At 38.3% G+C, this 144,179-nt stretch overlaps 4 protein-coding genes across 7 annotated transcripts; 2 read left to right on the top strand and 2 right to left on the bottom strand.

The window, feature by feature from the left end:
• Positions 1 to 10,661: 10,661 nt before the first annotated feature.
• Positions 10,662 to 13,923, bottom strand: LOC149844056 (blue-light photoreceptor PHR2-like). The gene is made up of 4 exons (XM_090000294.1): positions 12,739 to 13,923; positions 11,320 to 11,537; positions 11,096 to 11,185; positions 10,662 to 10,989 (listed from the first exon to the last, which is right to left on the bottom strand). The coding sequence occupies exons 1-4, from the start codon at positions 13,837 to 13,839 to the stop codon at positions 10,911 to 10,913; spliced, it is 1,488 nt and encodes a 495-aa protein (XP_089856420.1). The 5' UTR covers positions 13,840 to 13,923; the 3' UTR covers positions 10,662 to 10,910.
• A 22,429-nt stretch (positions 13,924 to 36,352) lies between these two features.
• Positions 36,353 to 116,441, top strand: GCP4 (GAMMA-TUBULIN COMPLEX PROTEIN 4). Of its 2 annotated transcripts, none has more exons than XM_090002034.1 (16): positions 36,353 to 37,242; positions 59,052 to 59,343; positions 68,802 to 68,938; positions 70,655 to 70,753; positions 71,012 to 71,135; positions 85,320 to 85,589; positions 85,757 to 85,837; positions 85,906 to 85,989; positions 88,259 to 88,345; positions 89,759 to 89,814; positions 89,935 to 90,129; positions 90,277 to 90,502; positions 94,187 to 94,275; positions 114,501 to 114,654; positions 115,854 to 115,976; positions 116,060 to 116,441. In XM_090002034.1, exons 1-16 carry the CDS (start codon positions 37,115 to 37,117, stop codon positions 116,123 to 116,125), a joined length of 2,211 nt encoding a protein of 736 aa, XP_089858160.1. In that variant the 5' UTR covers positions 36,353 to 37,114; the 3' UTR covers positions 116,126 to 116,441. The 2 variants fall into 2 exon arrangements, with proteins under 2 accessions (XP_089858160.1, XP_089858159.1); XM_090002033.1 differs by lacking the exon at positions 36,353 to 37,242 and adding an exon at positions 48,742 to 49,157.
• A 6,867-nt stretch (positions 116,442 to 123,308) lies between these two features.
• LOC149844054 (uncharacterized) lies at positions 123,309 to 126,114 on the top strand. 2 transcript variants are annotated; one of them, XM_090000291.1, is made up of 5 exons: positions 123,534 to 123,588; positions 123,662 to 123,931; positions 124,068 to 124,350; positions 125,485 to 125,566; positions 125,750 to 126,114. In XM_090000291.1, exons 2-5 carry the CDS (start codon positions 123,886 to 123,888, stop codon positions 125,945 to 125,947), a joined length of 609 nt encoding a protein of 202 aa, XP_089856417.1. In that variant the 5' UTR covers positions 123,534 to 123,588; positions 123,662 to 123,885; the 3' UTR covers positions 125,948 to 126,114. The 2 variants fall into 2 exon arrangements, with proteins under 2 accessions (XP_089856418.1, XP_089856417.1); XM_090000292.1 differs by having other exon boundaries at positions 123,309 to 123,931.
• On the bottom strand, positions 125,988 to 138,067 carry LOC149844053 (S-adenosyl-L-methionine-dependent methyltransferases superfamily protein). Of its 2 annotated transcripts, XM_090002030.1 has the most exons (7): positions 137,673 to 138,067; positions 135,701 to 135,867; positions 135,503 to 135,623; positions 129,217 to 129,341; positions 127,181 to 127,309; positions 126,924 to 127,088; positions 125,988 to 126,257 (listed from the first exon to the last, which is right to left on the bottom strand). In XM_090002030.1, the coding sequence occupies exons 1-7, from the start codon at positions 137,887 to 137,889 to the stop codon at positions 126,186 to 126,188; spliced, it is 996 nt and encodes a 331-aa protein (XP_089858156.1). In that variant the 5' UTR covers positions 137,890 to 138,067; the 3' UTR covers positions 125,988 to 126,185. The 2 variants fall into 2 exon arrangements, with proteins under 2 accessions (XP_089858156.1, XP_089858158.1); XM_090002032.1 differs by lacking the exon at positions 135,701 to 135,867 and having other exon boundaries at positions 135,503 to 135,607.
• Positions 138,068 to 144,179: the final 6,112 nt, after the last annotated feature.

Genomic DNA, 144,179 nt, shown 5'->3' with positions numbered 1-144,179 from the left:
AGTTAATGCTCGCCATTATAGGCTATAACGGTGACACAAAGATGTTATAACTTAGAGGCAGCCTATAATGGTGAGCCAGAGATCTCGCCATTATAGGGTATCTCACCGTTAAAATAACATCTCCATTATAGGCTACCTCGCTGCTATTAGTGTTCCCAAATTTCGGGAAGATTCTTCGTTGGTATTAGTTCACCCTTTAACAACGACCTATAAATATTGTCGTTATTGTTCAATAAATGTCATTTTTTGTCACCACTTATCGGCGAGAATTCTCTCAGTTATAAGCCAATAACTGCAAAAAAAATCATCATATTAACCCTTATCCTTGTAGTGACCGCCCATCCTGGTGGATCAAGGACTCGATGACAAATCCCTCATTAAAAAGAATTTTGGGGGATTTGGTGCCTGGTCCAAACAGGATGTGTTTGGGAGGTTGTTGTGGGTGGAAATGGGAAGGTGTTGGAGAAAGGTATGATAGTTCAACAAATCTTTTTTTGGTGGAAGATTGTTTGGGAGACGGAATACAGGGAATTGTGAATCTAGGCTGGGATTCAGGAGGTTTCAAATCCTTACCCTCTTTGAACTCCTTTCACAACGAGGAGGTAGTTATAACTTCTCATAGTCAAAGGCTTCTGATAGTTTTTTTTTTCATGCAGGACAGGAAACCACCCTCAGTATCAGAAAGGCTAAGACTTGTATACTTAGAGTCGTTGTCCTAAAGGTGTAAACCTGTGACATACCCCTTGCACCCAAGGAGTCGCCCAACTTCAGTTGAGCAAGGGCTTATCCCCTGCCCTCATTAATGCAAGGGACCGACACTCATGGGAATGGAACCCTGGCCACCCATCTAGTGGCCAAGGCCCCTTCCACTACACCAAACCCATAGGCATTCTCGTGGGTAGTTACCAAAATAAGATCATATCTCTCTCTCATACCAACCGTTTATGTATAATTTGGATCTAGTTAATCCAAATCCACACAATGATCAGACATTGGATTTGGATCAGAAACAAATCTTATTGGCTTTCTAATATTATCAACTTGGGGTCAAATGTAAGTTATTTGGATTTAGAGTCATATCCAGACCTAGATTGCCCTATATCAAATCAATATCTAGGATGAATATCAATCAAATATAATATTTTTCTTACCAAATGTAACTGAATGGACTCAGGTTCAATGGGATATCTGACCCGAATCTAAAGTGTTTGTGTCCTTAATTATAAGGTTGAAAATGGATCGGGTTTGGACAGAATGTGACATTTTGTTTTGGATATCGATTGAGATTTACATATTCAGAGTGTTTTATATTAAAATCAATGTTTTGAACAAGATATATCGTTGTATTCATATATATCTAATATCTAATTCATTTATAGCTTGTATTAGATGTAAGTTTTTTGTCCATCATTTTAAGAATCTTGTGGTTGATATTTGGGTGAGTTTAACAGATTAGATAGTTGATTTCATTTTGTAATGACACTTATGTTTTTAGTTTGCATTTTTTCAGTAAAACTTAGTAGATGTAAAATTAGACCTAATTATTTTGTGCAAGAGATTCGATCCGACTGTAATCCATATTGCATGTAAAATGTTCTCCAAACAAGATAAGTAATTAGGTGGAGTTGTAAACCGGAATCCTTAAGGGAATTACTAGCACCTACAAACAATCATGGAAATCTATATCTCCTTTCCAATACACTTCCCTTGGATTCCAGTATTTGTATTTTCCCTAACCTTCAAATCCCACCAAATGCCTCCTCCCAAACGCAGCCTGAATGATGATTTTCAATATTACCTTATCCAAAACCGTCTTACTCGCCTTAGATGGGGAGGAAGAGTTTAGGGTTAGAGTACCGGAGTGGGGAGGATACGTTGTTTTAGATGGGGAAGAAAAGTTGAGGGTTTAGATCTAGGGATGACAGTGGACCAGGGCGGGGGTGGGGGACAAGGTTTCCACCCCCGCCTCGTCTCAAAATGTTGCCCTCTATCCTCGCTTCTATCCCTACACAGGTTTTGATTTTAACCTCCATCCCCGCTTCATGTCCTCCATCCCCGGTCCAAACGGGGGTCGTTTCCTCTTGGTCCACTGCCATCCCTAAAGAGTATTTTAGCATTTTACTAATGGAGATCAGGGACAGGACGGGGCGGGGGAAAGCGTAAGTCCATCCCTGCCTCCATCCCCACACGGGTTTTGATTTTAACCTTCATCCCTGTTTCATGTCATCCATCCCCGATCCAAATGGGACAAGGCGGGGCAGGGCTCCGTTTCCCCCGGGTCCACTGCCATCCATATTCAGATCCCTTTACCACAAGGCCCAAGCTAGATGTATTCCTTGTAGGGATGCAAATGGGTTGGATCCAGGATTGAGGTTTTGCAATTTTTGGTATTTCGGATCCAACTCTCCATGCCATTCAACTCGGTTAGTGAGACTGTTATCCCCGACTATCCAAGAACATATTTAGCAATTGCTTTAGTGCTAAGACACAACGCAGAACACTCTACCAGAATGAAATTTGGTTTGCACTAGTACTTTCATTCAAAGTCATTTTTATGCAGTGGCGCTGCATGCCTAGCATGCAGCTCCAATACTGATGACCATCCACCTCAACATTTCTAGGGATGGCAGTGGACAAGGAAGGGGGCGGGGTACAAGGTCTCTAACCTCGCCCCGTCTCAAAATCCTGCCCTCCATCCTTGCACGGGTTTTGATTTTAACCTCCATCCTCGTTTAATGTCCTCCATCCCTGGTCTAAACAGGGTGTGGTGGGGCAGGATCCCGTTTTCCCTCGATCCATTGCCATCCCTAAAGAAGGATTGGGGATGGAGCAGGGTGGGGACAAGCGTAAGTCCATCCCCGCCTTCATCCACACATGGGTTTTGATTTTAACCTCTATCCCCGCCTCCATCCTCGTTTCATGTCCTCCCTCCCTAGTCCAAACGGGGCAAGGTCGGGCAGGGCCCCATTTCCCCGATCCACTGCCAACCCTAAACATTTCTCAAGGTGGACACCACACTCATCTCGAGCAATGCCAAGACAGGTGGCTGTCAAGCATGTCACTGTGTCCACCATTCTGCGACACTAGACATACTGACAAAATACTTTTCATTAAGAGGTCCTAAGCAATGTTGTCAGTACCGATGTGTATCGACCGATACATATCATATTGGTAGAAAATCTGTATGATACTAACTTGAATCAGTTATTTTTTAATAAATATAAAAAATGCTTAAAACTAATTTTAATAGTTTTAACATGTGTTGCATTCTGGTGTCATTGACACAAAATATTTCTTAATTATGTTTTAGCCGATTCAGAACGGATCACTTGAGAATCGGTATCTGCTGAATCATTGGTCAAACGATACATGGCCGATACTGATACTGACAACATTGGTTGCCTAAGAATGGACTGATTACTTACTATAAACATGAAGTTTTCGTGTCACTAGAGACCATGATTTTAGTTCTTGGGCATTTAAAGCGTTGATCTCATACGAAACTGCAAATGTTGGGTGCAGGAAGTAGAAATGACAGTGGTCCCGGGTAGGGTGTGGGGGACAAGGTCTCCAACCCCTCGTCTCAAAATCCTGCCCTCCATCCCTGCACGGGTTTTGATTTTAACGTCCATTCTGGCCTCCATCCTTGTTTCATGTTCTCTATCCTTGGTCCAAACAGGGTGGGGCCTCGTTTCCCCTCAATCGATTGACATCCCTAAAGAAGGATTGGGGATGGGGTGGGACGGGGCAAGGCAGGGATCGAAACATAGACGTGGCAAGGCGAGGGAAAATGTAAGTTTATCCTCACTTCCATCCTCACATGGGTTTTTTTAAAGTAAAGGACAATACAAGGGCACTAAGGCACTACACAAGCACTAAGTACAAAGGAATTAAAAAGAAGAATACAAGAATATAAAAAATATACATTTTATTGAGCATGAATGTTTAATAGAACCGTTAGTAATCCTTTTATATACAAAAAGACACAAGGCTTAAAGTCATTGGGAGCTTTCATAAGAGCCTTTGGGAGCTCCCAACAGCCATAATTGTGATCGGTGGGGCTCCTATGATTCCAATAACCATAGAGCCCCTACAATATAAAAAGGACCAAAAAAATAATACAAAACTGTCCCTCATGGACATCATCTATTACCGTAAGAGAAAAAGTTGAAAATATCCCTAAGGGTATTTACCTATTACAATGTTAAATATATATATATATATATATATATATATATATATATATATATATATATATATATATATATATATATATATATATATATATATACACACACACATTAGTATGGAATTCCCAAGGAATAGAGTGGAATGATTTTTTTTTTAGGAATTTCAATCCTGCCTCCTGCACACACATGTAATAGATTACTAGAGATTAAGGACCGTTTCTTTAGGTTGTCTTTGTGTTCACGCCTGCTCCTTTTTTAACAAGAACCATTAGACAACAGGTGCATTTAGTTGCTGTTGGGAAATGAGAGGGTATGATATGACTAAAAGAATACTCATAATGCAAACTGCCATAGTTCAATGTGAATTTTATACAATATATTCTAATAGCAAGTATTAGTTTCCATATACAATTATATACATGCATACAGTTGTCCATATAACTCCGCCTGTGTATAACTGTTTAGTTATACACTGCCGGTCCCAAGCTCGGATAAAGGAGGAGGGTTGCGGTAGGCCTGTGACAGCCAGCATAAAAACTTAGTCATACCCTATGAATATGAACCAATATGAGAATTTCGTTGGGGCGTTCCCTACTGAGCGACGCGCTGTACTCTATAGGTCTGGAGGCAGTGATAAATGGGCAAGGGTTGCTAGGTCGTCGCCCGGAAGCGACGCGTCACACCGGTGCCCGGGTGTGGTGTCAAATAGGCAAGGGTTCCCTCACTTTGTTGGACGGGTAGGGGTAAAGAAGTTAGTCCAAGACCATAAAATTAGGTTACCCACTTGGAACATACGATCTTTAACTGGTAAGTTGGTAGAGTTAGTAGATGTTATGTGTAGGAGAAAGATTGATATTTTATGTTTACAAGAGACCAAATGGGTAGGTGAGAAAGCAAAAGTGATAGAACCTTGGGGATATAAGATTTGGTATACAGGAATAAATAGGAATAGAAATGGAGTAGGGATTGTTATGAGTCGTGAGTTTATAGATAATGTAGTTGAGGTCCGTAGGAAGGGTGATAGGATTTTACTTATTAAATTAGTATTAGGTTCGGATATTATTAATATTATTAGTGTTTATGCACCTCAAGTAGGTTTAGATGATTCCATTAAGCATCAATTTTGGGAAGATTTAGATGGAGTAGTACAAGGGATATCTTATAGAGAAAGGCTTTTCATCGGCGGTGACCTTAATGGGCATGTAGGCATTAGTAGGGATGGATTTGAGAGTATCCATGGAGGTTATGGTATAGGAGAAAGAAATGAAAGTGGAGAAAGGATTTTAGATTTTGGTTTGTCCTATGATATGATCTTAGCAAACACTTGGTTTAGGAAGAGGGAGTCTCACCTAGTAACATTTAAAAGTGGGGTTAATACGAGTCAGATAGATTTTTTCATACTTAGAAAGAGAGATAGGGGTTGTTGCATCGATTGTAAGGTTATACCGGGAGAAAGTGTAGCTACACAACATAGAGTCTTAATTTTAGATCTTAGAATTAGACAATGCCGCAAAAGGGATAGACATAGGATAGATCCTAGAATTAAGTGGTGGGCACTGAAAGGAGCTAAACAAGGAATGTTTGTAGAGCAGGTAGGTAAGTAAGCTGATTGATGTCTCGAGGAGGATTCAGAATCAATGTGGAATAAGATAGCGGGTGGCATGAGAAAGGTGGCTAAGGAGGTATTGGGTGAGTCTAAAGGCGGTGCACTGCTAGGTAAGGATACATCATGGTGGAACGAGGATGTCAAATTAGCTATTAAGGTTAAAAGAGAGTGTTATAGAAATCTAAGTAAGAGTCGTGATAATGAGAATTTGAAGAAGTATATGATAGCAAAGAAGGAAGCTAAAAAAGTAGTTCGAAATGCGAGGGATAAGGTATATAAGGAGGTTTATGATAAGTTAGATACCAAAGAGGGCGAGAAGGATATTTATAGGCTTGCAAGGATGAGAGATAGGAAATCGAGGGATCTGGGTATGGTTAGATGTATCAAAGATGAAATGCAAAGGGTTTTAGTCAAAGATGAGGAGATTAAGGAGAGATGAAAAGATTATTTTGATAAGCTATTTAATGAATGTCATGCTCAAGATCTCGGAGACTTCTCAATTCCTTTTCATGAGATGAATCGTGACTTCATGCGTAAGATTCAAAAGAAAGAAATTCCAGAGGCTTTGAAGAAAATGAAATCAAGAAGGGCAGTTGGCCCAGATGGTATACCTATCGAGGCTTGGAAATGCTTGGGAGATAAAGGTTTAGAATGGTTGACAAATCTTTTTAACAAGATTTGGCGGACAAATAAGATGCCTAATGAGTGGAGGAATAGTACTTTGGTGCCTCTATATAAGAATAAGGGTGATATACAAGATTGCACAAACTATCGTGGTATAAAACACATGAGTCATACTATGAAACTTTGGGAGAAGGTGATTGAGTCTAGGTTGATGAAGGTTGTCATGATATCGGAGAATCAATTTAGTTTTATGCCTGGAAGATCAACTATGGAAGCTATACATCTTCTTAGACAACTTATTGAGAGAAATAGAGAGAGGAACAAAGATTTGCATATTGTTTTTATTGATTTGGAGAAGGCATACGATAGAGTACCTAGGGACGTTCTCTGGTGGACAATGATGAAGAAAGGTATTTCTCTCAAGTACATTAGTATAATTAAAGATATATACGAAAGAGTAGTAACCAATGTTCGCACTTGTGGAGGGGTGACAACCAATTTTCCTATAACGGTTGGGTTACATCAAGGATCTGCATTAAGACCTTTCCTATTTGCTATAATGATGGATGAGCTTACGAGATCAATTCAAGAAAATGTGTCGTGGTGTATGTTGTTTGCTGATGATATTGTTTTGATTGATGAGTCCAGAGCTGGGGTTAATGCTAAGTTAGAATTATGGAGCCAGACATTGGAAGCAAGAGGTTTTAAGTTGAGTAAGAGTAAAACAAAATATATGGAATGTCGGTTTAGTAAGCAACGAAGTAGTGATGGGAGTGTAGTGAAACTTGGTGAGCAAGAAATACCGGTGGATGACTATTTCAAATATTTGGGATCTATCATTCAAAAGTATGGAGAAATTGATGGAGATGTAAATCATAGGATAAAGGTTGGGTGGATGAAATGAAAAAGTGCAACTGGAGTGTTGTGCGATCGTAGAATGCCATTGCGGTTGAAGGGAAAGTTTTATAGGACGACTATTAGGCCCACTTTATTATATGGTACGGAATGTTGGACTGCCAAGAGACATCATATTCAAAAAATGAGTGTAGCTGAGATGCGTATGCTGAGATGGATGTGTGGAAATACAATAAAAGATAAGATTCGGAACGAGGAGATACGTAAGAAGGTAGGCATTGCACCCATTGAAAATAAGATGAGAGAGAATCGTTTACGATGGTTTGGACATATTCGGCGTAGGCCTAATGATGTTTCTGTTAGAAGGATGGAGAAATGGGAAAATATATTAGTTAAAAGAGGTCGAAGTAGGCCTAGGAAGACATGGATGAAGGTGATAGGAAAGGATATGAATGCTTTGAACCTCACCGAGGACATGGCATTGGATAGAAATGATTGGAGGAGAAGGATTCATGTGGAAGACCCAGAATAATTTTCTTTTTTGGTTCATATCGCCGACCCCAATTGTTTTGGGATGAAGGGTAGTTGTTGTTGTTGTTGTATACAGTTGTCCATATGAGTACATGTGCAAGCACTCTCACACACAGGAACACATATCTGCAGATGGGATTGGAAAGTTCAGTTCAAGATTCTTTGAAAAGGTAAAGGGAAATATATGAAGTTAAATATTCCAATATAATAACATGAACTGGTATCAGAATATATGATAGAATCCTTGAAGCTTTGTTTGTGAAATGGTGGTCGTTTGCTTGCCAGTACAAAGAAAGTGGGTAGTTTGAGCTACACAAATTTAAGTTCATGAATCTCTAGCCTCTTACTGGATAGAAAAGAGCCACATGAATAGGGCTTGTTGGTATCTGTTCCTTATCAAAAGCATGACAGCCAAATAGGAGAATGGCTGGGTCGTGGAATTTCAGCTAGTCCATGGGTCTTGGATCACTTAGATTTATATTTATGTTACAAGCTATATGTTTTATAATTGGTATATCTAAGAGGGGGAGTTGTGGATCAGTCAGACCATCCTCCTTAAGGGGACTGGGGCCATTACAATTACTGAACAAACACATATACCTTGTAATATTGTGGAAAAAAAGCAGGATGGTGGTTTTCAGTAAAATTGTCCTATCTTGTTGCCACTTGACTCTGAAAATCTTCTGGCATTTTGGTGCCTTAAGACCATGAGCAAAATATTTTAATCAAATTAAGTACAAATCAATAAAATCAACAATACTTATTGTGCGATGCAGATGTCGGATGGTCAAGAATCACTATTTTTCCTGTCGCTCTGATACCAAGTTGTAACGCTCCAAAAATCCAGAACTTGTAACTTTTAGAATAGTTTAGAAAGCTTTGAAATCATACGATTATCAGAGTTTAAATAGTACTTCAGCGGAAAATAATATTTTTAAAAATCCACAAGTCAATGGACCTTGAGCGCATTACAGCGTAAACTTTTCTTTATCGAATTCCGCACAACTATGCATTGTCTGATGTTGCGAGGGTCGGAATGTGGCAAGGGCATTGCAAAGCACCATGGAGTGAAAAATGCATCAGCAGACGTGCCGTGGTAGAATGACATGCAATAAGCAATGATATCGGCATTGGTGCGACAGTGTGTGGCAGCACAAATATGATGTCTTGTTCTACATTGTGTTAGGTCGGGAGAGAGTGGAGGATGCTTTTGGGGATTTTGTGATAGTTCCTCTCAACTTGGCATGAGACTATTTCACCCGTAACATTTGGTATGCATAAGAGTGGGTGTGGGTTAAGGCTAATTTCCTAAGGAATCATATTAAGTGGTTCCAACTGTGCATGGTGTCTTGGTGTTAATGAGTAATTTTGGTAGCATTGCCTACTAAGACATAATTATCAACTTATTGCGAGGTAAAACAACTGCTGAATCTAGGGATGCAAACGGGGTGGAATCCAGAACAGTACATAGAGGAGTCGGATCCTGTCGATCTGTAACAGCGAAAAATTGCAAAACCCCCATCCTGGATCCAACCCATTTGCATCTCTAGAATCTCAGATCATCCTAACAGAGAATCTGAGATTCATTTCTCAATAGAGATTCATGAATCCATAACCTAAACATGCACGCATCTTAAATATGCAGATCTCATATCTGAGTTTAAGATCCGAGCATTCAAACGCTCCCTAAGACGTTTTACCTAAACTCCAAAAGGACTCTAACACCAAACGATGGACCAAGAACCTCCAACTCAAACACACCCAAGTGGTGAGTTCCAGGTTACAAGACTTTATAGTTGTGCTTGTTGCTTCAAGTACCAGCTATAAGTATGACCTGCGGGCAGTCTAGGTTCAAATCTCATGGGCGTGCGTAAGACAAGTACGGAGTTTTACGCTCACATGGACAGAGACCATAAGTACAGAAGGCTGAGCCAGCACGGCTCGGTCTCTGTGCCTGGAGCGGTTTCTCTGAGTAAAAATTAAAAAATAAGTATGACCTGGACGCTCCCAGAGGGTTGATGGGAGCAGCCATAGAGTTTTCAGCCACTGGGACAGCTACCATAGGTACAGCAGGCTAAGGTCAAGGCAAGAAGGTCTCCAATCCCGGGTGCAGTAGTAAATGAAAAAACAAGCATGACAAATTCACTGGTTACACTTTTTTCTTTCTTCCCTTTTTATTAGTTACACTAGATCAACCACAGGTAGGGGAGGGGAGGGAGGGGACTCCATGACTAAGACTCTTGCTGCCAGATCCTATGGTGGGTGTCGACTTATGCAAGAAGGTGACACCCACAGGAATTGAACCTTGACCACCTGTCTGATAGCCAAGGCCCAACCCCTACGCCAACCCCCTATGGAGCTACTTCACTAGTTACACAGTTTTTTTAAGAGTTCAAAAGCCCATCACTGAAGATCAATCGAGTATTAAAACAAGATACATGCTATATAATCTATTGTACCTCCAATCGAGCTGGAATCTCATCATGCAGGTTGCTTTGACTCAATCTAACCTCCTAGATGTGTTCAGCATGCTCGATTTAGTAGGAATGAACTCTTGGATCATGTTTTTATGAATCCAAAGAAATCGATACTCATAGTTGTTGGTTTTTGGATCGCCAAAAAACACTGTATACAGTTCAGATTTCGGCAGTCCAAAAGCTGATTCCCACTAAATAAAATGTGTAGATCACATCTATGGTGTTAGATGTGCAAAAAATGCTAAAAAGAATACCTTTTGCTAAGTCTGTCAACTGTAGCAAACTTTAATTAACCCATTAAAACATGGCGTAATTATGGTAACATAAAGATTTCATTCATGCATTTTCCTTGCACACTTAATATGACATCCTGATGGCTTGAAAGGTAACAGATCAAAGCCCTTTATTTGGAGAACAAGTTCTTGCATAGACACTATTTCTAGATTTGAAAAAAAGAAAGAAATAAAACATAACAAAGAACACAAGCTCCAGAGAGAGGGAGGGAGCAGCTGCCCCTAAAAATAACCACAATGAGCCTTCTGGCGATAATCTTCACGTCTACTGACTCAAAGGACCGTCTGCATCTAAACCATTCGTTCAACATTTCCCGGTAATCGTAATGCGAGTTTATGCAAGCGCACCAGCGCAAGCAGTAGCAGGAGTAGCAGTGAGTGTCTTTGCAGCACTGTATTTCCTGGTGACAAACCTGAAACCAGCCACAAATGAAATTAGCATAACAAGGCCTGTCCATCAGAGAACCAAAAGAATTTAGTGAACAACTTGATTCTTAACAGCAGTAATTTCAAATGCACCTGAAGAAATCCCTTGATAACAACTCAGACATCAGCCAGTTTCCATTATCAGCTGAGCTAGCACCATTCTTCAGGGCGGCGCTCACCGTGCTGGTCGAGACAAGATCAGAATGAGATACTAGAAGTGTCTTAACCAATAAAGTATGGAAAACCAGATTTATGGGTTACAGTTGTTTTCCATTGTAAAAGCAAACATTGCTCAGACCGAAAGAAAGCAAGTGCACCTCATGGTACTCTTGAGTTCATTGAACATATGACGCGGAGAGAGACAGCCTGCAGCTAGCCATGGCGAGATTTTGCTGGAGAAATTAGCACCGAATATGCTGTCCTTCGCGGCATTCTTGCTAGTAGATTGGGCCCGGCATTCTGCTGCGAATTTTTTCAGCCTTTTCAATGCCTCAGTTTCTCCTCCAAGAGAAGCATTGGCTGCAGACTTTCCACCCTGGGCAAAATGAAAGACAATATTAAAGAAATTGCTCAACAAAGACCATGATTCAAGGGATATTTTCCAGAATAAACGTATCTAGGTCAAATAAATAACTGCAACCAAATGCAGAGAAGCTTGATAGGAAAATGTTTCATGTAGTATTGAAACACTATGCACTAGTTCTACATGATCAATCATCAGTAAGCTAACTGAATGACTCCAAGTTCCTATACTAGCAAATGACTATCGCCCAATTTTTAGCCCATAAAAGTTCACATTCTTGTGTCCCCAAATATCTCACAAAAGCCAGAAAGATAACAATCTTTCCAATATGGACCTATTATCAGGAAAAATGGAAAGAAAAGAACTAAAGGGCAAATCTCCAGAGGCACAACATCTAATGTAAGAACACATAGCTCAATCACTAGATAAATGGACCTTGTTAACTGTTAACAAAAAACTTGCAGCCTCGCAACTTGAGACTAACACAGCATGAACATGATAAAGATGAACACTATGATGAACAGTATCACGAGAATTAGGAAATTTTCAGAAAACCTTGGCATCTATTCTAAAATGTATCATATTAGCACGACCCCATTATCAGATTGATAGTCCCCTAAATAGGGATGTAAGAGCCAGTTAACTCATAGACAGACAATAGGACCTACACCGAGCTTTTTAGAGTATCACGAAAACAATACATAAACACGGCATGCTAGATTTCTATATGCACAGCATTGCAACTTATGTGCATAGGCAATGTTAGTCATGGCTTCTGTGGCTTAACTATATTCAAAAAGATTTTAGCAATATCCAAACTGAGGATAAGCTAGAAGTAAAAGGTTCAAAGGAAGAACTGGAACACAAGAAGAGCACCAACTAACCAAAAACTACTCTCTAAGCTCATAGATAAAGCAGTAATTCTCTTTTCTCAAACTGCAGAATACTTTATGCTTTTAAAATTTGAATGTGGGCAAGTTTCCAACATTGAAATATGGACTGTGAGAATGAAGATAATAACAAGTGCTTGACAAATTAAAGGAGTTGAATTGAGTTTGAGTGCAATTCAGATCAAGAATAAATAGTTTCCCAGTGCAATGCAAACCAACCAAAGATCTCACAAATCTAAGAAATAAGCACAAGATTTCGGAAATGCAAGAACGAGAGGGCATCCAAAAACAACAAAATTATGAGGGAATGTATGGAAGAAAACCTTAGCTGCAAGCGGGCTGAGGCCCAAATCCGAGAGGGTCGGAATGCGGCCGGGTTCGATTTCCTCGCTCGTAGCCGGGAACCCCTTCAACCTGTCAACCGCCTCGATCGTCTTCCTCACCTTCATCTTCTTCACCTTCTCCCTGAACCCACCACAATTCGCCGACATTTCCTCCAACTTGAACGGGAGATCATCAAGATGGAACAAAGTGCTCCCCCAGAACCACTTGGTCTCCACCCCTTCCTCGGACAGCGCCGCCTCCACGGCGGCCTCCGCCCTCACCTCCTCGCGCGATGCCTCCCGGTGCGCAAACACCCCATCGGCGCCGGCATTCCTCGCGAGCTCCGCCAGAACCCGCTCCGGCTTCCCAACCCTGACCACCAGATCAGACCCCCGCTTTTTGAGGCTCTGGCGCAGGTCGGCGACGGCCTGGATGAGGAATTGGGCGCGGGAGGGGCCGGCGGCCGTCGCCTTCCCGTAGTCCTGCGGGTCGAAGACGTAGACGGGAAGGAGGGACAGAGACTCCGAATCAGCGGAGCTCAGCACTTCGTTGTCATGGACCCGCAGATCATTCCTGAACCATACGATGGTGGTCCTCCGGCCGTAAATTCCGCTGGGGGAGTTGTCGGAGTTGCCGGGGAGGTGGCGGAGCGGATTGACGACGGTGGTCGACGAGAAGGCGGATCTCAGAGCGGAATTGCGCCGGAAGGAGCTCGGAAAAGGGGTGAAGGAGGAGGAGGACAGGGAGGACCTGATGGAGATGTTGGGGGTCGATGAAACGAAGGAGGGCTTGAAGGAGGCGGTGGGGGGTGAGAGGGTGGTGGGTTTAGGCATGGAGAAATATGGGGAGATGGCAGATGAGAGGGAGAGGGAGAGAGTTCCAAATGGGAGAGTTGCTAGTGTTTGGTCATGATGGTGGCGGTGATCTTGCTGCTCTTCTTCTTGAGGGAAGAAGATGGTGGTGGGATCCATTGGTGTGACTGTGTGAGGAAATGTCTGCAAATTCTTGTGAGGGATTTCGGGATTGATGGGGAGGGGAGAATTGAAGGTTTTGAGCGGAATGGGAGAGGGAGAACAGGATAAGGTGTTTATATTAAGCATAGAGAGAGAAGGTCAGGTGGTGAATCAGAAGAAGAGGCTCCCTCTCTCTCTCTCTTCCATTGCTCAGTCTTTGATTATTCTGTCTGTTGCTTCGCTAACTTTCTTGGTAGACAGGCCGGGAAGCCTACCTACCGGGATTTCGGATCTTGCTGTAGAACCAGAACCGGATCCGAAACCTGGGTGGGTAGGTAAAGTATAGATTCATAGATCCGTAGTAGATGGTTAGGTGGCTGCCTGTTGCTTTCGTCGATGTTATGTCACAATGATACCGGATACGAGGACACTCGACACGAATTTGACTCGCAAATTCGAAATGTGTGGATAATAGCACTCGTGGATTCCAAATTTTTTAATCAATAAAATAAAAAGTTGAACGTTATTATTTTAATATTAGAATTACATTTTTTTTTGTTTTTTGAGAGAATTGAATTGCATTTTTATTAAGATAATAATATAAATATTTAAAATATTCAAACAATAGTCGTAAGTGTCAACCTCTAGTGTCCGTGTGTCCATTCATGTCACCAGGTACACACGGCCAAAATGGCGTGTCCTTCTGCCACAACTTTCATGAAGCCTTAATGTGATCAAGTAGTTTTAAATGTTCTTATATTATTTATATTTTTTGTATTGTATTTATTTTAGATTTTTATAAATTCGTTATTTACATATATTTTATATATTATTATCTCAAGATTTTTCCTCAAATAACTCAATTTTTTTTAAAATATCACGAGAGAATTTAGACCTTAGGATGTGTTTTTGATCAATTTTATGCTCGCTAATATTGCTTTTCAACATATTTCTGAACAAGGTAAAAAAATTTAATTAACTCGAGTTGGGCTCAGTTGAAAGTTTATAAATTAGACTCATGTCCATATAGGTCTTGGATCATGTGGATCCGACCCAATTAAGCAATCAGACCTATTTCATTATGCCCAAAAACGAGTCCTGTCAGAATAGGCTTGTATGGGTTACCCTTCTTCTGGGTTAAGTGGGATAGGGTGGGCCCAATAAGTGTCTATAATAAACATATTCGTTTCAAAAATGGCAGTTTATGTCATACTTGGATCTGTACCATCAATCTACTTATTAAACCAGTCAGGTCCAAATCCAAAGGGTAGCTTTCTGCCTAGTCCCACCGACTGGTCTAAACCTTTGGAAATAGAAACTCTCCCACCTAACCAGGTGGGCAGCTGGGTCCGTCTGATCATCTGTCACATTAGCTTAATGTAATGTTCACATTTCCGTTAAAATACGAAAATAACGTTGCTTTAAAATGAATCTCTCTCTCTCTCTCTCTCTCTCTCCCAATAAATGGAGCCTGATATGGGACCTGCTCCACCCGACCCAACCCGTTGCCTGTTACAGACTGACGGGCCAGCTCCCTACCCGGACCCACCACAACACGATCCTACCCTTATCGGGATTGAGCTGAGCCCGAGTCTTACCAGGTTGGGTCGGGGACTACTGAACTCTGTTGTGATGGCCTGGGCCTCACCCCCTTATATTTTGTCTTTCTCCTGGATCCAAGCTCGACCCAATTAACTGTTCAGGTCAGGTTAGGGCCCGGTACTGTTGGGTTTCGGGCAGCACAGAATATCCAACCCAAGTTCATTCCGGTTGGGTACCAGAAACCCAACGGATACCTGACCCGATGCCCAAACCAGTGGGCCCCTAAGGGCCTAAAATGATAGACCAAAGTGGGTTCGCTGGTCAAACTGAGCCACCTTGCAGTCACAAAAAACCTCGGGGCATCTCATTCACCAAACTTGCATGGTTGATCTCTCCTTCTTCACCTATTGGTCTTGTGTTCGGACCTTCGTTTCCTAGCTAGCACCAATGGACCATTCAGTACGACCAGCGTCAGGGCTCACCTAACCCCCCACGAACCGGTAGCTGTAGGTGCCAGTGTGATCAATGTCACGAAAATTATCGTGATATTTTTTGTCAACCACTTTAAACAGTGAAAATATCAAGACATTTTCAAGATAATTGCAATAAATTTTTTTTTACATTACAATTTTATCATGATATTTAAGGGAAAAAAAGATTTCTGAACATCATTCATTTCGGTTGTGTATACAGCGATGTACATGCATAGTTTTTTTTTTTGTTGAAGGCAAGCTGGGGTTAGGCAGACCTCTACCAGTTATACAAAGATACCATTGGGATTGGAACTTGCAACACCCCAACACAAGGTGACGTGTACTATCTGCTACTACCAGACAAGTGAAGCCCTCGTTGGTGCATGCATAGTTTTTTTATATGATGTACATGCATATATTTTTTTTATTATGAAATTTCCTACCCAAGCATGAGGTCACTATTATAGGGGTGGCAATCGTGTCGGGTTGGCGGGTCGACCCAACGGGTTGGTGGGTCAGCATACCTCAACCCGAACCCGACCCGTTTAATAAACGGGTTGGCTGTGGCAAACACGAACCCGGCCCGTTTAATAAACGGGTAACCCGACACGACCCGCCAACCCATTTAATAAATGGGTTGGGTCGGGTAAACGGGTTCTCAGGTTCGCAGGTCGGGTTGGCGGGTCGGCCCACCCGCCTAACCCGTTTATTAAACGGGTCAGCCGGGTTGGCGTGTTGGCATACCCCTAACAGGAACCCGATCCATTTAATAAACGGGTTAGGCGGGTCGACCCGTTTATTTAACGGGTTTGTTTTTTCCAAACCTGAACCCGCCTAAGAGGCAGGTTGGCGGGTCGTGTCAGGTTTTGCCACCCCTAGTCACCAGCACCCAAGCCCGTACCAAGCTTACCAGTGAAAGGCACAATGCAGTCGAACATGAGACCAACATGTGTTAGTCATTAAAATAATATTAAAAAATAATTTTAAGCTATTTTTATATTTATTAAAAAATAGACTATTCAAGTTAGTATCGTACGGATTTTCTGGCGATAAAATAAGCATCGAGACAAAACTGAGGAAAACCCCCATTGTATGTGATCCTCACGCCCATTGAGATGATAATTTTTATTTATTGTCAAAATGTGTGTTATTTTTGTCAACATTATAGAACTATAACAACGACAAAAAGTGGCCGTCTAATTTTTTCCTTTGTTGATTAATAACGACAACAATTATAAGTCATTGTTAAAGGATACATTCCAATAGCGGCGACTTAGCCTATAATGGCGATCAAACTTTAATGACGACATCAAAGTCACTGTTATAGGAGATAACAATGAGAATTAAATTTTGTTATAGCCTATAACGATGACCTCATAGTCTCTCTTATATGGTATGACGGGTTTAAGTCCTATAATGGCGACACCTTAATGTCATTGCTATATCTTAGAACTGTGACCTCATAGTCACTGTTATAGGCTACGATGGTTTAAGACCTATTAGGACTTAAACCTGCAAAAATAAATTTTTATATTAATAGACTACAATTTTTTTTTCATACAGAAATTTCATATGAAACAATAACAATGCAACAAAATTCAACAATAACATTGCAAATGAAATCACTCTAACAATAACAATTCAAACATTACATTCAACGAAATTAAAATAATAACAATGCAAATAGAATCACTATAACAATAACGATTCAAACATTACATTCAACAAAATTGAAACAATAACAATGCAAATAGAATCACTCTAACAATAACAATTCAAATATTACATTCAACAAAATTAAAACAATAACAATGCAAATGGAATCGCTCTAACGATAACAATTCAAACATTACATTCAACAAAAATCAAACATTATCAATGCAAATAAAATAACTCAAACAATAATGATTCAAACATTACATTCAACAAAATTGAAACAATAACAATGCAAATAGAATCACTCTAACAATAACGATTCAAACATTACATTCAACAAAATTGAAACAATAACAATGCAATTAGAATCACTCTAACAATAACGATTCAAACATTACATTCAACTAAATTCAAACAATAACAATGCAAATGGAATCACTCTAACAAAAATAATTCAAACATTACATTCAACTAAATTTAAACAATAACAATGCAAATGGAATCACTCAAACAATAATAATTAAAATATTCTATTAAACAAAATTTAAACAATAACAATGCAAATGAAATCCCTAACAATAACAATTCAAACATTACATTCAACAAAATTTAAACAATAACAATGCAAATAGAATCACTCAAACAATAATAATTCAAACATGATCTATTTGATATACATTAATCAGAATTTATGAATACTAACAAAGAACTTGATAGAGGCTTACATGTATCCTCACTCTAATCATGACGCAATTCATCGATTTGATAATGATCCTTTATCGTATCCTCACTCTCATCGACCCGATCATGATGCTCTATTGTATCCTCGCTCTAATTATGATGCAAATGTACATGCATTGCATTTATGTGGGTTTCAGCAACACCCACATGGGACTGAATATATTTCATGGTAGTGTAAACCCCACAATTTTTGGATATTTTATCAAGAATAAAGGTGAATTTAACGCTAAAATATTATTTGAACTTAAGATAAGAATTAATTGTAATTCGAGCAGGATTTTGATTGAATCTCAAACTGAGAATTTATTTTGAATTGGATTTCAATTTTTTAATCGAATTTAATTTGTATTTAGGCTGAACTCAATTGAAATTTAATTTAAGCTTCAATTTAATCAATATTCGAATTGAGTGTGCATTTGAATTTAGAGTCTCATTGAATTTCGATTTCAATTTCTAGACTTTAAATTTGGATTTAATAAATGGATCTCAGATATTCTAATTGGATCTAGACCAGATTCAAAATTTCATCTAAACTATAATTAAATTGAATGCCAATTCAAAATTTAAATTATACAATAATTTGAATCCTTATTGAAATGAAATTTGAAATCTTTAAATTGAATTTGGATGTAACATCTGTGATTTTCAATGCATTTTAATGAATAAAATAATATTAAGAATGATTTTTATGAGAAAGAAATGTAAAAATGCAAATTAGTTTAAATTAAACTTTAAAAGATATTTTTATGAAGAATTAGAGTTGATTTTAGTAAAATTTTCATTCAAAATTGAATTTATGAAGAAATACAGTTTTTATAGAATAATTGGCAAATTTTGTCAAAATAAAATAAGGAAGGATTTCAAATAAATTTAGGTTTAATTTGATCTATATGTGACATAATTTTAGTAAATTAGAATCAGATTTATATAGATTTGAAATCCATAATCTAAAATAATACAAAATATTAAATATAGATTTTATGGAATGAAAAACTGGATTTAACTATGTTTAATAAAATGGTAGAGGTCCATAGGTTGGGGCATCTCCCTGTGTGGACTCATCCTATGTAGCACCTCATGATGAAATTAAATTTAAAAGTGTAAGTTAAAAACCCTAGAAAATTATATTTTAAAAAGTTTCCTAAATACAAAACAAGTAAAGAGGAATATAAAGAAAATAAATTTGAAACTTGCAAAAAATAACACAAGAAAGAGAACATCCTCTAGAGTGAGACATCCCATCCTGGAAGGTTCTCATGGTTGGAGTGTTTGGTAAGTAACATAATAAATAAATAATAAAAAATAAAAAAAGAACAAATTGTTAAAAGTCATGACTTACAAAATAAGTTAGTGTTAGTACCTAGGCTAGGTGGTTTTGGGAATAGGTAAGCTTGAGAGCACAAGGGGGACGTCCCATGCTTGTGGACCCCCATGTGCTTATTTAATCTTCATGTAACACATTATATAGTTATTTAATGTGGTTATATAAAATCTAATATATAGTTAGTAAATTTGGCCAAGTAAAATTTAGGAAAAACAAAATATAAAAGAGAGGTGGTTTAGAAAACTAGCAAAATAAAAATGGAAAGTTTAAGCTGAAAATTTAGAAATTAGGAAAGGTTTGAAAGAGAGGAGAACACTTATAAAAAGGGCCAAGGAGGGGCTCATGCCCCTTATTGATTCTCTAGGTTTTTTTTAGTCTTTCTCTCTCTCTTCTCTCTTGCCTCTCATTCTCTCTCCTTTCCCTCTTTTATCCTTGTTTCTCTCCTTCTTCCATTAAGTGTAGGAGGTTTGAACCTCCATTGAAGGTGGACAGATCAAGGAGTTACAGTCACACATCAAAGGAGTGGTGCAGATCGAGCCATTAAACCGATCGTTTCGACGTTCACACCTATCGATTTTGACGAAATAAGGTTGAGAGTTCTATTCGATACTCGTAGATCGGAGCTCGTATGTACAATCATATTCTGAGGTTATATAGGCTTGAACCATACATTAAGTGTCACACATGAGGCATCAATGTTGATTTCAACCTATTAAGCATTGGATCGATCTTCAAAAGCGATGATCGAATTCATGGCTGATTCAAGTAGGGATCGATCATGAATATAGTCTCTTGGGATGCTGCGTATATGTGATGTGCATATACATATATATTGATATGTATACGTACATATACATGTATAAGAGCATGCTGTTTTAAAAAAAATCAGGTTTTTATTGCACTATAGGATTTAATCGGGTAAATCGGGCATAGCCGATTAGTCAAACCGGTCACGCGAGGGATCACAGACTGATTCCCTTATAGATCAGCTCTCATCAACCTAAGAACAGCCTGATCAGACCTCATGGGGATGGGTCAATTCAGTCCTTAACAAAAAAAAAGATATATGTTAAAGTCTGTGTAGTGTAGATTTACCAAAAACGGTTATGAGAAAATCATTTTCGGGTTAAAGGCTCACTTGTTTGTCTATGTGGTTGTGTGTGTGTGTATGATTGTCATAGTCGTGCTCACATGTTGATGATAGGTCATGAGCTTGCATTAAGACCCAGTCTCATAAAAATCCAAGCCATTTTTCAGGCACCCCAAAGGGGTTTGGCGTAGTGTGATGGGCCCCAAAGAAGAAGAAGAAAGAGAAAAGAAAAAAGAAGAGGGAGAGAGAGATATTTGAGAGGGGGTTGGTTCGACGGTGTCAGCCGAGCAGGGAGGATGGAGGCTGAGTTTTGGTTTGACGATGTCACTCGAGCATGGTGTAGGCGTCTGACGGCATCATCAGAGAGAGAGAGAGAAATCGCACGGGTCCATCGGGCCCTAATTATAGACTCAATAACGGCACCAATTATGTCATCGTTATATAGTAATTTCTGTTGCCGCTATTAACCATAAACCTTGTATATATATTTAATGGCTGCACATGTCACTATTAATAACACATCGATAATGACGACATATAAGGTTGTTATTATAGAGTAAAACTCTATAATGACGATGTCATAATGTCATCGTTATTGATCAATAACAATGATGTTTAATGCCCGTTAAATATTACCATCAAAAGTATTTTAACGACAATATTCAACGATCATATATAGCATTTTTAAAGACAATCTATAACAATGACATTTATTAATCACCGCTAGAGTCATATCTTTAACGACGATATATAAAGTTGTCGTTATAGACATAGCTATAATGGTGATATATAAAGTAGTTGTCATAATGACAATTTAACTCCAGCAATAGCAGTGACATTTTATGTCGCCATTAATGAGTCATTGTTGTTGACCCATATTCTTGTAGTGAGGTTTTGCTTATATAGTAAGGGCAACTTATAAATGTCACCATGTTCATGTGGCATCATGAGTTTGAAACCCATGGATATGCGACATTTGTTGGCATTGTAGCAAGCCAAATTTCAATTTTACTCTTTATCTTATCCTTCTTTCCAGCTTTATCGTGTTCCTCTTTCTCAAATGAGATTAACTGATCTTCTTCACCAGCTAATTGATCTTCTTCATTCTTGTCTTCATCCAAATGTTGAGTCATCAAGCTTGGATGATGGTTGTTATCACTCTCTGTCAAACTGAACCGACTATAGAGGCTTAGTTTGTTTTGTAAATCTAAGAACTGTGTTTTTCCAAGATATTTGGTAAAAATGTCGTCAAGTTGCTTATAAGAGGAAACAAAGTTGGTGATGAGATTTCCATATGCTACCATCTCTCTAACGTAATGAAAATCAATTTATATGTGCACTCAAATTATCATAATAAAGAACATGAGTAGCTTCACTTTTGATTCCAATGTCACGTAGAATGCATAGAATCCAAGTGAATTCAGTTGTTGCTAATGCCATGAAGCGATATTTTGCTTCTGCACTAGACCTTGCTATCATGCTTTGCTTCTTGGCACTCCAGAAAATGTAGTTTGCTTAGAAAAAGGTACAAAATCTTGTGTTTGGCATCCAACCCAATATGCAGAAAAAGCATACAAATCCAACATACTTTGAGATAGTATGTGCAATTCAAAATCGATGGTACCTTTGATATATCTAAGAATACGCTTTATGACTTAAAAATGACATCTTGATTGTTCCCTTGCGACTTACAGTGTACAGTTGCGCTAGAGTCTGTTTTGCTTTTGTTGAGTCTGATGTAAGCTGCCCGGTTCAGGTGAATTAATACCCCGAAGGGGCAGCCCGTATACTTGAACTGTAATAGCCTGCGGGCAAAATTGTGAATGAATTAAATGCGTTGAGCTTTCTTTTGTTCACCCTCGTTGTGATTGCTTCTTGTGATTGCAACTTCTCTCCCTCTATTCTCTCTTGCTCTCTTGCACTCTGATCATAAGCTTCCGCGACCGGCAAGCGAGCTGACGAGTAGGCTTGCGGCGGTAAGGAATGACCGTCGCGCCGCGCTGGCCCATTGAAGAAAATAGGCCCGTGACAAGTGGTACCAGAGCCCGTTCTCGTGCTGGGGAAGGGACTCCGGAGTCGGTGTCGACAGACACGCCGACAGGCTGCGATTTGTGAGCAAGACATCGTGGCGCCTTATCAACACTTGCGCAACACCAGAGGCAAGGCAGTTGCCGAAGCTGAGGAGATGGGTTCACCTCGGGGCCAAGAAGAGTTGGCTGCAACTGTTAACAAGTTGGTGGAAGATGTGACTTCGCATGATGAAGCGATTTCACGCGCATGTGAATCATTCAATGGATTGAATGATGTGGTGGCGAGCCTGCAAGAGCAGGTGAACTTACTAATGGGGCAGGTCACTTCGTTGACGACTACAGTGACCGATCTTGAGTTGAGGAACCGTACGTTGCAGCGGACGGTGACCCTGAATGGCGGAAATGGTGAGAGACCATCAAGGATTGATGTACCTAGACCCGCAAAATTCAATGGTTCTCGCGACAGCAAGGCCATTGAGAACTTCTTGTTCCAAGTAGAAGACTACTTGGATATCCAAAATGTGACCCTTGAAGATCTGAGGATCAAGGCTGCAGCGGCCTTACTTGATGGTGATGCTATCGCTTGGTGGAGGCGGAAGCGCAATGACATGGAGAGGGGTCAATGTGTGATAGACACCTTCGACGACTTCAAAGTAGAGTTGCGCAACTACTTCATGCCAAGAAATGCGCAGAGACAGGCTTACCGAATGGTTCGTGAACTCAAACATACTGGTTCGTTGCAGGATTATGTCTGAACGTTCCAGAAGCTTATGCTGGAGATACCTAACATGCCAGAAGACGACATGCTCAACTGGTTCATTGTGGGACTTCAACCATGGACACAGTTCGAAGTGGAAAGGAGCAACCCCCGTATTTTGGAAGATGCATACGTGGCGGCTGAGCGCTTAGTTGATACTCAGCGCAAACCTTTCACCCCATCAACCAAAGTTGGGAAGAAGCCTGACCACGGAGGCAAGAAGGATGAGCAGCGCAACGATAAAGGTGAGGCGTCGACACGCCATCAATTCGAAAAGAAACAGAACTACACAAAGCATAACAACAGCAATAAGGGTGCGGTTGTGACATGTTGGTTCTGTGGTGATAGACATATCGCCCGACAATGCCCAAAGCGCCTTGTAAAGGACGACGGGCAAGCCAATGCTGCACAGGAAGAATGCAGCGATACTGAAGGCAGTGACACTGAGACCATGCAACCGAGGATGAGCGCCATGCGATCGATTAACGCAGCTAGAAGTTGCGCAGCTAAGAACATGCAGGTCAGTAAGGAACTTATGTACGTAGAAGTCATTATGAATGGAAAGTCTACTTCGGCAATGGTAGACTCCGGAGCCACACACAACTTTGTCTCGCGGGAAGAGGCAGAGCGGTTGGGCTTGAAAACAGGGCCAAAGCAGAGGACTATCAAAACAGTAAACTCTGAGGCCAAGCCCATTCTTGGTGAAGCAAGAGATGTGGCTACTCAAGTGGGGAGTTGGGTCGGCAAAGCCAACTTCTCTGTGGTGCCCCTGGACGATTTCAAGGTGATTCTGGGTATGGAGTTTCTGCGAAGCCAGAATGTGATGATGCTGCCAAAGTTTAACACGTTGACGATCATGGGATCGGACCTGTCCCACACAGTGCAGTGCCTTACGCAGAAAGGCAAGTCTTCAGTGTTATCAGCAATGCAACTGAAGAAGGGTGTCAAGCATGGGGAGCAGACATTCTTAGTTGCAGTGCGTGCAGATGAAGGGAAGGTAGAAGCAGCAGTGCCGCCGACCCTAGCCCCTCTATTAGAGGAGTTTCGGGGGGTGATGCCTCCGGAATTGCCAAAGCGTCTTCCGCCAAGACGCGAGGTCGACCACAAGATTGAGTTGACCCCGGGAGCAAAGCCTCCCGCAATGGTTCCATACCGTATGGGGCCAGCAGAGTTGAAGGAGCTGCGCAGGCAGCTAGACGAGATGTTGGACGCAGACATTGTTCGTCCATTAAAAGCCCCATTTGGTGCCCCGGTCCTTTTTCAGATGAAACATGATGGCTCTAAACAGTTATGTGTGGATTACCGGGCCTTGAACAAGGTCACGGTGAAGAACAAGTACCCATTGCCATTGATAGCAGACTTGTTCGATCAGCTAGGCAGTGCCCGTATCTTTTCCAAGCTAGATCTGCGATCGGGTTACTGGCAGGTGAGGATTGCCGAAGGTGATGAGCCGAAAACAACTTGTGTCACCCGCTATGGTGCTTACGAATTTCTAGTAATGCCATTCGGGTTGACAAATGCTCCAGCCACGTTCACGACTTTAATGAACCAGATTTTCTACCCTTACTTAGACAAGTTTGTGGTAGTCTATCTGGATGATATCGTGATCTACAACAGTAACATGGAGGAACATGTCGGGCACTTGCGAACAGTGTTTCAGGTGCTGAAGGAGAATGACCTCTGTGTTAAACGAGAGAAGTGTCTCTTCGGGCAGGAGAAGATCAGCTTCCTTGGCCACGTTGTGGGGCGTGGTGTGCTGCGTATGGATGGGCAGAAGATAAGGGCCATCCAGGAATGGGTTCCGCCAAGCAAAGTGCCAGAATTGCGGTCATTCCTCGGCTTGGCAAATTATTATCGGCGTTTCATCGAAGGTTATTCCCTCATTGCTGCGCCCCTCACAGATTTGTTGAAGAAGAATCGGGTATGGCTCTGGACAGGAGCGTGCCAAGATGCCTTCGAGGGCTTGAAGAAAGCCTTAGTGAGAGAGCCAGTGCTGCGACTGCCTGATCATTCGAGACCCTTCGAAGTCCACATTGATGCCTCAGACTTTGCCATTGGCGGGGTTATTATGCAAGACGGGCATCCGATCGCATATGAGAGTCGTAAGCTGAAGGATGCAGAGAGGCGGTACACAGTGCACGAACGTGAGATGACCGTCATTGTGTATTGCCTCAGGACCTGGCGGCACTACCTTTTGGGTGCCGAGTTCGTCGTCAAGACGGACAATGTGGCCACGAGCTATTTTCAGACGCAAAAGAAGTTGACGCCCAAGCAAGCTCGATGGCAGATGTTTTTGGCTGAGTTCGACTTTGCCTTAGAGTACAAGGTTGGAAAAACCAATGTTGTGGCGGATGCTTTGAGCCGTAGGGCTGAATTAGCTGCTGCGCGCGCAGAGCCTTCTGAAGTGCATTTGGAGGGTGCATTGCTGATTCGCATCCGCGAGGGTACACAGCAGGATCCGACCGCACAACACCTTGTTTCTCTGGCGCAGGCAGGGAAGACTCGACGATTTTGGCTACAGGATGGCCTCCTAGTAACAAAAGGGGGACGCATCTTTGTACCACGGTGGGGAAGCCTTCGCCGAGAGCTACTCAAGGAGTGCCATGATACACTATGGGCCGGCCATCCTGGTCAGGAGCGGACCTTAGCACTCCTTGAGCGCGGCTACTATTGGCCGCAGATGAGAGACGATGTTGAGGGGTATGTGCGGACATGCCTCATCTGCCAGCAAGATAAGGGGACAAACCAGAAGGCTGCCGGTCTCCTTGAGCCTCTACCAATTCCAGAACATCCTTGGGAAAGCATCTCTATGGACTTCATCGTTAGTCTGCCAAAGGTAGAGGGCCTCAGTTCTATTTTAGTCGTGGTGGATCGTTTCTCAAAGTATGCCACCTTCATCTCAGCTTCCAAGGAGTGCCCTGCAGAGAAGACTGCAGAGTTGTTCGTAAAGCATGTGGTGAAGCACTGGGGCATACCAAAGAGCATTGTGAGCGATCGCGATGCTCGCTTCACGGGCAAGTTCTGGCGTGAAGTATTTCGGTTACTTGGCTCTGATTTGCTGTTTTCAACAAGCTTCCATCCGCAGACAGATGGGCAGACAGAGCGCATCAACGGGATACTGGAGCAGTACCTTAGGCACTTTGTTAGTGCCAATCAGAAAAATTGGGTGAAGCTCCTTGATGTGGCACAGTTTTGTTATAATCTGCAGAAGAGCGAATCTTCAGGCCACAGCCCGTTTGAGATAGCCACGGGGCAGCAGCCACTGACCCCGCACACTCTTGCCGCACAAGAAAAAGGAAGGCCATCCTTCGCCTATCAGTTTGTTCGCGACTGGCACGAGCAGAATGAGTTGGCGAAGGCATTCTTACACAAAGCGGCGAAGAGAATGAAGAAGTGGGCGGACAAACACCGTCGGCCCGCAGGGTTCCAAGTTGGGGACCAAGTGTTGGTGAAGTTATATCCTGGTCGCACAGGCATCTTCCGCGGGCGGCACCGCGAACTACTCAGAAAGTATAAGGGACCCTTCACCATCACAAAGAAGGTGGGCAAGCTGGCATATAAGCTGGAGTTGCCCCCAGACTTCAAGGTGCACCCGGTGTTCCACGTGTGCAACCTCAAGCAGTTCCATCCAGATGATGGAGACCCGGAACGCAATGTGCCGCAACGCGCTCCCATCATGCAGAGGGCCCCGGCAGCACAACGGGCCGAGAAGCACCTCAGTCAAATCCTTCGCCACAAGGTCAACTACTTAAGACAAGCGAAGAAATACTTGGTGCAGTGGGAGGAAACAGCGGAACCAACGTGGGAGCCTGCATTTCGAATGAACAGTCGCTACCCGGCTGAAGTCAGGGCTTACCACGAAACAGATGGCGCCGAGGACGGCGCATGATTTGAAGGGGGGAGCATGTTCCCTTGCGACTTACAGTGTACAGTTGCGCTAGAGTCTGTTTTGCTTTTGTTGAGTCTGATGTAAGCTGCCCGGTTCAGGTGAATTAATACCCCGAAGGGGCAGCCCGTATACTTGAACTGTAATAGCCTGCGGGCAAAATTGTGAATGAATTAAATGCGTTGAGCTTTCTTTTGTTCACCCTCGTTGTGATTGCTTCTTGTGATTGCAACTTCTCTCCCTCTATTCTCTCTTGCTCTCTTGCACTCTGATCATAAGCTTCCGCGACCGGCAAGCGAGCTGACGAGTAGGCTTGCGGCGGTAAGGAAGGACTGTCGCGCCGCGCTGGCCCATTGAAGGAAATAGGCCCGTGACATTGATGGCTCATGAATAAATTGACTGACATAATTAACACAGAAAGAGAGCTCTCGATGAGTGATGGTTAAATATTGTAATGCTTCTACTATGCTTCGATATAAAGTAGAGTTATCAAAAAATTTATCCTCTACTTTTGACCTTTCCATTTTGGTGACATGGGAGTACTTATAGGTTTACAATCTAGCATTTATGCTCTTTCGAGAATATCTCGAGCATATTTAGTCTGACAAAAGAGAAGCCCTTTTCGGTATAAATAACTTGTATTCTAAGAAAAAATTGAAGCTTTCCCAAATCTTTTACATGAAATTTCCTTTTTAGTTTTTTCATGAAGTTATTGATAAGATTTTGATTGCTCCTTGTGTCAATCACATCGTTTACATAGACAAGTAAAATTAAGTATTCTTTGTTTTTGTGAAAAGTCAACATTAAAGTATCTAAATAACTGCCTTTGAACCCATATTCAAATAAAAAAAATGCTAAATCACTTAAATCATGCTCTTGAAGCCTATTTGAGACTGTGCAATGCCTTTTTAAGCTTACAAAAATGATTTAGAAAGCTTGGGTCGTCATAGCCTGGGGGTTGCTGCATGTAAATGATTTCATTTAAAGATCCATGCAAAAAGGCATTTTTAATGACAATTTGTTTTATCTCTCATTTTTTGATAGTGGCAACTGTGAGAATAATTTGAATACTAGCTGGCTCAATAACATTGAAGAAAGTTTCTCTAAAATCAATTCCTTCTACTTGAGTAAATTTTTCAGCAACTAATCTTGTCTTGAGACTATCCAAACTTCCATCAGACTTGAGTTTAGATTTAAAAACCCACTTGGATCCAACAATATTCATGGTGGGTTTCCTTGAAACTAAATCTCAGGTTTGATTTGAAGCCAAGGCAGCAAGGCTGCCATTTCTTAATCCATAGCATTTTCCACCTAGAGTGAATTTGGGCTTCTCTAATACTTTTGAGTTCCATTGGAATAACCTCATGAAGAATGTGAATGTTGACATACTTAGGATTTGGTTTAAATATTTCATCCATGGCCCTAGTCATCATGGTCCTTCCTTGATTAGCATTTGATGAATCATTTTCTTCATGATTTTGGTTGTTTACACCGTCATCATGTTCATTGGTTTCATTATATTCAAATCCCCCTTCATTTTGAAAATCACTACTACCATCATCATTTTTAAGTTGAACATTCAAATTTTGAAACCATCTTCAATGTTCTCATAAACATTCATGTGTAGGGTCATGTTGGTGATATTTTCTTCTCTGCTGAAATTTCCTTTGAATTCCCAATCATTAAAAGAAGAAAACTCATTTCCTACATTCTCACTTTTATAAAGTGATGCTAGATTTTTAAAGGCAAGTTTCCTTCATAAAAAATGACATGCCTTGACATGTATGCACGCCATATTTCAGGATGATAACACTTATTGCCTTTGTATTTTGGACTATATCCAATAAAAATACGTGGAGGTGACTAAGATCAAATTTATTATTTGCATATCCTCTTAAATAAGAAAAACAATGGCACCCAAGAACCCACATGTTGAAATAATTAGGATATTTTTCAAAAAACTTATGGAAGGGAGATTCCATGTCAATTTATCAAAAAAACAACAGTAGAAAAGACTTCAACCCAAAGTTTGTTAGGAATCCTTGCATTAAACATCATTGTCAAGACCAATTTGGTGATGTGTCGATGCTTTCTTTCTGTCACTCCATTTTGTTTTGAAGTCTTTGGGCAAGATATCTGACGTTAAATTCCCAAACAATTTAAATAGTTTATGAGCTTCTCACTCATAAACTTGCCCCGTCTATCGAATTGAAATAATTTTATCTTCTTTTTAAATTGGTGATCTATGAATCTTTGAAAATGAACAAAAGTTTTGAAAAAATCTGATTTTTGCTTCAACAAATATAGCCATATAAATTGTGTATTATCATAAAAAAAAAATTTAATGCTCTCGAGAGCGAGTTGGGGTTGGCCCCAAATGCCTGAATGAATCTTGTCAAAAGGCTTACTACTCACCTCTTTTGATTCCAAGAAAGGAAATTTACATGCCTTGCCCATTTGACAACTATCACATATATAGTTATTATTATCATCAGAGACTACATCAATGAAACCATTATTCTTGAGAAAATGAACCACACTAACTTGCGGATGCCCAAATCTCTGGTGCCACCTACTTTTTGAGAATCGTATGAATCATGTTGAGACCACCATGCTCACTTCCAGTGGCTATAGTCTTGCTTGTCCTCTTGTCCTTTAATTCACAATCGAATAAAGAAAATTTAGAATAATAAGGCAAATCTTGAGTTAAGTAACTTATAGAGATAAGATCTTTCTTAAGACTACGCACATAAAGCACATTTTTCAAAGTAATCTTAGAACAAATCTTGGTTTCTCTAACATGAGTAATAGGAATTCTTTGTCTATTTCCAACCATAACTATTTCATTTCCATTATATGGTGCCAAGTTTCTAAGTTTTACCTGCATTATCCATCATAGGTGTGGTTGCACCTGTGTAAGCAAACCATTCAACATCTTGATTCTCCTTCAGTGTTTTGGCTGCTAAGGCTTGGAGGGCGTCATCAACATGAAAGGTATGGTTAAAGCAGTTATAACATTTGAGGACGATATTTTTTTTCTTACAAATTTGACAAACAATACTCTCATTTCTCCCTATCTTTTGATTATCGGGACACGATTTCTCTCTCTATTGGTTTTCAACATTTCCACTGGCTCTTTAGACAAATCCATGTCCTCTAGAGTTGAAACTATATTGATTTTCTCCCTGTCTCTTATTTTGACAACATTTTTCCTAATAGACCATATGCAGCTGATTACTAGACTCATGAATTTTGTTTCAAACCTCTAAACTTTGAAGGATAGTTACAATTTCTTTATATAGTGGAATTAGGGATTTCAACATGGAGATAATAAAGAAATCATATCCTTGGTCAAGTCCTTATAGAAGCCAAAATCATTTTTCTCTATCATCAATGGGTTTTTCTACTGCAGCCAATTCGTCATAAATGGTTTTAAATTTCCTCAGATATTCATCTATAGAATCTAACCCTTTCTTATGAGTCATCATTAGATGGGGTAGGGATAAGGCAAACTCACTACAGAAATTGAAGAGGGAATTCACAAACCTTCACTTCAAGAGAGCTTTGATACCATAAGGCCAAACCAACACAATACCAATGCACAAAGATAAAGCAAATTACGTGGTTTGATTCTTCTGATCCTACATCTATGGCTTAACCACACACACGTTATATTTTATTTAGATGAAAAAAATATATATATACAGTAGAGAGGCCAAATATAATGACATCAAACACAACTAGAGGTTTCTATTGAAAACCACATGTTTAGCCGTTATAACTTTAGGATTGGAAGGAGCAAGATTAATTAGGATTCTGCCAATCTGACTTATTTTTCTTCTTATCTTTCTTTCCAGTTTCACTCTTTATCTTGTCCTTCTTTCTAGCTTTACCATGATCATCTTTCTCAAATTAGATTAACTGATCTTCTTCATCCTTGTCTTTATCCAAATGTTGAGTCATCAAGCTTGGATGATGGTTGTTATCACTTTGGCCTTATGAACTATTTTGGAGTTATATGCCCTATTTGGATGACAGAGGGCAAAACCATGTCTTTGGCAACATGTTTTTAAGAAACAAGATTTGCCAAAAATCTTGTTTTTAGGTTTTTGGTTGACCTCAAACATGGTTTTCATGTTTTGATTTACAAAAAAAAAAGAAAAAAAGCAAGCATTTTTCGTCCACCCACTGACCAGATGGTACCATCCTACAAGTGCAGAACTATCCCAGCCATTTTCCAATCAATGGGTGGTTGGAAGATGGCTAGCCATAGATAAAAAAAAAATCAAATGTCGCCCTTCATGGCAGACCCTCTTTCGACCACCCACAAGTTGGAAAATGGCCAGGATGGCTCTGCCATGCAAGGATAGAGCCATCCCTACCATCTTCAAGTTAGTGTGTAGCTTGAAAATGGACAACCTTATCAAAAGTACAAAAAAAAAATAAATCAAATATGGCCCTTTAGCCATCTCGACCATTTAATTTTCAATCACTAGGTGGCTAGAAAATGGCTGACCATGAAACAAAAGTTAAACAAATCTGGTTGTTTTTCAGCCCAACATTGATGGCCATAAGGGAGAAGTGGTAGGCTTTAAAAAAGAGGTAAAGGGGGGGGGGGGGGGGGGGGATGATGGTGTCTCCCACTCCACAAAAAACTAGTCGAAAAAAACTCGATAGAGGGGCATTGCAAAACTGAGTTGAAAACCCAATTTTTTTCCAACAAAGTTTTACTCAAAACCTGATTTGGTAGCATCCAAACAACTACCAAACCATGGTTTTTGAGCAAAACCTAGTTTGACACCCATCATCTAAAAGTACCATATGTGTACAAGATTGAATTGAGAGTGATTTAGGCTTTGTTTAGGATCCTTGCATGAGATGCAAACACCATTTTCACGTGTTGCCAACATATGGTTTTGCCAAAAGGTGGCATTGAGGGTGGAGTTACCAAAACATCCTCTTGCAAATGATGTTGAATTGTGGTGTTGGGGCTGCCAACTCCATTCTCAATGCAGTGTTTTGATAATGTGACTGCTCTCAAACAACAAGGAGAATGAGAGCATTGAGGGAAACTGCAACACATCTTCAATTCAAAGTTGTTAAAGAAAAGAAAAGACCAATGGAGGTTATGCTTGTTTGGTAGGAGTTGTTAGTGCACATCGCCATGTGTTGGGATGTTGCAGGTTCAAAGCCCCATGGTATGTTGTATTAAAGGTGGGGTATGTGTCTAACCCCAACTTGTCTATAAAAAAAGGTTGTTAAAGAAAAGCCTTAGTGGAAGTCTAAGTGTTCTTATCTCCTACAAATATTAATGCAATCAGAGGATTAGTTAAGGTCTATAAAAAAAGGTTGTTAAAGAAGGAGATCAATAGCAAAATGGACCAAATCCAAAGAGTTAGTTAAGGTCATAAATGAATACAATACATACATATAAATAAAGACTAGATAAATTACAATCTCAAACATACCCCAAAAAATATTTTAAAACATATTCAAATTCAAGATAAGCTGCAAAAACAATAATGACCTCAAGTGAATGCACCACTTTTAAAAACAACTCTTATGTCAAATCAAATTAACTCTATTTTCAATGAGATAAATAAACCTTAAAGAGGATATAGATCTATATCTGGATCCAAGATAAGATCTAAACAATAAAGTTCATATCTAAAAGAGGGTCCAAATAAAAGATCATGAATATAATTATTTTCTGCATTTCAATCATGCAAAACTTTCATTTTCCATGTATATTATAGTAGTTTTGAAATATGAAAATATACTAACATATTTCTAGTAGCTAAACTGAGCATACAATCACTCAAAACACAAGGCATTAACTAGATGCACTAATATAAAATTAAAGGTGTACCTCATAATTTTGACTTTTACATACCTTTGATGTAGTCGCCATGTGGCAAATCTATCGTTTGAAAATTGTTTGGAAATTAATCACTCAGTGGGTAAGGCAACTAAGCTTGAACCAGGTGCATTCGAAGGCATGCATTACATCCACTATCTTTCAAGTGATAGTTGCCCCACTCATGATCAAGTCTTTGGCATAATGAGTATTCATACAACTCCGCTCACATAATACAACTAAGCTTTCACCTACTCGTGAAAGTCAATGCACGCTTCTTGACTAGACTTGGTAGACCCTAGACACAACTAAGGCTAGACCTTATACTGGACTTATGTAGTGTTTGACTAAGTCAATATATAAACCCACTATAGAGAGGGATAGGAAGAACAAGAGAGAGAGAGAGAGAGAGAGAGAGAGAGAGAGAGAGAGAGAGAGAAAACTTGTATGAACTAGGTAGCATAGGAGAGAGAGAGGAGAGTTGTGACTAAAATGAGAGAGAACTGGGTATGTATAGGCCCTAGCCCCAAAACTAACAATAAAAAGCTTGGGCTAGCCAGACGGATAGTCAAAGTAGGCCTATTGGCTAGGCACAAACAACATACGAAAATGGTAAGGCAAGGGTCCAAAATGTCCCTACCGAGGCAAAAAATCATAAAAAAAGGGTGTAATTAACAATAAACAACCTAAAATAAAGATAGAGGATCTTGGAATGTTGGACCATTATACAGGTCATGTAGGAACGTTTCACTAGGTCATGGTCGGCTCCAATGTTTGGGTTGACTAGGTCTTGGTAAAAAATGAACGATAAAGGCTCATAAATGGGTCAATCAAAGACTAAACAAGGTCGGTTTTGGTCTTGATGATAAAACTGTCACAAACACAAAAAAGAATGATAAAAGTTTAAGAATGACTATTACTAAACCAAACTGAAAGCTAAATTTAAATCTAAAGCCAAGTCCAAAGTTCAATTAACATACCTTCAATGGGCCTTGACCATAAATTCAACTCCCCACTATATAAACCTATGTGAGGTTCCTAACTCTTCAAGTGTGGGTCTAAACTTTTGAAGGTTTAATAAACACATTCACTTAGGTAAACTTAGGACAATGTCCAGGCTACACTAAGTTCTAACACAATAGTTTTGAGACAAAACCCCAACATGAGTGATGCACAAATGAGCATTTTATCAAGCACTTCTTTGAAACCAAAGTCCCTAGTTGCATGATGTTTTATGGCTGTCTTTTTATCGAGCGTGTAATTTTTTTCTTGAAATTTTTAAAAGGACACCTAACTTTTTGACACAATTCAAAATACGCTGAAGATTTTAATTTTTTCAGAAAATACACCAAAGTTGTGTTGATGGAGATAAAAAACAAACATTTTTTTTTTAGGTACAGTTTCTACCAATCTATATTCAATTAAGACAAAGATTTTACCATTCCCCTCCTCAAAGTTTAGATAACTAGGGAAAAATCACCTTGTCGACTGAGTTCATTAATGTAAAACCCTAGGTCTCCCTTGCTCACCAAGGTAGAAGTTCCCATCAATTTCATGACATTCACGAGTTGCCTCAATTGGACGAGCAAAGCTGTTGTGAGCAATTAGAATGTACTAATCCTAGGGTTTTTTTGTTTTGATAATCCAAGGAACACCCCCCCCCACACACCCACACCCACACCCACACACACCTACCGGACATTGGTTGGCCTCCGATTGGTAAAACCCTTGAGGTCTTGCATGCCAGGGAAGAGTACCCTCAGTTTTTGCCTTGTGGCAAGGAATGACACCTAGGGATGGCAGTGGACCAGGGCAAAAGCGGGGGCAGGGGACAAGGTCTCCACCCCTACCCTGTCTCAAAATCCTGCCCTCCATCCCTGCACAAGTTTTGATTTTAACCTCCATCCCCGTTTCATGTCCAAACGGGGCGAGGCAGGGCGGGACCCCATTTCCCCTCTGTCCATTGCCATCCCTAAAGAAGGATTGGGGACGGGGCGGGGATCGGGATAGGGACAGGGCGGGGGAAAGTGCAAGTCCATCCCTGCATGGGTTTTGATTTTAACCTCCATCCCACCCTCTATCCTCATTTCATGTCCTTCATCCCTGGTCCAAACAGGGTGAGGCCAGGCGGTCCACTGCCATCCCTAATAACACCCATAGGTCTTGTAACGTCTGCCAACTTGGTGACTTTCACAAGTCCCGCATTTTTTTTTATTTGCTATGTTTTTCTAATGAAAAGCAATATATAGAAATATTTTGTGAACAAAAAAAGCTGTACACTTTCTTTGATACCAACGAAGTGGCTTACAGAGTCATAGAAAATCCAAACCAGACCTTGATCCAACCAATCCTCAAGGTCAAGCAGAACCAGGTTGAATAAAACTGGGCCAACTGGGTCCAAATCTAATACACGAGTGCACTTAGCTTATTGAGATGCAAACAACTCTAATTCGCTCTAGAATTCCTTCGAGATTTCAATTGGAACTGGTGTGACTATTTCCAAATCCGAATTAAAAAAATAAAAACCTTAAATGGGCCAGAAATGTTCAAAAGCTTTTCATGTTTGAACCTTAATTTAGGGATGCAAATTGGATTCAGAACAAACATGATTAGATCAAGTAGACTCCGGGTAGGAATTGCATTCAACACAGCCTCCTTTTAACTTTTTTCCATTTGAAAATCAATAGGGTATGTTTGCAATGCTTTGCTATTCTTTTAGATTTTCTCAAGATCTGTGATTGTAAATCGCAATCACAACACTTTCTCAGGGTAAGTAAGACATGAGAAAAATACAATCTGAGACCGTTGTGATTGTTTTTGTCTTGAATCTTTCTAAAGTTGGTCAAAAGATTGACCTTGTGACGGCAATCATAGCTTCTGCTTTTTCAGTTGTGATTGTTCATCCCACCTATGACCAAAGTAAACATGCCCTAGATTTTACCCGCTTTTCATATGATGGATCCAGTACCATCGGGAACTGAGATCCAAGTTGAATAGAGATGTTCTATGACCCAATTCTCATGCGACGCGTTATGGTCCCTACCCACATCAAGATGTTCATTATCCAGCTAGGTCACCGTGACACGCCACATTAGTGCGTGTCTTTAGCGACACGATCGGATACCATGCAACACATTGACACAACCCTTCTTATTTCAATATAATGTAATATTTAAATAATATTTCAATAAAAACTCAGTTTTACACACTAAGATGTATAAAATCCAAAGTTATCCATTTGGCCTATCGAGTTTTACAAAAAATAAAAAAATAAAAAAATTCTAACTCAATGTGTCGAATTCGAGTCACGCGTCTGGTCGTGCCAGTATCTTTCCGAGGCAATCATGCAGGAATTTGCGATGCAGCACGATAACGACTGACACTGATTCGAATCTGTCCGTACGGTGGCACCCTCTACCACAACTGCACCGACTCTTTCCCATTTATTGGCTCGAATTCTGCCATACGGTGCTCGATCATGTAGGGCAACAACACGGTCCTACGTTAGGAAGACACAAATTCGACTCGCACCTTTTGAAAATCTGGACACGAGGACACAGTTTTTTTAAATTCTTTTAATCCATAAAAATGGATTTTTATTGAAATAATACTCAAAACATTAAAAAATGTTTAAATATTGCCTGTACTTGTCAGTGTCCGTGTCCACGTTCTGAAAGTGTCTATTCGTGTCATGAAGGACACACCACCTAATTGCGTGTTTATGTGATATGTGCACGGACCTTCTCCCGAATCCCGACTATAAAAGAGAAACTTTGCCTGTCCATTTTTTCAAAAAGAACTTCAAACTCAACGTATCGAATTCGAGTCACGCGTCTGGTCGTACCCTTCATCTTTCTTACGCAATTATGCAGGAATTCGCGGTGCAGCAGGATAAGTGCTGACAGCGACTCGAATCCGGGAATACGGTGCGGGATCCTCTACGGCAATAGCATCGACCCTCTCCCCTTTATAAAAGGAGCATGTCGCGCGCGCGCCCTTTTTAATTCATTCCGCCTAAAGAAGAAGGAAGAAGAAGAAAGAGGAGGAAGGGAGAAAGGGGGAGAGGATGCTGCACGAGCTCCTCCTCGCTCTTTTGGGTCACACTGGAGATTTCGTGATCGAGCAGAGGGATGAATCCGGCGCGCCCCTCTTCAAGCTTGCCCCCGATCTTACCTTCGTCCAGCCCTCCGAGAGGTAAAACCCTAACGACGGTGCCCCTTTTTCCTGCGATCTGCTTTCATCGGATCGATGATATTGACGGTTGATCTGTTGCGGTTTTGATGATCATGTAGAGCTTTTTGGTGCAATTCGATCCCTAATTTCGGTTGTTGAGATACCTGTTGAGTGTTTTTTCAATGTCGATCATGTTGAGTCGTTCTTAGCTGTTGATTTTGTTGATTATAGCCGTGATTCTGGTTATTGGGTTCTTTTCGTGATCGGCACTCGATGGGGCGGTTTCTTGTTTGTTTTTTTTGGTCAGTGTTTCCCAAACTTTGGGTATTCTTGCATTGTGCGAGGTCTAGGGGTTTTTCATGATGATGGTGAATGGTGAATATTGGAGATGGAAGTTGCAGGATGTATAACTGGTGTGGATTCACTCTATTTTGGCATAGTTTGTTTTTGCTACCTGAGTAGGGCTGGTAAATGAGCTGAACGAACCGAGCTTGAAGTGCTCAAGCTTGCTCATTCTTGTGGCTAGCCAAGCCGAGTTCGAGCTGGCTTGTTTATAGAAAAAATACATTGTTTTAGATCTGGAAGCAAGGATTTTAAAGGCGAGAGGCTCCTTATTGAGGCGCTTTTGAAAATTTTGAGTAAGGTGTAACAAGGTATATATAATAATGGTGGTCTTAAGTGTAACTTTGTTTTATCAAGTTTGTTGTTACTATGATTATCATCTTCTTCTCTCAAGGATCGATTCCTGCGTTGCTACAACTCCAAGTCTATCTTTTAGTGCTGAGAATCTGCCCAAATGATTCTCTCTTCAGAAAACTCACCGACCTGTACTCCTTGCACCACGATTTGCGTACGGTCTTCGATTCTTTGCCGAATCCAAGTGGTTTTGTGCAATTCAATGATTAAAGCATGCACAAGAATGAATCAAAATAAGGAAGCATTGGAATTTATCGAGAAATGGTGTTGGGTGGCATCATGGAGCTTGATAGGTACACATTCACGTTTGTTTTTAAGGTGTGTGCTGCGATCAGTGATTGAAAGATGGGTAGTTTGCTTCATCGCGTGGTTCTAAGGAGAGGGTTGGATTCGGATGTGTTCATAGCGACTGCATTGGTGGACATGTATTGCAGATTTGGTATGGTTGTGGTTGCATGCCAAGTGTTTGATAGGGTGCCTGAGAGAGATGTTGTAGCTTGGAATGCGATGGTTTTGCAGAGGGTGGTGATCCTAGAGAGTCTTTGTCTTTGTTTAGGAGGATGCAATTTGCAAATGTGGAGCCTAATTCTGTGAGCTTGTTAAACTTGTTTCCGACCATTTGACTTCTCTCATCGCTGCAGTTGTGCAATTTTTTGCATGCTTTTGCAGGCAGAAATGAATCTATCATTGGGAGAAGAAGATGATAATCTTGATAAAATAAAGTGAATTTAAGACCACCATTATGGTTCACAATGTCTTTACTTTACATTAAAATAATTGTTGATATTTAAAATTTTCACTCCTATAACAAGTTTTTCATGTGATGTTAAAGCATGATGAGTTTGTTGCAGATCTTCATGTGCCTGCACTATCTCCCTTCGTAAATCCTCTAATTTAGATAGTAGAAATTCTCTATTTTGCTCATGCAACGGTTTCAAGCCACCCTCGTTATATCACCTCTCGAAGAACTTACAAAATTTTGCAATACCCTGTAATATTTTTTTAAAAATACTTAGAACAAGCTTTATTGTAATTTTCAGGCATATTATATTGCGATAAAAAAAACCTTACATAATTCTGACACCCATAAAATAGTCGTCCTGCATTTTGTTTGTTATTTGTTACGATACGTATATGTGTCAAAATTCCACAATGACAACAATCCCAGTAAATACTTATTTTTTTCATTAATGCTTCATAAACAATCCTAATGTGTTTACTATCCCATAAAAATATGTTGAGTTCAATAGAAAAACATAAAATCCACACATTTTGGATCCTATTATGCTAAATTTAGAGCCATTTATGCGATTCAAATTTAGGCAGAGGCATGACCTTATAAAACATTCTAGAGCAAGATTTAGATATGAGCTTGGGCTGCTGCTCATCAATCTGTTATTTTCTGTGAAATACTACCTAAATTGCATTATAGATCCAAATTGGTACCCATATATGGTCAAGAGTTTTGATAGATTCATGAACTAAATTCGAAGTTTCAAACTCATGCTTCAATCTGAATCTAACGTATACTAAAATTGGGACCAAGATATTGTTTTAAATAGGGATTTGAAGAGTTCCACATACCTGGTTGGTTGGATTGGCTTAAGGCTTTTAAGTTGAAGGGGGTCAAGAGTTCGATACTTTGGGGTGTGCATCTTTTGTTTCAAGGCTTATGCAAAACAGGAAGCTATCCCCAGTGGATGGTGGAGAGTACTCATGGAGTTTTACACTACATATACTAACTCAGGAGACACCTCTGAACCCGTAACAGGAGTCCAAGTTATAGTGGTGTTTTTTCCATGTTAAATAAAAAATAAGGGCATCTGTTCATTTGGTGATGCACTTGTTTATAATACTGTTACATTCTTAAAAAATGTGCACTTGTCTATCTCAAATAGTCTTGTATATTGCATGAGATCAAAATATTACATTTGGTGATGCCTGACTTTGTGGTGGATTCTCTTTCGCCTTGTTTGGATTTGGGGAGTTTGCCATGATCGAATGTCAGGAATGTTTTTGAGTATCCAAGAATTTTAGTCTGTTTCTTTGGATTCTAACGTTGAATTAAAATTCCAATTCCAATTGCTGGCTTTAAAAACAAAATCCATAATCATGTCTATATTTTGGCCCAACATTTGTGAAAATTCATGTCAAATTTAGGTCTATTTTTAGGCTGGATTTCAGTTTTAGTCAAGTCTGATTTAGGCCAAGTTCTGGGTGGTTTTGGATTCGGGTTATAATTGAGGCTGACCTAGGCGGTGGGTGGGGTGCACAAGAGTCAAGTCCGAGCCAAGCTTAAGCTAGCTCGGCTTTGTTCGGCTCGTTAAAAAAACAACTGTTGAACAACTTTTGTCCAAACTCGGCTCGAGTTGAATTCGAGCTTGGCTCGGCTCGACTCGAGCCGAACATTTTTTATTTAAAAAAAGTTTAAAGTATGGTAAAGACAGTGAGTTCTTAACTACCCACCTCCTCGGAAAAGGGTTAACACCTTTCCTGTCCAAGCAAAGCCTTCTAATGTGTTTACCTTACAAAGATAAATTACTCATATATTATACTGGATGCGTTATATAACTACACAAACTAAGCTTAATTGGGTTTAATCGAGCTCAATCGAGCTTGGTTGCCTAATCAAGATCGGCTCGTTTTTGCGTACCGAGCTTGAGCCTGTTCTCAAGCTCGGTTCATTTATCAACCCAAACGAGTTCTAGCCGGGCTAGCTTGACTCGTTGTGCGCCCCTAGTGGTAGGATGTCGCCAAGTGGTGATATGGGCATTGCTGGAGGTGGGGTGTTGCTAGAATGGAGAGCCGAGCAGGGAGCTGGCTCAGGGTGCCACTGGAGGTGGGGTGTTGCTGGAATGGAGAGCCAAGCAAGGAGCTAGCTCAAGGTGCCACCAGATGTGTCATCAGACTGGTTGGTGGTCGCCGGAGGATGGGACAATTGTCGAAGCCTGTGCACTCGCCGATTGTGCTTGCTGGATCCTCTGGTGCTCGGTGTCACTGGACGGAGGACGCGGTGCTGCTGCTTCAGATGTTTACCCCGTGCGGGAGAGGGAATGGAGCAGAGAGCGAAGAGGGAGAGAGTGAGCAGGGGAGAGGAAAGTTCTGGAGAGGGAGAGGAGGGAGAAGAAGAGATGGGAAATGGGGTTGTCGGGCTGGGGCTAGGGAAAGTTCGGGAGAGTCTCTGGTGTCCGGAGGGAGGACTTGTTGCAAGCTTGCTTGTTTCGTCGCCGGAGTGGGAGTGGGAGTGGGAGATGAAGAAAGGGGAAAGGGGACTGGGCCTAGGGGGCCTAGGGCAAGCTTAAAGGAGGTATAAAAAGGTTGAATGTGGACCGTCTGATCATCTTTTGATCGGACTGTTCACATTCATTTACATATTTAGCAGGTTTTCATTTCTCTCTCTCTATATTAATTAAATAAATATACACATATATATGTTTATTTATTTATATTTGTATATATGTACATATAATTACTAGAAAAGTACTTCACTAGTAAGCTTCTAATTTATGGCTTTGGATGATCAAGAAAAATATTAGATTAAAAATGAAAAAAATTAAGTACAAACAAATAAAAATTTAGAAAAAATTACTTTCAATTGATTATTTAGTGATTTTGATTTTCTTTGTCTTCCGTAGCTGATGGGAAGCGTGACCTTGGTTTTCTACCTTTTAATATCTCTTAAGCAACCTCTAATATATAAGTATTTTTTCCAAAATATTATTACATTTAAGATTTTTGTTATTAGATTTTTAACACTAAATTAATTGAAAATTTCCTATTTTTCAGGTTAAGATAACAAAATAGATGAGCAAGGCAAATCATACTCCAAAACAACAACAAATGAAAGGCCCACCTGATATGAGAGGCTCAGGCTTCTTTGTAAAGAGGCGTGAGCCTCATTTATGTTAAAATACACTATATAGATATATACATGTATATATATACACCTGATATACATATATTCATACAGTATATAGTAGGGGTATTTTAGTAATTTCACATGTAATAAATACAGTCCAATCAGGACTGTATAGTCTTTTTAGATTTTTTATTTTCTTTTCATTTTTAATATAAAACTGTTTGTGACTGTTGGGAAGCAGTCTAACTAGTCGTTGGACTGCTCCCATCAGTCATATAGCAGTCCAATGACTGTTGGGCTGCTTCCCTTCACTCCCTTTTTGGCTGCTGTATTGCTTTATAAATAGACCTTTTGTAAGTGTTAAGGTATGCCTTTTCAAGCATACTTGTTGAGATTATAAAATCATTATTTTTACATTGTGCTGTTGTGAAGTTTGTGTTTTGTATATCTCCTTTGTGAGATTGGAATTGGTCCATTAGAGACCATATTGTGATTCGTGCACTTGTCTAGCTTTTTGTTGGCATTGTGATTGTGCGCATCTTGTTTTATTTCATGGTATCAGAGCCTTGGGCTCTTGTAGTGTTGAAAAATATCTTGGGTGTGCTCTTTTTGTGGTGGTGGTCTTTAAGCTTTGTTTAACTTCAAGCTAAATTTTTCACCGTTAACATGAGTGAAAGAGAATCCGCATCCGTCATCTCCGACAAGCTCAACGAAAGCAACTACTTGATGTGGCCTACCGCAATGAAAAACCATGTCAAGGAGAAAAAACTATGGGGTTTTGTTAGTGGGACAACTAATGAACCTCAACTAAGGCTAACAAGAAGAGAAGGAGATCAAATCAAAGCTGTTTCCGAAGAAGAAAAGGAGAAGGCTTTGCAAGAATATTAAGACAAAATGGAGGATTGGGAGGTTAACGACGCTCAAATACTCTCATGGTTTATGAATACCATGGAGTTCAAGATTGCAACTAACATTATCAAGTTCAAAAAAGCGTGTGATGCATGAATCTTTGTAAGGAGCACATTCATTCAAAAGATATGGCTAGACTATATTATCCCCAAGACAAAGTACATACCACCAAACAAGGGAATAAAAGTGTAAGAGATTTTTATGGTCTTTTGTCCCCTATTTGGGATGAATTGACTATTTTGGAACCAAAATGGGAAGGTTCGACAATTGAGACGAGAAAAAAACAAGTTAAAAGAAAAAATCTCTTCTCTTTTCTATATGGTCTTCGATTGAAAAGTTAGGTTCTCTCTACTTTATAGGGCTTTGGCTCCTTCTATAAGTGATGCTCGTGCTCAAATATATGAAGAATAAACTAGAATTGGAATGCACAAGTCTAGTGATAAGGTGCTTGCCATATCAAGATCGAAATTTTTTGTAAAAACTTATAAATTGTAAGAAAGCGCAATCCACAATAAGAGTGTCTCTCAACAAGTTCTCACAAAGGAATCACAAGAACCGCAAAGGTTCACAAAGAGAGCTTCAACACAAGAACAAACACAATACCCAAAAAGGGGTATTCAAAATACTTGAAAAATAAATTTATAAGATTGGGATTAAATCCCACACAACAAGCATACGATACAAGGGGAATAGCCCCCATATTTATAGAGAGAAGGAGAGGAGCCTCAAGGGAGTCGTTGGACTCCCAACGACTCCCTTGAAGCTGCACCTTTTTGACTTAGTCAAAAAGTACCTTTTTGACTAGTAAAAAAGGTGAAGCCTAAATGAGTCCTAAAAGGGGCGAGTTTAGCTAGTGCTAGTTATGTTTCAACTAGAAATAACTAAACAAAAAAATAACTAGAAAAAAAGGAAACATTACATGAGATTACATGCCTATGAGATTATATATGAGATATTATATGATATTACATATTTTAACACTCCCCCTCAAACTTACGGTTGGATAACCAGAAGTTTGCCTAAGAGAAAGTTAAATCTAGGAGCAACGAGAGGCTTTGTGAAGAAATCAGCCAACTGATATTCTGAAGTAACATAGGGAAGATTGATGGTGCCGCGCAAAAATTCCCCTCATACATATGCTTGGTGCGTTCGTGGAATATCCGATTGCTTGCAATATAGATAGAGCCCTTGTTGTCACATCACATATTTGATGCTTTTGAACTTTCAACTCCCATATCAAAAAGTAGACGTCGAAGCCAAACTAATTTCATAGTGGTTGTAGCTATTGCCCTATATTCAGCTTCTGTTGATGAGAGAGAGACCTTTTGTTGCTTTTTGCATCGCCATGACACCAAGGATTCTCCCAAGAAGATACAAAAACCTGTAGTTGAGTGGCGGTCATTTGGATCACCACCCCAATCTGCATCAGTATAAGCAAACAGTTCTAAATTAGAGGAAGCAAATAAAAATAAACCTCGAGAAATAGAATTTTTAATGTATCTAATAATACACAATACTGCGCCCATATGAACAAAAGTTGGGGCATGCTGAAATTGACTGGCTGTATGGACAACATGTGCATTGTCAGGTCTTGTGTTGGATAGATACGATAGAGCCCCTGTTAAAATGTAAAACTGTACATATATGTATATATAATAATATTATATTATTATATATATAAATACATTTTTAATTTCTTTCTTTTCTGTATTTTTTTTCCTTTATTTTTATTTTTTGTCTTTATGTCATCTAGTTCAGTTTGAACTAGAATGACTGTTGCTAGTCAAGTCCTGTCCAGACTTGACTAGCAATAGAGCTGTTGGACTGACACAGTCCAACAGCTCTTAATAGAGCTGTTGGACTGACACATTCCAACAGCTCTAAATAGAGCTGTTGGACTGTGCCCAACAACTCTATTGAGTCCTCTTTCAGCTGTGTATATAAAGGGGTGCAGCCCCTCTTGTATTTTACTCCAATGCTTCTTAAGCAATTGGTTTTTCATATCAATAAAGAATACATTTTTATTTTTATTTTGTTTCCAGTTATACCCTTTTTAAGGGTTATGCTTTAGTGTCATTCTTGACACTTGCTCTTGTTAATCAAAGCTCGTGTTTCGAAGATCCCCATTTCATTTCATGGTATCAAAGCCGCGGAAGTACTAAATCTTGAGGAAAAGCTGCCTCGGTTTCCGTGCCCGTTTGCAAAAGTGTTCGCCACTTGAAGAGAAGTGTTTTATCACTTCATTGGAGAAGATTTCACATCTTGTTGTATTGTTTTTTTTTCTTTCTTTCTCATTTTCCTTCTTGTTTCTCTTCTATCCATATTCTTTCTCTCCTTGTAATCGATGGATGACAATGATAAAGTCACCATCATGCCTATGAAACTAAGCGATACGAACTATGTAACATGGGCTTCAATCATGAAGCACCATATATGGGGAAAAGGCTTATGGGGGATTGTGGATGGTTCCGATTCGGAACCTAAGCTATCTCTTACTAAAAAGGAGGGAGATAAAGACGTCCCTCTATCGGAAGAAGAGAAAATCAAGGCTATTGCCTCATACGAGAAGAAATGGAAAGAATGAAGAATATCTCATGCGAAGATAATGTCATGGCTTATCAATAGCGTTGACATTAAAAAAATGCTCAAGTCTTGCCAAATTTGATCATGCCGATAAGGCATGGGAATACCTTAAGAATATGTATTCCCTTAAAGATATTGCACACGTGTGCAACCTCCAAGAAAAAGTTCGAATGATGACACAAGGAGACAAAACTATTCGTGAATATTACAATGGGTTGTCCGAACTTTGGGAAGAACTTTCCCTTTTAGAACCAAAGTGGCATTGTGCCGAAGACATCGAGCTTCGTCAGAAACAACTCGATGTTGAACATTTTTACCAGTTTATCACTGGATTAAGGCCGGAATTTGAAACCACTAAATCGGCCCTACTTCACCGGGGAAAAATTCCTTCTATTGTTGAAACTATTGAAGAGTTAACAATGGAAGAAAATCGTCTCCGGAAAGGTTCTTTAAAAATTGAAGATGATTCCGTTTTAGCCATGTCTAGACCAGGGAATCATGTTCGATCATATAGGCCTCCTCACTTTAACCGACAAAATGGTGACTATGATAAGAAGAAAGTTATTTGTCATCACTGTCATGAACCGGGACACTACAGGCCACAATGTCCCAAACTTAAGGAGCTGAGAGAAAAAAGAGCTGCAATTGCTGGATCGGAGCCTAAAGATCAGGATGCACCAGTTTCCCTGGCCCAACTAATGGAGATCCTTCAGCCTCTCATCAAAGGTGCCTCTTCCTCATCTGAAGCTTCAACCGGCGCAGCAGCCTCATCTTTTTCTGATTTAGGTAAAATTTCTTGGCTTCTTGACTCTGGTGCATCTTTTCATATGACCCCAAATAATCAAAGTCTATCCAAATGTGTTAAAAATAAAACAAGTGTGTCAAAGGTCTTTACTGTTGATGGGACTTCTCTTGAAATAGAAGGAATAGGAGATTTTGAAAAAATTTATAAAACAAAAAAAATTTTTATTTCAGAAATTAGACATGTTCCCAAATTAAATTTAAATCTTTTATCTGTATCTCAAATTTCTGATTATGGGTGTAATATTTCTTTTTCTTCTCATGGTTGTTGGGTACAGGATCGCCAGTCAGGCAAGCTGATTGGGGAAGGCCATAGAGAAGGAGGACTCTATTACATGGATTTTTTGGAAATGCCGAAGAAAGCTTTTTGTTATAATATTCAAAAAATAGAGTTGGAACTGTGGCATAAGAGACTTGGTCACCCACATATAGCCAAAATCCAACATTTTCCAAATCTAGGGAAATTTTGTAACTCTGAATCATTTGATTGTAAAGATTGTATTCTCGGCAAAATGAAAAGATTACCATTTCAGAACAGAACCTTTTTCTCTTCAAGACCACTTGAATTAATACACTCGGATGTTTGGGGTCCTGCACCAGTAATTTCTAAAGGAGGATTTGTTTACTATGTTATTTTTGTCGATGATTTCTCCCGACATACGTGGATGTACTTTCTCAAACATAAGTCTGAAGTATTTTCATACTTTCAAACTTTTCATAATATGGTTAAAAACAAATTTCAAAATGATATTACTATTTTTCGCACAGATTCAGGGGGAGAGTTTTTATCCACAGATTTTCAAAATTATCTTAAATTGCATGGCATCACACATCAAAGATCTTGTCCTTATACACCTCAACAAAATGGACTGGCAGAATGAAAACATCGTCATATTATAGAAACCACTAGAACTTTATTAATAGCAAATCAAGTCCCTAAAGACTTTTGGGCAGAAGCTGCCTTAACTGCCACCTATCTCATTAATAGGATGCCATCTTCTTCGTTACAAAATATCACTCCCATTGAAAAACTTATGAACATTTCTCCAGACTACTCTAGATTAAGAATATTTGGGTGCAAATGTTTCATATTTACTGACAAAAATGATAAACTTTCCCCTCGTGCGATTCCCTGTGCCTTTTTAGGATATGCTGAAAACCAGAAAGGTTATAGATGTTTTGACTTCAAAAATAATAAACTATATGTGTCTAGAAATGTTTCCTTTCTTGAAAAGGAGAGCTTCTTTGATTTTAGAAAATTAAAAGACGTCACTGAGTACTCCTTTTTGCTAGATCTAACATCAACATCTGATGAATATGACCTTGATTGTAACTTTGATGATGATCCAAGAATTATTGATCTTAATGTTGAAAATGAAGAAGTTCATAGAGATACTAGTATTTAATATTCCAGGCGACAATAGTCTAATACTCCATGTGCACTTGAGAAATATTCTAACATTCAAACTAGACAATCATCCCGAATCTCGAGGCCTCCAGAAAAGTTTGTATCATACGAGTCTTTCTCACCCACATATAGGGCAGTTATTGCATTAATTCACTCATATGAAGAACCATCCACATATTTTCAAGCAAAAAATGATATCAAATGGATAGAAGCCATGAAAGTTGAATTAGATGCACTTGAAAAGGCTTCTACATGGAATATTCAAGATCTTCCTCCAGGGAAGAAAACTATAGGATGTCGATGGGTTTATAAAATTAAAACCAAGAGTGATGGTACTCTTGAAAGATATAAAGCCCGTTTAGTAGCCAAAGGTTATGCCCAAGAATATGGGATTGATTATGAAGAAACCTTTGCTCCGGTGGCTCGTATGACTACTGTCCGAACCTTAATTGCCTTAGCTTCTATCAAAAAATGGTCTATTTTTCAAATGGATGTCAAAAATGCTTTTTTAAATGGAAAGCTAGTTGAAGAAGTATATATGGAACCCCCTCCTGGTCTAAGTATTCCTAAGGGTAAAGTCCTTCGCTTAGAAAAAGCTCTTTATGGACTTAAACAAGCACCAAAAGCTTGGTATGATAGGTTTAGTCGTGTTATGATTGATATTGGTTTTCAATTCTGTTTAACTGACACTGCTTTGTTTATTAAGAATTCTGATGCAGGGATCATTGTGCTTCTTCTCTATGTGGATGATATGATCATCACCGGAAGCGATAAACAGGGAGTTGAAACAATCAAAACACTTCTTAAATCTCATTTTGAAATGACTGATTTGGGCTTGTTGAGATATTTTTTAGGCATTGAAGTTGCTTATTCTCCTAGAGGATATTTATTATCTCAGACTAAATTTGCTTTTGATATTGTTTTCAGGTCTGGTATTACTGATGATAAGAAAGTTGACACTCCAGAAGTTGTTAATGTTAAAATGAAGATTGATGATGGAGAACTTCTTGCAGACCCTACTCCTTACAGACAGCTTGTCGGGGCACTTTCCTATCTATCCATTACCAGACCAGATATAGCACATGCTGTTCATACAGCAAGTCAATTTCAACATGCTCCTACTTTTGTTCATATGGGAGCAGTCATGCGTATTATCAGATACATCAAGTCCTCTCTTTCACGAGGACTTTTCTTATCTTCCTCCTCTTCTCTTGATTTAATTGCATATACTGATGCTGATTGGGGAGGTGATCCCAATAACAGACACTCAACCACTGGCTTTTGTGTCTTTTTAGGGGAATCATTAATCTCGTGGAGGTGTAAAAAGCAGCAGAAGGTATCTCTCTCATCCACCGAAGCTGAATACAGAGCCATGGCAACCACGACCATGGAAGTAGTTTGGCTCCGACGACTGCTTGCTGACATGGGAGTTGAAGCAACAAAGGCTTCACAAATGTGTTGTGACAACAAAAGTGCGATCTACATTGCCAGTAACAGAACATTCCACGAACGCACCAAACACATCGAAATGGATTGTCACTACGTCAGAGAGGAATATCTACACGGGATAATTGATCTGCCATATGTCACTTCAGAATATCAGTTAGCAGACCTCTTTACAAAGCCTCTCGCTGCTCCCCGATTTCACTTTCTCTTAGACAAACTTTCGCTCATTGTACCGTAAGTTTGAGGGGGAGTGTTAAAATGTAAAACTGTACATATATGTATATATAATAATATTATATTATTATATATATAAATACATTTTTAATTTTTTTCTTTTCTGTATTTTTTTTTCCTTTATTTTTATTTTTTGTCTTTATGTCATCTAGTTCAGTTTGAACTAGAATGACTGTTGCTAGTCAAGTTCTGTCCTGACTTGACTAGCAATAGAGCTGTTGGACTGACACAGTCCAACAGCTCTTAATAGAGCTGTTGGACTGACACATTCCAACAACTCTAAATAGAGCTGTTGGACTGTGCCCAACAGCTCTATTGAGTCCTCTTTCAGCTGTGTATATAAAGGGGTGCAGCCCCTCTTGTATTTTACTCCAATGCTTCTTAAGCAATTGGTTTTTCATATCAATAAAGAATACATTTTTATTTTTATTTTGTTTCCAGTTATACCCTTTTTAAGGGTTATGCTTTAGTGTCATTCTTGACACTTGCTCTTGTTAATCAAAGCTCGTGTTTCGAAGATCCCCATTTCATTTCAGCCCCGACAAGTTGTCTATATGGAGTTGGATTCTCGAGTGGTTCTTCATCATCAATTTTCATTTTGACATTCACAATTTCAGGAGTATCAACGTGCCTTTCATCTGAAATACCTGATCTCGCAATAATATCCAATGCAAACTTAGATTGAGTTAGCAAGTATCCCCTAGATGAGTATGCAACTTCTATACCAAGAAAGTATTTCAAAAAACCCAAATCACTCATTTCAAAATGTGTTTTGAGAAATTTTTTAATATCATAAACTCCCTGTTTATCACTTTCGGTGATGATCATGTCGTCAACATAGAGTAGAAGGATGATAATACTTGCATTCGAATTCTTAACAAAAAAAGCTGTGTCAGTAAGACAAAACCGAAAACCAAAATCAAGCATAACCTTACTAAACTTGTCATACCAAGCTTTTGGAGCATGTTTGAGACCATACAGAGCCTTATTTTAGGCAAAATGTTTTTCCTTTAGGAACACTCATTCCCGGTGGTGGGTCCATGTATACTTCTTCAACTAAATTTCTATTTAGAAAAACATTCTTAACATCCATTTGAAAAATATGCCATCCTTTTATTGATGCAAGAGCTATTAGGATTCTAACAGTGGTCATTCTAGTTACTGGGGCAAAGATTTCTTCATAGTCTATTCCATATTCTTGGGAATAACCTTTGGCCACCAACCAGGCCTTGAATCTTTTAAGAGTGCCATCACTCTTAGTTTTTGCCTTGTACACCCAACGACAACCAATAGGTTTCTTGTTGTTTGGAGGATGATCTTAAATAGTTCAAGTGTTTGCCTTTTCTAAGGCTTATAATTTGACTTCCATAGCTTTAACCCATTCTGATTGATCCTTGGCTATATCATAACTGGAGGGTTCTTCATAGGAATGAATTAAGGCAATGAAGGCTTGATGTTTTGGTTGAAAAGATTCGTATGACACAAACTTTTCACTTTTCAGGAACTTTTGAGATCCTAGTGGATTTTCTAGATGAAGACGTAGGTTCTTGTTCCCTTGTGTATTTATCCAGGGCACATTGTCTTTCTAAGTTTTTTCTTCTAGAGTATTGAATGCAATCCTGATTGTCATTAACTGGATCAAAATCAGTCATATCCATCTGATCATCCAGATCAATTTCTCTTTCACTATCCCTTAGAATTAGATCTAACAAGAAGGAATACTCATCTATTTTAGTAGAATTTTTGTTTTCAAAGAAACTTTCTTTTTCTTTAAAGGATACATTTCTTGAAACATATAATTTGTTGTTTTTAGGATCAAAACACCTGTAACCCTTTTGATGACTTGCATATCCTAAAAAGGCACAAGGAATAGCACAGGGAGAAAATTTATCATTCTTATTTGTAAAAGCAAAGCATTTGCACCCAAATACCCTTAATCTAAAATAATCTGGAATTTGTTTATAAATTTTTTCAGTGGGAGAGATATTATTTATTGAGAATGAGAGCATAAACAACAGTTAAAATAGCTTCGGCCCAAAAAACTTTAGGGACTTGATGTGTGAAGAGTAGTGTTCTAGATGTTTCTGTAATGTGCCTGTGCTTTCTTTTTGCTAACCCGTTTTGTTGTGGAGTATAAGGACAAGATTTTTAATGTGAAATCCCATATGAGTTCAAATATTCTTTAAATTCGGTTGATAAGAATTCTCTCCCTGAATCAGTACGAAATATTGAAATATCATTTTTAAATTGATTTTTGACCATATTGTGAAATATTTGAAAAAGTGAAAACACTTTAGACTTATGTTTAAGAAAGTAAATCCAAGTATATCATGTAAAGTCATCTACAAAAATTACATAATATAGAAAACCACCTTTTGACATAACCGGTGCAGGACCCCAAACATTAGAATGTATTAATTCAAGTGGTCGAGTAGAAACAAAGGTTCTTTCATGAAAGGGTAGTTTTTTCATTTTTCTAAGAATACATTTTTCACACTTAAAAGTTTCAAGATTACAAATTTTTTTCATGTTTGGAAAAAACTGAAGCTTGGACATGCAAGGATGACCAAATCTTTGGTGCAAAAGATCCAAGCCTAATTTTTGAACATTACAGCGTAATGTATTCTTGGGTATTTCAAAAAAATTCATGTAATACAAGCCTCATTCTTTATGGTCTTCCCCAATCAGCTTCCTGACTGGTGATCCTGTACTCGACAATCATGAGAAGAGAAGGAAGCATTACACCCATGGTCAGTTAACCGAGATACAGACAAGAGATTTAAATTAAGTTTAAGAATATATCTAATTTTTGGAATACAAAATCCTTTTGAGTTTTGAAAACTATTTTCAAAATTCCCTATTCCTTTTATCTTAAGAGCTGTTCCATCCGCAGTAAAAACATTAGATCCACTTGAGTTATCACATTGAGAAAGTAATTTTATGTTTGGTGTCATATGGAAAGAAGCACCAGAGTCAAGAATCCATAGAGGTTTACCGGGATCGAAGATGCCAACAGAAGAGACATCGGCTCCAGCAGAGGAGGAAGTTCCTTTGAGAAGTGGTTGCAGCGCCTCCACCAGCTGAGTTAGTGACATGTTTCCAATAGATGCCTCATTTGATACTTTTAAAGATTCGACAGAAGCTACCTTCTTTTCATAAGGCTTTTTCAACTTTGGACAATAAGTCTTGACATGTTCTGGTTCGCGACAATAATAGCAAATAATTTTCCTTCTTTTAAAGTCGCTTCCTTGCCTTTCATCATTTGTCCTCTCAATATGTGGAGGTTTGTATGTGCGAATATGGTTACCCGGTCTAGATATGGCTAGAACTGAATCATCGTCACTTTTGGCGACTCTTTTATTGAGTCTATTTTCTTCCATACTTAGCTCTTCAATTGTGTCCTCAATAGACGGAACCTTTCCTCGATGAAGAAGATTTGGTTGATTCAAATTCGGACCTCAACCCATTAATAAATTGAAAAAAGTGCTCCGCATTTACTTGATTTTGACGAAGTTCAATGTCTTGTGGACAATGCCACTTTGGTTCAAGGAGGGCCAATTCTTCCCATAGCTCGGATAGGCTATTGTAGTATTCTCTAATACTTTTATCCGCTTGAACCATATTACGAACCTTTTCTTGGAGATTACATATGTGAGCAATATCTTTAAGAGAGTACATTCTCTTAAGATAATCCCGTGCATCATTTGCGTGTTCAAATTTTGCAAGGCTTGAACACTTCTTTATATCAACACTAGAAATAAGCAAATGCATGATCTTGGCGTGGCCCATTCTCCATTCTTTTCACTTTTTTTCATATGTGGAGATGGCTTTTACTTTTTCTACCTCCGAAAGAGGTACTTCTTTCCCTCTTTTGGTGAGGGTTAGTTTAGGTTCCTCATCGGTTCCATCTACTAATCCCCATAGACCTTTTCTCCAAATAAGGTGCTTCGTGATAGAAGCCCATGTTACATAGTTTGAGTCATTGAGTTTTATGGGCTTAATGGTGACATTATCATTGTCATCCATTTTACACACTTGAGAATGAGAATGAGAATGAGAATGAGAATGAGAATGAGAATGAGAATGAGAATGAGAATGAGAATGAGAATGAGAATGAGAATGAGAATGAGAATGAGAATGAGAATGAGAATGAGAAAGAGAAAGAGAAAGAGAAAGAGAGAAGAATATTCTACCACAAAGAACGAGAGCAAGTAGCCTTCAAAGCTTTCACTACCAATTCTTCAAAAAAAATCTTCACTTTCTTGAAGAAAATTTGAATGGCATGCTTTCCAATGCAATTCCACCGGTGGCTTTGATACCATGTAAGAAAGCACAATCTACAACAAGAGTGTCTCTCAACAAGTTCTCACAAAGGAATCACAAGAACCATAAAGGTTCACAAAGAGAGCTTCAACACAAGAACAAACACAATACCCAAAAAGGGGTATTCAAAATACTTGAAAAATAAATTTATAAGATTGGGATTAAATCCCACACAAAAGCATACGATACAAGGGGAATAGTCCCCATATTTATAGAGAGAAGGAGAGGAGCCTGAAGGGAGTATAACGGCTCCCTTGAAGCTGTACCTTTTTGACTTAGTCAAAAAGTACCTTTTTGACTAGTCAAAAAGGTGAAGCCTAAATGAGTCCTAAAAGGGGTGAGTTTAGCTAGTTCTAGTTATGTTTCAACTAGAAATAACTAAACCAAAAACTAACTAGAAAAAAAGAAAACATTACATGAGATTACATGCCTATGAGATTACATATGAGATATTATATGATATTACATATCTTAACATAAACCTCATCATTTTGAGAAAAAATTCAATGGAGGAAGACATAATGGGCGAGGATACAAGGGTGGTCAAATTAGTTGTCACTATTATAAAGAATTGGGATATATAAGACCAGATTGTCCCAAACTCAAAAAGGTGCCCGTGGTAAGTGAAGAATCTCAAGAATCAAAGAAAGGGGGCAACTTCAATGACTTGACAATTGCCTAAATTGCGGAGGCCGTTTCACAAATAGTAAAAGTTATTTCATCTACATCTGGTGCCACCGTCTCCTCTTCTTCTCTTTCAGCTAAGTCCTCTTTTTTTTTGGATTTGAGAGTTTCTTTTTATGACTTAATGAGTCTCTACTATCCGATTGCACTAGTTCATATTTTTCATGTGTGTCAACTGCCGATGGTACTTCTTTAAAAGTTAAAAGTATAGAAAACCTTATCAATGATTAATTTTTTTTTGTTCCAAATGTTAGGGTTATTCTAAAACTTGATTTAAACATTTTTTCGGTTTCTCAAATTTTCGATTATGGGTGTAAAATATTCTTTTCATCCAAGGCTTGTTGGGTGCAAGATTTTCAGTTAGGGAAGCTTATTGGGTAAGTCCATAAAAGAGGAGACCTTTACTATATGGACTCTTTATGTCTATCTAAAGACTATTTTTGTAACCATATCCAAGAAACTAATTTGGATATTTAGCATAAAAGATTAGGACATCCAAGTATATTCAAACTATTCCTTTTTTCGTTTTTGAAAAAAATTTTTAAGGACAAAAATTTGTATGTGAAGATTGTATGCTTGAAAAAATGCAAACGATGCATTTTGGATCTAGAACTTCCTTGACTAATGAAAATTTTGAATTAGTGCATTTGGATGTATGGGTCCTGATCCCATTATGTCAAAAGGTGGTTACTCATACTATGTTACATTCATGAATGATTTTAGTAGACACACTTGGATCTACTTCTTTAGACTCAAATCTGAAGTTTTTTCATGTTTTAAAAATTTTCATAATCTTGTTAAAAATCAATTTAAAACAAATATTAAGATCTTCTGCTCGGTCTTGGGGAGGGAGTTTCTTTCAAGTGATTTTCAACCTTATCTAAAAACCCATGGTATTTTGCACAAAAAATCTTGTCCTAGGACCCCAACAAAATGAATTTTTGAAAGAAAACATCGCCATATTATTGAAACTACTAGGACTCTACTTATTTCAAAAGGAGTTTCAAAGAAGTTTTGGGCCGAAGCCTCTCTCACCGCGGTTTATTTAATAAATAGAATGCCTTTTTAAATTTTGGAAAACAAGTCTCTAATTGAAAAACTCTTTTAAGATTTCTCCCGATTTTAAAAGATTAAGGGTGTTCAGATGTAAATGTTTTGTGCTACTTGAAAAATACAACAAACTCTCTCCTAAAGCTATTAAATGTGTTTTTCTTGGATATGCAAAAAATAAAAAAGGTTATCGGTGATATGACTCTAAAAATGATAAACTTTATGTATCTAGAAATGTAACATTTCTTTTAAAAAAAGAGATTTAATCTTGAAAAAACTAAGGAAGAATTTAAGTATGCCTTCTTGTTTGACTTATTGCCTAAGTGCAACATTGAAAATGATGATAATGAAGTTAGTGATAATGTTGAGTCAAATGATGAACCAAGTGAAGAAAGAAAAATGACTCATAACCTTATACAATACTATAGACGAGATAATGGGGAGCATCCATGTGCTTTTGAGAAATATAGCCAATAAACAAGTATAGAAGAACCTAGTGTTAGAAGATCTGAACGAATATCTAGACCTCCAAATATGTTGGTCTCCTATGAATATTTTTCTCTAAACTATAAGGCATGTCTTCTAGCAATTCACTCATATCATGAGCCATCTAACTATAAACAAGCTAAAGACATAAAAGAATGGGTAAAAGCTATGAAAATAGAATTAGATGCATTACATAAGGCTCATACTTGGAAAGCCTAAACACAATAGGATATACATGAGTATTTAAGGTCAAAACAAATAGTGACAGATCCTTAGAAAGATATAAATTAAGATTAGTTGCGAAAGTGTATTCTCAATAATATAGTATAAATTATAAAGAAACTTTTGCCCCAGTCGCTTGTATAACCACAATTAGGACTATAGTTGCAGTAACATCCATTAATAAATGACCTATATATCAGTTAGACATTAAAAATGCTTTCTTAAATGAAAATTTAAATGAAGAAGTTTACATGGATCCTCTCTCTAGTCTGAATATTGGAAATTATATGTTTTTTTGTCTTCGGAAGGCTTTATATAGGTTCAAACAAGCTCCTAAAGCATGATATGATCTGTATAGTGAGACTATGATAAATTTTGGGTTTAAATCCTGTTACACTGACATGACCCTTTTTGTAAGATCTATATGTACTTCGCTTATCATTTTGCTCTTGTATGTTGATGATATGATGATCACTGAAAATGATTAGAAGAAATTAAAATTATACTTAAGAAATCTTTTGGTATGACTGACCTTGGTTTTCTGAGATATTTTTTAGGTATTAAAGTAACATATTTTTCAAGATGATACATTTTGTCTCAAATAAAGTTTACAGTTGATATTATTGCGCGTTCGAGGATCACATATACAGCATATGCTGATACTCTTGAAGTGATAAATGCTAAAATGAGAGTTGAAGACATAATTTTATTAGATGATCCAACTCAATCGGATCACTAATGGACTTGTCTATTACTAGACTTGATATTGCGCATGCAGTGCATATTGCAAGTCAGTTTCAGCATGCGCCTACATCAGTTCACATGAGTGTCGTTTTAAGAATAGTTTGATACATCATGGAGACTATATCTAAAGGGCTATTCTTATCATCTTAATCATCTTTAAGTCTTATTGCTTATACTGATTCTGATTGGGGAGGAGATTCCAATAACCGACACTCAACTAAAAGTTTTTGTGTGTTTGTATGTGATTCTCTCATTTCTTGGATATGCAAAAAGCAACATAAAATATCTTTATCTTCCATGGAAGTTGAATATAGGCGATGACTACACCCACAACTGTGGTCGTGTGGATGAGATCCTTACTTTTAGACATAGGTGTTGATATTTCAGAACCTTCGAAGTTATGTTGCGATGACAAAAGTGCCATATATATAGCCAATAATTACACATTTCATGAACGAACAAAACATATCGAGATGGATTGTCACTATGTTCGAGAAGAATACTTGAAGGAGACGATTACTTTACCATATGTTCAGTCCGAGTTTCAGATTGCGGACTTATTCACTAAAGCTCTTCCTCTACCACGATTTTTATTTCTTCTTAACAAACTTTCGGTGATATCAGTGTAAGTTTGAAGGGGAGTGTTAAAATACATTGTATACATATATTCATACAATATATGTATATCAGGGGTATTTTAGTCATTGTAATAAATACAGTTCAATCGGGACTGTATAGACTTTTTGGATTTTTTATTTTCTTTTCATTTTTAATATAAAACTATTTGTGATTGTTGGGAAGCAGTCCACCGAAATGGTCATATTTCTGACCATTGGAGGCAGTCCAACGACTGTTGAACTGCCTCCCTTCACTCCCTATTTGGCTTTTGTATTGTTCTATAAATAGAGCCTTTTGTAAGTGTTAAGGTATGCTTTTTCAAGCATACTTGTTGAGATTATAAAATCATTGTTTTTACATAGTGCTGTTGTGAAGTTTGTGTTTTTAATATCTCCTTTGTGAGATTGTAATCGGTCCATTAAAGACCATATTGTGATTCGTGCATTTGTGTTGCTCTTTGTTGGCATTGTGATTGTGCACATCTTCTTTCATTTCAATTTCCATTAAAGAGGCCCACACCTTGAGGCTTCTTTACCATAGAGGGGTTAAAGGCATACGCCTATGCCTTTAATGCCTCTATAAACGCCGTTAAAAGGTTTACAAAAAAAAAGTACATGTAAAAAATGTGTAAATTATGTCTAAAATATATTCATTACTACCTAACGAGCTTCTATAAGCCAAGCCGAGCCAAGTACTTATTGTTCATATTCAGCTTGCCGAGCCTATTTTACGAGTTTGAACGATCTCTTTACAAGTCGAACATGAGCCGAGCCATGAGCGGCTCAGCTTGTTTCTCAGCCCTAACCTGAATATGCTTTTGGTTGTGCTTCTTCTATTACTTTATTGGTTAAGCGGTGTAGACTAGCTATTTCCAGGGGTATGGGTAGAGATTAGAGGGGAATTACTGATGTAAGGGGGAACACGACACAGGCTGCATTACTCAGGTCATTTCTTAAGATAGTGGGAGAGATTAGAGGGGAATTGGTGATGTAAAGAGGAACACACACACACACATGTTTCCAAATGGGTCTATTTCTCATAGTCGATGGAAGGTTTTCCTGCCTAGTATTTTTTTCCTTTTTTAATAAAATAATGTGGCATTATTACTAACATACTAACAAGAATTAAGTAGCCTAGCAGTGGGTGAGGCATGTCGGAATTTGATGGTTTTGGCATTGTGAATTAGGTTAAATTACAGAAGTGGACTTCTCAATAATTGACATTGGGGAGATAATATGATTTGTGATTTACAATCAATGACTTGTTTGACATAGGACAGTTATGACTCTTCCCAACTCTTTTAATCGACCTGTCTTGTGGCCACCCTGAGTCTCTCTTATCTTTTTTTTTTGGTTGGAATCTGTTATCAATTTTCAACTCTTTTTTCCCCCTCTTTCTGTTACTGCATATTGTACCTTATAGATTGCTAAAAGTTGTTAGGAGTCCAAGTGTACTTGTTGAAACTTCTTGCCTGTTTTGTGGAAGAAACTGTTGGAAGCTCTGTTGATTATGCACTGAAGAATGCTTTCATGGTTTGAAATGGTCACAAGAGTAATGTCAACCATATTATGATAGTTGTTGGGTATAGACAAAAAAAGCCAGCATCATATTGGAATATACCCTTTTTGCCTTTTGTGATCTCTTATGTGTTATTTTTCATGATTTATTTATGGTTTTGTTACCTCTTTCTACTTTTTCTTTTTCCTTGTTAAACTTTTAATTTTTGGTCTTTCCATTCCCAAATTATTGATGCACTTATCGTTGCAGGGATGTTCTTGAAAGGCTTATCTGCTTGGGGCTTTACTACAGGAAACTCAATGAGTTTGTTGCAAAGTCCCGCAATCCAAACATGACATGGATCATGAATGGCAATCTTCAAAGGCAAGCGACGGAATCCTTGGAAGTTAAAACTAAAATGCCAAGTGTGTATTGTAGGGCCATAGCTAATGGAGTTGCTGAGATATTGTCAGTGTATAGATCTGCTGTCCTACAAGTTGAACAGCAGCTCCTAGCTGATCCTGTGCCCATTTTGGCAACTGTAACTCAAGGCCTCCATGAGGTTAGTTGCTTTATTTGAAGCATGGATTGATATAGCTGCTGCTTCCACTTATGTTTTTCCTGTATGCAATACCTCTTTGCCGATGGTGGTCAGTGGTCATCCGAGTGCTACCTTGGCTTCCCTTCTTTTAGCTGAATTTTTTCTCTGACAATGGTGTAAAATTTGTAATTGTTGTGTTGTAAATGATGGACCGCATACAAATGTTTTTCTAATGATGGATTCTGCTGTTCTGGTGCATGCCTATGGACTCAAGCTTAAAGGCATTGGCATATGACTATATGTTGAGATGCTCTAATGCTTACCATGGAAATACAGTTACTTAGTTATGTTGCATAGGGATGACATTATTGTGGTTTTTTTGTTGTATTTTCATATGACTAATTTGATAAGATTTACTGCCCTTTCTTTTGTAGAATAGGTCTTGTTCATTATTGTTTACAAATTATTGATTGCAGAAATATGTTTTGATCCTTCTTTGTGTTTGATTGTTCTTTTATTTTCATTTTTTATCATGTTGATGCTGGATATTCATGTACTCATTGTTAGTAGAAAGTGTAAGCTTTCTGTTGCACATTGGTGCTAGATGTTGCTTTATGTATTAGTTAAGCTGTTGAGGAGGTTCTGATGAATGGTTAAAAGTAAACAAGTGGCTCAAGATCCCTTAGGAGTTGACACTTATATTGAACATTTCTTTTGGTTATCTATGTCCTTAATTCATGGCTATTATTCTCTATTGATCAAATGAAGTTTCTGTTGGTAGTGAAAAGAAGTGTATTCCCCTTGTTACTGGTCACGGGTCTGGAGATCCAGACCCGTGATCATTAACTTCTCATTAATGGCACAATGTAATTTACTTTATTGTAATGAGGGTACTTTAGTACCCTAATCTTTGTAATAGTATGTTAATATAAATGAGTTTATACAGCAGCCGACCCTAAGATTCAAGGCAGTGTTGTTAAAAACGCGCCTCAAGGCGCAAAAAGCGCGCCTCGCCTCGAGGCGAGGCCCTTTTCGCCTTGAGGCGCACTTAAAAAGCGCAATAGCCTCAAGGCGTACGCCTCACGCGCCTTGAGGCGTACGCCTTGAGGCGAGGCGTGCCTCAAAGTGAGGCGCGCATTAAAAGTCGGATGGCCCGGACCCGAGTTCGACCCGGATCCGGGCCCGTATTCTCGAAAGATCGAGAACCTGTGTCTTTAAAAAAGACACAGGCGCTTCGGGGCGAGGAAAAGCCCTCGCCCCTTCTCTCTCCACTCCATCCCCTCTCGTCCACCGCCACTGCTATCGCCGGCCACCACTCGCCGCCGGCCACCACCCGTCGCCGATCATCGCATCTTCCACCTTCTTCTTTCTTCTGCTGAGATACAAGATGTCAAGTTCCAGTAGCTGGTCGACGCCATCGCGCCCGAGCTAGGCAGGCAGGACGAGTTGCTCCGACTCTTCAGGGCCTTCGACCAGGACGACAACGGCTACATCATCGCTGCCGAGCTGGCTCGGTCGATGGCCAAGATGGGCCACGCGCTCACCCTGCGGGAGCTCACCGAGATGATCCGGGAGGCCGACTCCGACGGCGACGGTGTCATCAGCTTCCCCGAGTTCGCGTGCGTGATGGCCAAGTCCTCCGCCCTCACCGATTCCCAACCCTGAACTCAAACCGAAAAAAGATGGATTTTTGTGGGGACCGTTTATCTGGACAGTGAAGATCTACCGATCGATTCAATGGGTCTGATGATCATATCATCGCATGATGATCTGATTGCCTAACAAGAAGAGGGCATCTGATGATCTGAGCTCAGTGCATCAGCACTCATGTCGTCAAAATGAAATGGTTTGGGGGAACTTCTTGTTCTTTTTTGGGCAGTTACATTCTCATTATTTTTGAGTGGTGAAACGCTGTTAAAACTACATGTCATGACCAACTGCTTAAGCCTTTGTTTGGGAGCCAGATTTGAGAGGGGGAGATGGTGATTCACTGAACCTCCTACTCCCACTGCTCTTTGGGAGCCTGGATTTAGGATGGTCTCCCATCTCTCTGTTTCAATTACATTCTCACGAAGATGTAGTTGACAACTCAACTTGTATCCCGCGTCTTCATTTCCACTCCAACATGGGCTCCCAAACAAGTTTTGCCTCAGCCATGGCCCCATGGGGTGGGGCTTAATTCCAAGAATATTAGTAATAGAAGAAATTCATGAATCCATATATATGCAGGTGATTGATTATATCATGCTTATGACCTTGTGCTGTACACTACATTTTCAACTGTCATATTTTCAACTCACTTTTCTTATCATCGTGCATGTGCTGGTCGGTGGCAATTTAAATAAGTTTGAACAATGCATCAATTTTAGAAAATTGCTTCTTAATTACAAAAATCCGACGAAAGATTGATGTTTAAATTATTCCTTGACATCAATAAAGCATTTCTTATTTATTTATAATTTTAGATCATTTTTATAGTTTTTTTTTAAGTTTAAAAAAAAAAATTTTGAGGCTTACGCTTTGCGCCTCGAGGCTTACGCCTCGCCTCAGATTTTGGTGGAGCGCCTCGCTACGCCTCAACGCTTTTCACAACACTGATTCAAGGGTATTGGTTTTTCTCTGTAGCTTCTCTCTCCCTTTCTCTCTCTCTTTGTTTCTCAGCTCTCACGCGTGGAAGGAATTGAATATTGAAAATCTAACATGGTATCAGAGCCACGCTTAGCTGAAACTGGAATCGATCTCAAAGGTACGTCTTAAAGATCCGTCTCTTCTAAGTCAAAAAAACTTTTTACTGTTTTTCCAATCTCGCCTGAATCCTTTTTCCTTGTTTACCCAATTCCTCCTTTTTTCCCTCTCGATCAGATCTGACTTTATTCAGATCTGACGATAATCAGATCTGTCTATCTTTTCTTTTCTGTCTCTTGAACTCGATCAGATCTGACGTTAATCAGATCTGATCAAACTCTCTTCTCTACCTAATCTGAGTTAACTCAAAGGGGACTGAGTAACTCAGCCCAGGTTTTCGATCCCAAACCCTTTGTTGAATATACATTTTTTCATTCTTCATTCTGTCATCAATATACCTTGTTCATCGTTTTGATCACAACGTGATCTAATCACGCAATCGGGGCCCTATTTTGATCCAGCTACACCCTTGATCAGATTCTCGCCATCCAATTGAAAGGTGGGTCAGTTATGAAAATTTCTCATTAGATTTTCAACTCTTTCTAACAACCTTGAATAAAGAAGATGAACCCACAATGTTCTCTCAAGCATCAAATTCCAGAAGATGGATTAAAGCAATGAATGAGGAGATGGAAGCTCTACATGAATGTGGTACGTAGGATGTCGTATCAAGACCACCTGACAGAAACGTTGTTGGTTCGAAATGGGTGTACAAAATAAAGTATAAACCAGATGGGACTATAGAGCGATACAAGGCGAGACTTGTAGCCAAAGGTTTTACACAGGAGCAAGGACATGATTATGATGAAACCTTTAGTCCAGTGGTGAAGATGGGGACAATCAGAGTCATACTTTCTTTAGCTATTGAACATCAATAGACTATTAGCCAACTTGATGTGAAGAATGCTTTCCTTCATGGGAATTTGAGAGAAGAAGTATACATGGAACAACCCACTGGTTACGCAGAAGGCAATCCTACAAAATATGTATGCAGACTAAAAAGGGCGATATATGGATTGAAGTAGGCATCTCGATCTTGGTTCAACAGTTTTTCTCTTGAAATACAAAAATATGGTTTTAAGAAATCTCTTCTTGACCAATCCTTATTTATATTTAAGAACCAAGACACAATTACTGTGTTGTTGATATATGTAGATGATATCATCATCACTGGTAATTCCAATGAGCACATTGAAGAAGTCAAACATCTCTTGAATCAGAGGTTCAAAATGAAGGACCTTGGCAAACTACGATACTTTCTTGGAGTTGAAGTCGACAGTACTTCTGAAGAGATGACTCTCTTTCAACATAAGTATACCATTGATGTTCTCAATAAAGCGGGTATGAAAGACTGCAAGCCCTTGGGCACTCCTAGCGTTCTTCATCAAAAGCTTAGCTCTCAAGATGGAGATCCATTTGATAATCCCACACAGTACTGTAGCATAGTGAGTATGTTACAATACCTCACTTTTACTCGCCCTAATATAGTCTACTCGGTGAATCAAGTTTCTCAGTTTATGCATGCACCATGTGAAGGGCATATGGAAGCAGTTAAACAGATACTTCGATACCTGAAGGGAACGGTTGGGGATGTTCTCATATATAAGAGAAAGACAAATGGGCAAAATGCACATGAGATCACTGTTTATTCTGATGCGGATTGGGCAGGAAACCCAGATGAACGCAAATCAGTATCCGGCTATTGTGTGTTTGTTGGGATGAATTTGGTTTCTTGGAGTAGTAAGAAACAAAAGGCTGTTGCCAAATCCAGTACAAAGGCTGAATACAGGTCAATGGCAGCTGCCACTGCTGAAGCTACTTGGATTAGACACTTACTGACAGAAGTAGGAGAATCAATCTCTCGTTCACTTCTTTTGTGTGACAACCAGAGTGCCATTAGTATGTTTTTTAATCCAACCCATCACAGTCATGCCAAACATATTGAAATAGATCAGCATTTTGTGAGACAAAAGGTAGAAGAGAAAGAGATTGAGCCTGAATTTGTACGAACTACAGATTAAGTGGCGGATATATTTACAAAAGGATTGACAAAAGACAAATTTTGGATGTTAAAAGGCAAGTTGTTCATGGTTCAAGATCATGCACAACTTGAGGGAGGGTGAAAAGAAGTGTATTCCCCTTGTTACGGGTCACGGGTCTGGAGATCCAGACCCGTGATCATTAACTTCTCATTAATGGCACTGTGTAATTTACTGTATTGTATTGAGGGTACTTTAGTACCCTAATCTTTGTAATAGTATGTTAATATAAATGAGTTTATACAACAACCGACCCTAAGATTCAAGGGTATCGCTTCTCTCTCTCTCCCTTTCTCTCTCTCTCTCTCTGTTTCTCAGCTCTCACACGTGGAAGGACTTGAATATTGAAAATCTAACAGGTAGTTGTCATGTAATTACTGGATTAAGGCTGCCTGTCCCATATCACAAGGATTCTATTAATAGCTTTCTTGCCTCCAAGTATTTTCTTCGTCTTTTATATGTTTTTCCATTAGCAGCCGCCTTGAAAATGTTGTCCGTCAACGGAACAAACTTTATTTTTATTTGTCTTCATTTATCAAAGCTGACTAGTTGGCAGTACACTTGGCACTATTTTAGCATGTAAGATGTAGGGAATATTTTTTCTCTATGCCTTTGCCTCTTTCTATTGCTCCAATTCTAGTTATGTTTAAATAAAAGGTGAAGACTAATATGTTTATTATGTGTTGTTATTGATGCTTTTCCTTCGCAATTTTGTGTGTTAAATATCAGCCTCTGTAGTTTTTTTGGGTTTCTTCAAGTTTCAAGTTGAAACTTGGTTTTCTAGTGTATGATCATGAGCTTATTAAATTAAAAGGGAGACTCTGCACATTATATCAAGCATTTCAAACCAGTCTTTGAAGTATCCGGGTTATCAACCAGTTCATTGCCTTGAAGAGGCTTTCTTCTTTTCTATCACTTCCAGGATGTGGAAGAGACCTTAGGCTTTGCAATATGCTCATGTGATAAAGAATTGGCACAGTTGAAAAACCATTGCTTCCTGTGTATGATGGTGCTTGTCTAACTCTATAAGGTTAGGAGTCAATGCTTTCAGCTGCTTTCTTCAGTGCTTTTACTAGGTGTAATCTACTTTTGCATCCTTGGTTCTATGATCACGTATCATTGGAATGATTATCCTTGACTATCTTGTCCTTGAGCAATGCACAAGCAAACCATTGCATCTTGAATCTGGAGGGATCAGGGTGAATTGTCATGATATTTTTGTCCTAGATATTCTTACTGATACATGGTCTCTTAAGTGGAGGTAGGGGTGGGCATTGGGGTGACCAGGCCCAGCCCGATCCATGCCATTTGGAGCATGGCCCATCGGGCTTTGAGCATGACCTGGCCCATTTAGTAATGAGCTGGGTTTAGGCCTGGTTCTTAACGGGCTCAGTTTTGAAAAGAAACCCATGCCCTGGCGCATTGGCCCAATGGTCCAATGTTTAGCGGGTTGGTTCAGCTCGACCCAAATCCATTTGCAAGTTATTTTTGAATTAAGCTAATAAATTAATTCTTACAAGATAAGAACACAAGTGAAAAACTATAAAGTCTACATCAAAAATTCATCACACCAGCTAATTCTCTTTTTATCTTCTATATAATTAATGCAACTAATTAGGTAAATGGTAACTCAACAATTGCCAAGTTAGTATGCAACCACCTAATTATCTTTAGTTTCCATATTACTAAGACAATTAATTAGGTAGGTCAGGCTCATCAGGTCAGCCCGGTAGCCAGTGGTCCAACTCAGGCCCGACCCATTTATATAACGGGATGGGTTTCGGCTCGTAACCTATGTCACATGGGTGCGGGTGCGGGTGCGACACGGGTGCGGCACAATTTTAAAATTTTTGGACACGGGGACTCGGCAAAATATATATATATATATATATATAATTTTATTTTATTTTTAAAATGCCACAGGTGTCTGTGCACAGTCACAGACTGTGACTGTGCACAGGCATAGCACTGTGCACAGGCACAGCACTGTGCACACTGCACAGACTGTGCACAGTCTGTGACTGTGCACACTGCAAAGACTGCACAGTCACAGTGCCTTTTTTATATATATATATTTTTTTAAATAAAAAATATAAAAAATTAGTTTTTTAGGGACATTTTTGGACTCGGTCAAAGTTGACCGAGTCCAAAATGTGGACGGACTCGGCCTGGACTCGTTGATCGAGTCCGACTCGGCGTTGACCGAGTCCGAAGCCGCAACCGAGTCCGCACCCGTGTCGGGGCGTGTCGACTCGGGTGCGGCACCTCCTTAGCCGAGTCCGTGTGACATAGCTCGTAACTAATGGGTAAGGGCCTAAAACCCTGATGGTCAGCTTGGCCTGTCGGGCTGCTCGACCTGTTGCCCATCCCTAAGTGAAGGAAAGGCCTTGGATGTTTGTGAAACCTTTCTACAAAGAGGCTTATCATCTTAGGGGTACCTTTTTTAGTTCTGCCAATGCCAATATGAGTAGTATAATATGGACGAATATCATTATTTATTGACATTATTGTAATGAAATATGCGGAAATAAATACAATGTCCTACAATGGACATTCACACATAGAAAGCAAAGGACAAGTCCAAAATGGACGTACACAAAAGTCAACAATGGCTTGCAAACATAAAATCTTATAAATGCAAGAAAGGGCTTCAAGAAGCCATACTTTACAAAGGGGGAGACCCCACTTATTTATAGGCAAGGAGTAGTGAGAGAGAGGGAGGAAAGAAAGAGAGAGAGACCACATTGGGAGGCCCAACAAGGTGTCGCTGGGCTCCCAACGGTCACAATCTATGTCACATGGGTGCGGGTGCGACACGGGTGCGGCGCAATTTAGAAATTTTTGGACACGGAGACTCGACTATATATATATATATATATATATATATATATATATATATAAGACTCGGTCAAAGTTGTGCCCATTAGGGGACAAGTGATGAGTTGTAAAGACTCGACTATATATATACTATGTCACATAGGTGCGGATGCGGTGATGCGGCACTTTAAAAAAACTTGGGTGCGGGGAGGAGGATATATATATATATATAAATTTTTTTAACAGTTATAAGTTAACATTGTGTATTTGTGTGCATTTATGTATTTATATATATAATATAGATAAAAATGGACTTGATTAGGGTTAACTAAATCTACTTTTGGATAGAAATGGGCCTTGGTGTAGTTGACTTCACTTAACACAAAGGAAACTGTGTCCAAGTGTCACACCCGCCGGGGTGCGATGCGGGTGCGGTGCCCTGTTAGAAGAGTCCGTGTGACATATATATATAATTAATTTTCTGTTTATTCCAAAATACCCGATCAAGGTATTTTGGTCTTTTCACATGTAAATATAAGTTGTTTATTAAAACAACTTATTCTAGTTTTTTTTTTACTTTCTTTTTCTTATTTTTTTGGGAATCATTGGGGACCTCACATATGGAGTCGTTGGGGTCCCCAACGACTACATTGTGGGAGCCCCAATGACTCCCTCTCTCTCATTTGTTGTGTATTTAAAGGGGATGTTCCCCCTCTCATTTGTAACTTGTTCTCTCCCTCTCTCAATAATATTTTCACTATTTTTTGCCTATAGGCATTTTCTCGTTGTGGGTTTATGTGTTTGCACTTAAAGTGCTTGTGTAATCTTCTTGGTTCTTGTCCATTGTTGGACCTACAAGTGTTTTCACTTGTTATTTGTATTTTCACTTATTTCATTACAGTGAGAAGCATAGAAGAAACATGGTGGGGATCGAGATTCCCATGAAGTTTCGAAGGCGAGGAGTACCGCGCTTCCGAAGCGAGTTTCCGGTACGCGCGTTTCCCACCTACCTAAGAAGCTTCCGGTTACTCTGATATATACACACATAACTAACATCATACATGAAAATGACCCTTTATGGGCCTTAAAATTGGATGTTTGTTACATCAATACTCAGTTTTGGTCCCCGTATTATCTCCCCTTATATACTTGTCATATTGAAAACTTTATAAAAATGGTTGTATCCCTGTATACACAGCTGTATCTATGTGATGTAGATTGGATAAAATGACCCACATATGACCAGTGTTGGCCACTAATAAAACAGGTGATGGGTCGGGTTTGATCCAAATTTGATTTGACCCGTATCCATAAGCTACCAATACCCATATGTGTCATACCTTGTCAAAAGGTATGACACGGTTATGGAACCCTTTTGGTAATCGGTAGTATCCATATTGCATATGTTTGGACCATGAGGATACGAGTTCTGATCTGGTTGGTTCCTGTTTGCTTTGATTTGGGCTCAAATGGTCTCAGATGGTCCCATTTCACATCTACGCAAGGCTCTATTGGATTTTATTTAAATTGATGCAAGAACTTTCTATCCATGAATGATTTGTATTAGGCACATAATTTGCATTTGAGTCAACCTGTGGATTACAGTTTGGAGTTGAACCTAAGAACTTTTGTGTCAACCCATGTTAGTTTCTTCTATTGGAGCCTTTATTGAACCAAAGTGAGCCTGTAGTGGTGCATTTTTTTTCTGCTTATGTTCTTAAAATAGAAGCAATATACAGTTCACCTGAACGACAATTATCTTGTTTAGAAAATTCCACCCACCTGAGTGTTGTATTTTCGTGAACAAACTAGGAATAATTAGAATGTTTCATCTGGTTTTCATCCTTTGAGCTGTTGTTTTTCTATTAAAAGTGCTCTACATCCATATGTTTGCTTGTTTTTTATATTTCAGTGGAGTTTTTTTTTCTTCTCCTGCAGTTTGATATGTTTCTGGCACCACTTTGTGAGTTTGTCATGGAGATTGAGCATAATGACATCAGGGGAGGCCAACTACTTAATCTTTTGTATAAACGATGCCACTGCGGAGTGCCTGAATTGCAAACTTGTATGCAAAGGTGTAGACTTGATTTATTAATTTATTTATCTATTTACTTTTGGAATTTGTAGGGAATTAGGCTTGTTTGTTTCCTTCATAAGGCACAAGTTCACCATCTATCTTAGTCACCTCTTCTTATAGTTGTATTGGATTTTTTTGAGATCTTTTGAAATTCAGAGATAGTTGAGTTGGTTGCATCTATCAGGTTGTTGCTTTAACATCTATACTTGTATGAGAAGTCCAAACGAGTTTATGTTCTTTTCCTTCTATATTTGATATAGAGAAGTGAAGTATTGTTTTCCCTTCTTTTCTATTTCTAGTGCTGTTCAAAGGTTTTTTTGCTGGGGAAGTACATCTTTTTTGATAAGTATCACCCTATTCAAATATTTGATACAGATTTGGAATATAAATAAATAATACTTCTAAATTAAGGACATAATAATTGTTGTTGTTTCCTATTTACCAAATAATGACATAATCTGGCAAAAAAAATACCATTGAAGTGTAACAGTTCAGGTCCCACTGACCCACAGTTTTCTCAATGCGGTTTCATGCCTTCTAGCCCTATAAGCAAATGCCAAGTGGGTGAACATAGTTTTCAGATATGTTCAAGCACGATTAACTACCATATCTGTTCCTTTCAATCTGGCAAGTGACGTAGGTTTTGGTTACCTAGCATCTTAAATTGTAGACTCATGCAAGCATGGTTTACAAGAATAATCAGAATGAGGCTCAACCTACCTGTCAACGTGCAATAATCATAAGCTTTGGCTGACTATACCAGATGAATCTTTATGGGCGCTGTACATACTTGTTTACAAGAATGGTGGCCTGAGCACACATAGTTATTGAGAGGGGTAGTTGTGCTTACACGTGCTTATGCATGCTCTTTTTTCCTTTTCATCTACGGACTTCCTTATCGCTTTGAAAGCAAGAAGAAAGCTATTTGTTGTTCAACTGAACAAGCTGAACATAGTGTAATAATTTGTTCAAGTGCTGTTAGGTACTAGGGTCTGCAATAATTGTGATACTAGGATCTATAATTTGTTAGCTAATTACTTGTGCAACTTACATCAATTAGGCTCTTGGACGACACATTTTCTGCAGGAAAAGCTTATTTTTTGGCCTGCAAGTCAGAAGCATGGTTGTTTGTCATTAGAAATTTTGAACTACCAGAGAGGAGTTAGGCTTGATTTTTTTTCTCTTTTTTTTAATAAATAGCTACCTATTGGTTTTGAAGGTCTGCATGCTGTGTAGGAGGTATTTTGTTTAATCGCTTTTTAATTTAAGAAGTTCAGATGTATGTGCAGCTGAAAGGCAGGAGAACATGGTTTCCTGTTTGTGTAGCTGCAATTTCTTGTGCCACAAATTGGTTACGGGTTTCAAACAGAAATATGTACTTGACTGGCACTGAATTTGATGAACATTTGATACTGATCTTGGATTACATGGGGGTGTTAGAGCGCTAGGTTGGCATATCCCCTTCTTTCTGTATATGTATTGCATTATGTTTGTATGCACACATTAAAAGTTCCTCTTTCTTTTATCACTGAAACTGTGACATTCAGCTTCTTGACTGAGAATCAATAGGGTTACTCTTCTTTTGCTTTGAGCTACTGAATCTTCAGTATGTAATAAATGTTAGTTTTTTAAGATATGTTTCTTTTAGCCACATCAACATGGATGATGTGTGTCAAACTCACTTCCTTTGTTGTTGTTATGCGCTATCTTACAGGCTACTTTGGCATGGGCATCAGGTTATGTATCGGCAAATGTCAGCCTGGATGGTTCATGGAATTCTTCAAGACCAATATGGAGAATTTTTTATTAGGAGGTATTATTGACTCATCCAGAAACATTACAAATAACTGGGACTGTGACAATTTATCCTTTGTTTTTGCTCATTTTATTCAATAGCTGAAGACGATGTACACATGAACACCAAAATTGTTTGACTCTAACACTTTTTAAAACTGCCATCTTCAGTACCTCACATTAACATCTAAGACTTAGTGATGTTGCCAATTTTTGAAGTGTATGTTACACAAGCATGTCTTGATCATGTAAATGGTTTTGTCTATTGAATTTGCAGACAAGGAAATAGTGAAGGGCCACATGTATCACACCATTCGGATCATCTGTCTAAAAGGGATACACAAAAATCATTGGAAGATGCATCTCTAACAGATTGGCACTCGGGATTCCATGTTTCTCTGGTATACTATCTTGAACCTGTGAGAAGGAATATTAGTTTGTGATCTTCATTTGTAATTTGAAACATTGAGAATTTAAATAATGTAACAGAATGCCTTGGAGGTTTTTTACGTTGACCCCCTCCTCTTTGTTGGGCAGTTATCCTGTAAATCCTTAAGTTGCTTAATTTCTGAATATACCTCCCTGTCATTTCACTGCTTAACTGAACATGTTCTTCCACTTTATAACCTGGCAACCTGATAATTTGCTGGATGCTTAAATTTATGTTGCAGACATGCATAACCTACAGTTAATGATAGAAACTTTAAGTAATTTCCTGCAATTCTTGACCATAATAATGAACATAAAAAAACATTGCACTATGTTTATTAGCTATCTTGATTTATTGGATTTTTAAGGATTTGAACATCAAGACAGGAGCTTAAACTTGAATGTCTAATCTGTTGATGTCTGTTACGAGATTATACCTGTTTAGCTAACCTATATACATTTGAACAATCTGCTGGCCATTGATTTTGAAAAACTAATGTAGTAATACCAACCTAGAGTTTTCCTTTATGAAGGTTCGTCGTGCAACTTTGACTAGTGGGATTCCATCACTAGTTATTTCTCTCCCACTTTCGAATTCATTCACTTGCATTCACCAGCTATGTCACATAGGTGCGGGTGCGGCGATGCATCACTTTAAAAAAATTTTGAGGTTCAGGAGGGTATATATATAAGTTTTAACGGTTTTAACTTTTATAACAGTTAACACTAATGAAATAAAAACAATTATCATATCATCAATTCATTGTGCGTAAATTCATGCAATAAATCAAATTAACAATCTACAATTGCTATTCCTCAACAATAAAAAAATAACACCACAATTAAATCGACCTAAATATATCATGACTATGCCAAGTGAATTAAGAAAAAAGGAAACAATCGAACAAGTCAAACAGAAAAGAAGTAAATTATACTAATAAAAGAGCCAACCCCAGCAGGGTTGGGTTTGGCAGACCAAAACCCAGCCCTCGGCAGAGCCAAACCCAGTAGGGCTGGGTTCAGCACTTGCGGCAACGAGGGGAGGAGGAGGGAGGAGAAGGAAGAAGAAGAAATAGAAGAGGAGGAGAGAGATAGAGAGGGGTACCTTGCAATGGCTGTCACCGTCGGAGGAGGAGGAGAGGAGTCTGGGAGGTTCGCTGCCATCAGAGGAGGATGAGAGGAAGGGTTAGGGAGGCTGCCGTCACAAGTGGAGGAGGAGAGGAGGGAGAGGAAATGCCCCCCGCCCCCTTCTTATTTATTTATTTATTTTTGGGACCGAGTCTATTTTGGACACATATAGCCTTGGGTGAGGTTGACTGCACCGGGTGCGGCACCCGGTTAGTCGAGTTCCTGTGACTTAGTTCACCAGATATTTTTCTCTATCTGCTCCTCCCTTCTTCAATGTGGCGCCTTTTCCTTTGGAGCTTTCTCTTTGTCAATTATAAGTTTATAACTAGCTGAAAGTTTGGAAAGGCTTCCCCTCCATTCCTTCTCTAATTCATTGAACATGTTCATCCTTGTGCTCTGCTGTATGTGTCTTTGCTTTGCATGTTCTGTTATTAACCTGGGACTAAGGCTGGGAATTGATACAAACTACTCGTGGTTCGGCTTGCGTTCGATTCATAAGGTGCTTGTTCGAACTTGTAAAGTAGGCTTGGCAAGCCGAACACAAACAATGGGTGTTCGGCTTGGCTCGGCTTGTATGAGCTCGTTAACTAATAATAAACATATTTTATATTATTTTGGAGCATTGAAACAGTGTATTTTGTAAGTGAGCCAATTTGATCTTGGCTCAGTAAGTTTAGAGGCCAAATTTTATTTTTCAATTTTAAAGAATGTAGTTTTTGCAAATGATCCAGCTCAAACTCAGATGGTTTGGCTCGGGTTTGCCATGCACTCGAACTTGACTTGGCTCAGGTTGACACAAAAATGACCGAGCTTGAACACCATCTGTTTGGTTTGTTCAGCTCATTTACCAACCCTACTCGGGACTTTTCTTGGATTCTCAGAGCTGGTTCATGTGTCCTGAGTCTTAACTGTTCATACACCCAGGGATTTTCTGTATCTTGTTTCATCTAAAATCCTGATCTCATGTAATTTCAAAATCATGTGGTGGGACCTTTATTTGACTGTTTTTAAGTTCTTTACATCGTAATATTTTTGGAGTTCCACATGTTAAATACCTGAATTGTATATTTCTGTGTAATGTTGGAGTTATCTTAACCCCTGCTCCAGTATTTGGGGCTCGATGGATGCATGAATACTCGCCATTTCTAACCTTAACAATCACTTGGACACTACTAGAACCTAGTGAGCATTGTGTTGGATCATGGATGTAGAAATTTATGTATATATATGTTTTGGATAATCCAAGGGGAAACCCCTCCATCACCTACCGCACATTGGCTGGCCTCCGGTTGGTAAAGCCCTTGAGTTCCTGCCCTGCCCACTGGGGAGTACACCCAGCTTCGACCTTGCGGCAAGGGACGCCACCCGTAGGTTTCGAACTTGTGACGTCCTGTCAACTTAGTGACATTCACAAGTCGCCCCTACCAGATGAGAGGAGCCCTTGTGGGCTAGAAATTTATGTATATGTTAGCTACCGTCCCCAAATATTGGTTTTTTTTCTGTTTCTGCTATCTCCCAACAACTTTGGAGGTTGAACATATGTGGCTTCTTCCTCAGGAAGAGAGATGATAGTCAGGCATTCACTTAATCTCTGACACATGGAGTAGGCGGGAATTCAATGTGGCTATGAAGATCCTAACCTTTTGAAATTTGTCATTCTCATCCATCTCAATGAATCTGAAACGAAAAAGGATAAAAATGTATAAAGGAACATTAGGAGGTGATGTAGATTCCAATATAACTTCACACCAGCACCTTTTCTGTTTGATTTTTATTTATTGTATTTAGATAGAATTTGAGGTACGCTGTTTCTATCTAAGAAAACAAAATTTTAGATGGCATCTTTTGTTAGAACTTCAGTTTCCTCCTGGGCTGATCTGCAAAAGAGGGAAAGGTGAGAAGAAAAAAGGGAGAAAGAAGATGAGACGCTGAGTCGATATTACTGCACACAGGCTGACGATATTCTTTTTCAATGTGATATCGTGGCCTGGTTTAATCTATTTAAGCATTAGGTATTAGGTTACAATTTAACAAGTTACAAATTACATGCGTGCCCCAGTAAACACGTCAATAGGATTTCCCAGTTTGGGTCTGGGTCGGACCCAAACTGGGTCCAGCATACGACACTTAGTACTCTCCCTCAAGTTGTGCATGGTCTTGAACCATGGACAACTTGTTCTTCAGGAACCAAAATCTGTTTTTCGTCAAACCCTTTGTAAACAAATCCGCCACTTGGTCTTCTGTGGAAATGAAATGAGGTTCAATCTCTTGGTCTTCAACCTTCTGTCGAATGAAATGCTTATCTATCTCAATGTGCTTTGTCTTACTGTGGAAAATAGTATTAACGGATATGTTAATGGCACTTTGATTGTCACACAATAAAATAGACTTGGAAATCTGTTCTTCCAATTCATTCAACAAATGTCTCGTCCAAGTAGCTTCAGCAGTTGCAGCAACCATTGATCGATATTCAGCCTCAATACTTGATCTAGCCACTGTTTTTTGCTTTCTACTGCTCCAGGATACTAGGTTCTCCTCGAGAAAGATGCAATATCCGGAAACCGATCTCCTTTCATCAGGATCTCCTGCCCAGTCTGCATCACTATAGACCATAACATCATGCATGCTTCCTTTTTTCCAACTTTTCTGATACACCAACCCATCTCCAATAGTACCTTTTAAGTATCTCAACACCCTCTTGACTGCATCCATATGCCCTGTTCGTGGCTCATGCATGAACTGCGACACTTGATTGACAAAATAAACAATGTTAGGGCGAATAAAGGTAAGATATTGAAGCATGCCAACTACACTTCGATATCTTGTAGGATCCGGGTACAAATCTCCATCCTGTGAACTCAGCTTTTGATGTAAGACACTCGGTGTAGACAAAGGCTTGCAGTCTTGCATACCAAATTTCTTCAATAAATCTAGTGTGTATTTATGTTGTGTCAAGGTCAGGTAACCATCCTTCCTGTCTACCTCGACTCCAAGGAAATAACGCAAATCTCTCAAATCTTTCATCTTAAACCTTTGACTTAATAGTCCTTTTATTTCTTCAATGTGATTCATGGAGTTCCCTGTAACTATAATATCATCAACTTATATCAACAACTCAGTGGTTATGCCTTTATCCTTGAAAATGAATAAGGAGTGGTCTAAGAGAGATTTACAGAACCCATGCCTCTGTATTTCTAAGGAGAAACTCTCAAACTACGATCGTGAGGCCTGCTTCAAACCATATGTGGCTCTTTTTAATCTGCATACATATGTGCTCGGGTCTCCCTCAACATATCCTGGAGGTTGTTCCATATAAACTTCTTCTTTCAAGTCTTCATGGAGAAATGCATTTTTGACATCTAACTGACTCAATGTCCATCTATGTTTGACGGCTAAAGACAATATAATTCTTATTGTCCCCATTTTGACCACTGGATTGAAAGTCTCATCATAGTCCTGACCATATTCCTGTGTAAACCCCTTTGCAACAAGTCTTGCTTTGTATCGTTCTATAGTGCCATCGGGTCTGTATTTGATTTTATAAACCCACTTGGAATCAACAACATTTCTGTTAGGAGGTCTGGCAACAATTTCCCATGTTTGACATTCATGAAGCGCTTCCACTTCTTCATTCATGGCCTCAATCCATTTGTTTGATTTCACAGCATGATGAAACTGTAATGAAACAAGGTACAATGGAACAATAGGGAAACAAACACAATGCCAACAAAGGGCTTTAATAAACTCACTTAAAGTTGGTCACTAATGGACCAAATACAATCTCAAAAGAGATAAAAATACCAAACAGCACAAGAGGCATACAAGCCTATAAGATGGGAAAAAAACTCTAGAGAAAACCCTCAAATGCTTCTAAAAGCATTGAAGAATAACAAGGGAGTGAGGCTCTATTTATAGAGCCTCACTTCAACACATGGGAGGCAGTCCAGCTCTTTGGACTGCCTTCCAACAGTCATTATTATGACTGTTGTGCCTAAGCTGTAAAATTTATTTATTATAATGTTAAATTACATTTCAGTCCCTAATGGACTGTACTATATGATAAAAGACAAAAATACCCTTATCGGGTATTTGGATACAATTTTATTTTTAACACTCCTCCTCAAACTTACGGGGAAATCACCGAAAGTTTGCTAAGAAGATACAAAAATTGAGGTAGTGGAAAAGCTTTGGTGAAGAAGTCTACAATCTGAAATTCGGACTGAACATATGGCAATGTAATGGTCCCCTTCAAATATTCTTCGCGAACATAGTGACAATCCATCTCAATGTGTTTTGTTCGCTCGTGAAATGTGTGATTGCTGGCTATATAGATGACACTTTTATTATCACAGCATAGCTTTGAAGGTTCTGAGACATCAACACCCATATCGGAAAGTAGTGCTCTCATCCACACAACTTCAGTGGTTGTGGTAGCCATTGCCCTGTATTCAGCTTCCGTAGAGGATAAAGACACTTTCTGTTGTTTTTTGCATCGCCAAGAAATGAGAGAATCACCTAAAAACACACAAAAGCCAGTAGTTGAGTGACGGTTATTGAGATCTGCTCCCCAGTCAGAATCAGTGTAAGAAATAAGACTTAAAGATGAGGAAGAGGATAAGAATAGTCCTTTAGATATAGTTTTCTTGATATATCGAACTATTCTTAATACTACACTCATGTGGACGGTTATGGGTGCATGTTGAAATTGACTTGCAGAATGTACGACATGCGCAATATCTGGCCTTGTAATGGACAGGTACATCAACGATCCAATAAGTTGTCGATAAGGGGTTGGATCATCTAATAATACTCCATCTTCGGCTCGCATTTTCGCATTTATTACTTCAGGAGTATCATCATATTTTGTGTTCGTGATTCCTGAACGTTCAACAATATCAGCTGCAAACTTGATTTGAGATAAAATATATCCTCTTGGTGAGTAGGCTACTTCAATTCCTAAAAAGTATCTCAAAAAACCAAGATCAGTCATATCAAAAGATTTTTTAAGCAAAATTTTAATATCTTCAATTTTCTTTTGATCATTCCCTGTGATGATCATATCATCAACATACAAAAGAAGAATGATCAATGAGGTAGCTGTAGATCTCACAAAAAGAGTAGTGTCAGTGTAACAAGATTTAAATCCAAGTTTTAATATCGTATCACTGAACCGATCATACCATGCTTTAGGGGCTTGTTTAAGCCCGTATAGGGCTTTTTGAAGACGAAGGACCATGCCTTTTTCAATAGACAGACCAGGGGGAGGATCCATATATACTTCTTCATTTAAGTTTCTGTTCAAAAATGCATTTTTAACATCTAACTGATATATCGGCCATTTTCGAATGGATGCTATAGCAACTAGAGTTCTAACTGTATTCATACGAGCTACTGGGGCAAAGGTTTCTTCATATTCTATACCATATTCTTGAGAATATCCTTTTGCAACAAGTCTTGCTTTATATCTCTCAAGTGACCCGTCACTTTTTGTTTTAATTTTAAACACCCATCTACACCCTATTGTCTTCTTTCCGATAGGAAGAGGTTGAATTGCCCAAGTGTGAGCCTTGTGTAATGCATCTAATTCAATTTTCATGGCTTCAACCCATTCGCTTATATTTTTTGCCTCGTTATAGTTGGATGGTTCATGATAGGAATAAATAGCTAGAAGACATGTCCTGTAGTTTGGTAAGAAGGATTCATATGAGACAAACCTACTCGGAGGCCTATGTGTTCGTTCTGACCTTCTAACACTAGTTTCTTCAGTATTTGTTAATTGATTATATCTGTCAAGGGCACATGGATGCTCCCCGGTATTTTGTCTAGAGTATTGAAGAAGATCTTGAGATGGTTCACTACTTGAGTCATTAATAGACTCGAAGGTTTCAATATCATTACTAATATCTTTATTGGGTAACAAATCAAATAAGAAAGCATACTTAGATTCTTTCTTAGGAACTTCAAAATCAAATCCACTGTCATTTTCTAGAAAGGTAACATTTCTAGAAACATAGAGTTTATCATTTGTTTTATCATAACATCGATATCCTTTTTTATTATCAGCATAACCAAGAAAGACACATTTTATGGCTTTAGGAGAGAGTTTGCTATATTTTTCAAGAAGCACGAAGCATTTACAACCAAATACCCTTAGCCTTTTTAAATCAGGAGAAATTTTAAAGAGTTTTTCAATAGGAGACTTGTTTTCCAAAGTTTGAGAAGACATTCTATTTATCAGATAGACTGCGGTTAGGGCAGCTTCAGCCCAAAATTGCTTTGGAATTTCTTTTGAAATAAGTAGGGTTCTAGTAGTTTCAATGATATGACGATGTTTTCTTTCAGAAATCCCATTTTGTTGAGGTGTCCTAGGACATGATTTTTGATGCACAATTCCATGATTTTTTAGATATAATTGAAATTCATTTGAAAGAAACTCTCCCCCAGAGTCGGAGCGGAAGACTTTAATATTTGTTTTAAATTGATTTTTAATTAGATTATGAAAGTTTTTAAAACATGGAAAGACTTCGGATTTGAGTTTTAGAAAGTAAATCCAAGTATGTCTACTAAAATCATCTATAAATGTAACATAGTACGAATAACCACCTTTTGACATAACAGGGGCGGGACCCCACACATCCGAATGCACTAATTCAAAATTTTTATGTGTCACAGAGGTTCTAGACCCAAAAGGTATCATTTGCATTTTTCCAAGTATACAATCTTCACATACAAAATTTTTATCTTTACAAAATTTTTTCAAAAATGGAAAAAGAGATAATTTGGATATACTTGGGTGTCCTAATCTTTTATGCCAAAGATCTATATTAATGTCTTTGACATGATTACCAAACGAGTATTTTGGTAAACACAAGAAATCCATGTAGTAAAGGTCTCCTCGTCTATGGCCTTGCCCAATCAGCTTCCCTGATTGGAGATCCTGCACCCAACACGCCTTAGATGAGAAAAATACTTTACAACCATAGTCAACAATTTGAGAGACCGAAAAAAGATTTAAATCCAATTTTGGAATGACTCTCACTTTTGGAACAAAGATTTTTTTTGAAATATCATCAAGGTTTCCTAAGCTTTTGACTTTTAAAGAGGTAACATCGGCAGTTGACACACATGAAAAATATTATTTAGTGCAATCAGATAATAGAGACTCATTATGAGTCATGTGGAAAGAAGCACCTAAGTCTAGAATCCAAGAGGTCTTACCTGGAGAAGACGAGGAAGAGATGGCAGCTCCGGATGTAGAAGGTGCAACCTTAAGAAGTTGTGAGACGACTTTTGCTATTTAAGCAAGATTTAATTCATTGAAGCTGCATCTTTTTCTTGATTCTTGAGGTTCTTTACTTAAGGCGGCCACCTTTTTAAATTTGGGACATTCCAGTCTTATATGTTCGGGTTCCTTACAATGATGACAAATAATTTTTCCTTTGTATCCTCACTTGTATCCTCCTCCATTGTGTCCTTCTCCATTGAACTTCTTCTCAAAGTGAGGTGGTTTATATGTTTTCACAAAATTTCCAGGCCTTGCCATGGCAAAGACCTCATCATTAGACTTGTGCATTCCCAGTCTTGTCTCTTCTTGACAAATTTTAGCAAGGGCCTCACTTATAGAAGGAGAAGTGGTCCTATGAAGTAAGGAAGATCTTACTTGCTCAAATTTCGGTCGAAGATCATAAAGAAAGGAGAAAAGATTTTCTCTTTCGATTTGGGTCCTTCTCATATCAATAGCCGAACCTTCTCATTTTGGTTCCAACATGGCTAATTCATCCCAAATAGGAGATAAAATATCGTAAAAATCTCTTACACTTTTATCTTCTTGTTTTGAATTACGTACCTTATCTTAGAGATAATAAAGTCTAGCCATATCCTTTTGGATAAAAGTACTTCTTAGAAAGCTCCATGCGTCACATGCCTTCTTGAATTTGATGATATTGGTGGCGATCTTGAACTCCATGGTATTCATAAACCATGAGAGTATTTGTGCATTGTTTGCCTCCCAATCTTCTCATTTATTTTGGAATTCTTCCAAGGCTTTTTCTTTTTCTTCTTCAGACAAGGCTTTGACTTGATCTCTTTCTCTTCTAGTCAATTTGAGTTGTGGTTCACTAGTAGAACCACTAACAAAACCCCGCAATTTTTTTCCTTTGATATGATTCTCCATAGCCGTCGCCCACATCAAGTATTTGTTTTCATTGAGTTTGTAGGTGATGACGGTGGCGAACTCTCTTTCTCCCATAATGAATACTTGAGTTTAGACTAGAGGAGATAGGGAATGATCAATGATCGAAGAACACTTTCTTCACGAGATTCTCCTTCTTTCAAGAACCTCGCTCTGATACCGTGTAATGAAACAAGGTACAATGGAACAATAGGGAAACAAACACAATGCCAACAAAGGGCTTTAATAAACTCACTTAAAGTTGGTCACTAATGGACCAAATACAATCTCAAAAGAGATAAAAATACCAAACAGCACAAGAGGCATACAAGCCTATAAGATGGAAAAAAAACTCTAGAGAAAACCCTCAAATGCTTCTAAAAGCATTGAGGAATAACAAGGGACCTCACTCCAACACATGGGAGGCAGTCCAGCTCTTTGGATTGCCTTCCAATAGTCATTATTATGACTGTTGGGTGTCAGTCCAACGTCACGTTGGACTGCTGCCCAACAGTCATATTTTTGACTGTTTATGACTGTTGTGCACAACAGTAAAAAATATGACTGTTGTGCCTAAGCTGTACAATTTATTTATTATAATGTTAAATTACATTTCAGTCCCTAGTGGACTGTACTATATGATAAAAGACAAAAATACCCTTATCAGGTATTTGGATACAATTTTATTTTTAATAGAAACCCTATAGGTTCATCATGCTTATCAACCTGAGACAGAAAAAGTTTAAGATCCATAGAAAAATTATTGTAGTTGACCCATCTGTCAATAGGGTGTCTGATTCTATTCGAACTCCTCAGGTTTCCAATAGGCATATAAGTATCTGATCCAGTGTGAGGAGCAGGGGGAGTACCTTTTTCTCTTCGCACATACACATACCCTTTAAATTTTTCAATAGGATGCGATTGTGGGTCTGCCCCTTCTTCAGTGTATGAAGCTCCACCGACTTGATCCCCAGATTGAGGTAAGCATGCTTGGCCTGAGTCAATATTATTTTGGTCCGCCGAGTTTGTTTCTTGAGTACACTGAGGTGAGCAATCACCATAAGTTTCTGCAAATAATTTTGCATTCATCCACAGATGATAAACTTCTTCTCTGGGAATCCTTTGACTAGTATTAAATGATACATCTTCAAGATTGTTCTCGTCAAACACAACATTCTTGGAAATCTTAATACGCTTAGTCATGGGGTCATAGCACCGATAGCCTTTATAATCATTAACATATCCCACAAATCTACACTTGGAAGCCTTTGGTTGGAATTTGTTCCTGAGAGAATCATCAATATGAACATAGGAATGCATCCAAACACCCGCAGAGCATTATAATCGTGTTGAATGCCGAAAAGAGAACAGAATGGTGAACTATTTTGCAAAACTATCATAGGCAGACGATTTATAATATAGACAACTGAATGGAATGCTTCTGTCCTCAAACTAATGGGAAGATTACTGTCGTGCATCATGCTCATGGCCGTTTCAACAATATGCCTGTGCTTTCTCTCAGCGACCCCATTTTGTTGTGGCGTATGTGGACAAGACACTCTATGCTTTATTCCATTACTTTGGAGAAAATCAGTAAAATCCTTCGATGTATACTCACCACCTCCATCACAATGAAAATGCAAAATATTGGTAGAGAAATGGTTTCGAACAAAGGCATGAGAGTTGCGAAATATGGAAAAGGTTTCAGACTTATGCTTCATAAAGAATATCCAAGTATAATGAGAGTAGCTGTCAATAAAGATGAGATAATATCTGCTGCCAGAAGAAGAGCATACAGGCGCAGGACCCCAAACATCTGAATAAACAATTTCAAAGGATCTTGAAGCTCTTTTATTTATAGAATCAAAAGGAAGTACATGACTCTTACGCATCTGACAATTGGGACACTATTTATTACTGACCTCAAGGGCTAAGCTTGATTTAGGAATTAATTTGCTTGATACGAGTTTCTCAAGAAAAGAATAACTGTAATGACCAAGATGACCATGCCAAAGATTTGGCTTATTACATTTGGAAAGACTAAAAACAGACTCAGGACCTGACTTAGATAACTCAGACTGAAAAGACTTAGACTTCAATAAGGGCTTCAAGACGGGACTGGTACGCGCAAGTGGATCTTTCTTGAAGATGTACATATTTCCTTTTCGCTCCCCTTCAGCGAATGTCTCCCTCGTTTGAAGATCCTTGACATACACAGAAGAGGGAGTGAATTCAACATAAGAATGTGTATCATCAACAAGTTTAGACACAGAGATGATGTTCTTTTTTATGTTAGGAGCATGCACAACATTTGACAAATTAAGAGATGATTTTGACAAAGGAATGATTGCATTACCAATGTGAGAAATGTAATAGTGAGATCCATGTTTAGTAACAATACTATTTTTACCAAAGTAAGAAACCGAGTTCGAGAGCTTACCAACATCGCCTGTAACATGGGTCGCTGCTCCTGAATCAACATATCATGATCCTTGATCATTTTGTTTCAAGTGTAACCCAGACAGTGCGGCCAGCAAAAGTTGTTTCACCTCCCCATCAGACTTGGTAACATTAACTTCCTTCTTGCTCTCAGTGTTTTGCAATTTGCCTTTATTTTGAGGATTAAACCAGCAATTTGCCTTGATATGTCCCTTTTTATTGCACAGGTAACATGTCGGGACAACTCTTTGAGTTTGGTTCTTCGCATTAGAGTTGAACGACATATTGGGTGTGGGAAGCAAACGTGGACCTGCAAATCTGCCACGACCTCTTCCTCCTCTGAAGCCATTTCCTCCACGTCCACGACCAAAGGAGAACCTAGTGGCTAAGACATCTTGGGAGTCAGATTGAGCACTAGAATCTTCAGCGATGCCTTTCAATGACATTTCGTATTGTAGAAGTTTTGCTCGGAGGTCTTCAAATGTGGGAAGCACGGGCAAGCACAATAATGATGTCACCAATACATGATAATCTGGGCCTAAACCATTCAATGTCTGTTGCACTTTATCCTTGTCTGATACTTCACATCCAATAATGGCTAATTGATCTGTAATGGTCTTCATCTTATTCAAGTAATCCATGATAGATAGACCACCCTTCTTAAGAAGCTGGAATTCTCGCTTGAGGAATAAAACTCTTGCCTCAGATATCTGAGAGTATGTCTGTGTCAACTTGTTCCACAATTCCATCGATGTGCAGTCGTCGGGGATAACAACTAGTACTTCCTGAGACAAGGTAGAGGTGATGTAGGCAATTAATGCCTGATCTTTTCTCATCCAAGAGACATAATCCGGGTTGCGAACACAGTGAGTAGATACAGCCTCATGAGCGTTGGTTTCCTCCTTTGCAATGAACTCTGGTGGGACTGGAATTGATCCATCTAGATGACCAAAGAGATCTTGGCTCCTGATAAAAGGAACTATTTACCTCTTCCAAGTCAGGAAATTGGAGTTATTTAATTTTTCAGAAACAAGTTGACTAAGGAAGTTTGATGACAAACCAGACTGGGATGGAAAAGAATCCATGGTAACGAGACACGAGAATATAAAATGGAAAGCACTCTAAGAAAGGGCAATCAAATGATTACTTAAAACTCAAGATAATGTAACTGTTCAGAATCAGTCCAGAAGAGAACTCACTATAACAGAACTCGGATTTTTTTTTCCAGATCACGAGAATACTCAAATTATCAACTCAATATTTATGAATCAAGCCAAAGCACAACTAATCAACGTTGTGCATATTCAAGATATCAGATCACGTGAACAAGGGCCAGATCACGTTGATTAACTGAGTTTTCAGATTAATCAACAATGAATATTCAGATAAAGGAATGGGAAAACAGATCCAATAGAAAGAGAAGAAAGGAAAGTACGAGCAACGATTCAAGAGATATTGATTAATCGTATTTACAGATTAATCAACAATAAAGAAATGAGAAAACAATTTTTAGAGAAGGAAGAAAGAAGAAATCGTGTTTTCAGATGAAGGAAGAAAGAGGAAATCACGAGTTTCAAGATAGGGTTTCAGATGAAAAACACGACAATGCTTTAAAAAAAGCTGGAAGAGAAGAAGAGAGGGTTTCAGATGAAAAACACTATAGTGCTTTAAAAAAGAACTGGAAGAGAAGAAGAGATCGTGGTTTGAGAGAGAAAACGATAACCCAGATTGGAAAGAAGGAAAGTTTCCTGGCTGAAATTAGATGATCTCTAAGGTCATACCTTTTTGGAATCAACACCGAGCCCTAGGTCCAACTACGCTCTGATACCATGTTAGAACTTCAGTTTCCTCCTGGGCTGATCTGCAAAAGAGGGAAAGGTGAGAAGAAAAAAGGGAGAAAGAAGATGAGACGCTGAGTCGATATTACTGCACACAGGCTGACGATATTCTTTTTCAATGTGATATCGTGGCCTGGTTTAATCTATTTAAGCATTAGGTATTAGGTTACAATTTAACAAGTTACAAATTACATGCGTGCCCCAATAAACACGTCAATAGGATTTCCCAGTTTGGGTCTGGGTCAGACCCAAACTGGGTCCAGCATACGTCACTTAATATCTTTGTGGTACAGTGACATTAATCCCATTTTTTATTTCTCAAAATCCACTTCTACTTTGGATCAAAATGATCATCCGCTAGCAACTTGATCATTTTTAGTCTCTGTTGCTTTCACATGTTTGAAGTAGAAAAATATCTATCATGCAATCATGAGTTGTGTTACTTCTTTGAAACTGTTCTGTTCTGGTTTATCTTCTGCAAATGGAAATTTCATGAAGCTATTGCTTTTACATTTTTTGGTGCCCTCAAGTTATTATATTTGCCAAGTTTTAATTATTTTACATCATATTTCATAGTGCAGGATATGCTACCAGAGTATATCCATATGCGGGTTGCTGAATCCATACTTTTTTCTGGGAAAGCGATAAGGGTTCTGAGGAATCCAAGTCCTGCTTTCGGGTGTCAGGCTGATGTTTTTCGTCAGGGGGTTCCAAGAGGATCCTACAGATACCAAGGATTGTTGGGCTGCTTTGCTCAAAAGGAGCCTTATATTGACACTCAGCTTATTGGAGAAGAATTGTTTCCTCAATCTGAAGCTGATAAGATTGTCGCAATGCTTCAAGAGTTAAGGGTATCTATCTATGTTTTCTTCGTCACCATTGGTACTGTTTTAAGGCAAAAACCATCCTTCTCTTGATATGATGCAAATTTTATGTAGAGGTTGCTGTTTGTAATCTGTAGCATTTTTTTACCTGTACTTTTGTCTGTAAATTCTTGTTGATTTTATTTGGCTTGCAGGAGTCCTCGGAGTTTCATAAGAGGTCATTTGAACATGCTGTAGACTCCACTCGTATGATAGCAGCTGGTCATCTTTGGCAGGTTCTGGGCATTGCAAGTTTTTATTTTAATATTTTCTCATTGATTACCTGTTTTAATCTTCTTTGCAGCTTGTAGTTGTGCATGCAGATTTGAATGGACATTTGAAGGCTCTTAAAGATTACTTTCTTTTAGCCAAAGGAGATTTCTTCCAGGTATTTTTTCTTCTTTTTTCAGTTTATGTTTTTCTTGATTGTAGTTGCATCAGTTCTAGTTTTTAAGATTATTCGTTTCAATTGTCTGTTACACAGTTCCATATTTGGAAGCATTATTTCATGTCCATCTGGTGGTTGCCTCCCTTTTTCAGAGAAAGAAAACTTTACTGAAAAAGAGAAAGGGAATGCAATGATAAGAGTCATCCATCTCATCTGTTTAGAGGCAAATTGATAACCATATTCCATTCAATTTGCGCACAAAAGACAAGCTTAAAGATAGCTATTGGGATGTTGCAGTCATATCTCATGAAAACAGAAAGCAATGTACATGGTGGTTTTTTCTGGTTGGCGATGTTACACTATCAAAGATATTCACTACATCCCTAACCCCAGCTTCATTATCCAAAAAAAATAAATAAATCATTACATATGCTTGTAGTATGATTGTGCTAGCGCTGCTCTGTGCGAGAGTGGTGAAATTCTGTGGCAAGGAAGTGGATTCTTATCCACATCACAGCCTTAAAGTTACATTCTCAAATGGATTGCGTGCGAGAGTGGCGAAATTCTGTGGCAAGGGAGTGGATTCTTATCCACATCACAGCCTTAAAGTTACATTCTCAAATGGATTGCTTGTGTTTTTATCCTTTTGCATCCTGAGTTTTCAGTTCTTGGAGGCTATATCCTGTGCTTCTACCACTATTATCCTAGGAAGAAAAAAAGGAATACTAGCCAAGAAAACAAATCACATCTTATATTCTGCATAAAAATATCTCTTTAGCATGTATGTCTTGGAAATGTGAAAATGTTTTTGGTAACTTATGCCTTAGTGAAATCACAAGTGCATGTTTCCAAATTATAACATGAAAATGAAACAAGAGACTGGATTTAAAAAAAAAGATGGAAAAAGGAAGTTTACTGTAGATTTGTAGTTGAATTGGAAAACATTCTCCTTTCTGGCAAAGAAAGATTGTTTTCCTGTAGCCATAAAAAGATTATGACAAATTCAGTGAAAACCAACATATTTACTCAAAATTGTGTGACGATGCTGATGTTGGTACTGTAACATGGTTGGTTACGGCATGCTTAAGCGTGATATGAATCTCAATGTTTAAGGAAACAATGCACAATTGAAAAATTATGTGTTTTTTGCTCAAGTTGTTTTTTTTTTATACGTTGAATCTTGAAATGACTTGAATGATTTCATATGTTCCTTTTGCTAGAAATAACTTATGGGAATCTAGGGAGCATAATGGAGAAAGTTAGAAACATTTGGTCTTGATTTTTGAGTTTTTCAGTATTTTCTTCACAAACAGTTCTATCAAATATACCATACAATAAATTTTATATACCAAAATACTTGGCAAAATTATTCATCTTTTTTTACAAGTGTCCAAAATAACACCAAATAACAAAAGAGCTGATGATGTTTCCTCTGCAAGATTGGTTTGCCAAATGGCTAATTTCTTCTCACAATTGTACAAAATAGCATCAAATAAGAAAAGCACATCCCAGGACAATGCGGCCAACAGATCGACACTTTTCTGTTCAAATAGCTTAAATTATACTTGTATAAAGTAAAAAAAGAATGAAGTCAAACAGAAAAACTGCAACTTAAGAGACAACAGGATGTGGTAACACAAGTTTTCTTTTCCAAAAGCAAAACATGTTTTCTTATTGTGTTCAATTAATGTTTTTATAAATCCGTGTCAAGCCAACTTTATTTTCCTCACTAGTAAAAACTTACCTTTTTTGTGTATATAGGATACAATAGGTTTCTATATGCATGATTTTTTTTTTAAATATTGGTTATATTTCTGAAAATCATCAATAATTTGGATGTTGTTTCAAGTTTTCGGGCATAAAAATCAAAAAGTCCATGTAGCAATTCACCTCCCAATTTTAGGCCTTAAAAGAAGTCATGGTTGTTAGTATGTTTCCCGAGAAGACAGACATTCACATATTTCGATAAGTTGCCTTCATGATTGTGTAAACTACTTTCAGGGAAATAAAGGAGGTAAGGATTACTTTGTAGGTTCTGTTTTTGCTTTGGCCACTTTTTGTGGATTAAAGCAGCAGCCCAACCAAGGTAGTATGTTTCTTACAAAGAATGAATTTAAGCCTATCCTTCAGGATGGGCATTTCTACTAGTGCACTTGATATGTCATATTCTCCGTTGTAGATGTGCATTTTGGTTTTTCTTTATTTCTCATATTAATGTATTTTGTTATATATTACTCTTCCAATTATGAGACTTCCATCCTCTTTCCAGTGCTTTCTTGAGGAGGCCCGCCAGATAATGCGTCTTCCACCTCGTCATTCAACTGCCGAAGCTGACCTCATGGTTCCGTTTCAGCTGGTAGGTTTCTGATCAAGTGATCATGCTTTTCTAGACCATTCAATATTGTCAGCTGTGAATATGATTTTCGGCTTTTTTAATTTACTGTTCTCAAATTTTGGTTACTTTGTCACACTCTACTCTATTTTTGTCCTAAATGACATTTAAGGCATTTAAGCTATCACAAAAAGTTCTCAGCTAATCTTTGGCTGCATAAACTACACTAAGTTTATCAAATCTAGTAGCCTCTCTTCAATGAAGTGTTCTTGGAGTGACAGTTTTATAGTGAGGAATTGTTCACAATAGCATCGGATGCGTGGAATGTCAGATTCTAAATTCATTCATATTCTCATTGGACATTTGACTGCTGATAACCTAGTTTGATCTGTTTCTGCAGTTTATCTGCCACATCTTATTGATTAATTAAACTTGGCCTGTAATTAGCCAAGTATATCCTGTGTGAGTGCAATGTTGTATATGATACTGAATATTTATGTTTGATCTGGTAATCAAGCTGTATGTTTGTTGCATTAGACTCATGTTTCCTTGATAGCACAAAAACACCTACCTTAATCACCTTGCACCATTGCTTTATGTTTATGGTTGGTTCCATCTTGGAGTTTTAGTCTTTTGATCTCTGATGTTCTTAAATAAAAGGAAAGAGGCTGCTAAGTTGACCATGCGAAAGAATATCTTCAATGGTATATGCAATTTTCTTTATAGTCATCACTCTCATGAGCATCTCATTAAAAAAGCGCTAGCTGCTCACCTTCACCTTTTGCAAAGCATCATGCAAGGTATCCTATTGTTGAGCAATCCCTAAAGTCACCTTCAGTGCCTTAAGCACAAAAGCGTTGCAAGCCATGTGACTTTTTTATACCTTCATTCTTTGGATGCACCCTTATCAAATCAAGAATCACCCAGAAATTTATGCAGGCAGTGAAATTCTCCTAGAATTAACCATTGAGGAAACTTATTAATGTCTCCTTTAAATGAGTTTAGCTTTTGGGTGCATAATCTTTCAGATCTTTGAAACCTGGATCGGTCAGACCAAACTGACTTGATAGTTGGCAGCAATCGGATGAAACTTATGGTGGCCTTAAGACTTTCAGTTTCCATGTATTGCTGGATACAACTAAATAGAAGTTTATATTTGATGTCTATTAATCCATTATTTTGAAAGAGACAAACTCGAGGTCCTGGATTGGTCCTAGCTGGCTGGGTTCCTTGGGGAATTTGGATTGTTGACTAAGGCTTGTTTGTGTATCTCTTTTGATCTGGTTCATCTTTCTATGTTCATACTTCTTTTAAAATGTACGTATGTTGGATAGATGCAATAAGGCATTTTTTTATCTGTTTTTAACTCCCTCAAACTTTTTCTACTCTAGGTAGTTTGACACATGGTCATAAATTCAAACATTTTTTCTTTTTCAGGCTGCATTGAAGACAATAGGTGATGATGACAAACATTTTTCAAGAGTTTCACTGAGGTACTGTTCTTTGCTCTATTTAATGTGATCATATGAGTTACCAATGTTTTTAGTTTCCTGAGAAAATTCAATTAAAGCAAAATTTCCTCTTTTTTTGTTTGTGTTTTCTTTCCCCATCAGGTTACCATCTGAAGTTAAAGTAGCATCTTCCCAGTTGGATATATCAAGTTTGAAAATTGGTGGTGAAAGAAGATCTGACTCTATTCTAGATAGCTCTTCTCTAGGCCTACTGCCCGATGGATGGGATGCTATTGCGCTTGAGTATTCAGTTGATTGGCCTTTGCAACTTTTCTTTACTCAGGAAGTTCTCTCCAAGTAAGATTTTCCTTGAAAGTGCAAAAGATGAAACTTTTCTCTCTCTCTCTCTCTCTCCATTCTTGTTATGAATATTAGCGGCATTTGATATGCTTCATCTTTATTTGCGTCGTGACTCATATGCTTCAAATTATAAACTTTGTTCAGGTACCGCAGGGCTTTCCAGTATTTGCTTAAACTTAAGCGTACACAAATGGAGTTGGAAAAATCATGGGCATCAGCGATGCACCAAGATCACATGGATTTTGCCAAGAATCGTAAAGAGCATGAAAAGTGCTCTGTTTCTGAGCAACGTCGTCAGCGTTATAGACCGATGTGGCATGTTCGGGAACACATGTCCTTTTTAATCACAAATTTACAATTTTACATTCAGGTCTTCATTTTGGAATTCTTTTGCTATACTTTTTATTTGATGGATTCTACTCTAAAGTGCCATTCTGTTATCAGTCATCTTTTATTCTGATGTAACATGACATAAATGATTGGTATCATCTGACTTTGTTATCTAATCTTGACATAGTGGCTAGTAGTGATAAAACTTCTAATTTGATCTAGGAAAGCAAAAAATGCTAAGAATTGTGGAAGCGAAATGAAGAGAATGAAGAAGACATGATGAAATCATGAAAGGAAAAAGAAGAGAGTGGTGGCGTGAATTGTGTGGGAGGAACAACTTGTTTTCTTTGGTTATGACGAGCAATATGTGACAGGTCCCACATGAATGCAGAATTAAGATAAAGTATGCACACAGCTTATGGTTTATAATGAATGCCATTATTTGTATTTTCTGTCTCCCTTATAATTTTCAGCAATGATGAGAACAACGGAGATTGTTCTTAATTATCCAACAGTGATAACTTATAAGTGCTTTGGAGAAGATATCTGGAACTTGATCTCTGGCAGAATCAGGTCATGGCTTCACAGCTGTCAATTTTATTTTTAATGCATTAAATGGCACCTTGGTCATGGAAAAGGGGGTTGTTGAGAGTAGGTGAAGATGATGCAATCATGAAACTGTGGTAGATAATAACAGTTATATATTTATGTTTTTCATCAGTACTGGTCCTGCTGGAGCTGGAAATTTCTCATGCAACTAAGCATAGACCTAGATGAACACTATATTGGATTTATGCGTTTTTGGGATCCTTCCCTATTTATAACCAGTGATAGTATTAGAGTCCAAGAGTTTATTAAAAGATATTGCGTGTGTTACTCTGGGAGTCATTGGATGTGAGATGTTATGAGATCTTTCACTAAAGACAATATATGGGGGTATTATTGAAATGAATAGGGATACACTTTTTATTCATTTACATGGCTACGAGGCAACAAAAGATAGCACATAGGGATTTGTATTTTCCTTTTTTTTTCTCAATATGAATGTAGAATATGTGACCAAAAGGATTAAATGATCATATCTGGGATACTGGCCTCATAGTATCAAAGTAGGGAGTGTTGCCAGTTGTTGGATATGCTTTGATTTGTAGATCAAGGAGAATATCATATAGTCATAGTGATTGCATCTCTGTGAAAGAAAGGGGGATATGTGTTGGCAAGATTTTTCATGAATAATTCATTGATTAAGGATATGTGGTGAATCTGAGAACAGATTCACCTTGCTGATCACTAGATAAGGCGCTAGACCAAAAATGAATAAAAGTGTATGAAACTAATAACTTTTTATTTATTTCAGATGTGATTTTGAAAATAAATATATTGATCATAATCATTGTTGAACATAAGTGAATTTGTTAGCTGTTCTAGTGCAGGGCAAAAAGCATCAGAATTGATTTTTTGAATTTGTGTATACACAAGATTTGTGTTGCTTTAACTGGTAGATGATAATTTTTACGAAGATCACAACTAACACAACCTTTTTATGACTGAATTGGTTTGAAAAGTTCAATTAAAAAAACTAGAAACAGAAACAATGTTTCTTCTGAAAGCAGGAAGTAAGAATTGTATCCCGAAGCTTTTCCATTTTCACTATAGAGTAAGAGGGAAACATGCCTGCACTAGCAGGGACATGAGTGGCTGCATAGTAGTTGATTATTTTGTTGGCAAGTACTATCACTCTTGTTCTTCGTAGTTGCAAAAGCATGTGAAAAGATTGGATGTAGATGGTTTGGAAAGAGAGAGATTATGACTCATGGTTTTCCAAAATGACGAGGCATTCTATGTGCATCAACAATTTCTTGAAAATGAGTTTTGTTTCAAAGTACTGTTAATAAAGGGCATTATGCTTAGGAGCTAACAAGGTGAGGCACACACATTTTTATAAAGGTAGTAGGGTGGTTGTATTTGAATTGGCCATGTCCATGACCGTGAAAGGAACCACAATCACGTCCTTTTCTAGATTGTAGAGTCCAATTGGTCATATTAGGAGAATTTTGTGGACTTTATACTTGGCAACTATACTTGTTTGGGGTGAATGCCACCCATTCTAATTAAGGGAGTCAGTGACCATAAAAGGCTTGAACTTCCATCTGTGTGCCGTTTGATAGCTGTATTACTTGATCCTTATCCAAGAATGTGTGTAATAGGGCCTAGCATGGCAGATTTGTGATGCTCTTCTTTCAGGCAAGATTCTTCATGGATTGAAGGGCTGTGCTTTAAGAGTTGAAAAGTAGTCCTCAATTGTGGAAGTCACATGATGCTTTGGAGCATGCTGTATGCTAATGTTCCATAACCCAATATCTGTACATTTATATGGCTTATGAAGAAGAATCCCTTGGGAGGTTGTATGTGATGTATGCCACCAACTGTTGATCGTGATTCATGAAGGCTTCATTTTTGAAATTTCAGGTATGAAACTTGTAGTCTTTCTGTCATTGGTAGTGATGGTGGTCAAAGACATTCGATTCTCTCATTATACTGCTCGTTAATTCTTAACTTTAAACAAAGGAAATCAAATGTTGGCCTATGTAAAAGCATTAGGCAATGACTAGGTGCCTAGGTATCTAGGTATCATTTAGAAACTTCCAAAAAGAATATTTTAACAAAAAATATCTAAAATTTTACAATTTAATGATTATTATTATAGTTAGCATTTAGCAATATATGGTAAAAAGCTTTAGCATTTTCTTGTTAATTGGCCACCTAGGTGCTTATCTACTTGCACATTCACCTAGTTTTTTTGTGCTAACAAGTTGGGATGAGGTGACCTTCTTGGACACATGGTTAGAAAAGAGGGATTGATGGAAGGAAAAAAAGGGTTTGGCCGTAGTATCCTTTTCCCAAACCCGTTTATTCTAGGTAAACCACTGAAATGGAAAAAAGTGCTAACCATAGCATCCATTTCTTTTATTGTGCGGGGCAGGAAGATGCACATCTAACTAGGCAGCAGCTTTCATTTTCCTCTTCCCATTGACCTCTTTTTCCTGAGAGCAGGCTTTAAGATGGTACACTTTAGAGCAAAAAGAAAGGAATGACAAGGGGAGAAGAAAGAGAGAGATATAAAAGAAAGGGAGAATGTTTGATAAACAAGATCATGTGATCTAAAAATGAAAGGTGAAAGATGAGTAGAAAATGCTCCGGAAGAAAAGGGAAGGATGGATTGACTTTGGAGTGGTTGGTAGTCAAGCAAAAGTTTGAGAAAAAGTTAAAGAGATGTGACTGGATCTGAAAATAGGTTACAAGATAAAGAAATTCTGATTGTGGAAAGAAAATGATTAATTATGGGCAATTGACAGAAAAAGATGAGAATTGTTAGTTGTAAATGATAAAGAAAAAATCAAATGGAAAGAAAAGAAAAGGTTGAAGGACTATAGAGAGCATTTGCTAAAATAGAATAACGACCAGAATAAGAAAAGAAGCTCAAATTGCCAAAGAAATGCCAACTGTCAAAATTACTAGAGATACATGCATCTTGGTAGATGCAATAGCTTAGCTTCAGCTTTACCACAACTAAGGCTATCATGATTTTTTGTTTCTTTTTCATATTTTATTCATTGCAAAATATTTGTTATTAATTTGTGATTATTGGATTTATGATGTTCTGTCTTGTTTTGGAGCTGATCACTGCAATTATTGTATGCTAAAAAAGTCTGTGTATTTCTAGGTGGATGTCATTGAGTCTCAGTGGAATCTTTTGCAAGATCGTCTTCAAAGCTCACATGATTTTACAGAGCTTGTGGGCTTCCATCAAGAGTGAGGAATCAGTTTCTTCCCATGTTTTCTTTTTAAGTTTTTCCCTTCGAGTTTCTGGATTACTGTTGGGATATTTTGAGCCATGAGTATATTCTGTCCCTACACTATAAAAAGTTTTCAAGCAATAGATAGCTTAAAGTAAATAAAATCAAGGAAAATATAAATGGATTTCTTTGATCTAGGATGATAATAAAGATCGGCAAGATAATTAATTAAAAACCATGCTAACAAATATGATATCAGAAATAAGTCCCACATTCCATGGTATGATTCTCCTTTGAGAAATGAAGTGACACAATCTGGCATACAGATTAAATTTCCAACAACATTTCTATCCACCACTACAATAAGGGAGAAAACCAGTGGTTCTGTGAGTATGATCCTTTTAGTGTTGGATCTTTTCTGTCTAGGATTCTCCTCATCAGTCATTAGACCCTTCTTGTGCTAGTTGAATCATGTCCCTGGATAAAGGTGTTTTGTCAATATTACTTTTTGTTTACAATCAACATCGGGTTCAATGCAAGTTATCCTTAACAAGGTTGGCTGTCTCACCTGCAGGGATTGATCATAGTATTCTCACAAGTCACACGTACATGGGTTGCCTGGAACTATGGAAAACACCAGTAGATTGCAGGCTGATGTGGACTTGATCTATCATGCTGGTTGAGTCGAGTTTTCATTTGAGCCTCCAGTGCTGAACTTTTAATCATGCACTATGTAACCGCGACATGGCTAAATAGTCGCCGTACCTGTGTCGACACGGGCGTGGGTACGCCACGGTTCGGGTCTCACACTACGCCATGGTTCGAGTCTAGCGTAGACCCAAAATCCCTGGTTTGACCCAGGTCAAAGGGGGCAGGGTCATTTTGGTCCCACCCCACCCGATACATAATGCCCCCTCCTCCCACCTTGATACATAATCCAAGACCTCCCCCTTCCCACACTCAACAGCATAAGGGGAGAAGAAGAATAAGAGAGAGAGAGGGAGGTACCTACCTCCTCCTCCATCTTCTTCTTCACCTCTTTTTCTCCTTCGTACCCGAGAGAGAGAGATGGGTTTGTTACAATGATGGCCAATAATTATTTTTCTTCTACTACTGTAGTTATTATTATTACTATAGTTATTTTGCCTTCCAAAATGTGGAGGCTTACAGGTCTTCACATTGTTGTTGCGCTTAGATATCGCCAACACTTCATCACCACCTTTACTCATACCAAAACGAGTTTCTTCTTGGACTATTTCGGCAATGACATCTTCAAGGGGAAGATGTATAGATCTATGTAGGAGAGAAGATCTAACTTGCTTAAATTCGGGATGAAACCCATACAAAAATTGAAAAATCTTCTTTTGTTCCATTTGTTTTCGCCTAATATCCACATCTTCCATGGCAACCCACTTAGGCTCCAATAGTGCAAGTTCATCCCATAGGGGGTTTAAAACACTAGAAAAGTCGTGGACACTTAAGTCCCCTTGCTTGATAGTTTTAATATTATCGTGCAAAAAATATGCTCTTTCCATATCTTTTTGGTTATACATACCTTTCATGAAGAACCAAGCATTCACCATTCTAAATTTAGCAATGTTAGCACATACCTTAAGGTCATCATTATTCATGAACCATGCAAGAATTTTTGCATGGTTATTTTCTCAATCTTCCACGTTCTTATGATGATCTTCAATGGCTTTGATACGAGCATCTCCCTCCAAAGCCTTCTCCTAATTTTGTGAGCTTGAGTTGAGGCTCGGTGATAGTGCCCATCACATAGCCTCAAAGTTTCTTTCCTTTAAAGTTATTCTCCATGACAGAAGCCCACATCACATAGTTTTTCCCATTTAGCTTGAAGGTAAGGTCAATTTTTGACTCCACATTCTCTATTTTGAGTGAGAGAAAGGAAGATGAAGAGAATGACAATGGTGGAAGTAGCACATGATTCCTTTGAATTTTTAGTCACAAACACGATCACTTGATGGTACTGTTAAATTGTAATATGGATTTTTGTCTTCTTTGTATATATATATATATATATATATATATATATATATATATATATATATATATATATAAAATACCCAATAGGGGGTAAAACAGTCTTTTTACACATTCTTTTTTGAGAATATGTTTGTAATTTTATATTTTCTGTTTTTCTTTTTTATTTTCCTCATATTAGACATGAGGGGGCCCACAACATACACGTTGGAGCCCCCCATGTCTCCAACATGTATAAATAGGGGTGACCCCCTTGTGTTTTCTTTAAGGCTTCTCATAAAGCCCTTTGACATTCAATAAAGAAGTTCTTTAATTTTTCATGCCTTTATGCATGTGTATTTGTGCCTTTGTGCACTTGTGAGTGTTCTCCTTATGCCTTTGTGCACACTTCTTGTCTCAAGTGTTGTGTTTTTACAGACACTCTCTTTATAAAGATTTTCATATGGTATCATAGCAAGGTTTTTGAAGAAAGAGGATCGTGTGTTTCTTCATATTATTGGGTGCCTCAAAAGGCGTGCCTTCAAATTCATATTCTTGGTAATTGGCGTGAAGACTTTCTTCAATTCATTAGAAGAATACCATATCAAGTAAGATCTAAAATCTTATTGTGGTACGTATCTTTGTCTTTCTCTCATCTCAAATGGGTGAAAATTTGAGAAAAAGATTCTCATTTCTCTCTTGGCTTCAAGCTTAATGGCTCAAACTATCACGTTTGGGCCGGAAATATGGAAGCCTATATAAAAGGAAAAGGACTTTGGGGTTATGTCCAAGGCTCAATCCCGGAACTGGAGCCTAAAATCACCTTTATAGAAAAAGGTGAAATTAAGATTTTTGAAGGAGAAGAGAGAACTAAAGCTCTTGAAGAATATAGCAAGAGACGCGAGGAGTGGGAAATGAAAATTTTCAAGATCTTATCATGGATCTTTTCATCCGTTGAAACAAGAATCAATGCGAACATTGTAAAGTTCAAGAAAGCATCTCAAGCATGCGAATACCTTGAGAAAATGTACACTTCAAGGGACTTATCCTATAAGTACTACCTCCAAAAAAGGGCTTTGACTCTTCTTCAAGGTGAAATGACCATTAGAGAATATTTTGCCGAACTTTCCTCTATTTGGGATGAGCTTGCCATGCTCGAACCAAAGTGAAGCGGAGAATCCATAGAGCTTAGACATAAACAACTTGAGGAAGATAGGTTCTTTAATTTTTTGAATGAGCTAAGGCCTGAATTTGAGCAAATTAGATCCACTCTTCTATCCTCTTTCACTTCTCCCGCTCTTGAAGATGCCATTACGTGGAGAAGAAACTCGTATGTGCATAAACAAGCAAAATCCAAGTGTTCTTGCAATGCCTTTACATCAAGAAGAAAATGATGGAGTAAATGTTGTTTCTAGTCCAAGGAACAATTTGAGAACATACAAACCCCCTCATTTTAAAAATCAAAATCAAGGATCTAATGGTGGACAAGGCGGAAGAAGGGACTATAGCAAAATTGTATGTCATTTTTGCAAAGAACCAGGACACATCAAACCGGTTTGTTCCAAATGGAAGAAATTGTTGTTGTTTGAAGAACACTACGTGAAGATTAGTTTGACGCTGAAAAGAATGAGCGTGAGGAGAAGTTTGACTCTGAAAAAGAAAATCCATTAACATTAGGTCTAATCTCCTTTAAGTAGAGATTAGCCAAAATACCTAAGTTACAATAGAGACCTGAAAAAATGCATAATAACAAACTACCCCTGTCTATGTTTAAACTAACGAGAGTATAAAAGGCACATGCCTAATACTCTAAACACTCTCCCTCAAGCTGGAGCATAGATATTAATCATGCTCAGCTTGTCACAACATCTAAGGAAACTGGAACTAGCAAGTGGCTTGGTGATGTCAGCTACTTGATCTTCAGATGAAACATGTTTAGTACAGATGAGTCCAGTCTGCACCAAGTCCCGTACATAATGACAATCAACTTTAATATGTTTTGTTCTCTCATGGAACACCAGATTATTGGCAATATAGGTAGCAGCCTTGTTGTCACACATCATTGCCATAGGACATGACACTTTCACTTGAAGATCAGTTAGAACTGATTTGATCCACATCATTTCTGCAACAGTTTGAGCCATAGCTCTGTATTCTGATTCTGCACTTGACCTGGCTACCACTGTTTGCTTTTTGCTTCTCCAAGTAATCAGATTTCCTCCCACAAATACACAAAACCCAGTTATCGATTTTCTGTCATTAACAGTCCCAGCATAGTCGGCATCCGAATAAGCAATGATTTCTAATGGCAGGGTTTGACTGAACAACAACCCTTTTCTTGGAGACGCTTTCAAATACCTAAGAACCATCATAGCTGCCTGCCAGTGATCCTTATTAGGTTTATCCATAAATTGACTTATCTTGCTCACTGCTAATGAAATGTCAGGTTTGGTCATTGTCACATATAACAACTTGCCAATAAGAGAACGAAAACTACTTCTGTCTATGGATTTTGAATCCTCATCATACATATGGCCCTTAGGGTCCATAAGAATATTTGCAGGCTTAGCCCCTAGCATTCTTGTTTTCTTAAGAAGATCTAAAACATACTTTCGTTGGGACAATACCAAACCCTCACGGTTTCTTGAAACTTCTATTCCCAAGAAATATCTAAGAGGACCAAGATCTTTAGTAACAAAATGAGTCTGAAGATGGGCCTTTGTATCTAAAATTTCTTTGGAATTGTTGCCTGTTAGTATGATATCATCTACATGTACCACCGTCTCAACAATCCCAGCGCAAGAAGTTTTAATAAGCAGAGAATGATCTGAGGCTGACCTGACAAAGCCAAATGCTGACATTATCTCAAAAAGCTTTTGGAACCACACACGAGGGCTTTGTTTAAGACCATAAATGGCCTTCTTCAATCTGTACACCTGCTGCTTACACTCCCCCTCAACCTCTAATCCAGGAGGTTGCTGCATGTAGACAGTTTCCATTAAATCCTTGTATAAAAAGGCATTTTTCACATCAAGCTGAGAAAGGGTCCAACCATAGTGTACAACAACAGATAAAACCAACTGGATGGTGCCAAGACGAGCGACAAGCGAAAAAGTTTCAAAGAAATCAATACCATAGGTCTGAGTATAACCTTTGGCTACCAATCTAGCTTTATACCGTTCAAGAGAGCCATCTGAATTATACTTAAGAGAGAAGACCCACTTACTACCAACAATATCTGCATCATTGGGCGGAACAACTAGATCCCATGTACCATGTGACAATAAGGCATCCATCTCATGTTGCATTGCTTGCTTCCAATTGGGATCCAGAAGAGCTTGATGATGATTGACGGGAACAGATATCGCAGACAACGCTAAGATGAAATTTCACATGTTCCTTCCAAGCCGTACATCTGTGACATACTTAGAAATAGGATGAAGAGTGCACTGTCTTTTTCCTTTGCGTAAAGCAATAGGCAGATCATCATCTACAACAGATGTTTCAGGATGATCAGGAATACTCACCTCAGGGGAGGGGGAAGATGGAGGCATGCAATCAAGTGGTGATCGATGTGTGTACACTAGTGGAGGATCCCGGTATCGTTGCACAGAAGGATATTCAACAAGAGACTCTTGGGGAACATATTCCAAGGGAAAAGGAGGAATAGGTAGAGGACAAATATCACCTTGACTTTCTTGCACTTGGGGATGACCACTTGAGAAATAGGGAATCGACTCAAAGAAAGAAACATCCGCACTAATATACTCCTTTTTGGATATTGGGTCATAACAACGATACCCCTTTTGGTTTGGAGGATACCCAAGGAAAACACATTTTGGTAGACTGAGTTGTTAGCTTGTCCCGATTTGGTTCCAATCTATGTACAAAGCACACACACCCGAACACTTTAGGTGGAATATGAAAAAGAGAAGCCTCTGGATAAAGAATTTGGATAGGTATACGATCCCCTACAGAGGTTGAAGGCATGTGGTTTATGAGAAAACCAACAGTTAACACTGCATCTCCCCAATATAATGCAAGCATATGGGATTGTAACATTAGACACTGGGCTATATTTAAAATTTGCCTATGCTTTCGTTCAGCCACCCCATTTTGCTGAGAAGTATGGGCACAAGATGTTTAAGGCTTAATCCCACGGTCTTTGTAAAACTGCAACAAGACTTTAGTCTTAAATTCAAGAGCATTATCAATGCGGACAATTTTGACACCTGAATTAAACTGGGTTTGAATTTCAATAATCAAAGATTGAAGAATATTGGGAACTTCTGATCTTTCTTTTATTAAGAATAACCAAGACAATCTTGAAAAATCATCCACAATGACCAGATAATAATGACAATTAGATAGACTTGGAATCCGACTAGGACCCCACACATCTACGTGAAGAAGATTAAACAATTTATTACTAGACCGACTCTGACTAGACGGAAAGGAACTTCTGTGGTGTTTGCCAAGTTGACAAGCTTCACACTGTAGGATAGCTGATGAAGAGATTTGGGGAATAACTCTACGAAGTTTAGGTAACGGAAGATGACCAAGACGATGATGCCATAGCAAGGGACTGAAAGAAGACTCAACTGCAGTATGGGCTGCTCCACCTGGTTGACGCATATAATAGACACCACCTTCCTCATAGCCTCCACCAATCCTCTTCCCCGTCAGCAAGTCCTGAAACATACAACACACATGATCAAATATCACCCTACAATTTAGTTCTTTGGTGATACGGCTAACTAACATTAAATTTTGTGGAAAAGAGGGAACATGGAGCGCATTTGTCAACTGGTGATCGGAAGATAAGGAAATGTTTCCCTGACCAACAATAGAAGAGAAGCTACCATCAGCCAAAACCACCTTTCGATGATCTGAAATGGGTTTTAGGTTTTAAATTCATGAGAGTTTCTACACAGGTGTCTAGACGCTCCAGAATCAATGATCCATCTACTACCTTGGCAAGCTAGATCATCACCTGCGGAACATGCAACATCTGCCATGGGAGAGCTGGAACTGGTTGGACGACAAGCCACTAGATCATCATATTCAGCACGACTAAGAGTAATGGTATCCTTTGAAAAATCTGCAGGAGCATCTGCACTGACATTGACAGCTTGGGCTTTAGGAGCAAACTTGGATGAAGGAACAGTAGGGCGTCCGTGCTTGTCAAAGCATCTATCTTCCAGATGTCCAAGTCTGCCACAATAGGTACATTGAAGTCTGCCTCTACCACCAGTACTTCTACCACGACCTCTCCCTCTAAGGTTAAACACAGAGCCCCGTCCATGAATAGACGACATAAAAAGAGCGGAGATTTGGGATTCAGATTGGGGCTGAGAGAGTGACATAGAGAGTCTACTAAGGTGATTGTATGCTTCAGCTAAAGTAGGAACATCAGAACTCGTCAACATCTGGACCTTTGCTACAGAATATTCTGATGACAGACCTGTGAGAAATCGTGCCACCATGGTCTGTTCTTGATGAACTCTCTGGTTGTCACAACATAGAGGTCTATGAGCATTTAACCTCTCAAAAACAACCTTTACCGAAGCATAATACTGCGCTAAGGTTTGGTCTCCCTGTTGAAGTTGATAAATTTCCTGTTCAACCTGTAAAATACGACTTACATTTGTTTCCTGAGAATATGTATCTCGAAGGTTATCCCATATTTGTTTAGCAGTAGTGTAATAAATGAGACCATCAGCAATATGTGGTTGAATGCTATTCATAATCCATGAGATAACAATGTCATTGTCTTCTTCCCATGTAGCATATTTACCCGTCTTCTCCTTTGGTTCAGATTCTAATAAGATATACTTCCTGCGATGGCCTGAAACTGACATTATAAAAGTACGAGACCATCTAGCGTAATTTGTCTCGTCTAATTTAACAGATGGTCCATAAGAAAACGGATTTGCAAAAGCTTTGTATTCAGGCAATGACTCCACCTTCAGGCCGTGGTTTTGATACTCAGCCATTTAAGCAAAAACCAAAAAAACAACAACTGATCAGCGTTGCCAAAAAAAACTTTCTCTGGGTTGCGTTACCTCTAGGAGTTAAGACTAACTTAACAATGCCACAACGACCCACGACAACTCAAAGACTGCTGATCGCCAGCACCACAACAACATTAACAACAACTCACGACACAACAGATCATATCAGATCTCAGCAACAACAATAACCGGCCTGCAATAAATCACCAACTGCGACAACATCGACGACCATACTTCACCCCAACGATATCAACTCGCTGCATCCAACTTGCCAAACCACGACGACCCATGCAAGAGGCCCTAAATCACCAACTGCAGCAGCATCGACACCACGACTTCGCCCCAACGATATCAACACGCTGCATACAACGTGGCAAACCACGACGACCCATCTTCAACAGACTATAGTTAAATTTTTTCTTCGACAAGGAGCAACAAGATCTGACTTCGGATCCAAGTCTGGTCACAGGATCATATTCATTTCATGAAAAAAAACAGACCAAGGATCTGAGGTCAGATCTGATTTATGTCCTCTTTTGTCCACGTCCACCAGAACCAGTCGATGAAACAACTTTGACTTGTCGACCAGATCGATTTCAGGCTGAAGACGAGGACACAGGAGACTCAGGCGTCCATAATCGAGAAGGGCTCTGAAACCATGTTGCGTGAAGATTAGTTTGATGCTGAAAAGAACGAGCATGAGGAGCAGTGCGTGAAGAGCAGTTTGACGCTGAAAAAGAAAATCCATTAACATTAGGTATAATCTCCTTTAAGTAGAGATTAACCAAAATACCTAAGTTCCAATAGAGACCTGAAAAAAATGCATAATAACAAACTACCCCTATCTATGTTTAAACTAACAAGAGTATAAAAGGCACATGCCTAATACTCTCAACAGTTGTCTATGACAACCACATCGCAACCTAAAAAAGAAGAGAAGTCATCTACTTCCACAAACGGAGCTCTTCAACCTCTTCTTAAAGGAGCCATTTTCGGAGCCATGTCTACCTTTTCTCCTCCAGGTAAAACTTCTTGGCTCTTAGACTCGGGTGCCTCATTTCATTTCTTCAAACATTTTTTCTCTTTTCAAATATTCAAAAAATACATTACTATATTTTGTTTCAACGACGGATGGCACTTCTCTTGAAATTGAAGGTATTGGGAACTTTGAAACACAAAATTTCTTTATCCACAAAAATAGATTTATACCAAAATTGAATTTAAATTTACTTTCTGTCTCTCAACTCTCGGACCATTGATGTGACATTAAATTCTCATCTAATAAATGCTTAATACAGGATCGCCAGTCCGGAAATGTGATTGGGAAAGACTCTAAGAAGGAAGATTTGTACTATGTGGACTCTATTTAAATACCTAAAAACACTTTTTGTAATGTTGCTCAACATAAAGATATAAATGTTTGGCACAAAAGACATGGACATCCCAACATCACCAAGTTATCCTATTTACATTTTGTCAAAAATCTTTGTAAAAATATTTTTTTTGTAATGATTGCATTCTTGAAAAAATGAGAAGTATGCCTTTTGAACAAAGATCTATGTTTACCACTAAACCTTTTGAAATTGTTCATTTGGATGTTTGGGGACCGACACCAGTTATATCAAAGGGAGGCTTTACATGTTATGTGATTTTTGTCGATGATTTCTCTCGATATTGTTGGATATATTTTCTTAAACATAAGCATGAAGTTTTTTCGTGTTTTAAATCATATCATATGATGATTAAAAATCAATTTAATAGCAATGTAAAAATATTTAGGACCGATTCCGGAGGTGAATACCTCTCTAATGAATTTAAGAGGTATCTTGAAGACTACAGTATTGTTCACCAAAGATCATGTCCTAGAACCCCGTAACAAAATGGATTGGCTGAAAGAAAACATAGACATATCATTGAAATCACTAGAACCTTACTTATATCCCAAAGCATTCCATTTTTTTTGGGCCGAGGCGACTCTTGCATCCGTATCTTATTAATCGTCTTCCATCCAAAAGTTTAAATAAAATTTCTCCTTTTGAAATGCTATATAAAAAAGAACCCGATTATAATATATTGAGAATTTTTGGATGTAAATGTTTTGTTCTTACGGACAAAAATGCTAAACTCTCACCAAAAGCCATTCTTTGTGCTTTTCTCAATTATTCCGAAACAAAAAAAGAGTTTCGATGTTATGATACTAAGAATGATAAATTATATGTCTCAAGGAATGCGACGTTTTTGAAAAATGATAGTGGTTTCGAAAAAAATGAACCGCATTTAGAAAATGTCGACTACTTTTTGACTTATTATCTAAAGATAATGATATTTCTAGTGATAATGAATTAACATATAATAGTGATAATGAATTGGATAATCCAAAAATACTAGAAGGACTCAAAGAACTAGCAAAATTCTCTCTAGAGTCGTATCCTTTGATTCATTCTCACCTAAATATCGAGCTTGCCTTAGTGCCATTCATTCATATTTTGAACCGAAAAACTTTGAAGAAGCCGAAAAGTGTGTCGAATGGAGAGAAGCCATGGAGAATGAACTCAAAGCCCTTAGGAAAGCTAACACATGAGAATTTCAAACCCTTCCTAATGGAAAGAAAACTATAGGATGTAGATAGGTATTCAAAGTCAAAACTAAGAGTGATGGATCTCTTGAAAGGTATAAAGCTCGCTTAGTAGCTAAAGGGTATAGTCGAGAGTATGAGATTGACTATGAAGAAACATTTGCTTGAGTAGCACGTATGGTCAGTGTCAGATACCTCATCACTATTGCTTCAATTCAAAAATGAAATATTTTTTCAAATGGACGTCAAAAATGCTTTTTTGAATGGATATCTTAATGAAGAAGTCTATATGGATGCTCCACCAGGTATGAAAATCCCTAAAAATAAAGTTCTCCGCCTTCGAAAAGCTCTTTATGGTTTGAAACAAGCTCCCAAGGCTTGGTACGATAAATTTAACAATGTAATGCTAGAAAATGGTTTTTTTTTCGTGTTATACTAACACTTCATTGTTTGTCAAGAAATCTGTTGCAGGAATTGTTATATTGCTATTATATGTTGATGACATGTTGATAACATGTGATGATACCAAAGGGATCAAGAGCATTAAATCCACATTGACAACAAAATTTGAAATGACAGACTTAGGATTTTTGACATATTTTTTGGGAATTGAGATTGCCTATTCTCACAGAGGCTATTTTTTTTATCTCAAACTAAACTTGCTTGTGAGATTATTGACAGATCGGGAATCACAGATGACAAGATCTATGAAACTTTTGAAATTGTGGATTCGAAAATGAAGATTGACGATGGGATTATGCTAGAAGATCCCACACCTTACATGCAATTGGTTGGATCATTAACATATCTCAGCATTACCATACCTGATATCTCTCATATAGTACATGTTGTCAGTCAGTTTCAACATGCTCCTACTACTGTACACATGAGCGTCATTCTCCGAATTGTCAGATACATAAAGAGAACCATAAATAAGGGGGTATTTCTGTCTTCTTCTTCTGAATTAAATTTAATTGCTTATACTGACTCTAATTGGGGAGGTGACTCAAATAACCGTCACTCCACCACTGGTTTTTGCATTTTTTTAGGAGAATCCTTAGTTTCATGGAGATGCAAGAAACAGTAGAAAATATCTCTTTCATCCATTGAAGCTGAATATAGAGCCATGACAACCACTACTATGAAAATTGTCTGGATTCGAAGATTACTAGAAGATATGAATGCACGAGTTCAAGGGCCCACAAAACTATGATGTGATAATAAAAGTGCAATCTACATGGCCAAAAATCACACATTTCATGAACGCACAAAGCATATTGAAATGGATTGCCACTATGTTCATGAAGAATATTTAAGAAAAGTTATAGATCTTTAACATCATAGTATCAACTGGCAAACTTCTTCATAAAGGCGATATGTTCTCCTAGATTCAACTTCCTTCTTGGCAAACTTTCGGTTATTTCACCCTAAGTTTGAGGGAGGGGGGGGGGTGTTAAATTGTAATATGGATTTTGTCTTCTTTGTGTATATATATATATATATATATAGAGAGAGAGAGATACATATATATTTCATATATATATGTATCTATCTAACTATATATATAAATATGTATAAATACCCAATAGGGGGTAAAATAGTCATTTTACACATTTTTTTAGAATACAACAACAACAACAACTACGCCTTCATCCCAAAACAATTGGGGTCGACGATATGAACCAAAAAAGAAAATCATTCTGGGTCTTCCATATGAATCCTTCTCCTCCAATCATTTCTATCCAATGCCATGTCCTCGGTGAGGTTCAAAGCATTCATATCCTTTCCTATCACCTCCATCCATGTCTTCCTAGGCCTACCTCGACCTCTTTTAACTAATATATTTTCCCATTTCTCTATCCTTCTAACTGGAGCATCATTAGGCCTTCGCCGAAATTGTCCAAACCACTGTAAACGATTCTCTCTCATCTTATTTTCAATGGGTGCAACACCTACCTTCTTACGTATCTCCTCGTTCTGAATCTTGTCTTTTATTGTATTTCCACACATCCATCTCAGCATACGCATCTCAACTACACTCATTTTTAAAATATGTTTGTAATTTTATATTTTCTTATTTTTTTGTTTTTTATTTTTTATTTTCCTCATATTAGACATGAGGGCCCCCACAACATACAAGTTTGGAGCCAGCCCCCCATGTCTCCAACATGTATAAATAGGGGCGACCCCCTTGTGATTTCTTTAAGGCTTCTCATAAAGCCCTTTGACATTCAATAAAGAAGTTCTTTAATTTTTCATGCCTTTGTGCATGTGTATCCGTGCCTTTGTGCACTTATGAGAGTTCTCCTTGTGCCTTTGTGCACACTTCTTGTCTCATGTATTGTGTTTTTACATACACACTCTCTTTATAGAGATTTTCATAGGTACTATGACTATGATACCATGTAAGGAAATATGTGAAAATACAAACAAGCGCCACTATGGGCTTGCAAGATTACAAAACACATACGGTGCACAAGCACAAGTCCGCTAAAAGGACAATACACAAGCTAATATTGGCAATGACAAAAACACAAAATATAACAAAATATAGGCTTTATTGCTCAACACATGCATTAATAAATACAAGAGGGGTTGAACCCCTATTTATACACACACAACCACCAAAGGAGTGGCCATTGGGAGCTCCTATAGAGTCATTGGGAGCTCCCAACGGACATAAATATGACCGTTGGAGACCCCCAATGACTTTGGGAGCAATGACCAAAGCACCCTTGGTTAATAGGGAAAAAGACCAAAAATAAAATAAAATAAAAAGATAGAAAACTGTGCCTAGAGGACAGATTCTATTACAAGAGAAAAGACCAAAATAGCCCTAACAATAACAGAAAGTAAAAAAAAGTCAAAAGATATACTATATATATACATATATTTTAACACACCTGGGTTGTTACCTTTTAATTGAAAGATGTTTTATCCTTTCAGGGAAAAGGAAAGAAGCTTTAAAATGCTGAGCCAAAATCATGCAAACTACAAGCAATTTGAAATCTAATGGTTGATAATAGAGTTGCCAGTCGTGGAAGGGGGAGCGGGAAGCGATACGGGAAGCGGAAGCGGGAAGCGAGGCACTTCTAAAATTTTAGGAAGCGAGAAACGCGGGACGACTTAGGAGCAAACTAGGAAGCGTCTCGGAAGCGACCTAGGAAGCGTCTCGAAAGCGACATAGGGAGCGAACCGGAAGCGACTTAAGAAGCGAAGAAGCGACATGATTCGAGTGAGAAGCGAAAGGGAAGCGAATAAGAAACGAAAGGGAAGCGAAAATGTAATTATATATTTTTATTTTATCAAAAAATAAGATTTATGTCATCATTGACAAAATAAAACATGTATATAGACAATTAATAATATAAGTTGTAATTATCTACCAAATGCATCATATTGCAACTGTCAAGCATTTAAAAAATCATACATCAAGAAAATATCATAATTCACATTCTTATTGCAACCATTTAATAAGTGCATGCAAACACTAAATAATGCATTAAGAAAACAAATAAATTTGATTAAAAAACGTACCTTTTTCAACGAAAGAATCAAATGACTTGTTATTTGATGTTGTAAATCTTGTCGTCCTTACAACATAGAAAATGAAAAATCAATAAACTCAAAGATTACATAGAGATATGGTTAAATTTTTAAGCTATAAATTTCTAAATTGTTAATTATAAGCTACAAAGTTCTAAACTCTAAACTTAAAATTAACATAATCCACTACTTCACTTCATCATGCAAGATTCAAAATAAAAGTATACCAAAAAAAGATTACAAGACCATGACAAAAAAGTAACATAAAAGTTTTTAAGTTGGACTATTCCAACTACATCATAAAATTTTTTTTTAATAATTCAAGAGTTCATTAATCTGTCATCTTTCTCTTCTCCTTCAAGTCAGCAATAGATCGTGAACTTTCTGCATCATCACGTGCTTCTTGTCCTCCATGACCATGTCTTGTGCTCCTTTCTTCATTTCCTATAATGAATACGTTAAAAAATTAAAATGTTCAAAAACTATAATTTAAAATATAAAAAACACAATATCAACATACCTTGCCTAGGTTTCTGGCTAAAGAAACGATCAATCCGACCATGAGGAACTGATGGTCGCTCTTGGATATCTGCAGTTCTACTAGTTCTGTTGGATTGATTTGTATCCTCTTCAACTTCATTTGTACGTATGATTATTGGAGGTAATAGAGCTCTTGGTTGTGCATCTTTATATTTGGATTTGAAAATAGTGCTTGATTGTTGTGCACTATCATCCAAATCTCTCCAACGCATGTCCTCTAATCTCAACGTATTTTCTTCTACAATAGGAAGTTCTGGATTGATATCTCATTTTCGACTAGGTCCTTCTTTGTAGCGATTGTTGCACATTTTTATAACAAGAATATAAAATATGAATGGTAATAAATAATCAATTATAGAAAAAGAGAAAAAAAATACCAAAACAAAAGTACAACATGATTTAATCATAATTGTCAATCAATCGAAGATTGAAATGAATATACACCAATGTATCAACACGATCTTCATTGGGCCTATTTCTTTTAACATTGTGAATATAACTATAGGTGCTCCACACTCTTTCTGCAGAAGATGTGCTAATAGGTTGAGATAAAACTTTAATGGCTAATGCTCTCAACTCAGGTGCATCACCACCATAAAAACGCCACCAATTAAGCATCGACATTGTAGGATTCAATGCATCTATTCTTGCTGCATTTCGGCTAAATCTTTCACTTCTTGATGCAAAAGCCACAAATTGTGACCTATAGTGTAGAGAGCTCTTCATTTCCAGCAGATATCACTTCAAGCGCGAGCATTGCACCATCTAAGATATCATTATCCTTTTCTGCAAAAAAAAAATGTTTAGTAACTATAACAAGAAAGTGCAAATGAAATAAAAAAATAATTAAATCATTAAACTTTAAAATTTATTAAATAGATAGAATAAAATGTTTACCTGGAGAAACTTGTTTGACTCCTCCTGCTGCTGGGATCTTGAGATACTCTGACTCGTAATATTTTGGAGTAAGCATGTGGGCTAGACTGTGGAGAGGCACATTCATTCTATCCCATCTATTTGAGACAATCTTATGAATCTTTTTATACAAATCTGGTTGTCCTTTTAGATTGTCTTTGATTTCTCCCAACATGTTGTCCATGCCTTCATACACTTCACCAATTATAGGGCCTTCCTGATCACAAAAATTTAATCATCTTATATATGAGTTTTGTAATCAATAATGCTAAACGTACAGAATTCCAATATTCTTCGTTAAGAATAGTTGTTTATGTTGTAACTCTTTTTTTCATAGTTTCATCCGTGCATGACTGCTTCCACTCGTTCCATCTATCTGAAATTACTGTGAGCCTCAAGCTCTCCCTCACATCAAGCAAGCGTTTCAAAGTAGTATAATGTGAAGCAAACATTGTTTTTGCAATCTTTATTAACTCTAATTTTTCATTGCTTCTAAAGATTGCTAGTGCCTTTGAATGATTTGTAATATACTTCACAATTTCTTTACTTTGCAAATATGTTTCTTCCAACCAATGAAACTCATGTGCCAAATTCTTAAAGATTAAATTAAGTATGTGCACAACACAAGGTGATCAAAACATATACTTATACGTTTGTTTTAATTCTTCACATGCTAACTTGCAATTTGCTGCATTGTCTGTAATCACTTGCACTACATTAGAAGGCCCCACAAGTCTAAATTCCGTCTTCAAAAACTTGGCAATGTTTGCAGTTGACTGTTGCACATTAGAAAAATCGCTTGCATATAAGAACATCGAGCAAAAACAGTTTGAGGCAATTATATTTATCAAGTGTTTGTTCTTGATATTTGTCCAACCGTCTGAGACAATGGAAACTCCAAACTCAAATTTTTCTCGAAATTCATTTAACTCTCTGTGAACACACTCTTTCTCACTGTCAAGTAACGTTGTTCGCGCTTTTTCATATGATGGGGGTTTATATCCAGGCACTTTACTAGCTGCAGATATCATCTCTTCCCAATATGGTGATCGAAACACATTAAAAGGTATGTCATTTGCACACAAAAATCTGATAATTTTGTGATCTACATCATCTCTCTCTACCTTTTTAAAGGTATCACGAATATCAACTGTTTTTCGGCTTCCACTAGATGATGTAGTCATAATAATAGGCTTCTTCGGATTATTAATTCTTGATCTCCTCAACTCAAATGCACTTGATGAAACCTCCACTCGGCGAACTTGCCTCTTAATTTTTTTTGCCAATTCTGCATTTTTTGCAACTACAGGACAAAAGGCAATCCCAACACTTTGTCCCTTTGGAGATCCCATAAGATGTGCAAAAACTCGAGTAGATGACTCATGATAAATATTTTTGCAGTGCCTGCACATAAAAACCTGTGTTCCACCTTGCTTTCCTTGCCCACTATTCTTTTGTTTCAAAACATGGCGCCATAGCACTGTTGTTTTATGCATGCTAGGTGGTTCATCATCTTGGTCATCTTCAGAATAGTAGTCATCCAAGTCATATTCTTCTTCATCTTCCTTATCAAAACAATTTTCATTTCTATCCTCAAACTGATATGGACAATCAGAAGACCTCTTGCCCTTTCTTGCATTGTCCTTCCCAACACCACTAGACGATTCATGCTTCAAATTGTACAAAGAATCATCATCATAATTATCGTGATCATAGCTTTTATTAATGAAGCAAAGAACATGCAAATATACCTGCATCATAAAAGTATATGAATCAACCTAAAACACTTTAAAATTTTAAATAAGCATCATTCATAAAGATGAAAGATCTATCTATAATATATTATGATGAAGCAGACAAAAATAAAAAAAGAAAAAGAGAAAAAGAGAAAAAGAAAGGAAGTTCTTTCAAAAGATTGCATTTATGAAAAATTGTTAAACAAAGACAACATCACAATAAAGAAAGACAAAATTCAAATTGACACTGAATGAGAATTGGGTGAGGTAAATGTAATCTGAGTCAAAAATATGCATTTCAGATTCTCAACTCTCAAGTCTCAATAGATTAAGACCATTAAAACATATATGGTTGTCTTTATATTGAGACAAGTTCACAAGGACAACTGAATGACAATAAAAAAGAATGTAGATAACAAAAGAGCTCGATTATGCAGCACATCAAATACCAATTCTTACTACCCATGGACAAGTTACCTTCAACATAAAACTTGTAGTAATTAATTTGAAGTCATTTTTTATTCTAAACACAGAAAGTGAAAACTCAAATGGCTCAACAAATACATTTTTGTTCATCTTGAAATCCAGACACACTAAAAAACTAAGTAGTGGTCGTCATTTAGAGTGAATAACTCCATGTAATAGGGAAAGAATTCAACTTTTGAAATTTCAAGAGTCAAAAGAATTATGCTTCACCACATGGAATCAGCCTAAAACAAAAAACAAACTATTATTAACAGCAAAGGATGCAGAGTGAAGAACACAAATCAATGAAATCATTACTCTCATAATTTATCAATTACTAAAACAAAAAAATAAACATCATTTGGAGTCTGGACCCAACCCAACCCAACCCACTATGCCTCTTAAATACCTAGTTTGGGTTGAATCCATAAGAATCCAACCCAAACCAAAAGCCTCCACCAAACCATCCTCTCACCTATTCGGTTTGGGTTGGACCCATAAGGATCCAACCCCAAACCACTCTAACCCCCATTTATAACCAATCTCAGTTGGTTGGATCCAAGTTCCAACCCATACAATAAGGCACCCACCACCATCTATAACCCCCACTCTCTATGTTTTTTTTTACCCTTTCTCTTTGCTTTCTTCTTCTCCCTCTCTCACCCTCTTGGTTCACCCACCTCGGCGCGCATGCCTCACACACCACCATCTCAACCTCTAGTGAGCCCCAACCCATCGTTGGTCATAGGCGGAGCGGGGGGGGGGGGGGGGGTTGCAGAACTGGGCTGTAGCCCAGTCCTGCCTCCCGGTCCAGTTAAAAAAAAAATTAAAAGCTCAATCCTAGCCCAGCTCCGATTCCATATGAAATAGATTTTTATCCATTTTTGTAGCCCAGCCCTGACTGCAGCAAATAGTTTGATTTGTCCATATGAAATAGATTTTTATTAATAATTGTAGCCATTTTTTATTTTATCTCAAAAAAAAATGGGGACACTGCCCCTGAACCCCTCTATCACACCAATTTTTTTTTGCTACACCCCTATTTGCCCCCCCCCGCCTCACATGAATCCTAGCTACGCCACTGCCGGTGGTGCTCCCTGTTGGAGCCTCCTCCCCCAACCTTCTCCCTCTTTGTGTGTCTCTGTCGAGCCACACACACACATGCCCAAGCCACTTGCCATGCACAGGTGGTCAGACAGAGGTCCTCTCCCTAGGGCTCGCAGCTGGCAGAACCCAACCGCCATCAACTCCTCACGAGCCCTTTGCATCTTTGTGGCCGGAGGTCACCCTACGCCCATTGTGCCCTTGCTTCGTGTGGGGACTGGTCGAGCCCTCCAACCCAAGTTACCAACCCTTGCTTCTTGCCGTCCCCTTTTCACCAAGGACCTAGCAAATCCAAATTCGAGATAGAGAGAGGGGGTAAGAGAAGATAGCGTACCTGAAGGTCCTGAACATCTTCATCGTCGGAAGTCGGTGGAGGTCGTCGAAAACTCGAGAGAGAGAGAGAGAGAGAGAGAGAGAGAGAGAGAGAGAGAGAGAGAGAGAGAGAGAGAGAGAGAGAGACGTGAAAAACAAAACCCTAAGCCCCTTTTGATTTTAATTTTTCACGGGTTTTGTAAAATACCCATTTTATCCTCAGTAAAAAAACATATTCATGTGTAAATTTTTTTTAAGGGCAAATTCGACCTTTCCACAATAGCGTCTCCCTTTAAAGGGGTACGCGTACCCCTTTAAAGAGGTACGTGTCTCCCATTAAAGAGGTACGCGTCTCCCTTTATCGGGGTACGCATCCCCCTTTAAAGGGCTACGCGTACCCCTTTAAAGAGGTACGTGCTTCCCTTTAAAAGGGGATGTGCTTCCCTTTAAAGGGGGGCGCGCTTCCTCAATTGAACCTGCGCTTCCCCTCGCGTTTCGGAAGCGCCGCGTTTCGCGCTTCCGAAGCGCGTCCCGGGGAAGCGCGCTTCCTCTATTCTATAGGCATTTTTGGTAACTCTGGTTGATAACAAAGAGCTGATGAAGTACTTTGAAATTTATACATGGCTCCAATTGCAATAGTCCAATGACTAGCCCTGTTAATTCTAGGTGTAAACTTGGGGCATGGCATGCCTTCTCATAAAAGTTCTTAGAGAATGTCATCCTTCAGGCATATAAACTTGTCTTTCCTGTGAATTGCTGTGCAACCATGCTATATATCAGTTGTCAGTTCTTACCATTTAAAATTTCATTCATGTTTTGCATTATCAATCAGCCCATGTACATTGCAAAAGGCTAGTAACTTGTTTAGAAATTATGTAGGCAGCAACCTGTGATTCATCACTTTGAAAACTCAGGTCTACAAAGTTATTTGCTAGGACTTGTTTGTGTTGCATGTTCCAGCTCTTTTTCGGTACTTTATCAATTAGATAAGAACTATCCTGGATTCTTTTCTGTATGATGAATTGTTTATATTGGAGACCTTTGCCTACAGGTACTTGTCGGCTTTGATATCACAGTCCTTTTTGGACATTGGATCAGTGTCGCGGATACTCGACGGACTCATGAAACTGTGTTTGCAGTTCTGCTGGTGCATTGAGCGGCATGAAAGTTGTCCAAATGTGTTGGAACTGGAACACATTACTGAGGTACTTCTAAGATTCATAGATATCTTATTTTAAAATAAAGTTCATATTCATCTAGTTAGTGGCTGTGAAGTTTGTATGCATCTAGTCAGTGGCTGTGGATTTACATGGATTATCTTTCTTGAACATCTTGACCAAATGATCTCTTTTTACATCAGAAAAATTAGGGGAGAATGACTGACACTAATGATTTTATGCTATAGTTAATTTTTCCATGACAAATCCACCAAATTTTTTACAGTAGAATTGTGCAAGTTAGCATTTGGCTTCAAAACAGAGGAGAGGGAGGGATGGGGGAGAGTTTAATTCCTGATGGGACATATATGAAAGACCTAAGTACCGGTTACTGTGGATGTTTAGTGCCTCTATTTTCCAATCTCAAAGTTAAACTAAAGTATGATCTGTTATTCCTCAAAAAAAATATAAACCTAAAATTTGATCCGTTGTATAGACTCAACAAGTTCATGCTAATGCTGTTGTCAACGATCTGCTGCTTGTCATCTTAAGCTGGCATAGTCTTGTATGGGTGCATTTATAAGTTCAGAAGTTACATGTAAGTGAGGCCTAAGTACTTGCGTGTGTTGGAGACGTATAGGCTTAAAAATATATGGGCATTGAGATATACATGCCGACACATGCATAAACATGAGTAAGGCAAGTTTCAATACTTAATTACAGAGAGTGATTCAAGCTAGTGCATGCGTTTAAAGGTCAATAAATATTAGTGTTTTTTTTCTGTAATTCTTGTTGATGGTTCAAATTAAACTGTGAAGAAACAGTGAACATTGAGGTCATCAAGATGCTTGCTCTTTTAGACAAATTTAACATTATTAACCATGTGAATGTGTTCAGGTCCAAGAAAAGAATGCATATAATTATTTGCAAATGCGACTTGTAATTTTAAGTATGGGTTTCTGTTTTAGTGTTTCGAAGTGTTGGACATGATAATGGTTGGCTAATAGGAATTTTTCAGGTAAAATAGCTTGAGGGCGTGTCTGTTTCCTATTTTTACCTGTATGTCCCGGATATAAGATTTTTGTTTTTGCTGTTGCTGGAAGTCTTAGGATATATGCATTAAATTATATAGAATGTCTAATCGTCATTTACCATTTGAAGCTGCAGTCACTTGTTTTAGTTACAGTCCTGATTAGGAAGATGCTTGTGCAATTATTTATTTTTCTGTTATCCTAAAACATCTTTAGGAATTCAACAAGAAATCAAATTCTTTGTATACCATACTTCGGAGTAGCAAGATCGCAGGTAGCCAGAGAGCTCCATTTCTTCGTCAGTTCCTACTTCGCTTGAATTTCAATTCATTTTTTGAGGTAATCTCCATTACACTGTTGTGAATGATTCTCGCTCATTCAGCGTGTTTTGTTTGAACTGAATATGCTCTTTGCTCCAATAGGCAACTGCTAGAGGCGTGCTGAATGTTGTCAGGTCTAGGCCTCCTCTTCCTGCCTTGCATCAGTAAGGTATTTTCTTCTTGTAGTCCATTGCCGCTTGAATCTTTTGATTATGATGGTTTTTTCACCTTTTATTTTGGTTTAATCCTCCCCAGTGCAAGCCTTTTGATTTCCTATATTTATTAGTAATGTGGTTGAGCGTGAACAAGCATAAAATTGTAACTGTGTGAGGCTTGCAATTAGCGTAATGTAGTTAAATTTGAGTGGGCAGAAGCGTACATTAGGAAGTGTAATTTTTTTCAAACCAATCAATAGACTCAAATCACTTGTCATGTAATCTGTGGACTGCTAGTTTGTTTGAAGGGTTTCTTTGTTGCTGGTTTCTTTAAGCTGCTCACCCCCTACATGATTTTTTTAAGCATTGCCTTCATCTCCAATGCTGCTGGAAATGTCTATAAAATGAAATGCTGATTGCTAAATGCAATCCTGTAAGAATGTCATTATGTTTGTTTTGCAAACTAAAAAGCGTTGAAATCATTTGTACCATGACGAGATCTGGATCCAGTGTGTTTTTTTAGTCCAAATAGAATGGATTGTATTTTATCTGATATTCTACTGTGTGCTACCCTGTTTATTTGGATTTGGTAAGCCAAGGCCATATCCTATTATAATTGGACGCAGATATGGTTTTGATTTTTTGCTACCTAATCCAACTGATATCCAGATATGATGGATATCGGAATCTAATTGCATTAATAAAACCTGATTTGTTATGGGCGTTTCACCATCGGAGTTCAAATCCGTTTAGCCAATTTCCTATTAGTTGGGTTGGTATTGGCCACATCCGAACCATTTGCATCCCCAAGTGCAAATCAATTTTGGCTATTAGTTCTGGTTTATATTTTGAATTTATGGACTTCCATTGACCTGAATGAAATTAAAATTTTTTTTTTTTGAAAGACCAGCTGGGGTTAGTCTGACCACACCAGCTATTATTCAACGTACCACTGGGTTTTGAACCTGCAACGTCCCACCACAAGGAGACCTGCACTAACAGCTCCTACCATCCACGCGAGCCCCGTTGGTTACCTTAATGAAATTAGTTGTTATCCCTATGCTTCACCAGTGAAATTTGTACCTTTTGCAATTCACATATGGATATTAGGGGTGTAAACTGCCTGAATCAAACTCTATAGGGTCCGGGTATGGTGATAAATAACCAGACTTGGGTTCTGACCTGAAGGTTGGATTAATACATTAACCTGGGTATAGCTTGTGAAATTTTATACCAGATCCGAGCTTGACCCAAGTCTCGAGTAAGACCTGCAAATTTTTAATGTGAAAATGATAACAAATATTGTTTTACTGGCTATGACCGGGGTCTGGTTCATGCGGTATGGTTTCTTTTATCGTGGGTTTCATTAGACTCGGGTCTGGACCTAATACCATACCTGAAAATGAAGGCCAAGTCTGGTTTCACCTGGGTTTGAACCAAACTCGACCCATTGATTTGATACCCCTGATGGGAATATCAACGGTATGGGTTTGGGTTGGATGTCCAACAAACGTGACCCAAATCTGGTTAATGTTGTATGCGTAAGTATAAAGATTCATATTGACATAATTTTTACTATCCGCAGTCCTAAAATGGTAATTAAATAATGCCAAGTACGGCTCATTATGATAATCGTATCTTTCTTGGCGATTCTTTTATTGTCCAAGGCATTAATTTACTTGCTAAAACGTGGTGTTGGACTTGATAAACAAATATGTCCTTGTTCCAGACTGTGGTCCCTTGCAGGCAAGAAGATATGATTGTACAAAAATGTGCGACTGACCCAAGTTCTTGGTTAAGTTTTCATTTCCAACATTAATACTGAATCTACATTTGATTGTTTATGATCTAGTAATGCTTATGTTCAGACCCGAGGGGATAGCCTAGTTGGAACGGTCCTAGGCTGTTAGATGGGCAGTCGGGGTTCGATTCCTGTGGGTGTTATTCCCCTTGTGTAAGCCAAATCTAGTGGCTCCCTGGGGTGCGCCCGGGTTTACACCCCTACTGGGATGGTTTTAGAGCTCCTATATGAAACAAAGTAATGCTTATGTTCCACCTGAATCTTATACGTCCATGTTCCCACTCACCCAATTGCTACACGTTTATCACCAGTCTTAGGACCTATAAGGACAGAAGCATTGATGCTTGTTTGGTTAGGCCATTTATTTCATTCAAGTTGCAGGATTTCATGACAAAACCAATGACGAGCCCTCCAAACCTCACTTAGGTTTGAAAACAGGTAGGATCTGATGTGAACCATGGTGACCTTAATCCAGATCCAATTTTGGGCGAAGCTCCAAGGCCAGATCAAATAAGGATCTAGATAATTTAGGCCAGATCTGGTTGGGTCTTGGCACTGAAGGATGCCAATGTCACCTCTTTTTTCTGAGGGTGTTTTCATCACTTCGTTTAGTTGAACATCCTAATGTTAATATGTCTTTTATATTAATGTGAGTGGTGAGTGGTGGTGGTGCTCAACTAATTGAAATGAATAAAACACCTTGAAAAGAAATGACATTTTTTAGAAATATGTGTTTACCTTTAAGGTCTAAAAAGTTTTTTTTTATGACGAGGAACCCTTGTCGAAGCGAGTAAAACCCTGGGTGGACATGGCCGTGAGGAAAGCCCCACGACCACCCTGCCTTACATGCCCTACATCTAAAAAAGCTTTAAGGTCTAAAAAGTTGCTTTTACCTTTCAAATTCAAAATATTAATGTGTATTTTGTCGTTCTTTACAAAATGATTTTTTGTTATTAATTTTTCTCAAAAAATAATGTGTTTAAGAAAGTTATTTCTATTTAAAATATTTTAGTCATTTCAATTAGTTGAACAGTATTAACATTAAATAAAAATTAGATAAACACTATGTATATGCAAGTGCGACTGTGTAGAGAGACAGAGAGAGAGAGAGAGAGAGAGAGAGAGTACCAAGGTCTGACTCACAAGGTCTTCCCTCATCTGGTTATGAGTTCGAAACCTCCAAGTGCACGTCCCTCACCACAAGTTCAGATCTGGATGTACTTATTGGTGGACAAGAGGACAGAACCACCACACTCGCGACTCATGAGCTCGCAAGTGAGTGTGGTGGTCTTAATCATCCATAAACAAATTTCCCAGGGTCTGCGAATTTCCTAGGAAATGAAAAAGGTAACAGGTTTTAGAATCTAATATGGAGTGTGTACCATGAAAACCCACGGGCCTATTTGTACGAAACGTCAAAACCTGGTTTTAGGGGACCCAAGTGTCCACGTCCAGACGGTGGGACTGCATTTGAGCAGCAATAAAGGTAAAATTCCATTTAGGGGCCAAACTTTTGCCCTTAATTGCAAATATGTGCCTCACGTTCTGAAATTCGAAATATAGGCTTCTATTTTTCTGAAAACTGTTAAATAAAGGACCTGCAGTTATTAGTGTCCTGTTAAACTACAAGTGAAATTACAATAATAACTTTCATCATTAAGAGTTCAAACTATTTTTTCATGAGAATGAATGAATATTTTCCAAAAAGGAACCACATTTTTTTTAAGATGATAGGTGTTGACCTGGGGTTTTAGCCTATATTTGAAATTTCAGAAAAGTTAAGCCTACATTTGGAATTAAGGGCAAAACGTTGGCCTATAAATGCATTTTTTTTCCAACAATAAAACACAGCCAAACATAATAATTAGGCAAGATACCACGACAGAATGGTGGGCACCCACACCCTGCCAATCATTTCAAATCCTCTAGAGGTACAGAAAAGACAAAAAAAGCCAACAGGCTGGAAGATTTTGTTTTTTCAAAGGCAAACTGGGGTTAGGCAGACCCTACCAGATTCATTAATTCCATGGGTAAATCAAAATACAAAAGGATATATACCATCTTCTTGTCAGGAGCCAATCCAGGGTGATCCTTTCATGATTTATGGAACATCCCTCCCCCCCCCCCCCCTAGCAAGTTGCAGTGTAATTAGAATTATACTTGGATTTCTGTACAGAAAATCTACTAAATCTATACAAAAAATGGTATCACCTATGGTCATTAGATCTTCCTTCCAAAAAAATTTCTAGTTCTGATTACCATATCAGCTCTCCCCAATTCCTTGATGATTTGGGTCCAGCTGATCCAGGATGATAGTCCAGGCACACCATTCCTTTTCCTTGATGTCTCTGTTTAAAGAAAAACTCTGTCAGTAAATATTGGTCTGAGTGATTCCAGATTATGAATCGAAAATGACAGCTAAAGTGAAAAATTTTAGGGGTTACCCATCTGTCATATTAACCAGTATAAAGATGAAAGGTCAAGTTACCACAGCCCAATGGCATTTTCTCCTTCATTTTTACATATACAGTATGACCATGGTAAAAGTACTTTGTTTAATTTGAAAATGAGTCATATGACAAGGCATCAATCACACCAGGTCCCGCCATTGAATTTGGGTTTGTCCTTATTAAATGTAAAAAAAGACTGCATCAGTTTTTTTTTCCTTTGATGATGAAGGAACCCTCGTCGAGAACCAGGTCACTTAATGGGCCCACCCCCCCGCGAGATAAAACTCCGGGTTGAGGGCAGGACCACCCAAAATTACATCAGTTTGATAAGAGATCAGAGATCCTAGTGCTAACTGAAAAGTATGACTAATTTTGTGGAAGCCAATGAAAAGTTTTACACTAGTTTTAATGGAAATTGGATAGCCCAGTGAAAAGTTTTAACTGTAATTTTATGGAAGCCAAATGGGTCTCCCTAAAACTGTTTACACCATTCATTGCTCTTTACACCCTTGTACCCATCGAATTTATTCAGTACCCATTATGGTCCCTGCAATTGTGATACGAAATGAATTGTGACACCACCATTTCTATCAGGAGTGAATGAATCACATTAAAGAGTGAAGGGATTGGTGTGGATGACAAATAGACTATTAAAGAAAGGATCCTTGTTGATTACTATTGTCTGATATTTTATATTGCATTCTGTGCCATTTTTTATTTATAACACATTGTTAGAATATATAGTTTTTTTTTTTTTACCTTTTGTTTATAAATGGATTTCAAATAGAGTTCCTACGTGGGATTTGAACATGGGAATCTAGGTTGACACATTCAGCAATAATTGCAGGCATACCTGCTGAGTGCCGGTTAAGGGGTAGATGTCATTTTAGGAGTGTCCAGGTTTCTTGAGCAACTTTTTTTTTTTAACCCTGGAGTGGCATCTGTGGAGAACCAAGGAGAAACCTGTTTAGTGGGTAGGGGTGGGCAACGGGTGTTACAACTCTAATTTTGAAAGATAGTGTGGATCCGAGCTTAAGGATCCACATGCCTTTTTTTCCGGCATTAAAGGCCTAGGTGAAACCCAAGTTGAACAACCGACATGACTTTGTTAATGGTTGACAAGTTAAGAGCAAGATAAGTCAAGCTCATAAGATATGACAATTAAGAAGTGGGGCTCACTTAGAAGAAAGTGTGATGCTAGAGAGTCCTATGAAACACTCCTTAAGTTAATTAACATTAATTAAGTTTGATTAATTATGAAAATCTTTTATTAGGTTTGTTCTTGTGAGAAGTCTTTAGCTAAATAGGAGTCATAATTTATTTGATTTTTTGACTTTTATAAGTAAATGAGGTTTTACATAAATAGGATGCTACCCAAGCTCTACCTATACAAAGAGGTCTTAGGAAGTCATATTAAGCATTAAATAATATTGAAGTTTCTCCAAAGTCTAGTCTTTCTCTCTTTTCTCCTTCTTTTCCTCTGGCGCCCCTACCATTTAACATCCTCTTTTCTCTCCTCCTTCTTGGATGAACCTGCCTCTTTGATGTCTTCCTCTCTTTGATCTCACCTGGCACTTTGTGTGTGGTGGTGGATTTGGCTTGAGCAAGAGCCCAAGCCCTTCATGCAATTCTTTTAGAGACTCAAGAAGGCTATACAGCAAGAAAAAGTTGTTCTAAAGCTTCTATTATTGTGGTTTTGCTATATTGCCTTCTTTAAAGCCTATTCAAGTACTTAACCCTTTAAACCTCTGATATTAATATCTTAGATCTATAACCAGACCTTAGATTGTATTATCTTATTTTTCTTAGCCTTAGGACCAAAACCACATCTAATCTGAAAAACCTTGTTTTCACCATGTGAGTATATTAGCCACCGAACAACCTATTTTATTGTTTCCTAACCTCCAGTAGTCTATCCTAACCTTGATACACATTTTTAGGTATCCAGCAAACCCTTGGTTCAGTTTTATACCAGATCTGAATCGAAACCCTTCTCTGATTAGCCTCCGAAGCTATTTTAGCCTATTTGATTTTTTTTGTTTCTTTAGTTCTTTTTCCAAAACCACTTAAAACCTACACCACAGTTACTCATAGACTTCTACGCCATCGTGTCCAACGAGGGGTCTGCATCCCAAACATGTCCAACCCAGTCTTAGAGGGCTAAGAACTAAATGCACGATCTTCTCGCTTCCATCGAGCTCAGACTAGATTACCTGTTTCTTGTTAGCTCGTTGCTCCCTTATGGTCCAAGCTTTGAATTGATTCAACTGGATCTTGAGAAGGGCACAACAATGGATTGAACAACCCCACATGCTAAGCCGACTCAACCCACCATGGATCAGGTTTTGGTCAAGGTTTTAGGTTCTGGATTATATAAATGGGCCGAGTTTTACGTCGGTTGACATGCTATCAGTTTACTAGATGAGCCAGATCTACCTAATCAATTGCTTTAGTAATATGGAAACTAAACCTAATAATTGCATTATTTATATTGAAACTAATATGAAATTGTGAATTTTATGATTTTTCATTAATTCATTGCTTTTGAAATCAATTTGTTAACTTAATTTTCAAAAATAACTCACAAACGGGTTTGGGTGGATTGGATCGGACCGGTCCGCTGAACATTGGCCCACGTCACAGGTTGCCTTTCAAACCCAAGCCCAATAAGAACCGGGCCAAAACCTGTCCCCTTAACAAAATTGGCCAGGCCGTTTCTCCGCCGGGTCACACTCAAAACCCAATGGGATGAGCTCAGAATGGGCCTGGGCCAGATCGGCCTGATGCCCATCTTTATTAGTGGACAAGGAGGGGTACCCTGAGGATTTTACACAAGTGGATTCTAGAAAGGAGGCGGTAAATGCACATTCCTCACGGCAATCCTAAACAATTGATGGTTTCTTCCTCATAAAAAAATCCAAATCAACTTCAACACCTTGGGGCATGGGTACAGAAATCATGGTAAATATTTTTTTTTTCAAATAAAAGACCTCCTCCCATGGATGCACTTTCTCTGTCCAACAAATGATGGTGTAAGCTTTATCTTGTTTGTTTAACAGCACAATCACAAGTACCAATTCTGAAATTCTTCAAGGTGGTGCGGAGAGAGAGAGAGATTTTCCTTTGGGGACCAATTGCTTCTCTCTTGTAGCAGGACGCATGCACACTGACTGGCTAACTGACACTGCTCTCTATAGAGAGACCAATTCTCGATCCCAGAGCAGGGTACTCTCTCTCTCTCTCTGAACCAGGCTTCATCCCCAAATCCCAATGCCTCTGTATGACAACCCCATTTCAGGAGCCACAGATCCTTCTCTCACTCACACCAGGCACTACCCCACCTTAACCAATCATTCTAGGAAGAGCCTTTCTTCAAAATGGGAGGAAGCAGAAAAGTGGGTGAAACCCAGCCCTTTACATCTCCTTCACTCCCCACATTCACCACAGAACATCAAAGCAAACAAGAGAAATGGTAAACAGCTCCCATCATCACCCACTGTGATTCCTCATCCAAACCAACACATGGGAACATCTATAGCTGATGACCTGCCAAGGAATTCTCTCAAAGGTACGAGTTTTTTAAGCTTAAAGAAAGGCTTAGCTCTCCTTATGCTTCTGATTCCTCTCCTTTACTTTTCTCTTTGTTTGTTTCATCAGAGCCTTTAAGCATGGTCTTTTGATGCATAATTTATTCTTTCTGCAAGGCATCTGCAATGGTTTGGAACAGGTAGAAGCTGGCCAAGTGGCAAGAAACAGAGAAACACAGAGTCCGAAGAGCAGGAAGAGTTCTTCCCCTTCTAGACATAATACTCCAGCAACAGGTTCTACTGTCTTGAGCAGCAGTGGTATGTTTGATGGGAGTTCACTTGATTACTGGAACCCCAGAGAGGAAAAGGAAGAAGTGGTGTGGAACAGTTTGGAAAATGGTGTTGTTGGAGTAAGGAATTATGTGCCAGATGAGAAGGAAAGCAGGCAATGCTGCATCAGGTATGAAGATCCTTTTCCCTTTCTCTTGGCCCATGCACCTATGCACTTGGCAAATTACTGAATCTTTCTTGAATTGTGATGGGCAGGTCTTGGTAAAAATAAGTAAGCCATATTAGAATGTGCCTTGAAGATTTCCCAGAAGACAAAACCACCCATGATTTCCAATTTAAGGCAAAATTTCTAGATTCACAATTAAACATGTCTAAAGCTCCGATCTGAAATTAGAATTATCCAGGTTCCCTCTCATTGCTGTGTGAAGAAGATTCTCAGTTAAACCACCTTTTTGTTCCTCAGGTTGCCCTACATTATGTTGAAAGAGGCCCTACTGGTGGGCTTCTCTTTACTAGTGTCTGATATTTGCTTTTTTGAGTGCCTAACACCTTTTAAAAGACAGATTGAGCTTCACACACGCACGCAGATAGATTTGTGATATTATGATGATATTTTCATTTTTTTTATTTTTTTCTAATATTCCAAACATGAATTTTCTTCTTTCTTTATATTTTTATATTAGCACTTTTATTTATTTATTTTTCCCAAAAAATAAAACATACTCTTTTATTTTTTTTGTCAATTTTTCATACTTTCAATAATCCAGCCCCTGAATCGGCTCGACATTAGAAAATGTGGAGAGAGAGAGAGAGAGTGACCTGGGGTTAAGGGATATTACATAAATGGCAGAAAGAAACTTTGCCAAGTATCATTGAAAAAGCAAAAGAAAAAAAATCATACAGAAAAATCTCCGTGACTAATACAAACTAAAACCTACTCTTTTTTTTGCGCTGTTTTTTCAGATTTTTTTAATTTATGTAATCCAGGTGCTGAATCGATTCAAGACACTTAGGAAAACAAAAGAAAATTTATGTCAAATTCATTTTATAACTTGTGCGTGTGTGTGTGTGTGTGTGTGTGTGTGTGTGTGTGTGTGTGTGTGTGTGTGTGTGAGGTTGAGGAATACAGTGATTCAATCAATATGACAGAAAGAAACTTTGCCAAGTATCATTGAAAAAAGAAAATCACACAGGAAAACCCTTCTGGCAATTGCAAGGTGATTTTACGTCAATCATAGATTCCCGGTGTTTAGGAGGCTAATTCTAATTTGAAAGCCAGTAGAGGATGTGTTTTGAGTTTCAGGTGTCACAGAGAGGAGGCAAAGATCCAAGCTTGGATAAACTTGCAGGATGCGAAGGCTGAAGCCGAGTTAAAAAAAATGGAGGTAATTAGACAATTCCCCATCATTCCTAGAATTGTTCATAATGTCTCATCATCAATCGTTATCATATGAACTTCATGTTGGTTTTGTAGTTGCTAAAATATCTTAGAACTGTTAAACATATTATCATATCAAGGTTTTGCTTCCCAAGTCCAAGAAAAGCTAAAAGAATATTTCTTCCCTCAGCTGAAAATAGAGAGGATGAGATCAAACATAGAAGACAAGTTAATGAAGAGGATGACAGCAGTTGAGAAGAAAGCAGAGAAATGGCGAGCGGCAGCAAATGCAAATCACTCACACCACATCTCGCTGGTATCTCAGAAAGCAGAAAGGATGAAGTCCACAGATGACTCCAGTTTTCATCTCCCTGCTTATTTTAGTTAAAACTCAACAGCAGTTTGGTGCTTTCAGTTTCTGCTAGTGGTTGATCATTGTTACTGAAACGTGTATAAAGAAACAAAAAGTTTGGAGACAAACAATGAACTTGGATCGGATGTACCAAGCTCTGTTCAAAGATTTCAGATTCAAAAAGTCCATGATGCTTGGAAAAATAAGTATTTCACTAGCATTTATCAACACTACTAAGTAGTAGAAGATATTTACAAGTTTGGCTGTCCATAGTCTACATATCCTCAAATCCTTCTTCGTCTCCATCATCTTCTGCCCTCTGTAATTCTCTCCTCCAAGAATCCACCTGTAACATACAAGAAAGGCACTATCCTTAGAAGCTCGGCATATGATAAATGGGGCAAAAGAGGAAAAAGGAAAAGAGAGACTTGAAACCATCCAAAGCAAGCTTGCAGAACCAAAAGTCTATTGGACCACTCCCAACAACAATGAATAGTGTTTCATAATACCAGACACCACAGACCAATGCTGCAAGGATGTGCACCTTCCTGATGCACCAGATGGAGCCCAACCCCTTCGAAATAAAACTTGCAAGAACAAAATTGGTGGGAGTTGTCTTTTAGGGTGAAACGAGAAACCACTTTTCCTATATGGTTACAAACATACTGTGAACTGAAAGTATTGCTGTCCTGACTGGGATACTGGAATGCAACTCAGATCAGGTCAGCACTTGGTACGAATTGGGTTGATCCAAAAGTTCTCTGCAATCCAGTGTGACTTAAAGAGTCAAATGAACTTAGTAGGGCACTTGGGCCCCTCAGTGTCACCTACTCTACAACTCACGAGTGATGACAGAGACCAAGCAGGTTTCATTCAACTCGGTCTTGAGTATGTTGACCAAGTTCACATGATATGTGTATGTGTGTAGAGAGAGAGAGGATGCAGTAAAATGAAGAAAGAAATAAGCAGTGGCTAAGCAATCATGAATCTATACCAGAAACAAGAGCGCTACCTGATCATCAGACAGACGCAATTGCTGTGCCATAAAAAGGATGTTACTGCAGTTTCCTGTTGGAGGATCAGAATGGAAGTCTTGAGCAACTTGATCATATGACACCATGTTTGCTTGGAAACCATTGCTCATAAAAAGCCTCTCCAACCATTTGTGCATGTCATCCTAACAAAGACAAAAGTATATTAACATATAGCATGCATCCTCACCGACACACTAGAAATATAATTGTTAAGCTATGGAATGATGCACAAAACCTTGGGGTCACACTCTGTTTCAGCCAACTTGAGAGGCAATTCTCCAAAGAAAAGGCATCCTTTCATGGTTAAACTACTGAGAAGAAGGAGAATATCCTTGAAACTTGATAATGTTGTCAGTGGTAATCCCTGGAAGAAACAACGTATGGCTTATGAACCATCGCGATTGAGATTTATGTTGTACTGTATTTCTTCCTAACTTTACAGGCACTAGCAGTACTTTCATTTTTGGTTTAACTCTAACTAGCATGTGCCTTCCAAAAGATGACAGAGAGTTGTGAAAGCATAAGCTAGAAAAAACTTTTTCACAAGAAAAAAAAGATCATTTTGGCACACACATGCACGCATACACACTATGTGTTTAACTAATTTTGTACTAGTTATATTAATATTAAAAGTGTCTAATTGAAATGACCAAAACACCCTTTAAAGCAATGGTATTTTTGAAAATACATATTTATTTTTATGAGTAAAGTGAGTCTTTTGTTTTAGAGGAAAATAAAAAGTCAAAACATATTTTTCAAAAAGTAATAAGGCATACTTCAGTAATTTAAATGAAAACTGAAAGTGACTTTTTCGACCTTAGAAAGTAACTATATGTTGTCAAAACTGCATGCTTTTAAAGGTGTTTTGAGTCTTTTGACTATTTCAACCAGTTGAATGTGCTAACGTCAACAGTAACTAGTTTAAAGTTAGATAAAGTTACACACACATTATTTATATCTCACAACCTTTTTTTTATCCCTAACTATATCCAAAATGTCATGGTATTGTGCTTTGCTTTGGAAAACACTAATAAGACACTTTGGTAACTTTATACAAGGCGTAGTTGCTATGTCACACGGACTCAGCTAGGGAGGCGCCGCACCCGAGTCGACACGCCGCAACACGGGTGCGGCTTCAGACTCGTCCCGGACTCGGTCAACGCCGAGTCGGACTCGGTCAACGAGTCGAGGCCGAGTCCATCCTTTTTTGGACTCGGTCAATGTTAACCGAGTCCAAAATTGTCCATTTTAAGGTAAAAAACAAAAAAAAAATCATTTCTGAGGCTTCTGAGTCACCACTTATTTTGGTTGAACTGGGTTTTCTTAAGCTACTCTCATTTTGTGTTAAATGTTGCTAGAATAACTAGAGTCTCTGTTGGTTCTTTTAGTAGTTATGTTAAATTAAGGACTTTGTGTTAAGATTTTGTTATGGTGGGATTTCTGGAATTGAAAGTCCTCATTATGTGATTCCTTGTCCTGTCAAATTGGGTGCAAGATCCCTGCCCATGCATGTCAAGGATGGTTCATTACAAATAACCATCATAATTATGTGCAGACAATTTTTTTGAGAAATTTTGACATTTCTATCTTTTCCTTTTCTTGGCAGTATGTACATTTTTTGCAACGAAGCCTCAAACATAAGCCCCGGGACCCACACCGGGGGAGCCCCAGGACCCGCGCCGGGGGGAGCCCCAGGACCCCCCTTTCTGCAAGGGCAAAAGTACAATTTGCAAAGTTTATAAAAACACTCATGCTGGTGCCAAACTTTAGAGGACAATATCCACATACATGCACACATGATATAATATATATATAGCCAAGTCCCCGTGTCCAAAATTTTTAAAATTGCGCTGCACCCGTGTCGCACCCGCACCCGCACCCGCACCCATGTGACATAGCGTAGTTGCATTTATATAGTTGTGTTTTTCAGGACTATGGAACACAGAATTTTCAAATTTCTTTAGGCAATAAAAAATGGGAAAGTTAATCAGTACAAAACCTGTGCATTAGCAACACCATATGATACATGCACATGCATGCACAATGAAGAATATTTTATATTTTAACCTATACATATAATGCAGTAATAAAAGGAAAGTATATTCTGTAGATGTCTGAGAACCTCTCATTTCTGTGGCAGGAAAAACTAGCTACAAGGATGAAAGTGTGCAACGCTCATCAGCAGTTGCTAATAAGCACCACACAAAGAGATACTAATATTTTCATGACATAAAACTGGAACTGTAGGAGGTAAAAACCCAGATACGTCACCTGGATCACCCATATACTTGGTCTGTTACCATCAAAACCTTTCCGCTGCAGAGCCCCAAGTATATAAGTGGATTCAAAAGGAATATGGAAAAGCAGACATCTGCTTGAAATCCTAGCTCCAACACCTGAGGAAATGAACTGCCACATGAGTCTATCAGTAACAACTTTCATAACGAGAATCATTCTGTTATTTTGATAATCCATTAGTGGTCATAAGTCATGAAACTAAATAGGAAACATTGTAATGGAATCTGAGAAACATTAAAGGTTAAAGTCTTGCTGCTTCAGACTCCCAGTTCAATTTCCAATTCCAAAATAGTTGCTCTCTTGACAAGTACCATGGAGAAGGAAAAAATAATGAAAAAGAAACTTCAGATCTACCGACTCCATATGTAGCAGACACTTGTCAGTCACTGCTTATGCATGCACTGCTTGCTCCAGGAGTACACAAAGATAATCTCAATGTCATTAGTCATTACAGCCCACATGCAACAAGCAGTACAATAAGGAATCTACTCAGATTGTCTCTCCATGCGTCCACCTTACACTTACCTATCATGATCATATTCCATCAAACACTGCAGCTTCAGCTAGTTTCCCTCTTCAATCCCACATAACATTCAAGATCAACATATTGCTTCATGTTCTATAGCAGACCTTGTTGATTCCTGCATGCAACCATCCACTTCAATGGGTGTCTTACAATGAAGTTATGCTTTAACGTCATGTTTCTTTCTGATCTCCATACACATTAAGAGCCATATTATTTCCATCAAAAAGATAAAAAAGTTTTCACTGATTTAATAAAACCAAACATAAAACTGATAGGTCCCTTAAATGCGTCCAAATCCAGCAACCAAGAATTTTGACTTGGTTACGATGAGACCTGATTGTAAGAATGCTACCATATGCATTTTCCTCACATCTTGCTGTTGCGGGTGGGCTGACTCCCAAAAACTTTGACACTAAGCATTTTCAAATTACAACCTTAAAGAGGATATTTACATGGAGAAACTTCCTGGCTATGTCTAATGGATATGGATGCGCTAATGGGATACGATGTAGATATGCTTGGTACAATTTGACCATTTTCAAAAATTAGGACATAGGGCACAGCTGTACACATATATAGATGTATGTGTGTGTATATGTGTAAAATAAAAATTTTAAATCACTATAATTAGGAACATCAAAAAATGAAACTAAATTGAAATTGAAATGCAATGTAATTGATGATAAATTTTAAAAGAAAAAGAACTCAAGTGAATATGAAATAAGTAAATAAGATCATAAAAAGAATAGATAAAGTTAATGACACAATGTTGACTGTACATGAAACTGTTTTGACTGTGTCCATGAAGTGTCGTATCATATCTATGAAGTGACCGAGTGTCGTATCCACACAGGATACACATGCTAACTGAAGTGTCCATGTGCTATAACTTCGTGGGCATATTAAACGGTGTTAAAATGTATTGTATAAGGTTTTATATATATATATATATATATTATGTAATTTGGGTATATGACCAAGGGTATTTTGGTCATTTTGTATATGTAATAGGTGTGTCCATTAGGGACAGGTTTGGGATTTTTTTATCTTTTTATTTTCTTTCTTTGTTTAGGGGCTCTATGGTCAATATGACCATAGAGTAGTCATTGGCACTCTCAAATGGTCATAAATATGACCGTTGGGGAGCTCCCAACGACTATATTTCCCCACTTGTATATAAAGGGGCCTTTGGCTCCATCTTGTAGTAATGCTTGTCCTAAGAATTTTGAATAATATTTTTATTTTATATTTGTGCTCTTGCTCTCTTTTGTGAAGTTTATGTGCTAGCCCTTAGTGGCACTTTTGTATTTGTGAATGTGCATATTTGTAGCCCTTTTGTGGCATTGTGTTTGTGCACTTGTTATTTCATTACATGGTATCAGAGCTAGAAGCTCTTGAAGGCTTGTGGATTTAAAAAGAGGACGTGTTGAAAGCTCGAAACGTGTAAAGAAACTTGCAGTGGATCTACATCAACTTGGGACTTCCTCCTCTCTTTCTTGTCTCTATCTCTTTTCCTTTTTCCTCTCTTTCTCTTTTTCTCTGCTATGGCTGATAAAGAAATTATAGCCATTGTTCCCATCAAATTTGATGGGAAAAACTATAATATGTGGGTCACGGCAGTGAAAAGAATTCTCATGAGTAAAGATATGCGTAAATTTGTTGATGGTTCCACATTATAACTACAACCAATTCTCACAAAAATAGTTGTTGGAATTGATAGTGAATCTAAGGAGGATAGTTTTAAGGGAGTTGAAAGAGAAAAGGCTATGCTTGAATACAAAAAATCCTATAAAGAGTGGGAGGTGAGCCATGCCAAGGTCATTTCCCTCTTTATGGGTAGTATGCATGATGATCCATGCTCTGATATTCTTGAATTTGAAAGATCGGATGAAGCTTGGGAATATGTTAGACGAACCACACTCGATTGTAAAATCTGACCTGCAGGTCAAGCATATATATGTAATTTGGGTATATGACTAAGGGTATTTTGGTCATTTTCTACAATGTAATAGGTGTTGTCCATTAGGGACAGGTTTGGGATTTTTTATCTTTTTATTTTTTTTCTTTGTTTGATAAGATAAGGAGATTAAGAAGAGATGGAAAGATTATTTTGATAAGTTATTTAATGGAAGTCATGCTCAGGATCTTGGAGACTTCTCCATTACTTTTCATGAGATGAATCGTGACTTCATGCGCAAGATTCAAAAGAAAGAAATTGCAGAGGCTTTGAAGAAAATGAAATCAAGAAAGGCAGTTGGCCCAGATGGTATAACTATCGAGGCTTGAAAATGCTTGGGTGAGAAAGGTTTAGAATGGTTGACAAATCTTTTTAACAAGATTTGGAGGACAAATAAGATGCCTAATGAGTGGAGAAAGAGTACTTTGGTGCTTCTATATAAGAATAAGGGTGATATACAAGATTGCACAAACTATCGTGGTATAAAACTCATGAGTCATACAATGAAACTTTGGGAGAGGGTGATTGAGTATAGGTTGAGGAAGGTTGTCATAATATCGGAGAATCAATTTGGTTTTATGCCTGGAAGATCAACTATGGAAGCTATACATCTTCTTAGACAACTTATTGAGAGATATAAAGAGAGGAACAAAGATTTGCATATGGTTTTTATTGATTTAGAGAAGGCATACGATAGAGTACCTAGGGATGTTCTCTGGTGGACAATGATGAAGAAAGGTATTTCTCTCAAGTACATTAGTATAATTAAAGATATGTACGAAAGAGTAGTAATCAATGTCCGCACTTGTGGAGGGGTGACAACCAATTTTCCTATAACGGTTGGGTTACATCAAGGATCTGCATTAAGCCCTTTCCTATTTGCTATAATGATGGATGAGCTTACGAGATCAATTCAAGAAAATGTGTCGTGGTGTATGTTGTTTGCTGATGATATTGTTTTGATTGATGAGTCTAGAGATGGGGTTAATGCTAAGTTAGAATTATGGAGCCAGACATTGGAAGCAAAAGGTTTTAAGTTGAGTAAGAGTAAGACAAAATATATGGAATGTCGGTTTAGTAAGCAACGAAGTAGTGATGGGAGTGTAGTGAAACTTGGTGAGCAAGAAATACCGGTGGATGACTGTTTCAAATATTTGGGATCTATCATTCAAAAGTATGGAGAAATTGATGGAGATGTAAATCATAGGATAAAGGTTGGGTGGATGAAATGAAAAAGTGCAACTGGAGTGTTGTGCGATCGTAGAATGCCATTGCGGTTAAAGGGAAAGTTTTATAGGACGACAATTAGGCTTGCTTTACTATATGGTACGGAATGTTGGGCTGCCAAGAGACATCATATTCAAAAAATGAGTGTAGATGAGATGTGTATGCTTAGATGGATGTGTGGAAATACAATAAAAGATAAGATTCAAAACGAGAAGATACGTAAGAAGGTAGGCGTTGCATCCATTGAAAACAAGATAAGAGAGAATCATTTACGGTGGTTTGAACTTTGGACATATTCGGCGAAGGCCTAATGATGCTCCAGTTAGAAGGATGAAGAAATAAGAAAATATATTAGTTAAAAGAAGTCGGGGTAGGCCTAAGAAGACTTGGATGGAGATGATAGGAAAGGATATGAATGCTTTGAACCTCACCGAGGACATGGCATTGGATAGAAATGATTAGAGGAGAAGTATTCATATGGAAGACCCAGAATGATTTTCTTTTTTGGTTCATATCGCTGACTCCAATTGTTTTGGGATGAAGGCGTAGTTGTTGTTGTATTTTCTTTCTTTGTTTAGGGGCTCTATGGTCAATATGACCATAGAGTAGTCTTTGGTGCTCCCCAACGGTCATATATTGACCATAGAGTAGTCTTTGGTGCTCTCCAATGGTCATAAATATGACCGTTGGGGAGCTCCCAACGACTATATTGGGAGCTCCCCAATGCTCCCCACTTGTATATAAAGGGGCCTTTGGCTCCATCTTGTAGTAATGCTTGTCCTAAGCCTTTTGAATAATATTTTTATTTTATATTTGTGCTCTTGCTCTCTTTTGTGAAGTTTACCCTTAGTGGCGCTTTTTTATTTGGCCCATAAGTGGCTTTTGTATTTGTGAATGTGCACATTTGTAGCCCTTTTGTGGCATTGTGTTTGTGCATTTGTTATTTCATTACAAACGGGTCAGGTTTGGTTTGGACTCAGCTGGGACAAAACCCATGCCTGATTTGAGATGTTGGTGCCGGGTTCAGGCCCAGGTCGAATCGGATCCACCACAAAAAGAAACCATACCTGGATCGTATAAGGATTACATAAACTAGGCCTAGACCGTAACCAATAAATAATATACTTTTTAATCTTTTTTTACAATGAACAATTGCGGATCTTAGCCAGAATTCGGGTTGGACTAAGGTCTGGTATGTAATCACAAACCATACCCGGCTCCATATATTAATCAGAGCCTTCGAGTATGACCCGGATTCTAATCAGTCCTCCTTGTTTATCACCAAATCCTGAACCTATAGGGTTTGGTATGGGTGGGGACCTAGGGTCCAGGTCAAACCCGACCCATTGACACCCCTAAAAACGATCCTTGACAAAAAAGTCTGGTTTATCAAATGCTATATGTGCCTAAAAGAGGAATCTCCCACATGGTTTGATAGCTACTCCTATATATAGAAGCTATATTATTATTTTCATTTTAATATGCTGATGACATTCATTGTTACTGGACATTATCGTCCGCTGCCAAATGAAACAACTACAACATCTGCAGTTCTAGATGAAGTAATTGGCTACCCATCATTTCCATGTCACAGAGTTAGAAGGATAGTAAACATAATTCTTTTCTTTCAAAATCATTTTCTGGTTCTCTAAAAGCAAGTGCAAATGTAGATTACAAGCTATTCCTGCACCAGCTCTCAGTAAGCATCTCAGAGATCAAGATGCCAAACTTATTCGGCATACTTGAATAATATTAACAGCATGGGAGTAATCCAATGCTTAGTCTTCACTTGGTCAGACTGTGTGTTTGCAGTGAACCAGGTTTTGCAGTTATTTCATTACAAACAGTGTATGCTCGACAGATTCTTCAGCTAAGATGAACACTTTATAACTATACAATTACAGAACAGAAGAATAATGACCTTACTATCATTCCCTTTTACAAAGTACCTTGCAGAATAATGCTCTATCATGGTTTTGGAATGAACACAACAAACACTTATACCTTGTTCATCATCACTATCTCACACATGCACATCCAATCTGCCATTACAACATTGGGCATGCTCTGTAAAAGTCTTCCAAGATAGAGATAGGCTTGTTGATAGGAAAAATGATTAACTCTTATAGAAAGCAACTTTTTAGAAAACAGAGTGAGCATTTAGTCTCTGGAAATGCAGATATGCACCAACATTGAGACAAAAATAAAGGACTCAACTCAACTGTCCCAAATAATAAAACATCCCCAATAATAAAACAATCCAGTGAATCCACTGAAAGGAAAAAAAATAGTCACTACTAGTATAAATAACCATAATACATCAACAAATCGGTGATGTTTTGAGCAAGGGATTGTTCTTTGATTTTGTTAAAGATAAGCCCACGAATATCAGAGTATGGGAGAATGAAACTAGAAAGTTGGCATAAATATTGGCCATTGTGGTCTAAAAAAAAGTAAATAGACTATGAGATATTATATCTGTACCAAGAAAACCACTCAATAAAAGAAACAGATTTAACATATCATGTATCCAAGAAGTTGATGCTGACCTTCCAGTTTTTTAGATGCCATGGTAAAAACTTTTGCTGGAGAAATATTGAATATCAAGGTAGAAGATGGCCATCTCAACCTGTATGGGCGGGCATCCATGCCATCTGTCAACAAAACAACCTGTAATGTAATATGAGCACTATCTGAAATAGCATACAGAGCATTTGGTATTGTGTTTTCTCAGCAGCAAAAACTACCTGCCTAACTCCATCAGAATGATTCATTGTACTAAGCAAGGTCTCGTCAATAAACTTTGTCGCAAGGCAATAATGGTCTGGAGAAACATATGATGTTGTGTTCTCTATATTCCAATGATTTTCAGAAGCAGCAAAGCAACCAGCATATGGATCATGAAATAAAGGATCTGCAATTGCAATCAAACTAGTGCATGAAAATTTGAAATAAAAAGTGAAGTTCTAGATGAAACAGGTTTCCTATTGGATTGCCATAGTGCTATTCATTTATAGTAAATGTCATCGTCAGTTTTTTTTATCACAAATTATGACAAAACAACAGAGAATGGTCTACAAGTTGGACAAAAATATGAGTCACCTGTCAAACAATTCAAGGCTTCCCAAGCAACCCTTTGAAAAAAAAAAATAAAGAAAAATAAGCAAAACTAAATAAAATATATTGATGTTTTCCTGATTTGTTCAAGAAAAAAATTGCAATTAGCAATTACAAAATAAAGACAAATTCTGGATTACATAGAATCCAATCAAACTGGATTTCTAATAAAAGAAGCTGATCTCTTTTCTCTCCCATGCAAGTCTGTGCATTGCACATGTATGTACATGTCCCTGTGGAGCAGAGATTACCAAGTTAGCAAGTGTTTTTTGCTTCCAACAGTTCGTCAAGGTCATGTTTATATCCCACACTGGCATTTCCAAGGACAAATTGAGGCTGTGTTAGTTCCTAGATACTAGCTGGGTTCAGCCCATTCATATATATAGGTCATGGAGTGGACCATCTTGACTCAGTTTCTTTGTTCATGAGATCATGGAGTGGACCATCTTGACCTAGTTTCTTTGTTCATTCACATGCACATACAAAGTTATGTATGAGCACAAGTTATGCATAAATACATGTGGTTAGCAAGCACCATTAGCGTACTGTCCTCTTCCACCGATTGGATGTAGGTTCATTTCCACTTTTAGGAATCCAGAGCTTGAGAATGACAGGTTATGGGTTGTGGACCGCAGCCTAAAATAGAGAACCCTATAGCAATGGTTGAAACTCCATTAGCATGTATCAGATAGAAATTTAATCAAGTGTGTTTAGCCAATATAAATGACTACATTAGCAGTAACCCGTAAGATTTTTTTTAACTCATATAACCTATGTTCTTAATGGAATTTGCTGTCTTAATGTCTTGTAAGTCATGGCTCTTTACCAACCTATATATAGGTGGTCTACCCGTGGTTTCCTATCAACCTATAAATAGATGAACCTATTGGCAGCATGGGACTATAGTATTAATTCTCATTTCCTCATCTATATATCCCTTTGAACTTTTAGTGCTTAGCAAGTATTGTCTTCTTGACCACCGAGGTGGTATCCTATGTGGTAAGCGGGGGTCCTGTGCCAAGCTAAAGGCCCAGGTTCGAATCCCTCTGCCACATGGGGCTTAAGAGATATCTGGTAGGGGTCTGCCTAACCCCAGCTTGCCTTTAAAAAAAAAAGTATTGTCTTCTTGCCTAAGAACCTAAATCATAAGCTTTACTTCCAAGCAAGATCAAGAATGATTTGTTGCAAGAGAAACTAGAATCAGGTATGCTTCCTTGTATACACACACAGCAGGAATAATAAGATTGTAGGCAGAATTAGTTCATGACAATAAAGGAATTTCAAATGCGCCCATTTATGCAGATAAATTGAATAAACTGGGATGTTGAATTGTGAACCATAAACACGATGCCCTCATTCTAATTTCCTGGATAAAAGGGTGCATTCAAAAAAAGACCCACTTGAACAAAGACTGTGCTAACTCCAAACTTTGAGCACAAACTCCATCATGGGGATTGGATGGTTGCAAGAAGATAACACCACATAGTTGGGAATAACAATGAGATACCCACCATATTTAAGCATAGAGATTAGGATTTTAGCATTCAGAAAAGAAAAGAAGAAGATGAAGGGTATTGACATGACAGAGGAATGTGGGCATACTGGGTTTCAGGGTCTCTCTGAATCGTATGGAAGCGGCATGAGTAGCAGCCTGAAGCAACCAATCGTCGCCTTCCTGCCCATAGTTTGAGAGTTTGGCGCTTATTCGACCAAATCCTGTAAGAATGCCACTCCCTCTCCTTCTACCTCCTCCTTCCTCCCACAAGCTCGCTGGAAAAGAAGTAAATTTGAGGCTCACTGCAGAACTCCAAGGACCCATCACGCAAAACACCAACTGTTGTATTGCCACAATAGAAACTGTTGTATTGCTCGATATAGTAAGAGGCGACCCCTTTTTTTATATATATATTTACACGGAGAAACTAGCTCTGCCCCAGGGATCTACCCTTGAATTATGCTTTTTTTGACAAAAAAACATGTACGAGTAGGCAAAAATCGATGCATTCATAGCCTTTGATTGTTGGATTGCCAGAAAAACCCTGTTTGGCAATCCAAAAACTGATTCCCGTGTTAGATGTGACAAAAAAAAAAAGTACAATCGACTATAGCAAACTTTATCCGTGCAATATCGGTGGGTATCGGGTATCGTATCGGCAGAATATGGATACGGCTTCACCCTGAATCGACTATTTTTCAATAAATTTAAAAAATACTTCAAATTATTTTTAATATTATTTTAATAGCTTTAACACGTGTCACATTCTGATTGACATGTAATACTTTTTTATTTATTTTTGGCTGATTCAAAACGATTCACTTGAGTATCGGTATCTGATTCACCTGAATCGTTGGTCAAACGATACAGGCGCGATACCGATACTGACAACATTGATCCCGTGTTTAAAATCTAATTTTTCACCAACACTTACATGTAATCTTACTCTAGTTGGGTCAGTTGATCCAATATTCAGCAAAAATCACAGCTCAAACCCGACCCGTATATTATTTGGTCTGGGTTCTGATCAGCTCAAATGCAATTCAGGTTGAGATTTTTATACCCATCCATATAAAAAGAATCAGATTCGGGTTGGGTCAAATACCTTACATAAGTTTGAGCCTGGCTAGACCCAATTATTATTTTTATTTTAAATTAAAATTTTTATTATTATTATTTTTGTGGCTAGGCCAAGGGAAAATCCTCATCATTGCTGCACATTTAGCCGGCCGTTGCTTGGTATGACTCTTGAGGTCCCCTTTCCCATAAGAGAATACGGGCATCTTCAATCTTAGGTCGAGGAAAGCTTTCGAACTCGTCACATCCTGTTAACTTGGTGACATTAACAAGTTGCCCTTGCCAGATGAGCAGAATGCTTACAACCCTAGGGGTCATGGCCAGTGGAGTGGTTGTGAGGGAGCTGAGACAGAGGCATCAGATCAAACCCCACTGGTGTACAGGTGTATCCGTAGCTTTCAGGTGGGCCATGTAAGGCATGGTAGTTGTGGGGTCCACTCGAGTTTTTTTCTAGCTTGGCCTAGGGTTCCTCATCGTAAAAAAAGATGAGCAGAGTCCTTGTTGGCAGCTGGACCCAAAACTTTGAAAGCCAAAAAAAAACTTTAAAATAGTGCAAATAAAAGTAACGAAACAACAAAAGATGTGCACACACAAGTCCACCATGCACATAAACCACTAAAGGCTAGAAGTCAACACTCAAGAGCACACACAAGCCACTAAAGTGCCAAGCTCACAACATAAAAAAATATAAGTTTATTAATAATCAATTCTTAGAGAGGGGTTTTAACACTTGTATATACCACAAAGAGAGAGGAGAGGGAACAAGAGCCAGCAGCCGTTGGGCTATTTCCAACGGCTAAGTGAACAAAAATACTCTTTATAAAAAAAAGGGTAAATTACACAAATAAATAAATAAAAATAGATAAAAAATATATTTTAACCTAAAATATATTCTAAATAAACCACTTGAATATATATATATATATATATATATATATATATATATATATATATATATATATATAATGGTATAGTCATCACTACTCAAGCAGGTTTTGCATGATCGAGATGTTGGGAAATAGTATGTCCCTTTGTATGCGTCTCTTCCCATGCATCGTACCTTTTAGTATGATGTTTTTCAGAGGTATCCCTTAGATACTTATATATATATATATATATATATATATATATATATATATATATATATATATATATATATATATACCACATGATAAGCGGTAGGATATGGGTATAAAATTGAAGGCTTAAAGAGATCGGTCCTTACTCACCCACTGCTTGAAGGCCTGTACTCATCAACAAAAGCAGTTCGGTTAAGGAGATCATCCGTCTCTGACATCAGCGCAATGGAAAGGACATGTATGTGGCCTTATCTCTTTATATATATGTGTTATGCAATGTGTATGCTCCTCCATGATACCCCACATTGTGGTATCAAAGTCAGGTTCTCCATACAGTTCTAAATTTCTGTTAAAAACATAAACATGGGAATACAGGGACCGACGTGCCCTTGATCAAGATTTTTCTGTTTCGGACTGGGTCTATTTTTTGAACCAGTTCTGACTCAGATTCTTTTGGATCTGGGTCAGATCTAGTTGGACCCAACCCGAACAGAGACTCGGTTCTACAACACTGGGTTGGATTGCTTATCTCTGGAGTCAAACCATTTTGGTTCGAGACCTGAGTCAGCGACTCGGCTCAGTTCTTTTCCCCTTCCCCTGTCTCGGTTGATGGCATCTGTTGCTGGTCGTCGTCGGGATACTGTGTTTATAAAAAAATTTTAAGAGAGGGGAAGGGTTTTACCGCCGGGACCACTTTTTGGTTCGCCGGATCTGTGGTCAAGGGAAGGGGGCTGTCTCTGGGTCTTATTCATAGCGGACCTCGATCCTTTGTCGGGCCGATTTTGGGTCACAGTGAGGCCACCAGAAGGCTCTTTCATCAGATCCATCGACCATCGGAAGCCACCCTTTTTCCGATCGAAGGTCGTTTGCCCTCTGTAGGTCGATCGAACCCACCGAAGACACCAGCAAGTTGGGGTTGAGGAGCGACGCTGGGAAAACTTTTTCCTAGCGTTGTTCTGCATCCCCCAGTCGAAGACGTTGGTTTTTGGTGGTTCGCCCATCACCCGCCGCCCGCCACTTTCGGTTCGTCGGCTTCCCGTTTTCTCTCTCTCTGAAGTTTCGAGAAGGAGAAAACCCCAATGGGTTTTTTTTTATTATTTAAAACTCTGGATCGGGTCTGGAGTTTGTGAACCCGATTTAGGGATCCTGACCTGACCCATGGCGGGGTTCGGGTATTAAACCTGTAACCTGGATCCATTTCTGTTTTTGGATCTGGGTCTACTTCAGGTTCCGAGAATCAGACCTACAACCCGGATCCATTAAGTTTTCTGGATCTGGGTCTGCCACTGTGACCGACCCGAAATAACAACACGGATCCATTAAGTTTGTGGATCTCGGGTCGGCAGAGCGCTTTGAGATCCAAATCTAAGATTGGGATCCATTTGGATTTTGGATCTCGGACATTGTTTTTCATTGAACCCGACCTGATCCAATTCCTGTTCCGCAATAGTGTGTTCCCTGTTGTCCAGAATGAGATGTTCTTTAAACCAGTTCTTTGTGTTTTGGGATCAGTTTGGGCAGTATAGAACCGGTTCAAGGCGTTTGAGGGTTGGTTCAGTGTTTTCTGGGACTGGTTCTTTCTGTTTCAGTTTGATTCAGTGTATTTTAGACCGGTTCAAAGCCTTTTTTGAACTGATTCAGGGGTTTTCTGGACCGATTTACTGTTTTTTTGACCGGTTCAAAGGCCATTTTCACTGGTTCATCATATTTTTGAATACCTTTTATGAATAAAATAATCAGTTTTGATGGTTTTGGTGTTGGTTCAATATTTTTGAGGCTTTTTTGGATCATTTTGGAGTATCATTGTGATTGATTCATTCAGTTTTAGAATCAATTAAGAAATTTTAAGCATATTCCATGTATAACACTTAGTTTATTTCACACACATTATGTTATGATGCATGATGTTTTATTTATATTTTAAAAATATGTATTTTTGTGTATCATATGGACAATATTAACATAAAGTATGGTATTTGAATTTTGATTAAGATGCATTTATAATCACCAAAGCGGTCAAATGTATGCTTAATTAAGTTATTCTGTACCAATAATAGAATGAGTCAATATTGAAATTGTACCAGACTTAATGAAATGATGGACTACCTAAAGGCATTGATGTCATGTTCAAAGTCTAGCAAAATAAAATGAAAATAGTGTATCTCAGCACATGAAACATGTAGCACCCAAAGGTGCCATGTTGACTCGTCTCTGGCTATATGTCTTTTTAGTTTTATCAAATAGTGGGAGGCGAAGTGCATTTGCGTGTTATGGGTACTCACCAAAGTTGGACCATAATGACCTCTGACACTTGCCTAGAAAAGTGTAAATGATAAAGAGGTCTTATTATTGCATTTACCTTTTCAAATCTCAAATGTGCATGAATACTTATGAATATCCTTTTGTCATTACAGTATCCAATTCTGCAATTCATGATGGTCCAAGTCATATCTCTTTTCTAGATAAAATGAATTTTAGTGATTAGAAGGAAACTGTACAATTCACATTAGGTTATATGGATTTAGATTTAACCCTGTGCAAGCCTGAACATGCGCCATTAACTGACAATAGCACAACTGAACATAAAATTGATTTTGATAAGTGAGAGCGCTCAAATAGACTTAGCCTACTGCTTCTGCAGTCTCGTGTGGCTAAGAATATTAGAAGCGTCATACCTACATGTAGAACAATAAAATAATTTTTGGAAGCTATAGAGACGCAATTTATCAGTTTACATAAAGCAAGGGCTAGCACCTTGATGACAAGGTTAATATCTATGAAATATACCTGTAAATGGAACAACCGACAACACATTCTAGAAATCAGAATTATGGTAATACAATTGAATGACATGAAGGTCAACATATCTGATTCCTTCCTGGTCTACTTAATAATGACTTCTCTGCCTAGTGGGAATATAGATCCTTCAAGATCTCTTACAACATATATAATGACGAATGAACATTCAATGACTTGTCGTCTAGGTGTCTTGAGGAAGAAGAGAGACTGAAAGGAGAGAAGATACATAGTGCTCACATATCTTCTCATAAAGGTCACAAAAGGCATGAACCAAAGAAGAATGACATTAAGAAAAAGGCAAAGAGGAACTCAAATACATATGTGTCCAACGAGTCGGGCGTCAAGTCCCATGAAAAATCTTCTATTAAGTGTTTCTTTTGCAAAAAGAAGGGACATTTAAAGGCAGACTGCATGAGGCACAAGAACTGATTGATAAAGAAAGGTAATTTGTCATTCGTTTCTCATGAATATAATTTGATCAACATTCCAACTAATAGCTAGTAGATTGATTTGAGTGCCACTGTTCATATTGCCAACACCTTGCAGGTCTTCCTAAACAAAAGAAAACCAACCGATCATGAAAGGAGCATCTTCTCAAGAAACAAGATGCGCTCACATGTTAAGGTCGTTGGAACCTGCAGAGTGATTTTGGGAAATGGGTTTATTTTGGACTTATTTGATACATTTTATGTACCAACATACAACAGAAACCTCATTTCTGTATCAAAATTGGATTCCATTGGATATTGTTTTAAATTCAAAAATTCAAAAATGACTATCTATAAGAATTCAGTTCTTGTTGGTTCCTCGAATGTATGTGATGGATTGTATCAACTAAAAACTAATGTTCAAATTTGTGAAACCCTTTCCTCAAAAAATGTGTTGATTGACAATAAACGTGGCTTATTAGATAAACAATCCTATATGCTCTGGCATTATCGTCTAGGTCATATCTTTAAATATAGGATCCAATGAATTGTGAAAGAAGAGATTCTTAAATCTATTGATTTCATAGTTAAGAAACCATGTTTGGATTACATAAAGGCCAAGCAAACCAACACATATAAGAAAGGTGTCAAAAGGAGCAACTACAAGTTGAAAATTGTTCATACGGATGTATGTAAACCATTCTCTTTCCTTGCCATACAGAAGAAAGGTATTTTGTCACCTTCATTGATGATTACTCTCAGTACATGCATCTTTACTTGTTATTTAAAAAATCTAAAGTATATAATGTTTTCAAAGACTTCAAGAAAGAAGTAGAGAAACAAGCAGGGAACATAATAAAAATAGTTAGATCAGATCGAGGTTGCGAGTACTATGGGCATTTCACTGAAATGGGACAAAGAGAAGGACCATTAGCGTGATTTCTTAGGAAAGAAGGAATAATCTCTCAGTACACCATGCCGAGAAGTGCATACTAGAATGGTGTAGCTGAAAAAAGAAATCATACGCTTAAAAAAATGATACGTGCAATGTTGAACTACTCAACCCTTCCCATCACCTTGTGGGGTGAAGCTCTGCTAACAGTCGTACATGTCTTAAACACGGTCCCTACTAAGGCTGTCTCAATAACACCTTATGAGTTGTGGACAAATAGAAAATCATGACTAAGTTACATGCAGATATGGGGCTGTCCTGCAGAAGCAAAATTATATA

This window comes from Nuphar pumila, chromosome 3 (assembly GCF_984573655.1).
Source record: "Nuphar pumila chromosome 3, dmNupPumi1.hap1.1, whole genome shotgun sequence".
NCBI classification, from domain to species: Eukaryota; Viridiplantae; Streptophyta; class Magnoliopsida; order Nymphaeales; family Nymphaeaceae; genus Nuphar; species Nuphar pumila.
Note: the sequence above shows the minus strand (reverse complement) of the source record. Positions and strands in the feature narration are given on the sequence as shown.

Coding starts and splice junctions, on each gene's coding strand:
- LOC149844056 (XM_090000294.1), bottom strand. CDS start 13,839: ATGCTTAATATAAACACCTTATCCTGTTCTCCCTCTCCCATTCCGCTC. Junction 11,186..11,319: donor GAACTCAAGAGTACCATGAG/GTGCACTTGCTT, acceptor TGTCTCGACCAG/CACGGTGAGCGCCGCCCTGA. Junction 10,990..11,095: donor TTATCAAGGGATTTCTTCAG/GTGCATTTGAAA, acceptor GGCTGGTTTCAG/GTTTGTCACCAGGAAATACA.
- GCP4 (XM_090002033.1), top strand. CDS start 48,850: ATGGCAACCACGACCATGGAAGTAGTTTGGCTCCGACGACTGCTTGCT. Junction 49,158..59,051: donor AAACTTTCGCTCATTGTACC/GTAAGTTTGAGG, acceptor TTATCGTTGCAG/GGATGTTCTTGAAAGGCTTA. Junction 85,590..85,756: donor CAATGCTTCAAGAGTTAAGG/GTATCTATCTAT, acceptor TTTGGCTTGCAG/GAGTCCTCGGAGTTTCATAA.
- LOC149844054 (XM_090000292.1), top strand. CDS start 123,634: ATGCCTCTGTATGACAACCCCATTTCAGGAGCCACAGATCCTTCTCTC. Junction 124,351..125,484: donor AGCAGGCAATGCTGCATCAG/GTATGAAGATCC, acceptor TTTGAGTTTCAG/GTGTCACAGAGAGGAGGCAA. Junction 125,567..125,749: donor CCGAGTTAAAAAAAATGGAG/GTAATTAGACAA, acceptor TTCTTCCCTCAG/CTGAAAATAGAGAGGATGAG.
- LOC149844053 (XM_090002030.1), bottom strand. CDS start 137,889: ATGGGTCCTTGGAGTTCTGCAGTGAGCCTCAAATTTACTTCTTTTCCA. Junction 127,089..127,180: donor AAACAGAGTGTGACCCCAAG/GTTTTGTGCATC, acceptor TGTCTTTGTTAG/GATGACATGCACAAATGGTT. Junction 126,258..126,923: donor TGCGTCTGTCTGATGATCAG/GTAGCGCTCTTG, acceptor TGTATGTTACAG/GTGGATTCTTGGAGGAGAGA.